The 121896-nt window shown below is 43.3% G+C and overlaps 2 protein-coding genes across 2 annotated transcripts; both read left to right on the plus strand.

The window, feature by feature from the left end:
- The first annotated feature begins 11742 nt into the window (after positions 1-11742).
- LOC143984305 (pancreatic secretory granule membrane major glycoprotein GP2-like) lies at positions 11743-30573 on the plus strand. Its single transcript, XM_077484552.1, has 7 exons — positions 11743-11959; positions 17967-18121; positions 21247-21492; positions 22607-22763; positions 25593-25656; positions 26860-26901; positions 30120-30573. Exons 1-7 carry the CDS (start codon positions 11783-11785, stop codon positions 30179-30181), a joined length of 903 nt encoding a protein of 300 aa, XP_077340678.1. The 5' UTR covers positions 11743-11782; the 3' UTR covers positions 30182-30573.
- Positions 30574-40961: 10388 nt separating this feature from the next.
- LOC143982407 (uromodulin-like) lies at positions 40962-105498 on the plus strand. The gene is made up of 11 exons (XM_077481077.1): positions 40962-41116; positions 56013-56039; positions 61810-61995; positions 62091-62183; positions 66888-67108; positions 68825-68976; positions 82396-82641; positions 87104-87260; positions 95853-95916; positions 102522-102560; positions 105193-105498. Exons 1-11 carry the CDS (start codon positions 41068-41070, stop codon positions 105252-105254), a joined length of 1296 nt encoding a protein of 431 aa, XP_077337203.1. The 5' UTR covers positions 40962-41067; the 3' UTR covers positions 105255-105498.
- Positions 105499-121896: the final 16398 nt, after the last annotated feature.

Raw genomic sequence — 121896 nt, forward strand, 5'->3', positions numbered from 1 at the left:
TTAACAAAAAAAAATAGCCTTTAGTATCACTTTAAAGTAGTGGTGAAGTCATGAACTTATTTGGAAATACTAAATAGATTTTAAAACATAAAACAAATTGTGCAATTAGAATTTGTTGAGGCAGGTTACATTCACCTGAAATTGTTCCTTTTTGCCTGGACTGGTAATCTGGCAATCCTGGCCAGATACAGAGCATTTCCTGATACTGCTGACCAATGGAAGTACTTGGTGGTTGCCCTACCTCACGATCTTGTGCTAAAAAAAAAAAGCAGAATCCCTACAATACCAAATGTTTATTACATTGTTGATCTAACTGCACTTTACTATCACTGGTTGCATACAATTAACTGTGCTGCTGCATGTTTATAAGCCAAGGTGCTTTTTAGCTTTCAACTAGCACAGTTTGAAAGTGAATCTGCACTCCACTCCAACCTTTAAATTTAGAACAGAAATTGTTTGTGTGCCTTGCTCTGATTTACCTTTGCTTATTAGACTTTCTATAACATGCCATCAAGGCCTGCCAATCACCACTCATGTGGCCAATTAAAGAACCCCAGTGGCCAACACTTGTGGTCTCTGCTCTCAGGTAGGATTTTTAAATGTAAAAAAAAAAAAAAAGTAATGAAATGGTCATTGCACATTTGGAAATGAAAATTTCATGGCAATTTCATCTCTGTTCTTTGACACATAGTTAAAAGTTAACTTTTTGCAAACTAATATGCAATCGATGTTGGCAGGCTTTTTCCATACAGGAGCCACTGTCTGACAGCATTCCTAATACTCAATGCAGACCCTGATCTGTGCCTCTAGTGGGGCCTTGACAATCAGTTTGACAATCAGTCCTACACTCAGCTATACTGTGACACAAGGTGGGACCCAGCTGCCAGTTTGAATGGCTCTTCCAGCGTGTTCTGCAGGAGTACACTGCAGTGACTCCACTGCCTTTGCATTGGCCTGGCCCTGGCCAAATGTTGAGGCTCCATTATATGACAGCATAGAGTCTAGAACTGAAATGGCTCTGGGAACTGTAATTATTTCTGCATTTACATTACTCGCTATTTCTTTATTTATACATCAGAATAAGATTGTTTTATCCTATAACTTAAAGCAGAGTTCCGCTTAAAAAAAAAAATTTAAAGACAGCAGCTACAATAATTGCAGCTGCTGACTTTTAATAGTTGGACACTTACCTGTCCCAGGGTCCAAAGATGCAGGGGAACAAAGCCCAGCTCGTCTCCCCCTCCTCTCTGCGGAAACGGCATTGTCACTGGGGCGCTGTGACTGGCGGGCAATCATCTGGGAACTGTGAGGTGCTCCAGATGATTGCAGAGAGGGGAGAGAGAGGTGATCTTTCTTCTGCTGCCGCGGCGCCCCGGGAGGAAGTAGGAGCTGGAACCCTCTAAAAAGAGGGTTTCCAATCCCCCCACAAAAAATGACATGCCAAATGTGGCATGTCAGGGGGTTACCTTCCCTTAAAGTGGAAGTTCCATTTTTGGGTGGAATGCCACTTTAAAGAGGAACTAAACCTTCCTAAACGTTATAGCCAAAAAAGCTGCCATCTTAGCCTCTTGTTGATCTGAATTTTCCAAAGTACTGCACATGTGATCAGTTATGACACCACCCATTTGATGGTTTAACCGTTCAGTTGAGAGCACAAGCAACTGCCACTCATGGCATCTCTTGAATGTAACTGTGTAACTGTTTTAGAAAACAGTTAAATTTGTGAGTTTAGTTCCACTTCATCATTTGATAATAGGCCCATGCTAAGTAGATAGTTTATGTTTAAGAGATCTTTTGTTGGAACAGGGACTAGGAGAGTGCAGGTGAGGTGATCAAAGTATAAAGGATTGGCAAACTATTCTATATTTTGGTGCCTGGATAATACATTTCCGGGTTGACATACTACAGGATCAAATACACCAGGCTAGCTTTAAACTTCTAGAGAATGTTATCTGGCACCATTGGAAGAATACTTTGTGCTATGCAAATTTGAGTGTAGGGGCAAGATGGCATGAATATTTTATATAGTTAAAAACAGATTAGCTTGTTCCTTTTCCTAGGTATTTATATTACACATGGAATCATCTCTGAATTTTTATAAAACTTTATACAGTTGAACAATTTTACAGAAACAAAGTGTACAGTTCTTAGACACAGTTTTACTTTATTTTGGTTACTTGTTTTGAATTTCATTGATGAATCTTTATACATGAATGCTCATGTAAGCCTTCTGTTAATTATGGATGATATTTAATTTCACTTTCTGTCTTTTTCTTTCAGATTCTGCATGCTACGGTAAGCCATCCTTTTATATTATACTTTGGCAATTTATACATATAAATGGGTTTTACTTCAATGTATTATTGTACTACCTTTTGATGCAAACCCTACTCCTACTCTCTGTTCAGTGGTGAAGGAATGGTGACCACTACCAGGTCAATGACCACTTGTGGATTTCATCTGACCTTTACTAAAACTGTTTAAAGAGATTAGATGATGGTTTCCTGGTCCAGCAGTGTTTTCACCAATGATTAAATGTCTATGAAGCACCCTCAGACAAACCTGCACAGTCATCCTTGGGGCGGCAGGGTTAGGAGTAAAAAAAAAAAAAAAGGGAAGGGAAGAACTTCTAATTTACCTGGTCTGGTGCCCATTTGCTGTCTAACAACACTGCATTCCTAGAAAGATTAATATGTATTATTGGCACTTATTGAAAATGTTCTTATGCCGCGTACACACGATCGGAATTCTCGTCGGAAAAAGCTCTGATGGTTTTCCCGATGGAATTCCGATGGAATTCGGCTCAATCACATCAAATTCCGATCATTTATAACACGGTGACATAGAAAAAGGAAGTTCAATAGCCAGTAGCCAACATCTTCTGTCTTGTAGTTGAATCTGAGCATGCGTAATTTTTTGCATGTCGGAATTGCATACACACGATTGGAATTACCGATAGAAAGTTTTTCCATCGGGAAAATTGAGAACATGCTATCAATTTTTGGCTGGCGGAAATTCGGACAACTAAATTCCGATGGAGCATACACACGGTCACATTTTCCGATGAAAAGCTCTCATCGGTCTTTTTCTGGCCAGAATTCCGATCGTGTGTATGCGGCATCAGCTTCTAAAAAGGAAGCTTGTAAAAAGGAAAAGTAATGCAGCCACCACATCCACAGCCACTAATATGATGTAACGTTACATATGCTTTAAAAGTGGTCAACAGGTAGCAGGCGACTTATTTTATTTGTGCTTTAAAAGAGAAACATGGGATTATAGAAAGAAAAAACGACATACTCACCTCGGTGCTATTTTTTCCAGGCAACGCTTCAAAACAGTTTAGCGTTTCATCAGTTTAGTGTTACAGAAGAGGTCTTGTGCTAGAATTATTGCTTTGACTCTGGAATGCACGGGGATATATAACATGTGTATCTCAATCGCCGTTTTCATGCGTAGGTGCCCCAGGTGCATGCATTTACGTTCATACATGCGTATATGTGGGGGTGGAGGGCCTCAAAAAATTTTGGGGGTGGATTTTATGTGCTTGGGTGTAACTATGTTTTGCAAAAAAAATAAAAAATGTTTTTTTTTTGCTTAAAGCGGACTTCCACCCAAAAGTGGAACTTTCACTGATTTCCCCCCCCTCCTCCGGTGCCACATTTGGCACCTTTCTGGGGGGGGGGAGTGGATACCTGTCTTTGACAGGTACCCTGCTCCCACTTCCCGGAGATCGGGCCACGTCAAAGTACATCAGCAGCTTGGTCCCCTTCTGCCGGGCCAGTGAAAGAGCGCAGCACGCTTCGCGCATGTGCAGTAGGGACCCGGCCATGAAGCCAAAAGGTGGCGATGGCAGCACCCGACAGCTGATGTGTAGCTGCTGACTTATCATTTTTAAAGGGGCGGGCGGACCTCCGCTTTAACCTTTTTTTTTTCATCACATAGGGGACAAAAAGTTCCCTATGTGATGATTTTTGGGTGACAGGTTCAGGCATGTCTCCTCTGTACTCCACTGAATGTTTTGCAATGCAGATCAGCTAAGCTAGCGGAGGACACCGAAAGACTGACCTGGAAGTGACGTCATAGATGTCGCTTTCCGGGTAACAGCAAGAAGGGGAGGAGTGTTCCCTCTCCTCCCTCCCCTCCTCTTAGCAGTCCCTTCAACAAAATGTCAAGGATAAATTCAAACAAAATACAAACCTCTGTGTGACCTCTTGAGTATTTAAAAAATAGATGAAGGAACGAACAAATAGAACAAACAACACTCTTCCATTAAAGAAAAAGACAGTTCTGTGCATATAGCAAGTAATCGATCCGCATCACTAATAAGAAAATGCCACGATCTAGAAATGCTGGGGCTGTTTACACTTGGATGGGTCCTTTCCATCATCTCCTCTCCATATATTGACAACTGGTTGTCAGGATCATTTGCATATGGAGGATTTGGGCAAATCTCAGTATTATGAAAACCCTCTTACTGCCATTAATCTTTTCTACTACCCTATCTTTGCACACATTTACAGGACATTATCCAAATATATCTTGCATTGTTGGCTGACATAGAGTTAAATAATGTCTGACCTTGTTAAAAAAAATGTTTTATTTGATTACAGCTGGAAGTGACCCCCCTCTATGTGATGATGATGCATGTGGAGGAACTTGTGATGCATTTAATGGATGTAACTGTAATGGTGGCTCGACAAAATGCTTTCCTACAGAATGCATTATGGGTTCCAATGACTGCTGTGATGTGAATTCCGGATGGTATTATAACTCCACAAAGTCCTGCTGCACACGTAATACAGTATTGTTGTTCAAATTGAAGAGCTTTCTATGTAAATATTCATGCATTGCAGGCTCACTTGTTTCTGCTTTCTCATATCTATTACAGAGACATTTCAATGCAGTCCACGCTGCACCAGTGATGAAATTTGCGTTGAGTCAAATGGTTTACCAGAGTGTCTATGCAATTTGACAGTCTACAAAGATCTAGGTAAATATCACAAGACACCAGATTGCCATTTCTAAAGCTAGTGTCGTTTTAAAAACACTTTTCAGAAACCATCCCAAAGGGCCTGGTATGGATCATGGGGGGGGGGGGGGGGGCCCACATGTTTTATTTCTTAATTTTGTCATAAGGTTCCCTTAACCAATTTAATACCAGGCACTTTCACCCTCTTCTTGCCCAGACCAATTTTCAGCTTTCAGCACTGTCATATTTTGAACAACAATTACTCAGTCATGCAACCCTGTAACCAAACAAAATTTTTATCATTTTTTTTTCACACAAATAGAGCTTTCTTTTAGTTGTATTTAACCACTTTCAGACCAGACCATTTTGCTGGCTTTAACTGACAACTGCGTGGTCATGCGACGTGGCTCCCAAACAAAATTGACATCCTTTTTTTTCCCCACAAATAGAGCTTTCTTTTGGTGGTATTTGATCACCCCTGCGGTTTAGATTTTTTGCACTATAAACAAAAATAGAGCAACAATTTTGAAAAAAAACACATTATTTTTTACTTTTTGTTATAACAAATATCCCCCAAAAATATAAAAAATAAAAAACCTTTTTTTCCCTCAGTTTAGGCCGATACATATTCTTCTACATATTTTTGGTAAAAAAAAATCGCAATAAGCGATTATTGATTGGTTTGCGCAAAAGTTATAGCGTTTACAAAATAGGGGATAGTTTTATGGCATTTTTATTAATAATTTTTTTTTTACTAGTAATGGCGGCGAACAGCGATTTTTATTGTGACTGCGACATTATGGCAAACACATCGGACATTTTTGACACATTTTTGGGACCATTGTCATTTATACAGCAATTAATGCTATACAAATGCATTGATTTCTGTGTAAATGACACTGGCAGTGAAGGGGTTAACCAGGGGGTGGCAGTGTAGGGGTTAAGTGTTCCTAGGGGTGTGTTACTAACTGTGGAGGGCTGGGCTTTGTGTTAGTGAACACTGATCTCTGCTCCAATCACATGGAGCAGAGAGTACCCACAATCAGTGCCTCAACACCTACCAGTGCCCATCAGTGCCGCCCATCAGTGCCACCTATCAGTGGTACCTATCAGTGCCCATTGGTGACACTGATGGGTGGCAATGATGGGTGGCACCAATGGGCACTGATAGGTACCACTGATATATGGCACTGATGGGCACTAATAGGTGGCACTGATGGGCGGCACTGATGGGCACTGGTAGGTGACACTGATGTGCAGCACTGTTGTTGAGGCACTGATTGTGGGTACTCATAGGTGGCACTGATGGGTGGCACTGGTGGGCACTGGTAGGCAGCACTGTTGCCTATTGTTAGGTGGCACTGGCAGGGGGCACAGGTGGGCACTGGTGATCTGGTGGCAGTCACTGTGATCAGGACTAATGTCCCTCTCACGGCCGCTGACAGCGTGAGGAGAAAAAATAGCTGATTACCGCCTCTGTTGACATCACATGATCGCTGTCATTGGCTGACAGCTGATCACGTGGTAAGGGGTTGGGATCGACCCCTTACTCCAATCTGTGATCCAGCGTGTCTCTTAGACTCGCTGATCACAGAGCGCGCCACACGCACCCTGCAGGGGGCGCACAGGTAGGCGTCATTCGGCTATAGCGCGGATCTGTAGTGGTTATAATCCATACCAGACCCAAAGCGGGAAAGCCTTAACAACCTATTGACTGTGAGCTTGGCGGTCGAACATCCCACTAAGTGCCCAGAAAGTTTGGGTTTTAGGCAAGTACCTGAATGGGCGATGTTCAGGCCAAACTTATGCTTGGCACAAATCATTCGCCCATCCCTAACCCCTCACGGTAACACTTGTTTGGTGCAGGAATGGGAACTGCTGTTAAAAATTACATTATATATTTTTTTAATTATATGCACCTGTCAAACAGGTACAGACAAATTGGGCCTCTTCTGGATGTTGTGGCTCAATAACACGGCCAGGGCGGGAAAAAAAAGTAGAAGCATGCTCTGCCTGTAGAGGATGCACCATGTCCACAACCACCAGTTTTCACTGTAGACACAGATGCTGCTTGCCCTCTTTCAGTAGCCCGTGAGTGTCTGCCTCTCCTTGTTGGCCTTTCGGACATAATGAGGATTTTTTGGGGGATTTTTATAACTTTTTATTATAGAGTGTGGGATGGAAATATGGTGCTTGGGTGCAATACTTTGGTTCTTGGTGCACAATAAACCAATTTATTATTGTTTTATATATTTTTTGGGTGGGGGGATTTTTATAACTTTTTATTATAGCGTGTGGATTGGGAATATGGTGTTTGGGTGCAATACTTTTGTGCTTGGTGCACCATAAATCATTTTATTATAGTTTTTTTTTTTTAAATTAGAAAAATAAGGGTGCAGCAACTGTGAAGAATTTATTTTACTGCTGCTCCTGAAAAAAAAAAAAAAATTAAGAAAGCTAAAAAAAAACAAAGTGGTGACGCAGAAGGAAGACCACCTGTGAAAAAAAAAAAGTATCAGCAAACGCAGAGGATGAATGCAGAGGAGGAACACCAATTATGCCCTAAATATTTTTAGTGCTGCTATGGCAAAAAAAATAATAATAATAATAATAAATAAATAAATAAATAAATTATATATTATATAATTTAAAATAAAATTGAAAAAAAAAAGTAAAAAAAAAAAAGGAAACCACTGACGCAGAAAGAGGAACACCTGCAACGCAGAAGGGGGGAGGGGGTGCATCAATTATGCCCTAAATATGCTTAGAGCTGCTGCACCAACAAAAAAAAAAAGAGGAAGCTTCTGCTGATGCAGAAAGAGGAACACCCCTCAAAAGAGAAGGGGGACAGCAATTATGCCCTAAATATTATTAGTGCTGCTGCGCTAATAGGAAACCACTGCTGTGCTGATGCCTAATGAATAAAACCTGCGACACAGAAGGGGGAATACCAATAATGCAGCAACAGAGCCTGATGCTGCAAAAAAAAATAAAAATAAAATAATAATCAATGAAAAAAAATGGTGTCAGTGGGGATACAGAAGTGTTATACACACCAACACTTTAGTGGCACCACTACACCGTGTTATTCACTAAACTACATTATTCACTATACTGTACTGTTATTCAGTACACTACACTGTGTTATTCATTATACTGCACTGTGTTATTCATTATACTGTACTGTGTTATTCATTATACTGCACTGTGTTATTCACTACACTGCACTATTCACTACACTGCACTGCGATATTCACTACACTACACTGTGTTATTCATTACTCTACGTTATTCACTACACTGCACTGTTTTATTCCCTACACTGTGTTATTCACTACACTACGTTATTTACTGCACTGTGTTATTCACTCCACTGCACTGTGTTATTCACTACACTGTACTGTGTTATTCACTACACTATGTTATTCACTACACTACACTGTGTTATTCATTAGACTAAACTACGTTAAACTACCCTACATTATTCAATACACTACACTGTGTTTTTCACTAAACTGCACTGTTATTCATTTCAGTGTGTCACACTGACTGCACTAAACTGACTGAACACATAATCCACTAGCTACCCTGCCTAATCCCTATTATCACACACTAGACACGACCTCCCGTGTAAGCAGCCTTATATCATGTGGGACGTTGACTTAGCCCCTGAGCCATGATTGGCCAAAGGACCCTGCCTTTGGCCAATCATGGCTCTCACAGTACATTGTGCTGTGATTAGCCAAAGCATACAGGTCAGGTGCATGCTTTGGTCAATCAGCAGCCTTTAATACACTGTTATCTCGCAGTGCATTATGGGGCACTCGTCGGGGGGCAAACTTCCCGCCGAGTGCCCTGTTTGTTCATTTATTCAGCGATCAAACGAACAACCAATGTTCGAGTCAAACTTACGAACATTGGGCCCATCCCTAGTAGCCAGTCTGTGGGAGCCAGAATTATTTTGGCTAGTAGGGGATCAAATACTTATTTTACTCACTGAACTGCAAATCAATTTATAACATTTGTATCATGGGTTTTTTCAGATTTTTTTGGTTGATATTCTGTCTCTTCCAATTAAAATACACCTATGATAACAATTATAGACCCTTAATTTCTATGTGAGTGAGCAAACACTTACAAAATCTGCAAGGGATCAAATAATTATTTTTGCCACTGTATATGCGGCAGCTGGGCATTAAGGCCAACCTGCTGTTCTGGCACATATTTGCATAATGCTGTCGCAAATGGTTTAAATAAAAAAAGAGAAAAGTGATTAAAAAACTAAAGTTAACATTTTTAAACATTTGCCCCACAGTGGCGCTTAGAGTGAAGTTTTGAGCCATGTTATATTTATAGTACCTATTTACTCTACACACAAAAATGTGGATATTGTATTCTGTTTTTTGCACACTAAAAGTAATTTATGTGTATTTTACTGAAAGTATAAATTTGATAAACAGTAGTACAAATATCGTGTGACATAAAAAATGCAACTGCCATAATTTTAACCCCTTGCCGACCAGCCGTCGTTATTATACAGCGGCAGGTAGGCGCGATCCCGCGAGCCGTCATAGCTGTACATTGGCTCCTTTAAGCGGGATAGCAGGCGCCCGCACGTGCTCGCTGCACTCGGGGGGTGCTAATGCTTGTGACCGACGGTCGCAATGCCCGCCGGCAATGACTGATCATGGGCACGAGATGCAGAACAGGGACGTGTGTGTGTAAACACACTAATCCCTGTTCTGTTCTGAGAGAAGATGCAGATCGTGTGTTCCTGATAGTTAGGAACCACGTTCTGTCATCTCCTGTAGTCAGTCCCCTTCCCCTACAGTTAGAACCCACAGTCAGGGAACACAGTTAACCCCTTGATCGCCCCCTAGTGTTAACCCCTTCCTTGCCAGTGACATTTATACAGTAATCAGTGCATTTTTATAGCACTGATCGCTGTATAATTGTCAATCGTCCCAAAAATTTGTTAAAAGTGTGTCCACCATAATGTCGCAGTCACACTAAAAATCGCAGATCGCCACCATTACTAATAAAAAAAATAATAAAAAATGCCATAAATCTATCCCCTATTTTGTAGATGCTATAACTTTTGCACAAACCAATCAATATACGCTTATTGCGATTTTTTATTACCAAAAATATGTAGAAGAATACATATTGGCCTAAACTGAGAAAAAAAATTTGCTTTTTTTTTTTAAATTGAGGATATTTAGTATAGCAAAAAGTACAACATATTGTGTTTTATTTAAAAAATGTTGCTCTTTTTGTATTTATAGCACAAAAAATAAAAACCGCAGAGGTGATCAAATACCACCAAAAGAAAGCTCTATTTGTAGGTAAAAAAGGACATCAATTTTGTTTGGGTACAATGTCGCATGACCGTGCAATTGTCAGTTAAAGTGACGCAATGATGCATCGAAAAAAGGGCTCTGGTCACTGAGCAGTCAAATCTTCCGGGGCTGAAGTGGTTAATCTTTGATTTCAGAAAATATATAATGCTTTGAGATTTTGTGAAAAAGTTTACATGTTATTTTAACGTAAAATAAAGGTCCCTTTCAACATAAAAAAATAAATAAATACATGCCCCCTAGCAAGATGGAAATCCTAAATATCCCCCCACCCGCCCCAAAAAAAAAAAAAAAAAAAAGAATACAAAAATAACAACAGAAAGCAAAGGGGTGATTGCCAAACAGCTTGCAATCAGAAGTAAAGCACAGTATCTTAAATTAACCTAACCTCTCCATACACAGTTTGTTAGCTTCACTGGCTGTGGTTCAAAGGCCATACAGTATATTCTGCTTGAAAGTCATAACATCCATGACATTTAATATTTTTTTCTAATAAGAAAACCCAGCAACACCTTTTCATTTGTTCATTGCCCAGATTAAAATCCATATATGTTCACAACTGCCAGGAAAGAAGTCAGAAGTGTGATTTTAGGTTGTACCATTAAAGGGGATATTTTATTTCTCTGGGACTTCAACAGTGAAATTGCTCTGGCAAAGATGCTTGGAGACTCATCCGCTTGTTGCATTTGTAGTATAAGCGGTGATCCTGTTGGTTAGAATGTAACATCCTTGTTATGCTGGAACAAAGAAGTGGAACTGAGGTTTTCCAGAGATCTCCCTGAGAAATATTTGAACTAGCTGGTGATTCAGCTTGCTGTCTCCCACCAAAGAGCTCAGTTTTAGACAGATTTATTCTTCAGCCAGATAAAAAGGTGTTCCACATACTGGTTCATGTTAATTGTTACATGTTTTTATATACTGTACGTTTACAGTCCTAAACCTAAATCAGCTCTCTTAGATGGCCATAGCAAAAAAAAAAAAAAAAAAAAGGGGGGGTTATATTGGCCACAGAATAACAGATTAGTCAACCCAATGCTATATCAGTCTTGGCAGATCCTGAGGGATTAAACCACCTTCACACCAAGTTGAAACCACCTTGAAATTTCTGACCTTCTCTTTCTGGGTGTGTCATCTGCTGTGGCCGCTATGCACAAGTCCATCTCTCCCTGTTGGATGTTTTACGTATATATCATGGGGCATGAAACAAGAGATGGTTGAAAGATGAGTCAGGAATTATAACAGAGATATTCCACTGTCAGAGTATCCAAGACATATAAGAAGCCAAGTGTTGATTCACCCACCACCAGGCTCCAGCTATAACCAAAAAAATAATCACTTTTAAGAAAATAAACCATGTAAGTTTCATCAAATAAAATATTACTATTACTATGCTTACTGACATTATTTTACAGGTATTGAAGATTTCAAACCCACAGTGAGCTGCTCTGATGGTACAATGATAACATCTTTAAGCAAGTGTGAGTTACAAGCATTGGGCTACAACTTCAGTTCAGTTCACCTGTTCAATACTTCTGAATTCTGTATCTTTGCATATCCCGATATTCAGAATGATATAAGTATGATCAACGTCCAAGTGCAAGCAGTCATAGGATGGTGTGGAAACACTGCTACGGTACGACTTAACTTTTGCAAATGTTTGTTTACTGTAAATTACTCTAAATTATCTACTGCATATTAGCATAGAAATGTATTATTAAAACATTGCACGTGATTCTGTGAAAAATATTTGTTTGGGTGTGTCCACGTATATAACTGTCAGGAAACATAAAGAGACATTTACATGTTTAACCTGTCCACTGCCTTCTCCTTGGCAAGTTTTAGCTAGATTGGGTTTAAAAAAAGTACATATGATATAAATCGAGGCTTTTAAAGCTTTTTTGGTGTACACTATGCTGTCAGTTTTATTATAAGATTGACAGCTTAGTGTTCAACAAACTGTACACATTATTATATTAACATTATGGTGATATTATTATATAGTACGTCAGTAAATCAACCCCATACCAGTATATTAGAAGGTATTGTTTCAAGTAATTTACAAATTTGAAAAATAGAAAGAAACCCCACGGCAAAAAAAATAATAATATGTATATACTTGAAAAAAACTCAAGAATATTCTATTGCTGCTCCCCTGAAAAAAAGAGAATACAATTTTACACTTCTCACGTATATTACGCCCCTTTCCGCAAGTGCCCGCCCCTTTCCGCAAGTGCCCCGCTGCCTGCTGGGAAACACACAGATCCCAGAGGCAGCGGGGACCGTCCTTATTGCGCAGCGCGATTCGCGCTTGCGCAGTAGGGAACCGGGAAATGAAGCCGAAAGGCTCCATTTCCTGATTCCCATACCCAAGATGGCGGCGGCAGCACCCGACATACGATCTACAGATCAGCTTCGGGTGCCGACATCGTGGGTGCGCTGGACAGGTAAGTGTCACTATTTTAAAAGTCAGCAGCTGCAGTATTTGTAGCTGCTGGCTTTTAAAAAAAAAAAACGCGGAGTCCCGGTGGACTCCCGCTTTAACCACTTTCAGACCGGACCATTTTGCTGGTCAATGACCAGAGGTCTTTTTACAATTTGGCACTGCGCTGCTTTAACTGGTAATTGCGCGGTAATGCAATGTTGTACCCATACAAAATTTGCGTCCTTTTTTTCCCACAAATAGAGCTTTCTTTTAAAGGTATTTGACTGACTCTGCGATTTTTATTTTTTGCGATATAAACGTAAAAAGATGAAAAAAGATGATATTTTCTACTTTTTGTTATTAGAATAATCCAATAAACTCAATTTTAGTCATACATTTAGGCCAAAATGTAATCAGCCACATGTCTTTGGTAAAAAAAAAAGTCAATAAGTGTATATTTATTGGTTTGCGCAAAAGTTGTCACGTCTACAAACTAAGGTACATTTTCTGGAATTTACGCAGCTTTTAGTTTATGACTGCCTATCTCATTTCTTGAGGTGCTAAAATGGCAGGGCAGTACAACCCCCCCCCCCCCCCCCCGAAATGACCCCATTTTGGAAAGTAGACACCCTAAGGAAATTGATAAGAGGCATGTTGAGCCTATTGAATATTTTTTTTTTTTGCCTCAAGCGATTGAATTATGAATTTTTACACAAAGTTGTCACTAAATGATATATTGCTCACACATGCCATGGTTATATGTGGAATTGTACCCCAAAATACATTCTGCTGCTTCTCCTGAGTACGGGGATACCACATGTGGTCGACTTTTTGGAAGTCTAGCCGCGTACGGGGCACCGAAAGCCAAGCACCGCCTTCAGGATTTCTAAGGGCATACATTTGTAATTTCACTCCTCACTACCTATCACAGTTTTGAAGGCCATGAAATGCCAAGATGGCACAAAACCCCCACAAATGACCCCATTTTAGAAAGTAGACACCCCAAGCTATTTGCTGAGAGGCATGTTGAGTCCATGGAATAGTTTATATTTTGTCACAAGTTGCGGGAAAATTACAAACTTTTTTTTTTTCACAAAGTTGTCACTAAATGATATATTGCTCACACATGCCAAATTACACCCCAAAATAAATTCTGCTGCTTCTCCTGAGTACGGGGATACCACATGTGTGGAATTTTTTGGGAGCCTAGCTGCGTATGGGGCCCCGAAAGCCAAGCACCGCCTTCAGGCTTTCTAAGGTCGTATGCAGGGGCTTCCACGAGGACGACAGAGTTCATTGTCGCTGAAGTGCATGAACTGCAAAATCTGCTCATATCGTGCCCTGGACATGGAAGCAGAGAACACGTGCATATGGTGAATTGAGTCAGTGGACCAATATGACCACAACTCACTCTTTTTGGTTATGCCCATGTTGAGGGAGAGGCCCAGAAAGATCTTAAATTCGGAAACCGTAATTGGTTTCCAATGTCTGGCAAGGGCGGACCGGGGAATAGTGGCGATGTGTTGACCAGCGTACAAATTGCTTTGGTCCACAATAGATCTATAGAGATCTTCGGTGAAAAACAGTGAGTAAAAATCAAGTGGCGTAAAATCAACTGTTTCCACGTTAATGTCAGGTTGGCCAGTGAATGGGGTAAGTACGGGTTCTGCAGAAGTGGTGGGCACCCAATCAGGATTGGCAAATTCTGCAGGAAGGGCACTATGGGTACGACGGGCCTGTCTTTGTCTTGGTGGCAGTGGGACACTACTTGTGCTTGCCACCCCGCCAGCTTGAACTGCACTTATGGGACTCGCCACGTCACCACGTGCTACTGCAGTGCTAGATGTACGTTCCAAGGTGTACTAGGCCGCTGGTGCTTGCCAGTTCACCAGAAGGATGAGCGGCTCTAGTACGTCTCTGCTCCATACGAGGGACCTGCGATTCTTGCACCTCAACAACAGAAGAAGTTCGGGATCGGGTACGCCTGCCCTTAACAGGGACCTCATCTCCGTCGTCAGAGCTATCTGTCATGGAGCCGCTGTCCTCTACAGGATCGTATTCTGAGCCTGAATCTGACAGATGAGTGACTTTCTCTTCACTATCTGTAATGCTCAGAAACGTGTAGGCCTCTTCACTAGTGTACCTTCGCTTTGCCATTTTGGACTCTAAATTTAGGGGTACACTAGTGAGACTCACAGGTAAAAAAGCACCTAGGCTGTCAGCGACTGTTTCAAAACGCTACAAAAAAAACTGTTAGCGATCGCAGGGATCAAGCCTGACTCTGTGAACGCTGAAGTTATGTGTGTTGTGTTTTGTAAGTGACAGTGATCAATCGATACTGTACTTGGATGGGCTGGGCTTGGCAGAGGGGCTAAACGCAGGTGCTAGCAGATATCTGGGCTGATCCCGCTAACAATGCATTTTTGGGAAACCTAAACTGCTGGCGACGCTAATATAGATCTGATCAAATCAGATATTGATCTGTTCAGATACTATATTACTAAGAGAGGTGTATGCTTTGCGCGTGGGTGTTAGCGGTACTGGCACTAACCTGACGCTGCCTGGGGCGACGCAGACCCTATCTGACCCTCAAACTTATATCACCCGCCGGGTGATCAGGGGGTTAAACCTTTTTTAGGTAATCAATGGCGGGTGCCCTGAAACTATAAAAAATAACCAACCAACCAGCGTCACCTGTAACAGTTATATGGTGATCACTGGTGAAAGGGTTAACTAGGGGGCAATCAGGGGGCTTTATGCGGTAGTATATGGGGGTCCCTGACGCTATAAAAAGCTGCAGCGAACCTAAATACCTACCTGCCTAACTAGCGTCACCTGTGACACTAATACAGCGATCAGAAAAACGATCGCTTATTAGTGACACTGGCGACGGGGGGTGATCACGGGGTTAAACCTTTATTGGGGGGGTTAGGGGGGTACCCTAGACCTAAAGGGGGCTAACCCTAACTGCCCTTACAGTTATTGCAGTCACAAATGACACCAATGCAATAATAAAAAAAAATGCAATTGGTGTCACTGTGACTGGGGGTGCAGGGGTGATTGGGGGGGGTGAGGGGGGGTGAAAGTGTGCGTGGCGTGTTCTACTGTTAGTGTAGTGTGTTGGTGCAACTCACTGATCATCTCTCCTCTGTGCCGGAACGAAAAAAACCGACACGAGGAGAGATTACATCACTTTCTCTGCCTGTGTTTACAATACAGGAGAGGAAGTGATGTAGGGGAAGCATTTCATTCATCAGGAGCGATCGTGAGGGGGTGACCATGAATGAATGGCCGCCCCCTCATCCCGGATCGCTCCTGCACGGAATCCGACCGCCGCTGGCACCGGGGGGGGCCCAATCGGGCCCCCCACCCGCGGGAAGGCATGGACGTACCTGTTCGCCAATATGCCTGCCCGTGCCATTCTACCGACGTACATCGGCGTGCGGCGGTCGGCAAGTGGTTAAAGCGGGAGTCCGCCGTTTTTTTTTTTTTAAAGCCAGCAGCTACAAATACTGCAGCTGCTGACTTTTAAAATAATGACACTTACCCGCCCAGCGCGCCCGCGATGTCGGCACCCGAAGCCGATCTCTCGATCGTCTCTTGGGTGCTGCCGCCGCCATCTTGGGTATGGGAATCAGGTAGTGGAGCCTTACGGCCTCATTTTCTGGTTCCCTACTGCGCATGCGCGAGTCGCACTGCGCAATAAGGATGGTCCCCGCTGTCTCTGGGATCCGTGTGTTTCCCAGCAGACAGCGGGGGGACCTTCGGAAAGGGGCGTAGATTCTGCGGAAAGGGGCGTAGTTTCTGCAGATATCTATGCCGGAAGTGGGTGCAGATACCTGTACTGTACAGGTACCTGCACCCCCCTCCCCCCTGAAAGGTGCCAATTGTGGCGCCGGAGGGGAGGAGGGTTCCAATGAGCGGAAGCTCCACTTTAGGGTGGAGCTCCGCTTTAATAATACATAACATATGTGCAACTAGTTAAATTGCATTCACCATCATGAATACAACACAACAAACATAAAAAAACACATTCATGTGATAACACCTGAAGTGACAACAATTGCTGCAATAACTACAATAAGAAAGTCCTTCAATTTAAATCATATCAGAAATTATATCAATAAAAGTTCTGTCATAAACACGATGTGATAGTCCACACATAAAAAAAAATATATATATATATATATATATACAGTATATATAAAATCTCTTGTGTAGAAAAATGTGGTCTCAGCTTAGTACGTGATCCTTCACCACAGCCTTGATCAGCCACACCAAATAAGTGATAGTATATGGTTCAGCTTACCAGATTTTATTGACCACTTTACTGAAAAAGTAAGTCAACGTTCGCTTCTGCAGGATTGTGCCTGCTCACATGCCCTTGACCTGTAGAGAAATTCAGCCTTCCTCCTCACAGATAAGTACCTTAGGTGTGATATATAAAAAACAGATGGTAAGCCTCCATAGCGTAATACAGTTTTATTGAAAAATTAAAAATAATGTACAGCCAAATGGCTCCTTACTTGAAAAAGTGCCATTCTCCAGACACTGGGGCTGCTGGCATTAATCTTGAGCGATATCGAAGGTATCCACGCTACCCGCTATAGATGGCGTGCGTTCCACACACTCGTGTTGTTAGCCAGAAGGACCGAATGTCCTGCATGACCTTGCACTGCCTCCGACATGCGTTTTGTTAGAATAACGTCTTCAGGGGGTCCCCTACATGTTATTCAATGTACACATTTGCATTTGTTCAGCTGAGAGTAGTGCGACAAGTTTTTTTTTTTCTGTGTGACAAGAGAATAGCTACTAAAGTCAAGGTCTAGTTTTGAAGAGCACTCTAGGGTTACCCAATGAATAGAACATAGGAAGCAATTTTACTTATCTTACCACATAGGATGAAGATGTGTCATCCAATCATTTGCCAATTTTGCTTAGCACATGATTGGGTTTTTAAAATTAACTCCAATTTATCTTTTTCACTAAGCTAAGCGAACAGTGTCTATTTCTTTAGTAAATCAACCCTATAAGTGCTCTTCCATTAAATATATACATGGAACATATCTAATAAACTGGAACATTGGTTCAGATCTGTTTTTGTTGTTTATATTAAAAAAAATAATAGCTTTTATCATAGTCTCTGTGTGTTTTTAATTGCTTCACTTTATTTTTCTTGTTTTATTTTTAATTTTTTTGTTTTTTTTTTGTTTTTTAGGTGGGCTCATCAGACATTTATTTTACCAATAATCTTCACATTGAAGCATATTCAGGACCTCTCATCACTAAGAATCCACTCAGTTTCAACTTTTCTTGTGTTTTTAACCGAACTATGCAGACCAGCCTCAATTTCTTTCTGAACCCCATATCAAGGTTAGAAATAACATTACTTACATTTTTATCAATTGCTGTGCTGAGGGGTTTTGTTTGGCATTGCCTATACACTGGAAGAACCAACCTGTAAAGGTTGTGTCCCAAAACAGCTTTTTCAAACTCAGTGCTTTGACTCTCCAAGGCTGCGTATAGATTCATATCTTAAAGAGGAAGTAAACTTTCCCACTCTGATGCTTCTTTTCATTTAGTCCACTATAATAAGTAATTATCAATGTATAGCCACTGTAATCCAGCCCAAATTGCATATTAATTACTGTTTAAAGACACTTTAAAAAACTTATTTCCAGGGGTTAGGCAGCGCCATCTTAACCACTTCAGCCCCGGACTATTTTGCTGGCCAAAGACCAGACCACTTTTTGCGATTAGGCACTGCGTCGCTTTAACTGACTATTGCTCTGTCATGAGACGTGGCTCCCAAACAAAATTGACGTCCTTTTTTTCCCACAAATAGAGCTTTCTTTTGGTGGTATTTGGTCACCCCTGCGTTTTTTATTTTTTGAGCTATAAACAAAAATAGAGTGACAATTTTGAAAAAAACGCATTATTTTTTACTTTTTGTTATAATAAATATCCCCCAAAAATATATAAAAAAACGTTTATTTCCCTCAGTTTAGGCCGATATGTATTCTTCTACATATTTTTGGTAAAAATAGATAGATTGGTTTGCGCAAAAGTTATAGCATTTACAAAATAGGAGATAGTTTTATGGCATTTTTATTAATATTTTTTTTTTTACTAGTAATGGCGGCGATCAGCGATTTTTATTGTGACTGCAACATTATGGCGGACACATCGGACATTTTTGACACATTTTTGGGACCATTGTCATTTATACAGCAATCACTGTATAAATGCAGTGATTCCTATGTAAATGACACTGGCAGTGAAGGGGTTAACCAGTGGGTGGCAGTGTAGGGGTTATGTGTTCCTAGGGGTGTGTTACTAACTGTTGGGGGCTGGGCTTTCATTTAGTGAACACTGATCTCTGCTTTAATCACATGGAGGAGAGATCAGCGTCACTAGTTGCTAGGCAGAAAGGGGAGATGCTGTTTACAACGTCATCTCTCCGTTCAGTCACCCCGTGAGACGATCGCGGGTATGCCCGTGGCGATCGAGTCCGCGGGACCTGCAATCGGACTCACGGGGGTCCCGACCAGATGACAGGGCGGCAAATTTAAAGGGACGTACAGGTACGCCCATTTGCCTGCCCGTGCCATTCTGCCGACGTACATCGGTGTGCGCTGGTCTGGAACCGGTTAAGTATTGTTTTCTGAGTCCACAGTGGAGTGTATTTCCGCCCTTTGAGCACTTTCTGTACTGTTAACCAAGCCTCCTTCTCAATCCAATGTTTCTATGACAGCCCTGCTTCCCTGTTCATAGCTGACTTGTTTTATTTCATAGTATTTACTTGTGCTGATTACCTAATGCTTGCCGGTATGAGTTCTATCAGCTTCAGCTGATAAGACTGCAGTACTGCTGTCCCATTCCCTGGTTTACACTGTATGTCATGTCACATGGTCACATGGTGTGTAGGAGGAAGCTCTGAGTGATTAGCAGAGTTCAGTGTTGTGCCATAGGAAGTCCTGATAACAGATAGATAAGATATAGAGAGTGTGCCGTAAATCAGGGGAGATCTGGGTATGCTCAGTGACATTTCTCTAAAGAACAAAAAGGATTTAAACAATGCTAAGCAAGTAAGGAGATAGCTACAAGCAGTGTTCATTAGGGTTTTTTATGCTGATTTACATGGGACAAAGTTGTGGGGGAGGGTTTACAACCATGCGGAAGTGAAGCCTAGAATTAACATTAAACAGCCAAATAAAACAGGTAGCTTGAGAAATGCATAGCACCATGTATGAAGTATGTCAGTGCTCCGGTTGTCAAGCAATTAACACTAAAACTAGCCAACCATTTACCAGCGACATGATGCAATTTATGGTGTCACTTAGAGGCTATCCTTGTCTTTGACAACATCGGAGCACAGAGGGAGCATTTTCCAGGTGTTTATAAAGCTTTTTTCTTTGATATTTCCATTATTTTTCTTCTAATTCACAAGGTGTAGATAGCAGGGGGAGCTGAGTGTTATTATGAGTTGCATGGTGTTCCTGTTAAATGGCTTGCAGTGCTGATTGCTGGACAACCAGAGCACAGACAGAACTCAGGCATGGTGCTATGCATTTATTGAGGCATATGTGTTATTCTCTGCCCCTCATAAGCTGCAAGTTAACAAAGAGAGTGGTTTCGCACCCAACCTTTACCAAGCATAACCTAGTTGTAACAAGAATAACTACTAACCTTGCCAGTAACTAAAGGTAGGATGATCAGTCAGTCATCAATGTCAAAGTGGGAATAGACAGTTTTCCTTTGTGTGAAGTACAGTGATAGCACTGGGCCAGTAAACGTTCCCTCTAGTGGCTAATTTACAATTCTAAATTTAAAGTAGAATAATGGAAAAAGAGAAGAACAAGATTTGCAAATACCGGAAAGTCTCATCATTAAATACTTTGAACTCCTAGTGTGCATTAAAAGCTGTAGCAAGTCAAAGAGAGTCCACCTCATTTCATGGATGGGGAACATTCAGGATCATCTAGCCCTGACATGCCCCTTTTATTCTTTGGATTTCGTTTTTTTCAATCATGGAGACAACATCACATGTGGACATTAAATAGGGCAGTCTGAACGTCTAAATGCCACATGCCTAGGAATATCCACTCCTCTAGACTGACACATGCCCATAAAAGCATTCTGATATTTGTATAAGACAGCCAACTGCATGTATCGGGGCTAAGGGCTCTTGAAAGCAGGCACTAGAGACAGGGTGCTATGGTGTTTTCAAGAACATATGCACATAAAAAAAGTATGTAATGAAAATGGTGAAAGTTTGCAGAGGCAAAAAACAGGGAATGCAAAATTTAAAGCAGAAAACAATTTAGCTTAAGGGTAAACAGGACAATGATGCTCAATTAAAAAAAAAAAAAAATGTACACTCTACAAAATCTGTTTATTCTTTTATCCCTCTTGACAAAAATGTGACACTGTTTCTGTAGAAATATTATGGAAGGTTTTTGAACTTTTCTATTTTTACATATTTTTTGTTTCCTCAGCACAATCACCGTTCCATCTGAAAATGGAATCAGCAGTTATACTGTAACATTGGCAGCTTACAGCGATGAAACATGCACTTTGCCATTAGAGGGAAATAATATCTTGGAAGTTGGATCAATTTTATACCTTGGCATATTTTCCCCAGATTTAAATGGAGATGCATTTAGTTTAAGAGCAGAGAAATGTTTTGCCACTCCTACAAATGACGCTAACTCCAATCTCAATGTAATACTAGTAGAAGGAGGGTGAGTATAATTTATAATATGGAAGATGCAATGTATAGGTTTTTCCAACAATAAGGATAATAATTACAGAATACAATGTGAATTGGTTTCAGCACCTAGGCTCACAAGTACCACAAATTCATCACCCAATCAACTATTTTACCTGTCTGATTTATGGTAGAACCTTCTTTTAGCAGCCTCTGAACAGGATTAAGGTTCAGATTTGATACTACCATGGGTTCAGGTCAAACCCTATGAGTTTGAAATTCACAATCCTGGCAATGTTGTCTGAAGATATTTAAAAAAAAAAAAACATAATGGTAGTTCCCAGCACGCTACTGCATCATTTGAAAGTAAGAAAACTATGTGTAAAAAAAGTGTGCACCTAACCCACCTCAAATCATATCAGCCACATTCACCTCGTCCCCCAAGTTAAAAAAAAAATAGGTAAAATCTGAGTAGACCTTTTATTTGTGATGAAAACTGTCCTGCTGCCAACCAATTTTACACTGCTGTATCCTCCGTGGATATCTTATTGCTTGTTGTATAATGCCTGCCTGTGCTTTTGCTCTTTGATAAATTAGTAGTCTTGCTCATTAAAATTGTTCTGCTGCTGGACAATTTTACAATGCTATATCATCTGTAGTATCTCAACTCTTATAGTAAAACCTCTACTTGTGTTATCTCAATTCACTTTGGGTCCAGTCTTCAACATTAAAATTGTCCTGCTACTGGCCAATTTTACACTGTACACTGGGAACTTACACACAGAGATATCTCCAGAAGAGTCCCCAAGAGATCTATATGCCAACATATTAGAAATCTAAACTGACAATAAACTCTGAGCTATAATATTTTATAATCAGTAAATAAATATTGAGGTATCAATGAAATATGTTGTACCAATCTAGACCTAATAAAGAGCCAAATAATAGAGTCCACCGGAAAAGTTCAAGTTAATTATTACTGGATAAAGAAGATTAAACTATCTATTGTGGTGGAAATAGTAATAGCCATAGGAGATCTAGAACCTGTAATCATGATAGTAGGAGATATAGAAACAGGCGGTTGATTCTGTATTGTTCAAATTGATCATATGAAAACATAATGCACATCTTTTTTTTTTGTATGCTAGTTGTGCAGCTGATGGCGGTGTTCCAACAACAGTTTTAGAAAATGGAAAGTCTACAGAGGCAAGAATCCAGATCAGCTCTTTCCTATTTCAAGGATACAGTGAAATTTTTATATTCTGCAGTGTGACAATATGCAACAAAAGTGAAGATTGCTCCAAGGTAATAATCTATTTACACACTACATAACTGTTGATTTGCTTAACTATATATATATATAACTATATATATATATATACACAGTATGTGTGTGTTTTCCATTGCACCTTACATAACCATTGCTAGCTTTTAAAACTGACTAATTTTTTTTTTTTTACATTTCTAATGGTAAAAGAACGGTTTTCAGGCCCTCCAGAAATATGGCATGGTCACACCATCATTTGAAGTCCAATTAAATTGCAAATGATTTTAGAAGCAACAAAGCTTAGTTAGCCTCTAAATGGGGTACTGAATAATACATTTACTTCCCTACAAATATTTATACCTTCCCAGAAATTGCCTTTTTCCACGTGAAGAACATTATAGGCATTATACATATTATCAAAAAATGCTTTTTGCATCAGTTTTAGTTTGTATCAAGTTAAATTTGATGTTTTTTCTTTGCTAGACTCATATCTTTATACTTTTCTAAATACTGAATTGTGATAACAATTTGTTTTTGCTTTCCTTATGGGCTGTTTTTCCCAAAAAAAAAAGTCTTGCTCAATCATTAGGCTATAGCCCATGGACGTTTTTACAGCCACCTTTATGAGCGTTTTTTTACAGCTTAAAAACGCCTCTCCATGTTAGCCTATGGCCTCATGTCCACCATGGTGTTTTTGAGATGTAAATGGCATAGGCATTTTTAAGCTGCAAGAAAACCCCAGGACCATTGAAACCATTGATTTGAATAGAAGCCGCACTAGAAGTCGGATCCAGATGATCTGACTTGCAGTGCAACTTGTGTGCTGAGAATCTTGAAGGGGAATCCCCAGCAAAATTTTGCGTGAGGTTCCCCCCAAGATTCATACCAGACCCTTATCCAAGCATGCAGCCCGGCAGGTTAGGAAAGGGGGGGAGTGAGCACCCCCCCTCCTGGACCATACCAGGCCACATGCCCTCAACATGGGGGGTTGGTGCTTTGGGGCCAGGAGGCCCTGTGCCCCCACCCCATGTTGATGATGTCAAGGGCCTCTTCCCGACAGCCCTCGTCGGTGGTTGTCGGGGGTCTGCGGGCAGGGGTATGGAAGTCCCACGAATGTTGTGTAAGTTGTGATGTCATTACCCCCATAATGCCCTGGGTAATGACATCACAGGGGGCGTGGCCTCTAACTTACATCATTGGGTTGCCCTGCCCCATGCCAATTTAAGTCATTGCACACGGTGGACCCAGCATTACACCGGGAGATCGTGTCGAGTCAACATCGGAAGAACAGAGGGAGAAGACCTAGCAAAAGAGCAGAAGACAGCAGACAGCTTAGAAGTCCTGACAAAAGAGCAGAAGACAGCGGAGAGGACCCACCAAAAGAGCAGAAGACAGTGAAGAGAGAGGACAACACAGAGAGGAGAAGAGCCAGAGCTGCTTTAATAAAATACTTTAAAAACCTGTGTAGTGTGTTTATGTTTGACTTTTTTTCTTTAGGTGCATGGGTAGGGGTATGATGCCCCCGTCTGTAAATGGCAATAATAAATATTATCGTACCTATGTATGAACTCTTCTATCCCTATAATTAGCTAGTCTATCAAACTCTGACCACATGTTATTGTTGATATCACAATAATACAAGGTTAGCTATGAAAACCAAGAACACGGCTTAATAAAACCAAAATCTTATTTATTTTCCAAGAGAATAGGAAGATAAATAGATATTACAAACATATACCAACAATACCCAGCATATCAGAATATCAAGTACAAGAATCAAAGATACTTATCACAAGGCTCTCCGCGAGGCTGTGTATCCGGCTAGGCTCAGATGGTAAAGTGACCAGATCTTTCCCTCACTCTGTCTTTAATACTTCGATCACACACCATTCAAACCTAACCCCAGTGGCCTCCCATTTAGACTTTCGACAAATCAGCATTAATTGGGGCATTAATTCTCGACAGATTTATATTACTGTCTGTCCTGCTGTACAGCATTGACCATGTCATCTCTGGGTGCCTGTTGATCCTTTGATCTTTGTCACCCACCGTTATCAATCATCTGTCAGCTATGGCTCTCTTTGAAGATTATTTGCAACATAATGTCCACAATAGCTGTCCCGGAGCCAAGCTAAACAGGTGCTGATTCTAATATACTACCAAGCTTTGATGTGCAACTGGTTACATTCAAACTTGGGGCCATATGCCTGTATCAACCAGGGGATGAAACACCAGAAATATGACATTAGACCATTTTATCTTCCAACACCCCGACAACCACATGGCAAGGGTTGTCGGGAAGAGGCCCTTGTCCTCATCAACATGGGGACAAGGTGCTTTGGGGTGGGGGGTGCAGGGCCCCCCTGCCCCAAAGTACCAACCCCCCCATGTTGAGGGCATGTGGCCTGGTATGGTCCAGGAAGGGAGGGGCGCTCGCTTGCCCCCCCTTTCCTAATCTGCCGGGCTGCATGCTCGGGTAAGGGTCTGGTATGGATCTTGGGAGGAACCTCACACAAAATTTTTGTGGGGTTCCCCTTCAAGATTCTCAGCACACATCATCTGGATTCAACTTCTGATGCGACTTCTATTCAAATCAATGGACTCCCATGGGGGACCATTGATTTTGAATAGAGACACAGAAACGTGGCTTAAAGCTAGCGTGGCTAAACGCGCGGTGACACCAATTCAAAAAAAAGAAAAAAACGTGTTTTTTTATGCCGCTTTTTTCCTGGTGTCGGTACTAGCTTTGCAGCTCGTTTTTTAAAATGTCCGTGGGCATGTAGCCTTAGAATGTACAACTTGGCTAGTCAGTTATATTGGTATACGGCACTCAAATCTATTGATATCATACTTTTTTTTCCCTACAGTGCAACCCATCCCGTGCTGCAGATATAATCAGCCCAGTTCTATCAATAAACCTGAACTTAGAAGGTAAGTCTATGGTACAAGGATAAAAAAAGATTTTCATATACCTACTTCTAATGTGAAATATTTAAGCCCACAAGTACCAGCTAGCACTTGCTGCAGTAAAAGAACAATGCAAATGCATATGTGCTACTCAAATGGCCAGAATTGTGCTACCATACTTTTTAATGTAATAGTACTTATAAATTAATCTTTCTCAGCCTGTCCGCAGGGAAACATAAGCAGGACGATCTTCTTTTATTTAATAATAAAATCAAAACATTTTTAAATTGGCATACAAATATATATATTTGAAATTAAATATTTATTATTTTTGGGCAATAACATGGTGTGGGTGGCTTTCAGCCAGTCTCAGGCTGTGTCACGCCCCTCCAGCCTGTGTCTTCGAATAAGAGGGAGGTGAAGCTTCTATCAACCTATATGTACTATCCTGCCCCCATTGTGTTTAGATGGTTTGTGGGCATGGAGGAGGAGGGAAGGATTAGGCAGTCATTTATCACTGTATTTATGCCCACATGTGTGACTCTATAGTCACATGGGCTCCTCAGATGTGATAGGGAGGAAATGCTCAGCATCGAAACTCATTGAGAACTGAGCATGTGCAGAGTTACCACTACAGCTGCAAATTCACTATCTGAATTGGGGACATGAACAAAAGGGGGAGATAGAGAATAGCAGGATCAGCCAGCTTTTTTGCAGAATACAGAAAACAAATCTCATAGTGACTGAGTGAGTATAAACAGCATGTAATACACCATTTATTGATAAGTTTTTTATGATGTGGGTTTAGTGACAATTTTTATAGTGGTCATTTTCTTAGAAAAACACCCTTTATACCTGCTAGTATAATCTTTATTTTCAGTTTTAAGAAATGTGAATACTACTTTACATTGTTAAGTTGATAACATTCATCCAATCCTTGTTAAAACATTTCTGTAATACATGGAAAATTAGATGACAAGCAGAAGGTAAAAAGACCTAAAAAGTAAATTCAGACAGAACATGGAAAGACTAAACAGGAGAAGAATTAGACTAAAAGTAAAGCATAAAAAGGAATGGTTAAAATTGGGTGGTGACCTAAGACCCTTCAATAGCAGCATTGCAAGAGAGATGTGGCTATTTCCATAATCTCTTTTTTCTTCAGTGTTTTAGTTACTATATATTTGTCTTCAGAAATTACTCATATTTATAATATGATTTCATTACCAGATCTTAATAACATTGAATACAGCAACTCTGGACATGTTACAGGTAAGAACACCATTTTATGAATAAATAGATTTCTTCAGTTGCTTTCATGCTTGTGATGGAAAGTGTGACATCTTTTCCTGGCCTACCAACCAGTCAAGTGGCACTAACTATGTCTAGGGAAGAGCAACATACATCACTAGGAATGAGCCGAACACCCCCCTGGTTCGGTTCGCATCCAGAACAAAAAATTTGTTCGAACATGCAAACACCGTTAAATTATTTATAGCTGCTAGTAGTTTTAAATTACTTTTTTTCCTTTAGAAATTTAATTTTGCTCTCAGACTGTTCTAAATACGGGAAACAAGCGTCACTTTACAGGCATACTAAAGACACCAGTGATACGAGATTTAAAGGAATATTACACTTTTATTGTTTCACTTTAAGCGTTATTAAAATCACTGCTCCTGAAAAAACTGCAGTTTTTAAAACTCTTTTTTGCATTGATACATGTCCCCTGGGGCAGGACCCAGGTCCCCAAACACTTTTTATGACAATAATTTGCATATTGACCTTTAAAATTAGCTACTTTTAATTTCTCCCATAGACTTTTAAAGGGTGTTCCGCGGCTTTCGAATTTTGCCGCGAACGCCCCAAATTGTTCGCTATTCAGCAAATGGGTGAACAGCCAATGTTTGAGTTTGAACATAAAGCCCATCCCTATATATCACTGTACATAACAGCAATTTTTTTGTAAAAGTCACTTTTATTTCATAAACTAAAATACATTTTGTTGGGGGACTCTCAGGCTGACCTTAGATGACTAGATGTCTCATGGAGAGTGAAGACTGTGACATCTGCCCTTTTCCAGATCGCATTACCTTGAAAACTGTTACATGACTCTGTCTGAGTCAAGTACATGTAGCATAGTGGGGGGTGAACTCTTCACTCCATTAGTAAAAGGAATGATCCGACCTAAATAGTGTACTTCATCTCAAGGCGATTTTGAAATTGTATATACTCTCCATGTAATACAATATGCTACTAACAATCTCTGAATTACGCAGCTTACTCTGAACATCAGTGGCAGACGCTCATACGGGGCGCAGGGGTGCTACACCCTCCCCCCATTCTCCATGCGCCCTGCCTCTAATATCCATGCAGAGCGCTGGACGCATGGATTTCTATGGGTTTTTTTTAAGCACATAATTAGGCACTGAGGCTCTAATTGGCTTCAAAAAGTGTGTGCTTCGGGTGCAGAACACTGCGCTCCAAGCCCGCCCAGTTGTGTGACAATAGCAAATTAATATTCGCTATTGTCTTTCTGCTTCTCCTCCTGGCCAATCAGGAAGCGTGTCGGGAGGAGCAGCGACTGGATTGGCCGGGAGGAGAAGCAGGGGGGAAGCCACTGAGAAGGAAAAGCAGAGGGGAGCCTGCGACCTGGGTGGGGTGAGAAGTGCGGGACAATTGACTGAACGTTGCAGGGGGCTGAACATTGTAATATCGACAGGTTAATTTACTAAAACTGGAGTGTTCAAAATCTGGTGCAGCTCTGCATAGAAACCAATAAACTTCCAGGTTTGTTTGTTTTCTTGTCAAAGCTTAATTGAACAAGCTGAATTTAGAAGCTGATTGGCTACCATTCACAGATTTTACACAGTTTTAGTAAATCAATCCCAATGTGTCAATACTTTTTTCATTTCAATTTTTATTTTATTGTTTTAAGAAAGCACATAGAATTGTAATAATTCAAATAGAACAGAGGCCTGGAGAAGGCATGGTAAAGACTTATGAAAACATTTGCGTTCATAAAATAACATGCAATGTTACACAATAAAGATTGATACACAGGACAGGATTCTGGAGCCCCTTAACGTTCCAGTCATTCGGTATAGAAAAAAAAAAATGAGGCACAATTCAGATTCCTGCCAATCCCGTAATAAGACAACCCAGAAAAAAAACACTGCAATATATACAGATCTGGAAATTTAACCCATGGGGGAATACTATCTTGAATAAAATTGGAAAAAGAAGAAGAGGTTAAACAACAGCAGTGATAGAAATAGGATGAGCGTTCTATACCTGGTAGTCCATCAAGCCCTTCTAGAATCTGGCCCCCTGTACCCAAGGTACCCCTGTTTTTAAGTTGATAGTGACATATTACATCCATTTTATTAGGCATTAGTTTTATGATATGATAGTTAACAATATACTGATATCTGTAAAAGTTACAATCACTCAACTATTACCATTCTATGGCTTGCACAGCAAAGCACTGGTTTATAACACTTTTTATTAAAACCCTAGTACTATAGGGGTGTATACACTTTTATAGGTTGTGGTAAAATGTGAGTTTTACTGCACATCACTACAGCACATGGTAATACATGACTTGTTGAATGGCACCCCATGTTACAGTAGCAGGCAACATACCCACACTACATTCACTGCCTTAAAAAAGGAAGTCACCTATATTTTTTTCAATGTGTTAAGGTGCAATGCCAGACTATTCAGTATGCATTGGCTGCCTTGAAGCCTTGTGCCTAACACTCATTAAAGCAATACTTAGTGTGATGAAGACCCAATGCAGGGGTGTCCAACTTGCATCCCAAGTTCAGCATGCAGCCTGGGCATGCCCTGAGGGATGCTGTGCAAGCATAGAAGCCACAGTGGCCAGCAGGGACAAGCTGCACACAGGCACATATGGAGGAATGCCGGGGATGCCACGCAAGCATAGAAGCCACAGTGGCTGGCACTGAGAATGCAGACAGAGACACTGCTGGAGGGGTACAGAGGCTGCTATTTTTCTTAATAGCAACGGCAGCAGTGAATACAGGGACACCCAATAGTGCCAGGCAAGTAAATGCCAAATGGCTGTATAGAGGGGGGTGCTGGGGTGGGCTGCACCCCCCCCCCCCGATTTGAGTTGCACCCACCCTCCCCAGGGCCCCCTGCCCCCTATGTGCTGTGTGGAGGTTGTGAACAGGGGGCTTCTGGGAGAGCAACTTAAATCTAGGAGGCACAGCCTACCCCAGCACCACCCTAGACACAAGCCATGCGGCTGTATGTCACCCTCCTTTACTTTTTTAATGAAAAGATATTAGAATAAAAATGAAGTTTTATTATTTAGTTAGGTACATTATCTATATCAGTGATCGTTAACCTCTGATCTAGTGGATTATAATTAATGTCATGTTATATGGATCTTTTAAAACGTGAAAAGTATGTATATTAACATATAAAATACAAAAACTTAGATCTCCTCTCCTTCGTCCTTCTAGGTGTCTCCTGGGCTTTGCTTGTCAGCACCCTTCTTGCATACTTCTACGTTAAGCCTTTCTAAATAAATGACAGCATTTTGCCCTGTTAAACGGATCATGGTTGGGCTAAGTCTTGGGCTATCTTATAAATGAAAATTTCATCATAGGAACACAATGTATTTTATTTATCTCTTTTCCACTGGCCTGCAATATATGTATGACAAGACTAAAAGGGACTCTATATGGAACGGGCAGCTTCGGATGTAATTTTACCATTTTGCACCAAAACATTTTGGTTTTATCTTTCCCTTGATCATATTTTTTTCTTAATAATGCTTGCCACTTTGAAAGATAAGTGGTAAATCTGTATAACTGCTTATTATATAATGTACTATACAGTATTTGTAATATATATACAATATTGGTTTTGAGTGTTCATTGCATAAATAAAATATCAGATTTGGCTGATAAAAAACAGTGGCTTGTGTGATGATGTTATATGAATAATAATAACTCATTTTGTGCTCTTTTTATTGAAATCGTAAACTTTAAAGGAAATGTTAATTTATAAACAATCTAGATATGTAAATGCTAAATATTCATTAAAACACAGGGCATGTGCAGCTCAGTGTACATTATAAACAAGATTTTAATAAAACGTACCTGTAAAGCAGGTACGTTTATTTTATTCTACAAGAGACATAGGGGGTTATTTACTAAAGGAAAATCCACTTTGTACTGCAAGTGCACTCGGAAGTAAAGTCGCTGTAGATCTGAGGGGGACATGCAAGGAAAATAAAAAACAATATTTTAGCTTGCACATGATTGGATGATAAAATCAGCAGAGCTTCCCCCTCATTTCAGATCTAACCCTAATGCCGCGTACACACGAGCGGAATGCCCAGCAGAAATAGTCAGACGGAAGCTTTTCATCGTATATTCTGATCGTGTGTATGCCTCATCTGACTTTTTTTTTCTAAAATTCTGACGGACCTAGAAATAGAACATGTTCTAAATATTTCCGACGGAACCAATTCCTATTGGGAAAACCGCTCGTCTGTATGCTATTCCGACGGACCAAAAACGACACATGCTATGAAGCATGTACGAGACGGAAGCCATTGGCTACTGAACTTCCTTTTTCTAGTCCCGTCGTACGTTTTGTACGTCACTGCGTTCTTGATGATCGGACTTTGGTGAACGTGTCGAAAAAACCTTCAGAGTTTATTCCGACGGGAAAACCGGTCATGTGTACGCGGCATTAGATTTAGAGTGACTGCACTTCCAAGTGCACTTTCAGTGCAAAGTGGATTTGCCTTTCATAAATAACCCCCATAGTAATGTAAAGCCGATCTGCTTGCAATTTGTAATTTTGTATGTATATGTAAAGCCAAAACTTTTTTTTTAGTTTTGGATAGAGTAGAAAATGGTTACCCCACCCCCCCTCCCCCACTTTTTTTTTTACAGTATTTTTAATTTGCTGACTTTACTTTGTATCCCAAATACAAAATGAAGAGCAAAAGGAAATTACTCCAAAGCAAGGGAAACCCGATTTTAAACATTTGCCATGACAGTGTTCAATATTGGAAGATTTCTGCTTACAACGTTGTATTTTCTGTTCTTGTACAAACTCTAATAATTTTGATTTCCTATCGCTTTCTGGCCACCAGGACAAATAAAGTGGCTAAACACTACCTCACAAAAAAAAAAAAAAAAAAAAAAAAAAAAAAATTATATTATATATATATATATATATATATATATATATATATATATATATATATATATATATATATATATATATAAAGTTTGTCTTTACATAAACATTAAGCTTTTGCTTGCCTTGATTGCATTGATGTTTACAGAATTTGTTCCTTCTTGCATACCAAGAACATTTCCCATTTGAAACAGGAAAATCAAAATATTCTCTTTTATGACTAACCCATTCTGTCTATTTTTTTTTTTGCCCAATGTCTTAAAGCTATTGTAAAAGTATTTTTTTTAAACAACTAACATGTCATACCCCGCTCTGTGCTGGGTTCCCCAACTAGCACTCCTGGCTCCTCCCCCCTTCCGAGTGCCCCCATAGCAAGCCACTTGCTAGGGTGAACTTGTGCGGGCTCCGTCATAGTCCACTGACACACAAAGCATGGCTTGGCTTGGACCTGCCCCTCACTCTCTCCTCACAGGCTGTGATTGACAGCAACAGGAGCCAATGGCTCCTGCTGCTGCCTCCATGTCCGGTGAAGAGAGAGAAGAGAGCCGCTGCTCGCAGGCATCAAGATCTGGATCAAGTAAGTATTTAGAGGGGCTGGGGGGGAGCTAAACACAGGTTTTTTTTACCCTCATGTAGAGCATGCATTAAGGTAAAAAAAACTTTTGTCTGTACAACCACTTTAATTACCTTCTAGAGGACATATCTTTAATGTTGTTTTAAATTAAATCTGAAAGTTGCTAAAAAAAAAAATTGAGAGATACAGAACCGTACACATTAGTTCTAACCGTCTACATTTCCTGTAGAAGGCTATTTCTTCTCTAAAGCTTTCATGCTGTGTCCTCGTCACAACATCCAGATACTGCCCTCAGCAGATGTCTTCAAGCACTAAATCCATAATTATATTCAAGATACAAAAAAGGCAATAAAATAAGAGATGATAAAAAATCACTCAAAAGATATTGCAGCAGCGCTTAATTAAATCCATCTTGATTAAATCATAGTAGACCCTCATATACAATAAATCAAAAATAGTCCCATAGAGTCCTGGGAAAAAAAGGGAGAGGTAAAAAAAAGTGGCTCAAGTGAAATACTCCTTGCTTCATCTTGTCTGAGGCTTCCACCAAAATCCACCACGTGAATTACCAAAGCTCTCCTAATGGGGATACACTCACCAGACAAAGATCAAATGCAGGCCTTTTAGCATAAGGATCTTTTTCTTTATCCACCTTTCCCCCTGCTATTTCCAATTCTCTCCACCAGATGTCAGCACGGAATGGGATGGGTTTCCGAAATATACCAGCCCATGGCAGCTTTGCCCTTGTAGACCAGGAACAATGAACAGATACTAACGTGTATATCAAGAGTACATTATAACCACACAGATCATAATTTGAATGATTTAAATGTTTACGTTAATTTAACCAGTTAACTTAGACAGTGATTAACCAGTATTATATAAATAACGTTTTAGAGGCCAGCTACATAATATTGTTTATGAAAAAAAGAGCATAATATACTGAGCCAGATTTGACAGAGGTGTGTGGTAGACGGAAGTAGAATTTGGTATGAAATGCATTGTAATGCATTCTATGCATTGTACAACAGCAGCTTAAAAGGTATCGTAAAGATTATTTTTTTTTTAACATTAAAAAAATAAACATATTATATTTACCTGCCTTGTGCAAAGGTATTACTCCCTCTTTTAAAATCCCCCACCGGCGCTCTCCCCTCCTCTGCTCAGAGTGCCCCCTCAGCTAGCTGGCTGCTGAGGGGACATTAATGCGTGCGCACTCCCAAGCCAGGCTGGGTGCATCCAAAGACACACACAACGTGGCTCAGCATTGCCCTCTCCTTATAGGGCTTGACTGATAGCAGCAGGAGCCAATAGCAGAGATCTCTGTGAATGCAGAAAGAGAGAGTGGTGCTGCTGCACAGGGAACAGTACTGGATCAAGAGAGGACTCAGGTAAGTGTTTAGGGATGGCTAGGAGGGGGGAGGCACTTAGGCATTGGAAGGTTTTTTTACCTTAATGCTGATAAACTATTAAATGGAAAAAAAAATTTTGTTTGCTTTCAGAAACACGTTAAAGCCGAACTCCAGCATTACCTTTTTTCCCTCTACACTTGTAGCAAGTCCTCTCTTCTGTTGATTGATTACAGCCAACTTCTTGCAAACTTTTATCTCCATGATGCTCCCCTTTGAAGCTGCAGCAGTTATCTTCAGCATACCTTCACTTCTAGTCTGAATGACTTCAATCATCCAGCAATCCATTCTCTCCATGATATTACTGCCCACCTCTCAAGGCTCTTCGCTTTCTCTGGCATCAAACAGTTTGTTCCCAAGCATTATAGAAAAGAACACATCCCCAGAGCAAAGTCTAGCAGACGGACCCAGTGATGACATGAGGTATTGTTTGAAAACAAAATTATTTGCTTAATTTAAATTGAATTCTTGATTAGGGGAAGTGGGAAGCAAAGGAGGGTATTTTATGTGTACATTACACTTCAGCTTTAATTTCACCTAACCAAGTGGTGCATTATACACCAATGAGTTTAAAACCCAATTTGTATCATTTGGAACACTTTACTACTGACTTACTTTAGCCGTTTTCTTTTCTTTGTTAGTCTATTTTCTTTTTTAACGATAGCTTGTCATCTGTTTAAATATATGAAAATGTTCTAGGAATATATGAGAAAGTTCCTAAATAGTTTTAAAGCTTTTTAAAAAGCAGATTCTTGTGGTTAAAGTGAGTTATCATTTAGAGTTTCCACATGAAAATACACCAAATACGCTTTTAATTAGACTTGATAAATACAATAAGAGGTTGAAATGATGAAATATAAAACAAAATACGTAAAAGAAATGCCATTTTATACTCACAGTTAAATATCAATTACATGCATGTTTACCTTCAGTCATTATATAAACACCACATCTAAACCACAAAGAGAAAAAATATGAACTGTAATAGAAGGATAATTAATATTATAGAATTTCTTTCTGTGATTAGAAAGTGGTGGCTTTCTTTGCCCTTAGGGCTAACAGAGCGAGGACTGAGGTCTGCTAAATCGGAGCCAAATGGGACGAATGTTAATTTTTTTTTACATCCCTGTTTGCTCAGTTTGTGCCCGGCAGACACAGGTGGATCCTTGATCCCTCTATGGGCTGCCAAATGTAAATGGAGAAAAGGAAGCATTCCATTTCTGTTTTTTTTTTGGACCTAGACAGACTCAGAGGTAGGTGGATGTAAACAGATGTCCGCTTACATCCGCCTGTCCATAGAACTTCATGGCTCTTCCGTTCAGTTCCTCCTGAAAAACTGACAGGCTAACCTGATCGGAAAGCCCGTGTGAAAGGATCCTCATAGTACCAAAATGGTGATTGGGTGCAGCTAGCACTTGCTGGTAATGAAGGCCCTTGAACCGCCTTTAGGGAAAGGGAGCCTTGACTGCTGGAAGCATGGCATCACTCTGGGTGTGAACCTAAAAGGGAAGTTAAGTAGCTCCCTTAGGATTGGCTACAAGACCTGAGGTGACTGGATGGAGCCTGAACTCTAGAAAAAGGCTATGCTGAGGCACATTGGTGTGGTAACCAACAAAATAAAAAAATAAATATAAATAAATAAATAAAAAATATGTGTATTCTTTTCCCATTGGTGCAGCCATTGCTGCCCATAGGGTGGATTTTTTCGGATGACAGAGATGGCTTTTAGGTAGATGAGAATCATTTGAATTTTTGCTATATGTTCGTCCTCACCTTTTGTTCTGATTTCATGTCTCTCCCCAGAATTACTTTGGATCGTCGTTGACTCCTTTGTTTATTGGGCCTCTTACCATGCCGAATTTTGATACTGTGGGGAAAATTTTCCTTTGCAGTTGTCAGAATTCATTGTTGCAGTTTTCATGGCCTACACTGGCTGCTGGTATTACCTGAGACAATTTGTTTTAGGCTCCTTCATTCTTATCATTCATGTATGGGGTAAAAATGTAGGGCATTACCGGCCTGTAGATTCCACCTCCTCTATTAGGTATGGTACTACTCCGTGTTGTGCTAGTTTTACCTATCTATTGTTTGGTCCAACATTGTTCCCCCTTTTTTGGTTTTGGCCCATCACATACTTTGTTCTTGTTTCTAGTTCTTGTTTGGAGCTGTTTCGCAGCAAGGTGCATTCCTCTGTTTTTAAATTTGTCCACAGGATTGGTGGCCCTGTTGTCTGCCACTGGGGTCTTGAGGGAGATAACAGTATTAAGACCTGATGGGGTTAAATGGGTTGTAAAGGTAAATGTTTTTTCACCTTAATGCATTCTATGCATTAAGGTGAAAAAACATCTGACACTGCCGGCGCTCCCAGTCCCCCCGTTTTACTTACCTGACCCCTCGAAAATCCCGCGCTCGCCCCCGCCGTCCTCTTCGCCGCTCAGCCTCGCCGCTGATTGGTTGGAGTGGATGGATTGAAAGCAGCGCAGCCATTGGCTCGCGCTGCTGTCAATCACATCCAATGACGCAGCGCGCTGGGGGCAGGGCCTTGTGATACAGCGAGCGGCTATAGCCGCCGGCTGTATCACGGGAGCGCGCCCGCAGGTGCTTCTCACCAATGCGAGGGAGCTCGCATGAACGTGAGAAGCACCTGCGGGAGGAAGCAGAGACAGCCGCCGAGGGACCCCAGAAGAGCAGGTTCTGGGCCTCTCTGTGCAAAATGAGTGGCACAGTGGAGGTAAGTATAACATGTTTGTTATTTAAAAAAAATAAAAAAATTTACTTTACAATCCCTTTAATTTAAATGATTAGCCTAAATATGTTCACCTCGGCCTACAATATGGCGTCGAGCAGGTGCTGGCTGCTGTGGGGTGCTTGTCAGTGTACCACTGACTTGTGTGGCGGTTTGAACCTTGCCAGCAATTGATGTTGCTTTATGGGCTATGCCCTCAAGTTAAATTCTGGGGTCAGTCTGATGCCTGTCTGGCACTGATGGTAAGGACAGGCCTCTTAGACTATGTGAGTTTATATTTATGGGTGCTCATGGTATACAGTGACTGGCATTGTTTGGTACATTTGGAAAGTTGTACTTTTCAGCAGTCATGAAATGTTTAACAGTTTTATAGGAATGAAAACCAACTAAATGCATAGTTATTCAATGAGACTGATTTAATGAAGGAGTTGAGAATCTCCACACAATACATTTTTTTGAATATTCACTTCAGTTATCCAAATCTGATTCCTGATTACTTATTTGTACATGAACATCTGCACATGATTAGTTAATTGAAGCAAGTGAATACTAACACAAATTATTGTGTGAAAGTTCACAACCTATTTAGTAAATCAGCCATCGTTGTTATTGAAACTAAAATATATATAAGATATATATATATTTTTTTAACATTGATTTGTTTAAAGTCTTGCTTTGTTTCTGAAGCATCATTAACAAAATGTAACTAACTTCAAGTATTTTTAAAATGCTTCAAGTATTTTCAAAATTCAAAGTCAATGGTGTTAACTTTGTAACTAGGTAATTCATTTTCACAAGATCACAAAACAGTTTGTAGCACTGCCCTTGTAGGGATTTCTGTGTGTGGACTTCCCTGGGCTTTTCCCCTTCTTATCTTGCAGCCAGTTGCTAAGGGTTTTCACACAACCACCCATACTCTCATCCGCTCATTTCCAATAATAAATCCAGTGTTTTATTTTTGGTATTTATTGCTGGAACTTGGATAGGAGATTGGAATAGCAGGACATTCCAACTGGAACTAATTACAATTGAGGACAACTCTCACTTGGCCTCACAGGTTAGCTGTGGTAACAGACTTGCTGGTATACCATACAACACTTGTATGGGAAGAATAAGTCCTTTGCTTGCTCTGGCAGAAGACTTGATGAAACTGTTTCTCTTCATGACATTCAGTAGGATCCCCTTTCACTGACACCCGTCCTCTGACTCTAATAGCTGAAGGGATGGCCCTCACAGAACAGGCCCCAAGATACAGATCTGTACTCACCATAGCCCGAAGCAGATCCTTTCTAACGTGTCTCCCTTCCAGTCAGCTCTGCTGGACACCTGGGTTGCAGCTATTCTCAGATTCAGGCCCTCAGGCCAGACAACCAAGGCCACATGGCAGCTTCTGCAGAGGAGGGGAAGCCACCCACTCCCTTTGGGACCCCGCTCTCCAGCCGAAGACCCAGAGCACATGTGCCCTTGGCATTTATACAGTCACCCAGCATGCACTGAGCTACTTTCCTCTGCCAATAGCTAGGGCTGTAATAATGCCTGTGCCCTCATTTGTTAGGTTTCCTTCCACTGTCCAATATGTCCCCTATTGGAGCAATGTGAAACATTCAACATGAGTGGAACTTGAACACCATGCGCAGACCCTATCAATGGATTCTTGCTCCCTGGTAGGAAGACGGCATCTAAATTTACCTGACAATCTTCCTGGTAAGTAGAAAGACCGAAAAACTATACTCTTACCTAGGAGGGTGCTACATCTTATTAAAGGGTTAGTTTACCTTTACCAAAAACTGTCTGTGCAGCTTTGACTAAAGTTGGATAATACCCTTGCTATAGATGTAGGCCATTTAAATAATTCCTAAAGTCTGGCATTATCCCATTCTGCCTTTATGCTAGGACAATGCCAGAAGTTACTGCCCACCCGCACTATCACAGGAGTGAGTTCTTCAATACCCACACCAGTGGTCCACTAGCTCCTAGATGTGTTAAGAGCTACTGTAATAGGGGAGAGGAGCACATGTGAGGGGGTTTGAATTGGCTGGGAGTGTGTTAGCAATGCCCTAGCAACAAGGCAGGACAGGGTGATGGCATTTCTGGGAGTTTTTCGGATGGTCTTCTGGAGGTATGTAAATGGCCTACACCTATAGCAAGGGCATTATTTAACCACTTAAGGACCGCCTCACGCCGATATACATCGGCAGAATGGCACGTCTGGGCACAATCACGTACCAGTACGTGATTCTTTAAGTGCAAAGCCGTGGGTCGGAAGTACCCCGCCATCCCGGTGTTGTGCTCCGTGACCGTGGCCACGGGACCAGCGGACATGATCGCCGCTGGTGTCCCACCATCGGGTCACAGAGCTGAAGAATGAGGAGAGGTCTGTGTAAACAAACCTCTCCCCGTGCTTCCCTGTTTGGCTGTCACCGATCTTCTCTTCCCTTTTATAGGGAATGACAATCAGTGACGTCACATGCCAGGCCACGCCCCCTACAATAAAAAAAAACACATGACGTCAACATAACACTACACTGCCCCCTAGTGGTTAACTCCTTCACTGCCAGTGTCATTTACACAGGAATCAATGCATTTAAATAGCATTGATTGCTGTATAAATGACAATGGTCCCAAAAATGTGTCAAAAATGTCCGATGTGTCTGCCATAATGTCGCAGTCACAATAAAAAAAAAAAAATCGCTGATCGAAAAAATATTAATAATAATAAAAATATTAATAAAAATGCTATAAAACTATCCCCTATTTTATAAACGCTATAACTTTTGCGCAAACCAATCAATAATCGCTAATTGCGATTTTTTTTACCAAAAATATGTAGAAGAATATGTATCGGCCTCAACTGAGGAAAAAAAAATGTTTCTATATATTTGGGGATATTTATTAAAGCAAAAACTAAAAAATATAGAATATTTTTCAAAATTGTCGCTCTATTTTTATAGCGCAAAAAATAAAAACCGCAGAGGTGATCAAATACCACCAAAAGAAAGCTCTATGTGTGGGGAAAAAAGGACACCAATTTTGTTTGGGAGCCACGTCGGACGACAATTGTCAGTTAAAGCAACGCAGTGCCGAATCACAAAAATGGGCCTGGTCCTTTGGCTGCAAATTGGCCCAGGGCTTAAGTGGTTAAATAATGGTCATAGCTGCACAGCTTGTTTTTATTAGGCACCCTTTACAGTACCTGCTTAGGCAGTTTTTGGTAAAGGTGAACTAACCCTTTAATTGAATGTAAAAAAAATGTAAATAACCACCAAAGTGGAAAATGACTTCTGTACAATAGTTATACACAAAGCTTACTAGCTCTTCAAGACCCCACAATTCAACAAACTGAGACACAGCAGCTTGGAGTGCTTATCACTCATCAGTGTAGGGAAGACTGTATATACTGTAGATTGCACACCTTATTCTGTTCAATAAATATAGTTTAATTGTCTGACAAGAAAAAAGCAATCCTTTTTGATGTATACAATTATTAATCCATATTTAGCAATAGTAAGTAAAAAAAAAAAAAATTATATTTAAATGAAGTATCTAAACATAATATGTTTTTATGTGTTGCAAAATACCAGTCCTCAGATGAGATAGCTGCAGTTGGTTTCATTTTTTCAGGTTTGTTTGACCTAGTAACCTGCAAATAATAGGCTTCCTGTCCGTTTGTTGTTATAATATTTTCTCCACAGTATCTATGATAGTAGTTGTCACACAGGCTGGACTTCAAACATCCGCCTTTGTTCATTTCCAGCACATAGGGGATTGATGAGAGTAGTAGTTTACGCAAAGAATATAAAGGATGTTTATGTTGTTTTTTCAGCTCACAGAAAGTCACAATGGCACTTTGAGATCAAAAAGTATCTTCTGTACCCGCTGAAAATGTTCTTAGAAAAAAAGGAAACCAATGCAGCCAAACCACTAAGAACTGGTAAGCTGCAACATAATATTTTTTTTTGGTTTAGATATAATTGAACTTCTCACACTCAGGTTATTGCAGTCAGAATAATAGGAAAACGTGTTTTGATTGTTTGGTAATGTAGCCCACTGCATTCTGCACAGCTTAATAAGCCTTCGAGTGTCATACACAGCTTAATATTATTAAAAAATGTAATATAAGCACATTGTTTTAAAATTTGCAGGTTATGCAAGCAGTGTGACCTGGGGGTAAGGTAGTTCTCTCTTTGACGTGTGAACAGGGACACTTGGTCCGATCAGTCACATTCCTATGTTAAAAACTGCACACCGTGTACATTTTTATTAACTGAAGGCTGTTGTGAAATTACCAACCGACTGACAGGAAGTGGGCACCAAACAAGTTAAAAAGGTAAGTCAGCCTTGGCCAATTAGGACAGCCCTGGTGTTTTTGCATCAGATTACTTTTTGCAATCTCCTATCATTCAGCCTACTTTATGGTTTGCTCCCACCCCCTTATCTATAAGGTCAGCTGTAAGAGAAGATTTCTGCATTTTTGGTCTGATAAGGTATTCAGCTCATATTCAGGACCAGATATACCAGCACAAATGAAGCTACTCTTTTTTATTGCATTGGCTGTTCTTGTGGAGTATGCAGGTAAGTTGCTGCAGATTACAATAAATAAGTTAATATTAAATAATATCTACACTAGTACTGTATTTTTTAATATTACAGCTTCACCTTCTGTATTTGTACAGATAATTTAGTTACAATATATCCCTCATTCATACAGAATAATTTTAATATTTAATGTAAACTTCTGTATTTCCAGCTTTGCTGAAACTGTGCAGAATGTATTGGATTTTGCCCTATTAAAGCACCAATAAAGCATATGATTCAATTCAGTAGTTACAGCAGTGGGTCTCTTTATGTAAATTTGGTGCCAGAATTGGATGCAAAGGGCACATTAGGCCACTACTATAGGTGGCAAAGTTAAAGCGAATGTAAACACATTCATAAAACAGTTTCATTTCCAGGGCAATGTAACACTCCCATTGGTTGTGCTCTCAATCAAACTGTTAAACCATCCAATGGCTGGTGTCATGACTGATCACATGTGCAGCATCATGGTAGTTTTAGATTAAACACAGGCAAAGATGGCAGCTTCCTTGGCTAAAAACGATGAGGGGGGTTTACTTACACTTTAAGAGGGGTCTTTCCCTGTATAATTATCAAGCAAAATTTGTCTATTATCAGAGGAAAATGCAGTCTTTTAACTAAAGCTAATTTCACATGAATGTATAATATTACACATTGTAACAATATTCTAAGACAGGTTAGGATCAGTCATTTACAAAAAATATTCTGTGTAAAAAAGATCCTAACAGAGGGGTGTTGCTTTGGACACCTAAGGTTGTGTGCCTACAGCCTCCAATGTAATGGTTATGTGGTGATGCACATGACATGATATTTCCACTCGTTATTTACATTCCCAACATTTGCTCAATACCTTGATGCACAAACTCTACTCAATGGAGTTGTTTTATTGACCTCCCTGGCGGTACGATTATTTCGGATTTTAGGTGCTAAAAGCGGTACCATTATTTTGCATGAAAATTTGGCGTTTTATATTGTAGTCCTGCAATTCTTAGGAATAACTCTCTTAAATCTGTCCAAACCAGAGTCTAGCAGACATCCCGGGTATGATAAAGTTTGAAAAATTAAATCATAAATTATAATATAATAAATAATTATAAATAATTGTACCAAATAATAATATAACAATAATAAAAATTAAAAGTTGCAGAATTGTCACTGTCATTACTTTTCAGTATTTGATGACGGATCTCCCCACAAATCGCTATCGCTCAATTCTGCGAGTGATTCTAATTTATTATCGCTGTTTTCTAGTTGGTCTAAAATCATTTTTGATGTAAAGGGACAGTTTTGGTTGCTATGGACAATCTCCAGTTTCCAGGCATAAAGAACAGTTTTTATTATATAAAACTGCATGCAGGACACTGGGCAGACCACTAGGGACAATGGGGATGTGAAATATTTACATACAGCAATGTAATCTGTAAGATTACATTATACTGTATGTTTACTGTTTGTTTCACTTTTTGAATTTGGCGCCGATCTCCGTGCCCGTGCGTCGCAACGCTCGCAGGGCACGGAGATCGGCGATGTAATGCATCGAGCGAGACACGGCTCGCTCGTACAGCGGGGAGACAACGCTGGATCCGAGGGAGAAGGTAAGTAAACCTCCTCCTGGATCCAGCGATGCAGTCCCGAGTCTGACTCGGGGATACCGCTCTTGGTATAAAAAATCCACCCCGAGTCAGACTCGGTAATACCGTCAGGGGGGTTAAAAGAGCACCCAGAAAAGTATATGTTCCCTTAGCTTAGTGAATAAATGGAAACTGCATTTACTCCAGCCATCTTACTATAGGGCTGATTTACTAAAGGCAAATAGTCTGTGCACTGCAAGTGAACTTTAACTGCAGTTGCTCTAGATCTGAGAGGAACATGCAAGGAAAATAAAAATAACTGCATTTTGCAGAGCAACTGCACTAGTAGTGCACAGTATATTGCCTTAACCTCCCTGGCGGTACGATTATTTCGGATTTTAGGTGCTAAAAGCGGTACCATTATTTTGCATGAAAATTTGGCGTTTTATATTGTAGTCCTGCAATTCTTAGGAATAACTCTCTTAAATCTGTCCAAACCAGAGTCTAGCAGACATCCCGGGTATGATAACTGAAATTGAAAAATTAAATCATAAATTATAATATAATAAATAATTATAAATAATTGTACCAAATAATAATATAACAATAATAAAAATTATTCAATAATGTAATCAAATCAAAAACACTGAAATTTGCTCAGTTGCAGAATTGTCACTGTCATTACTTTTCAGTATTTGATGACGGATCTCCCCACAAATCGCTATACCTCAATTCTGCGAGTGATTCCAATTTATTATCGCTGTTTTCTAGCTGGTCTAAAATCATTTTTGATGTACAGTGACAGTTTTGGTTGCTATGGACAATCTCCAGTTTCCAGGCATAAAGAACAGTTTTTATTATATAAAACTGCATGCAGGACACTGGGCAGACCACTAGGGACAACGAGGATGTGAAATATTTACATACAGCAATGTAATCTGTAAGATTACATTATACTGTATGTTTACTGTTTGTTTCACTTTTTGAATTTGGCGCCGATCTCCGTCCCCGTGCGTCGCAACGCTCGCAGGGCACGGAGATCGGCGATGTAATGCATCGAGCGAGACACGGCTCGCTCGTACAGCGGGGAGACAACGCTGGATCCGAGGGAGAAGGTAAGTAAACCTCCTCCTGGATCCAGCGATGCAGTCCCGAGTCTGACTCGGGGATACCGCTTTTGGTATGAAAAATCCACCCAGAGTCAGACTCGGGAATACCGTCAGGGGGGTTAAGTAAATCAACTTCCCTGTGTAAGGAAAACCCTGTATTTTACAGAATGGGGAATGCTCCCCAAAAGTTAGAAAATGGGGAATGCTTTGGGGGTGAGCAGCACTCTCTAACCTATATTGGTGTGTTTCTTCCCTTTGTTAACCCTGTATTTTACTTCCTTTACACATGATAGAGTATTCAAAATGTGCTTTATTCACTAAGCTAAATGCACATCACTTTTTTAAATAGACATTCTCTATACCTTAGTAAATGACCACAAAAGAGCTATTTCTGGTATAAGGGAAGAATAGTCCTCCAGTGGGAAAACACTAGTCTGAATCTATCAGGATTCGTAGCCTCCCTGGCGGTATTCCCGAGTCTGGCTCGGGGTGATATTTCATTACTATAAGAGGTATTTCCGAGCCAGACTAGGGATCCCATCGCAGGATCCATGTAGGGGTTACTTACCTTGTCCCCTGGATCCAGTGATGTCTCCCCGCTGTGATCTGCGAGCCGCCATGTCTCGCTCGATCTATCACAGTGCTGGGCTCCATTCCCTGCGAACGTTGCGACGCACGGGGGCGGAGTTCGGCGCCAAATTCAAAAAGTAAAAAACACAGTATAGATACAATATAGTGTAATCTTACAGATTACAGTACTGTATCAAATAATTTCACATCCCCTTTGTCCCTAGTGGTTTGTCCAGTGTCCTGCATGCAGTTTTATATTATAAATACTATTGTTTATGCCTGGAAACTGGAGATTGTCCATAGCAACCGAAAAATGTCAATTTACATCAAAAGTGGTTATAGACCAGCTAGAACAGTGATAATAAATTAGAATCACTTGCAGAATTGAGCGATAGTCATTTGTGGGGAAATTCGTCATCAAACACTAAAAGTAAAGACAGCGACAAGTCTGCAACTCATATTTCAGTGTTTTTGATTTGATTACATTATTGAATATTTTTTATGATTATTATATGTTATAATTAATTATAGTTTTTTATTATCTATCTATCTATCCATTTCAAATTTTATCATACCCAATGTGTCTATTAGACTCTTGTTTAGACGTGAAGTGAAGGCGAGTCATACCGCCAGGGAGGTTAAGGTTTTCTTTTTTTCATTTTTGCCTTTCAGTACCAGCCCAGAATTAAAACATTAAGAATTTGTAATCTCTACCACTTAACCCAGGAGGAAACACTTAGGCCTCATTCCCACGAGGTGGATCCGCTTCCACGGAGTCCGCCTTTGTCCACCGACTCAGTAGATCTCTCTGTTGATCTCCGCTGAGCCGGCGGATGACAGGTCCATCTCTGCTCACTGAGCGGGGAGGGGCTTGTCGAGTGTCACTGGTTTCCATGGAGAGATCGGATGAAAGCGGACAGCATGTCCGTTTTCATTAGATCTGACCCGATCCGATAGCGATGGATCCAGACGTAGGGCCATCCATCTGCTTTTAGCGTATGGGACTGGGACGGATGTCAGCGGACATGTCATCGCTGACATCCGTCGATCCATAGACCAGCATGGAGCACCCATTCAGGTTTGTAATCAAAACTGACAGGCGGACCTGAACGCTTTGACAGTGTGAAAGGGGCCTTACAGTGCCTTGAAAAATATTCATACCCCTTGAAATTGTCCACATTTTGTCATGTTACAACCAAAAATGTAAATGTATTTTATTGGGATTTTATGTGATAGAAAAACACAAAGTGGCACATAATTGTGAAGTGGAAGGAAAATGAAATATGTTTTTTGAAAATAAATACGTGAAAAGCGTGCATTTGTATTCAGCCCACCTGAGTCAATACTTTGTAGAACCAACTTTTGCTGTAATTACAGCTGCAAGTCTTTTTGGGAATGTCACTACCAGGTTTGCACATCTAGAGAGTGACATTTCTGCCCATTCTTCTTTGCAAAATAGCTCAAGCTCTGTCAGATTGGATGGAGAATTGAGCAATAGTGATTTGTGGGGAAATTCGTCATCAAACACTAAAAGTAATGACAGTGACAATTCTGCAACTCAGCATATTTCAGTGTTTTTGATTTGATTACATTTTTGAATCATTTTTATTATATTATTATTTGTTATAATTATTTATATGTATATATATATTATAATTTATGATTTAATATTTCACATTTTATCATACCCGGAATGTCTATTAGACTCTTGTTTGGACAGATTTAAGTGAATCTTGCCACAGATTCTCAATTGGATTTAGGTCTGGATTTTGACTGGGCTATTCTATACATGAATATGCTTTGATCTAAACGATTCCATTGTAGCTCTGGCTGTATGTTTAGGGTCATTGTCCTGCTGGAAGGTGAGCTTCTGCCCCAGTCTCAAGTCTTTTGCAGACTCTAACTTTTCTACTAAGATTGCCCTGTATTTGGCCCCATCCATCTCCCCATCAACTCTGACCAGCTTCCCTGTCCCTGCTGAAGTAAAGCACCCCCACAACATGATGCTGCCACCACCATGTTTCACAGTGGGGATGGTGTGTTCAGGGTGATGTGCAGTGTCATAGTTGCTAACTGTCCCGATTTTCCCGGGACATTCCCGGGATTAGGACATTTGTCCTGAATTAATTTTGTCCCGGGAAATGTCCCGGGAAATTTGGTTTGTCCCGGGAAATTGAATTTCCCGGTTTTTAGCTGCTGGCCGCTAGAGGGCCGCGGCCGGCGGAGACAATGTCTCCGCCGGCGGCCATTTTTAAGAGGACCAGAAGTTGGTCTACAATAGAGTACCTGTGGAGCCGCCCACCCCCGCTGCCAGTGTGTGTGTGTGTGTAAAGTGCAGTGGGCGGCGCCACAGTTAAATGTCTCCGCGCGGCAACGGCGGCATGTCGGGGGCCAGTCTGTTACACTGTGGATGTCAGGGGCCAGTCTGTCACTGTGTGGATGTCGGGGGCCAGTCTGTCACTGTGTGGATGTCGGGGGCCAGTCTGTGAATGTGGGGGCCAGTGGTATGTCAGGGGCCAGTCTGTGGATGTTGGGGGCCAGTCTGTGGATATTGGGGGCCAGTGGTATGTCGGGGGCCAGTCTGTGGATGTCTGGGGCCAGTCTGTGGATGTCGGGGGCCAGTGGTATGTCGGGGGCCAGTCTGTGGATGTCGGGGGCCAGTCTGTGGATGTCGGGGGCCAGTGGTATGTTGGGGGCCAGTCTGTGGATGTCGGGGGCCAGTCTGTGGATGTCGGGGGCCAGTCTGTGGAGTATGTGGGGGGGGCGGTCTGTGGATTTCAGAGGGGCGCCAGATGTAAGGAGGGGCTCTGCTGATGGACACAGATGTGAGGAAGGTACCTCTGATGGGGCACCTGATGTAAGGACAGACTCCACTTGGTACACCTGATGCCATCTGTGGATGTCGGGGGCCAGTCTGTGGATGTGGGGGCAGTCTGTGGATGTCGGGGCCAGTCTGTGGATGTGGGGGCCAGTCTGTGGTATGTCGGGGGCCAGTGGTATGTTGGGGGCCAGTCTGTGGATGTCGGGGGCCAGTCTGTGGATGTCGGGGGCCAGTGGTATGTGAGGGGCCAGTCTGTGGATGTCGGGGGCCAGTCTGGAGATGTGGGGGCCGGTCTGTGGAGTATGTGGGGGGGCGGTCTGTGGATGTCAGAGGGGCACCAGATGTAAGGAGGGGCTCCGCTGATGGACACAGATGTGAGGAAGGTACCTCTGATGGGGCACCTGATGTAAGGACAGACTCCGCTTGGTACACCTGATGGCATCTAGTGGCAGGCAACGTGGCTAGTGACGCGGTCATGGCTCCCACTGATTCTACATTATGGTGAGTTGAATGATTTCATTTCATATTACAATGTAATAATAGAAATAATGCGCTTCAATCATCCTGACACCATAACAATCATGGTGCCGGAATGATTGAAGCGCCAACACCAGGTATTTGGAGTATCTTTATCTGCTGATTGTCAAACTCTGGAAAGCACATATTGCTATTGTGCTGTGGGATTGGGGGTCTGCTGTCCCTCCTTTCCCTCTCCCCCCCTCCTTTCCCTCTCCATCCCGCATTCATCTCAGACTCTAACCACACCCCTTTGAGCCACGCCCCATGTAAGCCACGCCCGCTATTTTATGTAAACCACGCCCATGGCGTGCTTCACGCATTGCATTTTTACCTTTTCCTATGCCACACATAAAAGCATGCCCCGCCCCCTAATTATACCACGACTCCGCCTACTGCCAAAAAAGTGTCCCAATTTTTTTTTTTACAATGTTGGCAACTATGCAGTGTTAGTCTTCCACCACATGTAGCTTTTAGCTTTTAGTCCAAAAAGTTAAATTTTGGTCTCATCTGACCAGAGCACCTTCTTACACATGTTTGCTGTGTCCTCCACATGGCTTCTTGCAAACTGCAAATGGGACTTCTTATGGCTTTCTTTCAACAATGGCTTTCTTCTTGCCACTCTTCCATAAAGGCCAGATTTGTGGATTGCACGACTAATAGTTGCCCTGTGGACAGATTGTCTCACCTGAGCCATGGATCTCCCTGAGTTACCATGGGCCTCCTGGCTGCTTCTCTGATTAATGCTCTCCTTGCCTGGCATGTCAGTTACCATAGGTGCCATACTCTTTTCAGTTTTGGAAGCTTGGGATTTTTTTTTTATAACCTAACCTTGCTTTAAACTTCTCCACAACTTTATCCCTGACCTGTCTGCAGTGGCGGACTGACAACTCATGGGGCCCCCGGGCAATAGGGGATCATGGGGCCCCCTTTGTTCCCACCCAAACACAAGCCACACCCTCACAAAGCACCACGTATATATTGCACTGGTGCATCATATGCATTGGTGACAGAATTTCTCTACTGTATGTTCAAAATAAAGGTTTAAAGAGTTAGGAAAATAAAGAAAAATAAACTCACATTAACCACGTACATTTACTGCGGGGCTGCGTCTCCTGTGAGCAGAATCCCATACAGGTACATGATTCTGCACTTACGGGTCTGCGCACTGTTTGATTGGACACACCGAGAGCTAATCAGCGGGTCCGGCGGGCCCCGACTATTGTTTCCAACAAAGGCAGAATGGGGGTCTTCCGATGTAAACAAGTCCCCAGAGAGCCCCCCTTTACATCAGGGTCCCCAGAGAGCCCCCCTACATCAGGGTCCCCGGAGATCGCCCCCTTACATCAGGGTCCCCAGAGCGATCCCCCTTACATCAGGGTCCCCAGAGAGATCCCCCTTACATCAGGGTCCACAAAGAGCCCCCCATAATGGGTCCCTAGAGAGCCCCCCATACATCAGGGTCCCCAGAGAGCCTCCCCCATACATCAAGGTCCCCAGAGAGCCTCCCCCATACATCAGGGTCCCCAGAGAGCCTCCCCCATACATCAGGGTCCCCAGAGAGCCCCCTCCATACAGCAGGGTCCCCAGAGAGCCCCCCTCCATACAGCAGGGTCCCCAGAGAGCCCCCCTCCATACTTCAGGGTCCCCAGAGAGCCCCCCTCCATACTTCAGGGTCCCCAGAGAGCCCCCCTCCATACTTCAGGGTCCCCAGAGAGCCCCCCTCCATACTTCAGGGTCCCCAGAGAGCCCCCTCCATACTTCAGGGTCCCCAGAGAGCCCCCCTCCATATTTCAGGGTCCCCAGACTTAACCCCCCCGAGGTTCCCCTGTACCTGGCTGTGCACATCCAACCCCCAGCACGGGGAGGTGGCAATCGGCAGCTCTATGGTGCCTGTGGACCGCGGGATCTCCCTGGGGCTTGTATTTCTCCTTCACAGTGTATAGAGTGGAGAGGGGAGGAGCCTCTGACCCGGGCAGCAGTCGGAAACAGTGTACAAGCCGAGCAACTCACAGAAGAATCAAACTTATAGCTGCCCAGGTCAGAGGCCCCTCCCCTCTCCACTCTATACACTGTAATGGAGAAACAAGCCCGAGGGAGATGCCGCTGTAACGACATATTCGATCGCCGCCTCCCATCTCCCGGGCCCGTACTGAACTGAAAGCTAGAGGTGCAGGGGAGATGCTGTGTCTTGGCCGCCCCCCCCCCCCCCGCAGCGGCAGAACGGCTCCACCGCAGCACTGCCAGCAGCATAGGAGCTTCTCACGGCCCCCCTACTGGCCACGGGCCCTCGGACGGCGTCCGAATGCACGAATGGTCAGTCCGCCCCTGCCGGTCTGGTGTGTTCCTTCATGATGCTGTTAGTTCACTAAGGTTGTCTAAAAAAACCTCAGAGGGCTTCACAGAACAGCTGTATTTATACTGAGATAAAATTACACACAGGTGGACTCTGTTTACTAATTAACCACTTTCAGACCGGACCATTTTGCTGGTAAATGACCAGAGGTCTTTTTACACTTTGGCACTGCGCTGCTTTAACTGGTAATTGCGCGGTCATGCAATGTTGTACCCAAACAAAATTTGCGTCCTTTTCTTCCCACAAATAGAGCTTTCTTTTGATGGTATTTGATTGCCTCTGCGATTTTTATTTTTTGCGATATAAACGTAAAAAGACCGCAAATTTTGAAAAAAAATGATATTTTCTACTTTTTGTTATTAGAAAAATCCAATAAACTCAATTTTAGTCATACATTTAGGCCAAAATGTATTCAGCCACATGTCTTTGGTAAAAAAAAAGTCAATAATTGTATATTTATTGGTTTGCGCAAAAGTTGTCACATCTACAAACTAAGGTACGTTTTCTGGAATTTACGCAGCTTTTAGTTTACGACTGCCTATCTCATTTCTTGAGGTGCTAAAATGACAGGGCAGTACAAAACCCCCCCAAATGACCCCATTTTGGAAAGTAGACCCCCTAAGGAAATTGATAAGAGGCATGTTGAGCCCATTGAATATTTTATTTTTTTGCCTCAAGCGATTGAATAATGACAAGTTGTCACTAAATGATATATTGCTCACACATGCTATGGGCGTATGTGAAATGACACCCCAAAATAAATTCTGCTGCTTCTCCTGAGTACGGGGATACCACATATGTGGGACTTTTTGGGAGCCTAGCCGCGTACAGGGCCCCGAAAACCAAGCACCGCCTTCAGGCTTTCTAAGGGCGTAAATTTTTGATTTCACGCCTCACTACCTATTACAGTTTTGAAGGCCATAAAATGCCAAGATGGCACAAAACCCCCACAAATGACCCCATTTTAGAAAGTAGACACCCCAAGCTATTTGCTGAGAGGCATGTTGAGTCCATGGAATATTTTATATTTTGCCACAAGTTGCGGGAAAATTACAAACTTTTTTTTTTTTTTTTTTTTTTTCACAAAGTTGTCACTAAATGATATATTGCTCATGCATGCCATGGGCATATGTGAAATGACACCCCAAAATAAATTCTGCTGCTTCTCCTGAGTACGGGGATACCACATATGTGGGACTTTTTGGGAGCCTAGCCGCGTACGGGGCCCCGAAAACCAAGCACCGCCTTCAGGCTTTCTAAGGGCGTAATTTTTTGAGTTCACTTCTCACTACCTATTACAGTTTTGAAGGCCATAAAATGCCAAGATGGCACAAAACCCCCACAAATGACCCCATTTTAGAAAGTAGACACCCCAAGCTATTTGCTGAGAGGCATGTTGAGTCCATGGAATATTTTATATTTTGCCACAAGTTGCGGGAAAATTACAAACTTTTTTTTTTTTTCACAAAGTTGTCACTAAATGATATATTGCTCACGCATGCCATGGGCATATGTGAAATGACACCCCAAAATAAATTCTGCTGCTTCTCCTGAGTACGGGGATACCACATATGTGGGACTTTTTGGGAGCCTAGCCGCGTACGGGGCCCCAAAAACCAAGCACCGCCTTCAGGCTTTCTAAGGGCGTTACAGTTTTGAAGGCCATAAAATGCCAAGATGGCACAAACCCCCCCCCCCCAAATGACCCCATTTTAGAAAGTAGACACCCCTAAATTTAGGGGTACACTAGTGAGACTAGGTAATAAATGGCGGGTGCCCTGAAACTATAAAAAAATAACTAACCAACCAGCGTCACCTGTAACAGTTATATGGTGATCACTGGTGAAAGGGTTAACTAGGGGGCAATCAGGGGGCTTTATGCGGTAGTATATGGGGGTCCCTGGCGCTATAAAAAGCTGCGGCGAACCTAAATACCTACCTGCCTAACTAGCGTCACCTGTGACACTAATACAGCGATCAGAAAAACGATCGCTTATTAGGCTGGGTTCACACTGGAGCGATGCGGGAACGCCACGAATGCGCGGCGGGTTCCCGCATCGCATGCCTCCCGGCGGCAGTTCACACTGCCCTATGCGAACTGCTGGGAGTGTCAGTGAAATGTTAATGACACCCCCAGATCAGTTCGCATATCGCAGTGCGATCTGCAAACTTGGATCGCATGGTGTGAACACCCATGCGATCCGATTCTGCTGCGGACCAAAAAAAGGGTCCCGTGCGAGTTTGCGGCGGGTGCGGCGGGTGCGACACGAATTCAGCCATACTATCTGTATAGCTGAACTCGAATCGCACAGAGATCGGATGTGATTTGCACTGCAGTGCGGTGCGAATCACATCCGTTCTCATAAACCGCTGCAATGTGAACCCAGCCTTAGTGACACTGGCGACGGGGGGTGATCACGGGGTTAAACCTTTATTGGGGGGGTTAGGGGGGTACCTTAGAACTAAAGGGGGCTAACCCTAACTGCCCTAACAGTTATTAGTCACAAATGACACCTGCCGGGTGATCAGGGGGTTAAACCTTTATTAGGTAATAAATGGCGGGTGCCCTGAAACTATAAAAAAATAACTAACCAACCAGCGTCACCTGTAACAGTTATATGGTGATCACTGGTGAAAGGGTTAACTAGGGGGCAATCAGGGGGCTTTATGCGGTAGTATATGGGGGTCCCTAGCGCTATAAAAAGCTGCGGCGAACCTAAATACCTACCTGCCTAACTAGCGTCACCTGTGACACTAATACGGCGATCAGAAAAATGATCGCTTATTAGGCTGGGTTCACACTGGAGCGATGCGGAAACGCCGCGAATCCGCGGCGGGTTCCCGCATCGCATGCCTCCCGGCGGCAGTTCACACTGCCCTATGCGAACTGCTGGGAGTGTCAGTGAAATGTTACTGACACCCCCAGATCAGTTCGCATATCGCAGTGCGATCTGCAAACTCGGATCGCATGGTGTGAACACCCATGCGATCCGATTCTGCTGCGGGCCAAAAAAAGGGTCCCGTGCGAATTTGCGGCGGGTGCGGCGGGTGTGGCGGGTGCGGCGGGTGCGGCGAATGGCTGAACTCGAATCGCACAGAGATCGGATGTGATTTGCACTGCAGTGCGGTGCGAATCACATTCGTTCTCATAAACCGCTGCAATGTGAACCCAGCCTTAGTGACACTGGCGACGGGGGGTGATCACGGGGTTAAACCTTTATTGGGGGGGTTAGGGGGGTACATTAGAACTAAAGGGGGCTAACCCTAACTGCCCTAACAGTTATTACAGTCACAAATGACACCAATGCAAAAAAAAAAAAAAAAAAATGACATTGGTGTCACTGTGACTGGGGGGCAGGGGTAATTGGGGGGGTGATCGGGGGGTAAAGGGGGGGTGTGAGTGTGCCTGGCATGTTCTACTGTGTGTGGGATGTGTTGGTGCAACTCACTGATCCGCTCTCCTCCGTGTCGGAACGAAAAATACCGACACGGAGGAGAGAATACATCACTTCCTCTCCTGTGTTTACATTACAGGAGAGGAAGTGATGTCACCGGGGATTTCCATTCGTCGGGAGCGATCGCGAGGGGGTGGCCATGAATGAATGGCCGTCCCCTCGTCCGGGATCGCTCCCGAACGAAAACCGACCGCCGCAGGCACCGGGCAAAGGACGTACATGTATGTGCTTATGCCTGCCCGTGCCATTCTGCCGACGTACATCGGCGTGCGGCGGTCGGCAAGTGGTTAAGCAATTGGTTTCACTAGATTTTAGTTGGGGGTATCAGAGTAAAGGGGGCTGAATACAAATGCACGCCACTCTTTTCAGATATATATTTGTAAAAAAAATAATTGAAAACCATATAGCATTTTCCTTTCACTTCCCAATTATGTGCCACTTTGTGTTTGTCTATCACATAAAATCCTAATAAAATACATTTGCATTTTTGGCTGTAACAAGACAAAATGTCGAAAATTTCAAGGGGTATGAATACTTTTTCAAGGCACTGTGAAAGTGGAAGTTCAGTCAAATACTTACTATATTTAACCACTTGCCGACCAGCTGCCGCAGTTTTACTGCGTCAGAATGGCACAGCTGGGCGAAGCGATGTTATTTTAAGTCGCTTCGCCCTGTGGCCACAAGGGGCGCACGTACGCCCACTGCACGTTCCCCGAGCCGATGCATGCTTCCGCGGTCACCACTGAGACACGGAGAACTGGGAGCCGAGTTTCTGGTCCTCTGAGGGGAGAAGTGACAGATCGTCTGTTCATACAGAGTATGAACAGCATTCTATCTGTTCCTCCACACAGTCCACTCCCCCCTTCAGTTAGAACATACACTAGGGAACACAGTAACCCCTTGATCGCCCCCTAGTGTTAACCCCTTCACTGCCAGTGAAATTTTTACAGTAATCAATGCATTTTAATAGTCAATGGTCCCAAAAATGTGTCACAATTGGCCGATATGTCCAGCATAATGTCGCAGTCCTGATAAAAATTGCAGATCACCGCCATTACTAGTAAAAAAAAAAAAAAAAAAAATGAAAATGCCATAAAACTATCCTCTATTTTGTAGATTCTTTTAGCTTTTGCGCAAACCAATCAATATACGCTTATTGTGTTTTTTTTTACCAATAATACGTAATCTTCTACATATCGGCCAAAACTGAGGAAAAAAATGTTTTTACTATATTTTTGGAGGATATTTATTACAGCAAAAAGTAAAAAATATTGTGTTTTTTTTTTCAAAATGGTCACTCTTTTTTTGTTTATAGCGCAAAAAATTAAAACCACAAAGGTGATCAAATACCACCAAAAGAAAGCTCCATTTGTGGGAAAACAAAGATGTCTTTTTGTTTGGGTGCAAAGTCACACGACCCTACAATTGTCAGTTAAATCGATGCAGTGCCAATTCGCAAAAAGTGCTCTGGTCAGGAAGGGGGTACAGCTGGTTGAACAGGCTGTGAAAATACTATGGCAGCCACTGGAGCTTCATTCATGTGTGGATGGAGAAATCTGTTATGCCCCATACACGCAGTCTGACATTCCGACCACAAAATCTGTCTGATTTTTTCAGACGGATTTTGGCCGAAATTTGTCTTGCATACACACGGTTGCACAAAATTGTCGGAGAATCCGATAGTTCAGAACGTGGTGACATTCATAATGTATGACAAGACTACGTAGAGGCCAGTAGCCAATAGCTTTTGTCTCCAAATTTTTTCTGAGCATGCGTGGCACTTTGTGCGTCGGAATTCTCTACAAACGATCGGAAAAGGTCCAATCAGATTTTGTTGTCGGAAAATTTAAAATCCAGCTCTCCAACTTTCTCTGTCGGAAATTTCCGACAGAAAAAGTCCGATAGAGCCCACACACGATCGGATTTTCCAACAACATAATCCAATCTGACTTTTTCCGTTGGAATTTCCGACCGTGTGTATGGGGCATTAGATGTGTTTTCTTCAGCCCACAGGTCGGCTTTAGAGAATGGAAGAAAATGTAGGAGATATTTTATTGAATTAGGTACACGCAAAAGACCTGAAAGGCAGATTGTACATGGATGACATTACCCATTCTAAATAAATGGTGATTGACTATACATAGATCACAGGAAAACAAAAAACAAAACAAAAAAACAATGCCAGTTGTTTCTTTATTCAGATATTTCACAGTTCACGTATACAGCTACAAATATACAAAATGTGTGTGTGTGTGTGTGTGTGTGTGTGTGTGTGTGTGTGTGTGTGTGTGTGTGTGTGTGTGTGTGTGTGTGTGTTTATATATATATATATATATATATATATATATATATATATATATATATATATATATACACATACATACATACATATACACACACACAAATATATATAAATATATATATATGTATAGTTTATTGTATACATCACTTTAGAATACAGTCTGACTCTTCCTTCTTTTTTCCCCCATTTCTAGGTGCTCAGTGCATAGATCCTTCAAACTGTAAGTACACTCCATGTTTTAAAATGACAGGAAAACTGCTTGATAAGCCTTAACATTAAATGATTAAATATTACAGATTAGACAAAGATTTTTATTTTGACTGATGCTCATAGCCAGACTGTTAATAATAATCAGCATCAGCACTTATTTATTAACTCAATCACTTAGTCAGGCCAGAGACGCGAGTTTCTTTTCCGCAACCACAGTTGATTCCCACATCAACACAGTCATTGTTCTGCTGGCGGTGAGGGGAACAGTCCCTGCAGGAAGAACACAGTGGCTGGCAATAATTGCATGCCGAGAATCTGTCATGCTGGTTGTACTCAAGTCGATCGATGGATGGGTACATTCAGCCTGCCCATAAATGGTTTGAATCTTGGCCGGTTCAGCAGGGACCATCGAACCATCTATGGCTGGCTTAAAGTACTGTAGTCCGGAGCGTCCATCTTCTTCCGGGTATCACTGCTCCGGCCACTCACAGCGCCAGAGCAGCGATGACATCACTCCCGTGCATGCGCACAGGAGCCGCCACTAACGGCATATCTGATAACGGCGATAGTGCGCCTGCACGCCGCTGTCTACAGCACATGCGTCGTAGACAGCTGTGGCTGCCTTTTAGTAAATATCTCCTAAACCATGTAGATTTAGGAGATATTTCTTGGACCTACAGGTAAGCCTTAATCTAGGTTTACCTGTAGGTCAAAGTGGTTTGTAAGGGTTTATAACCACTTTAAGGGTTGTAAAGCTAAAACATTTTTGGGCAATATCTGATCTATATACTATATAGATCATGAATCTAGCTGTTATTTCTACCAACATTTTTTATTTACCTGTTAGATAAATAGGCTTTATCAGCACTTCCTCCTTTCCTCTCTGTATGTTCTCCTCAACGTCTGAGTTTTCGAGCATGCTCCCTGCAGCAACGTCATGGCTTCAAAGGAACTACAGATCCCTTGATGCTTATTGGCATTGCGCATGCGCAGTGTCCCTATTTCGCTGTGTGAAGAGGAACGTGAGCCACACTTCCACTTCAGCAAAAAAGAGGGAGGAGTAGGGCGGAGTAAAGGCGGGCTGTGATGAGATAGTCGTTCACATTACAATAGCAAGGCATAGGAGGAGGAGCTACAGCATCTTAGACATGCCCATGGCTACCCTGCCTCCAGTGCATGTAAACATTCCTTGTAATAGAAAAAAAGCATGACAGATCCCCCTAAATATGAAATCCGGGGTCAAAAAAGACCTCAGATCTCATATTTAGACTAAAATTCAACAAAAATAAAAAACATTTTTGTCATTTGAAAAGATTTTAAAAAAATGTCGTCTCTTTAAGAAGTTTAAGAGCTATGGGTGGAAGTGACGTTTGCAATGTGCAATGATATGGAGACAGGTTGGGGCCATAAAGTGGTTGTAAACTCTTTAGCCCCATACACACTATCAGATTTTCTGCTGATTTTTGTCTTCAGATTTACCAAAACCATGTAATATGAGGTCAAACCTTAGGAGTTTCAATGTGTATGCAATCAGGCAGGCCCTTGCACTACATGGTTTTGGTAAATCTGAAGACAAAAATCAGCAGAAAATCTGATAGTGTGTATGGAGCTTTACAGACCACTTTTGACTACAGGTAAGGCTATAATAAGGCTTACCTGTAGCTACCATGGATACCTCCTAAACCTGCACCATTTGGGAGATATCCACTGTATCAGTATGTGCCGATGTCCTCAGCACACATGCACACTGAAGAAACGGACCGAGCGTGCCGTTTCTTCAGCTGGTATGCTGCTAGCTGCGGCTCCCACGTGCTTGTACGGGAGTGATGTAATCGCGGCTCCGGCCAATCACAGACGCTACCTGGAAATAACTCCGGGAGATGTCCTGGGCCAGAGGAGTGTGCCGGGTGGGGAGGAGAGCAGCTCTGTGTGTTGTGTGAAGTCTCGGGAACGAGCAGAGAAGCCGACATCATCACAGAGAAGAGAAAGAAGGGGGTGGATCCAGACTCCTATTGTCAGGATGACACTGCAGGAAAGTACCCCTCCCACAGGTAATTCAATCTTTTTTAACAGAAAGGGTGCACTTTTCAGAGGGCAGGAAACAGGGCTCGAGTCCTGTGGGAACGCATGGGAACGGCGTTCCCGTACTATTTCCACAACGGGAACGCCGTTCCCATTAGCAGCCGGAGGAGCCTGCTGCTCGTGCGTAGCCCGCCGCTCCTCTGCCGCCCGAGTCAGTGACTGGTTGCTAGGCTAGGGCCGCTCCGCGTCTAGCAACCGGTCACATGACATCGGCCGTACACGCGGGCACGCACTGGAGTCAGTGCGCATGCGCCCTCCAGCGCAGCCAGCGGCAGACACACGCCGCTGGCATACGGACTGTCTCCTCCCTCCCCTCTACCCAGTTCTATCCCGAGCGAGAAGACTAGTAAACCAGGTTAGTCACTCAATACTCTGCAATACTCTGCATTACCCCGCAAATACTCTGCATTACCCCGCCAATACTCTGCATTACCCCTCCGCCAATACTCTGCATTACCCCTCCGCCAATACTCTGCATTACCCCTCCGCCAATACTCTGCATTACCCCTCCGCCAATACTCTGCATTACCCCTCCGCCAATACTCTGCATTACCCCTCCGCCAATACTCTGCATTACCCCTCCGCCAATACTCTGCATTACCCCTCCGCCAATACTCTAAATTACTCTGCCAATACTCCGCCCATACTCTGCATTACTCCGCCCATACTCTGCATTACTCCGCCCATACTCTGCATTACTCCGCCCATACTCTGCATTACTCCGCCAATACTCTGCATTACTCCGCCAATACTCTGCATTACTCCGCCAATACTCTGCATTACTCCGCCAATACTCTGCATTACTCTACCAATACTCTGCATTACTCCACCAATACTCTGCATTACTCCACCAATACTCTGCATTACTCCACCAATACTCCGCCAATACTCTGCATTACTCTACCAATACTCTGCATTACTCCACCAATACTCCGCCAATACTCTGCATTACTCCGCCAATACTCTGCATTACTCTACCAATACTCTGCATTACTCTACCAATACTCTGCATTACTCCACCAATACTCCGCCAATACTCTGCATTACTCCACCAATACTCTGCATTACTCTACCAATACTCTGCATTACTCCACCAATACTCTGCATTACTCCACCAATACTCTGCATTACTCCACCAATACTCTGCATTACTCCACCAATACTCTGCATTACTCCACCAATACTCCGCCAATACTCTGCATTACTCCGCCAATACTCTGCATTACTCCGCCAATACTCTGCATTACTCCACCAATACTCTGCATTACTCCACCAATACTCTGCATTACTCCACCAATACTCTGCATTACTCCACCAATACTCTGCATTACTCCGCCAATACTCTGCATTACTCCGCCAATACTCTGCATTACTCCGCCAATACTCTGCATTACTCCGCCAATACTCTGCATTACTCTACCAATACTCTGCATTACTCTACCAATACTCTGCATTACTCCACCAATACTCCGCCAATACTCTGCATTACTCCACCAATACTCTGCATTACTCTACCAATACTCTGCATTACTCCACCAATACTCTGCATTACTCCACCAATACTCTGCATTACTCTACCAATACTCTGCATTACTCCACCAATACTCCGCCAATACTCTGCATTACTCCGCCAATACTCTGCATTACTCCACCAATACTCTGCATTACTCCACCAATACTCTGCATTACTCTACCAATACTCTGCATTACTCTACCAATACTCTGCATTACTCCACCAATACTCTGCATTACTCCACCAATACTCTGCATTACTCCACCAATACTCCGCCAATACTCCACCAATACTCCGCCAATACTCTGCATTACTCCGCCAATACTCTGCATTACTCCGCCAATACTCTGCATTACTCCGCCAATACTCTGCATTACTCTACCAATACTCTGCATTACTCTACCAATACTCTGCATTACTCCACCAATACTCCGCCAATACTCTGCATTACTCCACCAATACTCTGCATTACTCTACCAATACTCTGCATTACTCCACCAATACTCTGCATTACTCCACCAATACTCTGCATTACTCTACCAATACTCTGCATTACTCCACCAATACTCCGCCAATACTCTGCATTACTCCGCCAATACTCTGCATTACTCCACCAATACTCTGCATTACTCCACCAATACTCTGCATTACTCTACCAATACTCTGCATTACTCCACCAATACTCTGCATTACTCCACCAATACTCTGCATTACTCCACCAATACTCCGCCAATACTCCACCAATACTCCGCCAATACTCTGTATTACTCCACCAATACTCTGTATTACTCCACCAATACTCTGCATTACTCTACCAATACTCTGCATTACTCTACCAATACTCTGCATTACTCCACCAATACTCTGCCAATACTCTGCATTACTCCACCAATACTCCGCCAATACTCTGCATTACTCCACCAATACTCCGCCAATACTCTGCATTACCCCGCCAATACTCTGCATTACCCAATACTCTGCAATACCCCGCCAATACTCTGCATTACTCCGCCAATACTCTGCATTACTCCAACAATACTCTGCATTACTCCAACAATACTCTGCATTACTCCAACAATACTCCGCCAATACTCTGCATTACTCCACCAATACTCTGCATTACTCCACCAATACTCTGCATTACTCCACCAATACTCTGCTATACCCTGCCAATACTCTGCAATACATAACCTGCCGATACTTACTCTGCAATACTTACCCTGCCAAGACTCTGCAATACTTACCCTGCAATGCCCTGCCAATAATCTGCAATACCCAGCAGTAATCTGCCATACCCTGCCAATACTCTGCAATACCTTGCCAATACTTATCCTGCCAATATTCTGCAATACCCTGCCAATACTTACCCTGCCAATACATATTCTGCTAATACCCAGCCATACCCATCCATGCTCAGCCAAAATATTATTGGGGGAGATGACGTGGATATTACAGTAGGGGAGATGTATATTGCAGTGGGGACTATATGGTGGTGACATTTTTCACAGGTTTTTGCAAATTTATTATTTGCTGATCCGAAAAAAGATCCGATCTGTGACTCAGATCCAAGGAATGATCCGATCCATGAGTTTTTTGATCCGTTGCCAATAATCTTGCACGGCAAGGGCAACGTTATTCCAGTTTGTGTGATATTTTCTAATTTGCTGTATTTGAATTTGGAACAGGGTGTATTTGTGTTAGAAATTCCCTGCGAGGGAAAGATCATCAACCATTGTGTTGATTATTCTGTTTGACAAGTTAACTTATTTTGTATTTGTAAACTGGCACTTTACTATATATGTACTGTATTTTCTGTGAAATATATATGCATATGAGCGTACCTTTATTTATTTATTTATTTTTTTGGTGGGGGAGTGGATCTTGGGTGAGAGTTCCCACACTTTTTTCCCCAGCACTTGACCCCTGGCAGGAAAGATTTGTAGATACAAGCAGCTCACAAGGATTAGGATTAAGCAAAATAAAAGGAAACTCATACTTCTATTTTAATACTCCTGTTGAGAAGAAGGTTTTTTTTTTTTTCAACTGTTTGCAAATGTTTATGGCCAGTTTTACAAATACGTTTTGCAGTTCTAAAGATATTGCAGATGTTTTTTAGTCATGTGACTTGATCTCAAAACTGACTACAAAAGCTCCTGGTTTTCTGACATTTTTCTTCTCTTCCCAGCCACATACGCGGCTCTGACATTTTGTAACTCGTGTAATGGGACTTGTACTCTTGACAATGGATGTTCATGTAGTGATCAATATACGACCTGCGTCCCAACTCCAGGTATTGATTGCACTAACTCTGACTTCAGCTCCTGCTGTCCAGAAGGCCTATACTACAATAAAATTCAGTCCTGTTGCTCAAGTAAGTATTTCCATATGAGTTCGGAGTGTACTTTCTGAGTCTGACCATTGAGGACGTGTCATTTATGAGATATTTTTATGCTGTGTTTTCTTCAGCTTTTCCTTTCTGTGACCCAGAATGTGCTACAGATGAAGTTTGCAACTCATTAGGAGAGTGTGAATGTAATACCACCGCGTACCCAAATCTGAGTAAGACTTTGTTTATTTTCTTTCCTTTGCAATGCCAGTTTGGTCAGTAAAGAGAATGTACAGTATGTGCTCGGTGGGCATATATTATGAGTTTTTGTCAGTGTATGCTTTGCTCTGTCATGTTTTTATTATATGTAGATAAATGTGTAGATTTGTCATTAGATGGCGCTCTTGGTGGATCAGGAGTTTTATTTGCTGATTAAAGTACACGAGCCATGACAATATTATGGGGACTGACATTGGTGACCATTTTCAAAGTGCTGGTTTCTGAATCGCTGACCCGGAACAAGCATGCAGGAAATGACACCTGGAGAAGAGTCAGAGATCCTGATATCAATATCTGTTCCTAATGCTGACTGAAGCCAAAGCATCAACATGACAGCCAGGAAACCAGCATTTTAAGCAGGCTAGCTCAGCAATGGCAGTCCACATAACCCTTAACTGTGGATTAGGATATCAGCCACACAGGGAGAGCATTGTTTTCAACAAGTCATAGACTTGCAATGTGAGAAGGACCAGGAAAGCACAACTATATTGTGGCACTGCAAATAATAAAGTAGAATCAGTTTACGTCATGAGAAAATATGGCTGGGCGTACATTAAAACACTATTATATATATTGGTAGGATTATTTACATAAAAATGCTCTTTTACATCAAAAATTGTAGATCCCTTTACAGTCAATGACATTATCCCTAAAGGCCCGTACACACGGTCGGACTTTTTGACAACAAACATGCAAATTAGCTGTTTTGGAGCAACATCCGACTGTGTGTACGCTCCATCGGACAAACTTTTTCTGTTTTCATCGGACTTTTGTTGGCTGTGCGAACGGACAAACTTTCTGGCAACAAAAGTCCGATGGAGCAAAGTCCGACCGTGTGTATGCAAAAGCATCGGACTTTTGTACAAGGTACAAACACGCATGCTCAGAACCAATGCAAAAGATCAGACTACAATACAGAAGTTCACCAAAGGTGGCGCTGGAGTCATTGAACGTCCTCTTTTGAAGTGGCGTCAGTACGTTGTGACGTCACTACGTTCGTGTTTGTTGTCAAAAAGTCCGACCGTGTGTATGCAATACAAGCTTGTGGACCACGCCCTTTGTACAAAAGTCCACGGGAAAGTTTGTACAAAGTCCGATCGTGTGTATGGGGCTTTAGACTTACTATAGATACTGTAAATATCTTCTAAAAGTGTGCTGTTTAGAAGATATTTACTGTATATGCAGCCAATGACGTCTTCGGTGCATGTGCTCTAAAGGCACAGCCGCCCCGGCCATTCCTTCAGAGTCCTGTGCCATAAATGGTGGCTCCCCTGCACATGCGCTGGATTGATATCATCGGGGCTGCGGCCAATCACACAGCTATAGTCCGCGGACCCGGAAAGAAAACAGGTGAAGATGGAAGCGGCCTCCATCTCTGGAATACTTTGTTTTTAGGTAAGTTTCACATAATATGCTAGTATGTGATGCATACTAGCGCATTTTGCCTTTACCTTTTAGGTGAAAAATTTTTTTTTTTTGTTTAAATCACCCAGTGGTTTTCTATCACTTTAAAAGCGCAGTGGGGTTGAGTTATTAAAACTGGAGAGTGTAAATTCTGGTGTACTTGTGCATAGAAACCAATCAGCTTCCAGGTTATACTGTCAAAGTCTAATTAAACAAGCTAAAGTTAGAAGCTGATTAGCTACCATGCACGGCAGCACCAGATTTTCCACTCTCCAATTTCGATAAATCAACCCCAGTGTATCCTAAATAACTGTCATTTAAAAAAAAAAAAAATACTAGTTTTTACCTTTTTTCATTCTTGTTGCATTTCAGTGATGCTGATCTTCTGCAGCCTCTTTGCAGCCACTTTATTTCTATATGAATGTACTCCAGCGAACACTGCATTTCACAAGGTGGTTTTCCTTATGGTGGTAACAGTGGTCTGTGCCTTCATAATGCTTGTTAAACTGCCCCCTGTAGTTTCTATCAGATGCCCATGTGACAGGGTGACAATGCAGCATCACTACTGTTGTCACTCTATGACCAGCAGTACCTGAACCAGGACTTTTATAGCAGAAGCACCAGGTGAAATTTAAATGAAAGCTGCAGATATGAGAATATTAAAAAATGGCTTTTGAAATTACATGACATTTGAATAATTGGGTTTGCATTCACTTTAAAGCCAAACTCCGTGCAGATGTAAATACACACATTACCAAGCCAGTAATGTTTAATAACCACTTCAGGACTGGTATATTTTACCCCATTCATTACCAGACAAGTTTTCAGGATTGTAATACTTTGACTGACAATTACTCATTTATGCAATGCTGTACCCAAATACATTTTATATCATATTTTTGAGATACTGGGGGATTCAAAATAGTTCTAATTACACATTTCTGGCAGTATTTTCCTTAAGAACTACTTGCACCAAATTCAGGTAAATATTTGTGTCGGTGTTGGTAACATTACTGATTTCTGCTACAAATTCAGGTAGTTCTTACTATCGCTATTTTAAGAACCTGTTGCTGTGACCAATTCCTAATGATTGACCGCCAGTTCTAATGAGGAAACTGGCGGTAATTAGGACCAACTCTACAGCGACACACCAGTACCATAGTTGGTGGTGCCTGTGCTATGAAACTATCATGTGCCAGCTTCCTGCACAGAGCTAATCCCCAGTCTCAATTAGCCCAAAGCTAAATGTAAAGGGTAATATAGGTGATGTCATTACCTAAATAATTGGGAAATGAATTGTCACTGGGTGGGCAGGAAGTAGCTTTTCAGTTCCCCATCAGGCTCCACCCACCTCTACTACAAAACTCCTCAGGCATGCGCCTGTCAGTGTGATGGGCACCGGAGGGAGGGACGGAGGGCGCGCCCTGAGGAAGGAATGTCCAGTGTGAACGCTCCTTCCTCAGTGCAGACACTGACAGATCATGTCTGTGTCATATACATGAATTGAGCACAAACACCACCACTTTTGGTACTGCATCCCAACAGAATTCTAGAGGATGTCTACGACACCTCTTATGAATTCCCTCATAAGCATTTTCTTTTAGGTGAAAACAGCAAAAACAATGAAAAAAAAAAAAGTTTACCTGTCTTTTTTGTTTTAAAGCATAGCCAATACAAAATGGACACCCCAAAATTATCCCATTTTGGAAAGTAGACACCCCAAGGTGATCTGATTTTTGCCACGATTTTTTAAAATTGAAGAAACATGCCCATATTGAGCGGGTTAAAATATGGCACTTTGTATTGTACTAGATACATTAAATGTACAGGTAATACAGACGGGTTAGGAGATGAAGGGGTTAATGTACAGATGTGTAGGACAAGGGCGGTAAGTGGTTAACATACAGGTCAGATCAGAGACAGGATGGGGCTGACATACTGTAGAGGGGAATGAAAAGTGTATATTTATTATTGCTAATTATTATTACTGTGTGATGATGTAATCCTTACATGTATTATTTACATGCAAGCAATACAAGTACATGAATATGACTTAGTATCGGCCGCCTTTTATTCTCTGTATAGGAGAGGGAAATGCAGCACAAGGAGCCAGTCAATTGTGTGGCAGGGAAAGGAACATGTTTAGCCTCGGTTTCCACTGTTGCTACCTGAAAGTCTCGCGATTTTGACACGACTCCATCGACCTCAAGTCGCATCAAAGTCGGACCAAAGTAGTGCAGCGACTACTTTGAAGTTGCACAGATATAAACAGTACTCATTGGAAATCATGGGGAACAACTTGTCATGTGACTTTGCAGTCCCCAAGTCACAGGTGGGGACTGCAGCCTAAATGGAAACGGAGCCTAAATCGAGTAGAGAGCAGTAATAAACATGGGGTTCATTTACTTTTTTTTTTTTAGCAACTAAGTGTTGCAGCAAGGGTTAAAATACCTGTGCTGCGTGCCCATAGGAGAGTTGGAACGCAGTTCTCTCACACACAAAGCAGTGGTCTGTCTCTCCAGTGGTCGTACAGCCCTTCTCCCAGAACATGGTCTAAATAAACAATGCCACTCGGGGAGACAGAATGCAGTTGATTGGAGCAGTGGGGGGGGGGGGGGGGGGACACTGGAGAGCCGGGTATTGTGTGAGAGAACAGAGGTCTGACTCTCCTAGGTGCAGACAGTACACGATATTTACCCCTCGTTGTAACAATTTGAAAGAAAAAAGGAGCCCTGTCTGATCATCATATTTGAAGCAGCTGGGGTTATTAGTAAATATTTCTACATGACTATTTTCTGTACTCATAGCTGTTCTTTCCATTTACACCATATTTCAAAATGTGTACTCTATTGCCATTGAAATTATTAGATGTTTTCATACACAGATAATACATTGCTTGTTTGATAAAAAAAATTATTGAAATAGAAAAAAAAGTAAAGAGATCCCCATATCTATTATATATATATATATACAGCCTGTTTATATTGTAATAACTGATAATTGAACGTCCTCTTTTGAAGTGACGTCACTATGGTTGCGTTTGTTGCCTAAAAAGTCCAATCGTATGTATGCAATACAAACTTACGGCCAGCACCCTTTGTACAAAAGTCCACGGGAAAGTTTGTACATAGTCTGATCATGTGTATGGGGCTTAAGTAGTACTGACTAGTAAGATAAGGATCTATAAAAAATAAAACTGTTTTTGGATACATTGCACGCTGATTTATATTTATTTTTTTGCTGAACTTTTCCAGGACTTTCTAATTTCCGCCCTACGGTCAAATGTGAAAACAACACAATGAGAGTCACAGTCAGTAAATGTGAGCTAGCAGTACTTGGTCTCGACTCTTCCACAATTCATCTGAGGAACTCATCAATGGAATGCAGTTACCCATATGCAGACTATATCAATGGCCAGAAAGTGACTACTATCTGGGTCTCAGCAGCATCGGATTGGTGTGGAAACACAGTGACGGTAGCACACTAATGATTTATTTATTCATTCGTTTTAACAACTTCTGTGTTTGATTTGTGTGTATTCTTTACTTTTCTGGAAAAAGCGACCTTCAGCAATCTGTTTCACTTTTTTCAAGAAATAGCCTAAAGCCCAACTCCAGATGAAAACTTTTCATTTCATATAGGATAAACCATGGAAGAGATGGGGGGCTTTTTTTTCCCTTCACTTCCTGTCATCAAATAAAACAGAAATACGTGCTGGGGAAAATATGGAACTTCGGAAAAATATTTAATCAACGTTTACCTTCCTGTCACAGTGACAACCACATTTCTTTTATAGACCTCATAACAATAGTGAGATAAGACCTTCTCATTGGGTCACCGTGGTAAGCTTTAAGGGATAACTGCACTTTCTGTTCCGTTATCCTTGAAATGCAAGTCCCCTCTCTCCGAGAAAGCCCCCTAAGTTTTCCACTTACCAATCTATGGAGATTTTATGTTTGGGATCACGGGGTGCTACACAAAAACTCTCCCAGCCAGGCCATACATGCACAGTAGACTTCCCATTTAGCCTAGGTCCACTCCAGTGCAGCTGCAGCATGATGCATTTTTCAGTGTAACATTGCGTGTTTTTGATGCATTTTTAATTTTTTTTGTAGAAGGAGGTTTGATTTTATACACACAACGCTGCCAAAAATGCATTAAGGCTAGGTTCAAATCTATGCATGTAAGGCTGATGCTTTATGTGATCAGATGCGAGAACCCCAGCGGGGGTTCCCAGGATTAGCTGTAAGAGGCAGCCCAATTGAAATCAATGGGAGGTTGCCGCCTCTCGCAGCTAATCACAGCCACTGACATGTAAGAGATCGGCTCTGGATGCAGGCTGCATCCTTATAACTATGGGAAACCTGTTGATTGTTAAGCCTCGTACAGACGCTTTGATTTTCGGACAACCGAATGACCGAACGTCTGTTTTTTGTGGCATGCTAGTCACATGTCGAAAGTGAAGAGGTTACCCACAATACAAAAATTTTCGTACAACAGAATACAACGTCAGAAATGATGTGATGTGTTGAATAGTTTTGTATGTATTCTTTCGTTTCTGAGCATGCGTAGTCTTGCTCTTGTGATTTTTTTTTTTGTACAAAAAGCATACTAATGAAATGAAAATTGGACGTTGAGTTCACATCCGACAAAAATGTTATAGTCTGCACATCCTGTATTTGTCTGGGAAAAATGCATAAATCGGCTGTCGAAAAAGCAACGGACTAACGATCCAAAAATCGTCAGACATCTCGTCATGCTAATTTTTACATCCGATTTTCATATTGTGTGTACGGACCTTTAGGGCCGGTTCACACTGCGGGCGATGCGAGGCGACACCGACTTGCCTCGCCGCGACCTGCCGCGACCTCAGCGGCGATTTGCAATTGACTTCTGTATAGAAGTCAATGCAAGTCGCCCCGAGGTCGCCCAGAAGTAGTACAGGAACCTTTTTTCTGAGTCGGAGCGACTCGAGACGCTCCTCTCAGAACGGTTCCATTGTACAGAACGGGGGCGACTTGTCAGATTGCGGCGAGGCAAGTCGTGTCGCCTCGCATCGCCCGCAGTGTGAACCGGCCCTTAGACTCAACGATTGACAGACTTCATTTCCACTAGATAGTGAGTTTTGAAAGTAACCCGTCTATATTTTAAAGCTGTTTTTCCACTGCTAATTAATGGCCTCTATCCACAGGATGATATCTCCAATATCAATATTTCCAACACTGTTTACATTGGAATCCTGGATAAACCCATCATCACAAGAAATAATATCAGCTTTGACTTTACCTGTGCGTATAATAGGAATATGCAAACAAGTCTGAAACTGCCTGGAACTAACCAAGAGTAAGAAAAAATATAGCCATAGAGAGTTGCTTGTGTAAAATACAATAATATGTGTTCTCTCCTTCACTAACCTCTCATTTCCATTAACCTGTTTATGATATTTATAGTGACCAAACATAAATGCTATGTATACACAGCACTGAATTTTGTGAATCTAAGGTGTCTTCCATATCCATTTTTGGACCTAATGGTTGTAAAGCAGACTAAAGCCCCATACACACTATCAGATTTTCTGCTGATTTTTTTTCCTTCAGATTTACCAAAACCATATACCGTATATACTCGAGTATAAGCCGAGATTTTCAGCCTCTTTTTTGAGGCTGAAAGTGCCCCCCTCGGCTTATACTCGAGTCATCGCCGTCTGTCTGCCCGAACAGCGTGTCGAGCAGACAGACAGCGGCCATTCTAACTTTCAAAAGCCGCGCCTCCCTGTCTGTGATAGGCGGAACACAATTTCCCAGCAGTCTGTGTTCCGCCTATCACGGACATCCGCTCATCCTCATACTACGGACGAGGATAAGAGGATGTCCGTGATAGGCGGAACACAGACTGCTGGGAAATTGTGTTCCGCCTATCACAGACAGGGAGGCGCGGCATTTGAACAGGGGAATGGGCGCCGACGAAGAGCGGTGATCCTGGGATGGGACCGGACGGAGGCTCGGCTCGGGACGGGACGGGACCGGACGGAGGCTCGGGACGGGACGGGACCGGACGGAGGCTCGGGACGGGACGGGACCGGACGGAGGCTCGGGACCGGACGGAGGCTCGGGACACAGGTAGGCTGGACACACAAGGCCACACACACACACACACACACACACACACACACACGGATGGACACACACACACACAGGGATGGATGGATGGACACACACACAGGGATGGATGGATGGATGGACACACACACACAGGGATGGATGGATGGATGGACACACACACACACAGGGATGGATGGATGGATGGACACACACACACACAGGGATGGATGGACACACACACACACAGGGATGGATGGATGGATGGACACACACACACAGGGATGGACAGGCATATCTCACCCTCGGCTTATACACGAGTCAATAGGTTTCCCAGTTTTTTGGGGGTAAATTGGGGGCCTCGGCTTATACTCGGGTCGGCCTATACTCGAGTATATACGGTAATATGAGGTCAAACCTTAGGAGTTTAAATTTGTATGCAATCAGGCGGGCCCTTCTACTACATGGTTTTGGTAAATCTGAAGGAAAAAAATCAGCAGAAAATCTGATAGTGTGTATGGGGCTTTAACCTTAGATTTTTTTTTTTTTTAGCCATGTTCAAGTGCATGCCAATTAATCAGTAAGTGTAACTTATCAATATATCTACCACAGGAGTCTCAGTTGTCACCCTGACAATGCTTTAATCTGCTTTTCTCTCCAGAATGCCAGCACACCACTGTTCAGGTATCACCCAGGGTCAGCACTTGCACTTCATGTACTGAGATGCTAGCTCTGGGATCATACAGCTTTTCTGAAAAATTACAATTGTGTCGTAATAAGCAGAAGACTGCTGTTTGGGGTTAGGGGGCTTCACCACTCTTAGTGCAGGATCAACAGATAATAAAGACATGATCATAATTGAAAGCTAAAGGATAATCAAAGCAGAAGGTCAGACACATTAAGCTGGCCAAACACTGACCAAAATTAGTTCGCTTCAGCAGGGACCAGATCAGCTTTAATCAGTGTGTGGCCATCCCTGTTCAACAGAAATCGATGTATAAGTTCATGTTTACAGAAAAAAAAATTTTTTTTAAAGTGAACACTATGCGCTCCTCACTGCCTGAAATTATTTTTGTTCTTGTCAGTTTCAATTGAGGAGTTTTCCCATGACTCTTTGTTCCTATGACACCCTGTCACCAGGACGTATAGGGAAATCTCACCATTGGCGTTCACAGACAGCAATAAAAACTTTGACAATGGACTTAAAATGTAAGTTCAACTTTACAGAACAAAAAAGGTGAAAACCCTACACATTGCCCACCCCCCCCTGTTACACTTACCTCCATGGGTGATAGTTTCCCCAACCACACCGTCCACACAGCAGTCCTGGGATTTGAAAAATACTCCCTTCTTCCCTTTCAACAAGGTGTCATAGGAACAAAGAGTCATGGGAAAACTCCTCAATTGAAAGAACAAAAATATTCCAGGGAAGGTTAGATCCTCTGACAGGCTTTATTGCTGTATGTATCTCTCTGTCCCACTGACACCTCTTTCTTTAGTTCTTGTCTAAGTTTAAGAGTGACAGAAATCAAGGGGAAATATTGCAATAATATTTGGAGATTTTCTCGCAACTTTGGTGTTGCTTTTTTTTTTAGGGGGACATGCCTGGTTATGTGCATAGATAACCATTTTAACCTCTTAAACTTTATATTGTAATATATATATATATATATATATATATATATATATATATATATATATATATATATATATATATATATATATATATATATATATATACACACACATACACACACACACACACACACACACTTGGACATGGAGTTCACCAGAGCTTCTCAGGTTGCCACTGGTGTCCTCTTCCACTCCTCCATGACGACATCACAGAGCTGGTGGATGTTAGAGACCTTGCACTTCTCCACCTTCCATTTGAGCATGCCCAACAGATGCTCAATAGGCATTAGGTCTGGAGACATGCTTGGCCAGTCCATCACCTTCACCCTCAGCTTCTTTAGAAAGGCAGTGGTCATCTTGGAGGTGTGTTTGGTGTGGTTATCATGTTGGAATACTGCCCTGCAGCCCAGTCTCCAAAGGGGGTAGATCATGCTCTGCTTCAGTATGTCACAGTACATGTTGGCATTCATGGTTCCCTCAATGAACTGTAGCTCCCCAGTGTAGGCAGCACTCATTCAGCCCCAGACCATGACACTCCCACCACCATTCTTGACTGTAGCAAGACACTTGTCTTTATACTTTTCACCTGATTGCCGCGACACACGCTTGACACCATCTGAACCAAATATATGTATCTTGGTCTCATCAGACCACAGGACATGGTTCCAGTAATCCATGTCCTTAGTCTGCTTGTCTTCAGCAAACTGTTTGCGGGCATTCTTGTGCATCATCTTTAGAAGAGGCTTCCTTCTGGGATGACAGCCATGCAGACCAATTTGATGCAGTGTGTGGCGTATGGTCTGAGCACTGACAGGCTGACCCTCCACCCTTTCAACCTCTGCAGCTATGCTGGCAGCACTCATACATCTATTTTCCAATGACATCCTCTGGATGTGACTCTGAGAATGTGCACTCAACTTCTTTGGTCGACCATGGCAAGGCCTCTTCTGAGTGGAACCTGTCCTGTTAAACCGCTGTATGTTTCAGGATCTTGGCAATCCTCTTATAGCCTAGGCCATCTTGATGTGAAAAAAAGAATTGTTGCTCTACATGACATCAGGGAGGGAAAGTGGCTGATAGGGGTGTACTCACTTTTGTTGTCAACGGTTTAGACATTAATGGCTGTGTGTTGAGTTATTTTTAATGGGGCAGAAAATGTACACTGTTATACAAGCTGTACACTCACTACTTTACATTGTAGCAAAGTGTCATTTCTTCAGCGTTGTCACATGAAAAGATATAATAAAATATTTACAAAAATGTGAGAGGTGTACTCACTTATATATATATATATATATAAAAATCTCACAAGAAGGCCAGTATGGTGGCCTGTAATTATGGGAGGAGCCTGGAGGGTATTTAATCAGACCACCCACAACGGTCTGTGTCGGTTCCAGTGCAAGGTACTGCACATCAAGGGGGTCGACTCTTCTCAGCTCCCTCACGGTCGACTATCTGTGCGTCCAATCGCAGGTGCACTTCAGCTTTTTCATTTGTGGTCTTCGTCGGTGGTTCCCGCTCATGGTCGTAGATAAGTAGTAATCCGAATCTTTTCATATCATGTGCAAACTTGCGGCTTATCATGCTTACTATCCTGCACCCCTTTCGCAAAACCTACCTCTGAGTTATTGACACTCATGTCCCGACATCTTTCGGCACAGGCGTAGTACATTTGTAAGTTCCTTCTACCAAACATACGACTCATTCATAGATCCAAGCCTCTGAGTCGCTGTCGGTCGTTCTCCAATATCACTCGCCATAGGCTTCACTGGTTATAAAATTCACTGTCCATGGGGTTGCCATCTCATCCTTTTTTGAGATAAACCGGTAGGGCCGGTTCACACTGCGGGCGATGCGAGGCGACACGACTTGCCTCGCCGCAATCTGACAAGTCGCCCCCGTTCTGTACAATGGAACTGTTCTGAGAGGAGCGACTCGAGTCGCTCCGACTCAGAAAAAAGGTTCCTGTACTACTTCTGGGCGACCTCGGGGCGACTTGCATTGACTTCTATACAGAAGTCATTTGCAAATCGCCGCTGAGGTCGCGGCGAGGCAAGTCGGCGTCGCCTCGCATCGCCCGCAGTGTGAACCGGCCCGTATTGTTTGTATGGCTTTCTGTGGCTGATTGAGGTGTAATTAAACCCAGCTGATGCCTTTCCTGCACTTGACTAGCCTGGGGGGGGATGGGTGGTTGATAGGTGTTCGGTTTCACAGTAAGGAATGGCATACACTCTACAACCAATTCGTATCAGATACTCCTTACTGCCAATTTACATCGGATTCATCTCCTCATACATTTTTTTAAGCCGATTCGTGTCAAATGCATTGCAGAGGCTGACTCTGCCAACTCACTGCGTGTCCACGTAGTTGTACTTTCGAGATTGGGTGTATATCTTCATCGATTGTCCCACGCTCGGACCGCTACACACTCACTGTTGCAGGTAGGACTTTGTTGTTACCACTCCTCTAAACTCAAGTTACGTTATCATGTTTGTTTACCATGTTCGTTTTGCAAAAGTCGCACTTACGCCACCGTAAGTCTTTCTATGTCATCTTTCATGCTTTCTACCCAACGTGGGTTTACTCAAGCCATGTGCAACCCCTACGAAACGTTCACTTCATGGTCGATGCGGTCAGATCTGACATTCGAGCCCCTTAGTCACCTCGCATCTACGGCCGATTCGAATCTAGTCGCAATTTCCTTTCTTTGCTTTGGATCCTCAGCAATCACAAGCCTCTTCAACCGCCATCACCATTTAGTTGATTCGAACCCAGCCATATCATCAGCGATACGGTCAGATCTGACATAGGAGCCCCGTAGTCACCGCGCATCTACAGCCGATTTGAATCTAGTCGCAACTTTGTTTCGGATCCTCGGCAATCACAAGCCCCTTCAACCACCATCACAATTCAGTCAATCCGAACCCAGCCATATCATCAGCGATACGGTCGGATCCCATATACGAGCCTCTCAGTCGCATCTACGGAGGTTTAGAGTCTAGTCGCAGCATCGGCGCAACAATTCGAGTCCTTGCCAAACGCAACTCTAACAACCGAGCCGAATCCTGTTGCATCACCGACTCAAATGAGTCAAATCTTTCACAGACTATTCCATAGCTATAGCCCGGTTCAAACTAGTCACATCGACTGTACGAATTCAGCAGTACTTAAAGTGGTGTTGCCACCAAAAAAATAAAAGCTGCTTAAAATTCGTTAAAAAAAATAAAAAAAAATAATTGGCAAAAAAAAATTTTTTTACTCACCTCTAAATACCGGTTGCTAGGGGGTCCCTCGTAATCTGCCTTCTTCATTGCCCGGGCTGGTGACATCACTTCCCCTCGCGCCGCACATTCACCTGGGACCTGTCATGTGTCCCAGGTGACTGTACGGCGTATCACGGCGCCCTGCGCCGCTCGCGCATGCGCAGTGGGTGCCTGGCTGTGAAGCCACAGCCGGGTGCCCACAGTATGCATGACGGCGCCGCGAGCGGAGCGGGGAGCGAGGGGGGGGGGCTTCGTTCCCCCGCATCGCTGGACCCTGGGGCAGGTAAGTGTCCGATTATTAAAAGCCAGCAGCTGCAGTATTTGTAGCTGCTGACTTTTAATTTTTTTTTTTAGGGGGTACCCCACTTTAAGTTTCACTTTCTCAGTCTATCCATGCATGAGCATACACAATTCCCTCCACCAATTTGCTCAGTGTTGCGCACGGTCATTCCTACATAATCACATTTCCTCTATAACCTTTTCTTTCAACAAGGCTGCGTTCTTGCAATCGCTGCAAGTCTTTCTGCATTTGGGTCAAAACTGCCAATCGACTCCAGTAGCAACATTGCTGTTCACCTCATTCCTACACACTTATAATTCTGCAAAACATTGCTTTCACCTTTCAAATAAAGCTGCTTTCTTGCAATCGCTGCAAGCATCGATGCAATGGCTCAATACGGCCACTCATCTCCAGTAGCAACACAGCTGCTCACCTCATTCATTCATTCATTCTCACCTCATAATTAAATTTATAATTCAAATAAGGCCACTTCCTTGCAATCGCTGCAAGTATTTCAGCAAGTGGCTCAAACTGCCACTCATCGTCTCCAGTAGCAACACGGCTGCTCATCATTTTCTCTATCGCTTTCCACTTTTTTAGGCCAGTTAGAACACCAGTTAGTCCACCCTGTACCGGGTTTGGACAGTATCTCCCAAAAAAAAAAAAAAAAAAAAAAAACACATTGTCAAGGGCTTGCATCTTCACCAGGGGGCCAGCTTTGCCCCAAACAGCTCTTTGCAATCCCCCTTGTCAAAACGAAATTCTCATGTCACCTTACTACAGGCTCCCGGTCAACTCAGTTCTCGTCCCCAACCAGTCGACTTCACAACTAGGGCATAAAGTCAGGTGTGTAGTTCAATGGGATTCCCCCTCTTAAACACTCTTTCACTACATATTTTTACTTCACATACAGAATTTGACCTGCTCCTGAGGCGTTAGCAACTGTCACATACTTCTGCGCACTTCACTTTGTTTTCTAAGCACAAGCCTTCAATACGCAGACAAGGTCGCCTAATCTCCATACTTGCTGGCAGTGCAAGCGTTAGTAGACCGAACCCACGTCAATAAACTAAAGATCGCAACATTCCTACCAGACTTCAGCTACCCACCCCAGTCCGCCCTGGATCATTAATCTGTGCCGAGCACAGATGGACGCCCGAGCTATCGGTTACCTAGCCAGTCACCTCCTGGCTCAACTCGGTTGTCACGCATTCTTTTGAGTTTTCTAAAGTCACACTCGACAGCGCTCGAGTGCAAACTAACTGTCACTAGGACTGTCGTTCCTTGTCCTGTTCTTCCTGTTTTCCTTCCTCCTTTCATCTTATCTACCCAAACGCATCTTTCCCCTTCTACCTTTGCAACTTACCTTAAACATATGCATTTCCCCCCCTTGCTTTTAGCTGATGCCATGTCGCAGGCAGACAGTGAGGACTTCGCCTCAGCCCTGCCGTCACCCTTTGCGGGCTCAGCAAGCGGCGGCTAACAGTCTCACAAGAGCTTGGAGCATTAAAAAAAAAAAAAAAAAAACTCCAAGCTCATAGCAGAACGGTGTTGCAGGAGTAATTCCTATCCTGCTGCAGCCAGGAAACCAAGCTTTTAGGCTACTGTTTCCACCGCCAGTGGCAACCCTTCCAGCCACCACTTCAGTCTATCTTCTTTGCGACTACTCAGCTGCGGTCCTGGGTGACCACACTGTCAACAGCAGTCGCCGAAGTCCAAGCAGAGTGACAGCCCTGGAGGTACGCCCAGCCGTGCCCCTACCAGCTCCAGTCACCACCGTACCATCACTTACAGGTACGCCCAACATCTGCACCACTGTCTTCCCTGCACACCTTGTCCTAGCAGGGCACCATGGCGAACCTCTTGGACGACAATGACGTTAACTTAGCATCCCTCCTCATAGCAGTACACAACTTGGCCTAGAACAAGTCATATTCGTGATGAGACGTCTCCGTCATCCTGAAGGCCAGAGACCCTTTAATTAAATCGCAAGCGCACTGTCAGAGTTTGTGCTAGCCTTGGACAGTCAGAGACGTGCTATGCAGGGCAACCACAACAGGAGGGTAGAATTGGACCCGTATCTGCATGCAGCATTGGATCTAGGTCACAAGTACACAGAGTGCTCATCCTTTGACTATCACTGCTCATTTTCAGCCAAGGCAGCAGCCAGACTCAAGGTGATCCTTTATCTCCCACCTTTTAGTGTTTCTCTCCCAGGTACAAGTCCCTGACCAAATCCTTAAATTAGATGTGCCAGCAATAGCGGATCTGCCCATGGGAGATGAATTTCTCACAAACTGGAATGGCATGCCAATGTTCATTCCCTCAGCATCTCCCTTTTGACCTCAAGTAGTCATGGACACCACAGTCTCCACAGGGCCTCGCCTCAATTTTTGCCCATCTTGGGTTTACAGGGCCATGGCCGTCAGAAATCCTCTTGATTCCTGGGTTCAGTTAGTCCTCCTCTTTGTTCGACCTCTACCCCATTGTTGCAGCAGCTCAAGTCTGGTGCAACAACTGGGCAGGACAAACAGTGACGTTCGCCAAAGACAACCAAGCCACAGCCAGTATTATAAATAAAGGAGGTCCAAGTCTCTGGCCATCATGGCCTTCCTGCGCAGGCTGGTGCCACTATCCCCACAGCACCAATCTAATGTCCTCTGCATCTACATCCCAGACAAACGCAATAATCTGGCCGACTCACTACCCCGTTAACTTTGCTTCATTATTTTTGCAGGAACCTGGAACCGACCCGACCATGTCTCTTATCCCACATTGGTGGTAGCTAACCTCGGATTCAAACACTTTCACGACGCTACCTGCCTTATTAATCTATCATTATCTCACAACACCCTGAAGGCCTACCGTACAGCCAAGAAGATCTATGACAGGTTACTAGCCTCAAACCCCAGGGCAATACCAGGAGATCTCTATCACATCCTGGCCTTCGTATCATGCCGCCACACACAGTTGGCATTGTCATACAATACCTTAGACTCTACTTAGCTGACATCCAGTATTTCATCCCCTTACGAGATCCTAACAAACCGTCTTGTTTGCCGCCCATACGGTCAAGACCATGTTGTGTGGTATTCACAGGCAATGACCCCCAAATCAGTATCAAACAGCTACCCATCATCAGCGCCATATTCCGAGGTGTGTCTTTCATCCTGTCACATCCCCCTTTTGCTTAATTTCAGCCTAGTCGTTCAAGCAGCCATCTACCTGGCTTTCTACAGCTTCTTGCGCCCCAGTGAATTCAGTCACCGTCCCAGTTGTAAGGTGTTACGTAGACGCCACCTCACACGCCATCAGACTTGCTTCATCTTGCACCTCAGGGTGTCCAAAACACAACAGTTCGGTCCAGGGGTTGATATCAAACCTTTCTCAAACTCTCAAAGCCTGGTGCCCCGTGTCCATTCTAGATCAGTTAATAGCTCACCTTTCTGATCCCTCGCAGGACAGCCCATTTCTACCGTTCCTAGGCAGCAACCAGTTCATTAGTCACGTCAGTATCCTTTTGAGCAAATTAGGCCTTGACCCTGGCCATTTTCTTGGACATTCTTTTGCATTGGAGCAGCATCAGCAGCCTCACGAAATGGGGTCCCAGACCACGTGATCAAAAGATGGGCAGGAGGGAATCCACCCGCTTTACTCGATACATCCCCAATCCACAAGTGGAAATGTCATGAGCCTTCAGCAACCTTGCCCTGTAGTGTCTTATTGTACATATATTAATAATTACCTCCCTAACCAAGTCTTTTGTGCCCTTCTCTTGGCATATTGCCCAGCAGATCTGGGCTCATCAGGGCTTACCTTACAGCAGGCCAGGGCATGCTTCAGGTCTATTTTATGTTGTTAGTCTTGTGATGTGTTTATGTGTTCTTTCATATCTCTTAGAGCGGAGGGCTCCAACCATAAATAAGAGGGCCAGTATGGTGGCCTGTAATTATGGGAGGAGCCTGGAGGGTATTTAATCAGACCACCCACAACGGTCTGTGTCGGTTCCAGTGCAAGGTACCCACCCACCCATTTCCCTTCTCAGAGTACTTTTCTTAAAACACGCTTCTCTACAGAGACATCCATTTACTTTAAGGTATGCGCCCTTCTCTTGGCATATCGCCCAGCAGACCAGGGCTCACCGCCCAGCTCACGAGGGCTTACCTTACAGCAGGCCAGGGCACGCCTCAGGTCTATTTTATGTTGTTAGTCTTGTGACATGTTTATTTATATCTCTTAGAGCGGAGGGCTCCGACCATAAATATAGATAGATGGATATATCTATTTAAAAATGTGATCAAGTGAAAAAATATATATGTACAAGGACCCTAAGGGGTACAACTAAAATTATAGTGGGTATTCAATTCATGTGTATTTATAAAAAAAAAAATTTGTAAAAGATCTGTATGTCAGTGTAACACACAATGTTAAAGGGATATAGAACATTCATATGTACCATAATAATGAATGATTCAACTTTCTTGTATACAAATACAATTAAAAAAAACATTGAGCATGCAGTTAAGGTGTATCTCTTGTGACAACAGTACTAGGAAAAAGTGCAGTCCAATGATAAAAAGTGGATTTGTGAAAAAAGTCCAAAACATGTTAAAGTAAACAAATAATCGCGATGATGATCCACGAATAGTATAGTCCCAAAACCTCAATTTAAGGGTCACCACTGTAGGGGTTTCCACCACAAGTAAAATATAAGGGGGCGTACTGGAATGTATGGACTCAATTGACATATGCCTAATGTGTCTAGACAAGCAGGGATTTATAAACACCAGATAAGGGGGATATCGCACCACTCTCCACACCGCTCTCTTTCAACGATTCTGAGGGACAATGAACTTCCACAGCAAGCTGTAACATGGCTATACAGGACCATTAACCTCAGATTCAACACCTCTACATAGTGTATACGGTAAAGATATTTAAAAAAGTACAAATCCCTCACATTTCAGTAGATATAAAAGCGCTTGTTAGATAATATTTCCTGAATGGCATACAGGGCGCAATGGCATAGACAGGACTCGACCCAACGCGTTTAGTCTAAACAGACATCATCTGGTATGATATCTAACATTTATCATTATGGTACATATGAATGTTATAACCCTTTTAACATTGCGTGTTTCTAACAATGACATATGGATCTTTTACAAAAAAGTTATTTATATCTACACATGAATCGAAAAATACCCACTATAATTTTAGTTGTACCCTTTAGTTAGGGTCCATATACATATACATTTTTTCACTTAAACAGCGCTGCACATTTTTTTACACTGTTCTTTAGCACATAATTGTTATTTGTGGTGCTAGCTGCTTTTTGCTTTATCGGGACACAAGCGCTGTGTGTGTGTGTGTGTGTGTGTGTGTGTGTGTGTGTGTGTGTGTGTGTGTAATATATATATATTATTATTATTATTATTATTATTATTATTATTATTTTATATGTGTGTAGCACTGACCCCGAAGGAGCTGCTGGTTATTTTCGTGCTTACCGTTACCTTCCGCTTCTCCTTGTTGCACGTCTAGGGGATGTCCCATGGTAGATGGCCCAGTAACTTGAGACACTGCTGTAGAACACTTGTAGGATACCTGGATCTTTCAGCCACTTGGCGATATCCACAAGTCCTGATTCTCTCGGTTACGTCAGCCCTTCCAGGCTCTTGTTAAGAAAACAAACTCGTACGTGGTGTTCTTCTAAAGAGTCCTCCCCTGGAATGCTCGAAGTTCAATGGGTCTCTCCCGAACCGGAGACAGCACCCAACCACCTCAGAATCCTCCTTTAGTTCCCTTGCCTTGGGCTAGTTAGCCCCAAGGCATTAATGTCAAGTGGATCCACACCCCATGCCATGGTCTTCCTGGGGGCTGGTCAGGAGGACCAGGACCATGTAATCAACACTTCATACTGGACCGGAACCCTGAACCACGTGACATCTGCATCTTAAATACCCTCTCCCAGAGGGCAGTGAGCCACAGCGGCCACTCCCACTGACCTGACTCTGGGAGAGAGCAAATTAAGCACCTAACCAGACCAGTTCCACGCCACCAGAGGCAGTGCCCCCTTGTGGCCAGGCTGAACATCTCACAGAATGACACAGAAGTCAATTTAAGGTAAATGGACCCAAACCAAACTGTAGTTTGGGTAAAGTTAAAAATTGTGAAAACACATAGCGTGTGCTCTTCAAGAGCCGTGTGTGTATATATAGATGAAGTGACAAACAGTGCTGTGTTTATTTTGGTGTTATATACAAGTCCACACACAGGTGCTGTACAGTGTTCCAGAAAACAAACAAATGAAAAAAATAGCAAAACACAAATCCTAGCCATGTCTTGGCTCTAACTATACAATACGCAGGCCCTCACTACCAGGCTGAACAAGCCTACCGCTTGTCAGTCTCTACATAAGCTGCTTAACAGCTTTTACTAACCTTTTCCTCTTCACAAACCAACATGATCTGTGTGTCCCAGACAGAGAGCCAAGGCTGTCTGCTCAGGTGAGCTTAAATTAGCCTGGGGAAGAGGACCAAGACCCAAACTGGACCATAGATCAGAGATTTCGGAACATGTACGAGAGGAGCCTGGGAGACGTATAAACCCCGAACAAGACTTTTCCTGTCTCTCTCTGGGACGCTCTGCTACTATATATATATATATATATATATATATATATATATATAATTATTGATTTATATATATTATTGATTTATATAGTGCCAACAGTTTACGCAGTGCTTTACAATGTATAGGGGAGACAACACAATTACAGTACAATACAAAAGGTACAGGAGGGCCCTGCTCATAGAGCTTACATTCTAAAGGGAGGGGGTGGCGGTACAAAAGGTAATAGCTGCAGAGAATGATTTGATGATATATAATATATATATATATATATATATATATATATATATATATATATATATATATATATAATATAATTGATATATAATATATATATGTATGCACACAAATCACACCAAATACTTTCAAAGCAGATGATTTTACTGCATCTGCTTGGTTTCACACTGCCGCACTGCAGATAGATTTTCTATTAGGTTACATGTTGTTTGCTGTATTTTCTGACAGTATACCAAAAGTGCTGCATACATCATCTTTGGTGCGCTTTCAGAAAACCCACAACCTATTATAAAGTCTATGGGAAACTATGGGTTAAAACCACAGGTACACCTGCACTGTGGTTTGGGTGCAAAAACTGGCCTTAAGGTTTCTCTTGCTTTCCCAGTGCATTAAAATTTAACTTTTTACATTAGTGGACATTAGTGTTTAAGCTCCCTTTCACAACGGATCAATTTGACATGCGATTTGACAGGTCGCCTCCCGAAGTTGGACTGAAATGCGTCTTTCAGATGAACTCGCACGATTTCAAAGCCGTGTTCAGTGTGAACGATTGCTGAAAGCTATTGCTACTTATTAGGAAATAAATTGTTACCTGAACATTTATTTGTTTTCTCAGGACGGTATACATTTCTGGAGTGAATGGGACTGGATCATTTCCCGTTACCATGGCTGCTTATAAAGATTCATCATTTACACAAGCATATCAAAATAATGAAAATGTGGCTGTTGGATCAATCATCTATGTGGGAATATTTGTGACAGGCGCTGATGGAACTCAATATACTCTCCGGATAGAGACATGTGTTGCAAGTCCTACAGATAATCGTAATGATGTAAATGCTTTTTATCTTATAAAAGATGGGTAAGTCTGCATTTCTTATGCAACCATAGAGGTGAATGAAAATGTAAAGACCTAGAACACAGCAGAGTGCTAAATACAATAGAAGAATTTAAAACAAAACTTGCACATATCTTCCTGATTTCGCTGAAATCAGTATAAGTGGTAAATGTGTCTCTCTGAATATCAGAAGAATGATCTGTTTTTTTTTTGTTTTGTTTTGTTTTTTTGCATGCTAGTCTTGTATCAAAAATAAAGAGGTTACTAAAGTTATGAAAATTCTCATACGACAGAATACAACTCGGGAAGTGATGTAATGTGTTGTATTGTAATTAGTGATGCACCGAAATTTCGGCCGCAGAAACATATCGGCCTACAATGCCCTTTTCGGCAATTTGCCGAAAGAGAAAAACGGCCGATAATGGAGCCGAAAATGGGGCGTGGCCTGGGCGGGGGCGGGGCTCCGCCCCCCGCCCTGGTGACGCCCATCATGGGGGGTGTATAGCGCAGGAGAGCCGCCTCCGCCGCTTGTTTGATCATAGCGCCGGGAACATCACAGCTTTCATTTCAATAGCTGTGTGTTCCCGGCTGCGCGCCGTCACATGCAGCCCCTCCCCCTTGTCCGGGCACTTAGATAGACAGATCATCCGCAGGATTGGACGGATGATCTGTCTATCAAAGTGCCCGGACAAGGGGGAGGGGCTGCGTGTGACGGCGCGCGGCCGGGAACACACAGCTATTGAAATGAAAGCTGTGATGTTCCCGGCGCTGTGATCAAACAGGCGGCGGAGGCGGCTCTCTTCCCTACACAGGCTGCAACAAAAGGGGACACACAAGCTGCAAAAGGGGACACACTGGCTGCAAAGGGGGACACACTGGCTGCAAAGGGGGACACACTGGACACAAGGGGACACACTGGCCGCAAAAGGGGACACAAGGGGACACACTGGCCGCAAAAGGGGACACAAGGGGACACACTGGCCACAAAAGGGGACACAAGGAGACACACTGGCCACAAAAGGGGACACAAGGGGACACACTGGCCACAAAAGGGGACACAAGGGGACACACTGGCCACAAAAGGGGACACAAGGGGACACACTGGCCGCAAAAGGGGACACAAGGGGACACACTGGATGCAAAAGGGGACACAAGGGGACACACTGGATGCAAAAGGGGACACAAGGGGACACACTGGATGCAAAAGGGGACACAAGGGGACACACTGGCCACAAAAAGGGACACAAGGGGACACACTGGCCGCAAAAGGGGACACAAGGGGACACACTGGATGCAAAAGGGGACACAAGGGGACACACTGGATGCAAAAGGGGACACAAGGGGACACACTGGATGCAAAAGGGGACACACTGGACACAAGGGGACACACTGGCCGCAAACGGGGACACACTGGCCACAAGGGGACACAAGGGGACACACTGGATGCAAAAGGGGACACACTGGACACAAGGGGACACACTGGCCGCAAACGGGGACACACTGGCCACAAAAGGGGACACAAGGAGACACACTGGCCACAAAAGGGGACACAAGGGGACACACTGGCCACAAAAGGGGACACAAGGGGACACACTGGCCGCAAAAGGGGACACAAGGGGACACACTGGCCGCAAAAGGGGACACAAGGGGACACACTGGCCGCAAAAGGGGACACAAGGGGACACACTGGATGCAAAAGGGGACACAAGGGGACACACTGGATGCAAAAGGGGACACAAGGGGACACACTGGATGCAAAAGGGGACACAAGGGGACACACTGGATGCAAAAGGGGACACAAGGGGACACACTGGATGCAAAAGGGGACACAAGGGGACACACTGGATGCAAAAGGGGACACAAGGGGACACACTGGCTGCAAAGGGGGACACACTGGCTGCAAAGGGGGACACACTGGACACAAGGGGACACACTGGCCGCAAAAGGGGACACACTGGCCACAAAAGGGGACACAAGGAGACACACTGGCCACAAAAGGGGACACAAGGGGACACACTGGACACAAAAAGGGACACAAGGGGACACACTGGCCGCAAAAGGGGACACAAGGGGACACACTGGCCGCAAAAGGGGACACAAGGGGACACACTGGATGCAAAAGGGGACACAAGGGGACACACTGGATGCAAAAGGGGACACAAGGGGACACACTGGATGCAAAAGGGGACACAAGGGGACACACTGGATGCAAAAGGGGACACAAGGGGACACACTGGATGCAAAAGGGGACACACTGGACACAAGGGGACACACTGGCCGCAAACGGGGACACACTGGCCACAAAAGGGGACACAAGGAGACACACTGGCCACAAAAGGGGACACAAGGGGACACACTGGCCACAAAAAGGGACACAAGGGGACACACTGGCCGCAAAAGGGGACACAAGGGGACACACTGGCCGCAAAAGGGGACACAAGGGGACACACTGGATGCAAAAGGGGACACAAGGGGACACACTGGATGCAAAAGGGGACACAAGGGGACACACTGGATGCAAAAGGGGACACAAGGGGACACACTGGATGCAAAAGGGGACACAAGGGGACACACTGGATGCAAAAGGGGACACAAGGGGACACACTGGATGCAAAAGGGAACACAAGGGGACACACTGGATGCAAAAGGGGACACAAGGGGACACACTGGATGCAAAAGGGGACACAAAGGGACACACTGGATGCAATGGGGGACACTGGCCTGCAATGGGGGACACTGGTCTGCAATGGGGGATGCCTCCTGTACCACGTCCTCTGTCTCTGACCATCTCCTATACCATGTCCCCAGTCTCTGACCATCTTCTGTACCATGTCCCCAGTCTCTGACCATCTCCTGTACCGTGTCCCCAGTCTCTGACCACCTCCTGTACCATGTCCCCAGTCTCTGACCATCTTCTGTACCGTGTCCCCAGTCTCTGACCATCTTCTGTACCGTGTCCCCAGTCTCTGACTATCTTCTGTACCGTGTCCCCAGTCTCTGACCATCTCCTGTACCGTGTCCCCAGTCTCTGACCACCTCCTGTCCCATGTCCCCAGTCTCTGACCACCTCCTGTACCATGTCCCCAGTCTCTGACCACCTCCTGTACCATGTCCCCAGTCTCTGACCACCTCCTGTACCATGTCCCCAGTCTCTGACCACCTCCTGTACCATGTCCCCAGTCTCTGACCACCTCATGAACCATGTCCCCAGTCTTTGACCATCTCCTGTACCATGTCCCCATCTCTGTCCACCCCCTGTATAAAAATATTTTTTTTAAACAGTCATTTTCGGTATCGGTGCTGTTTCGGTATCGGTTTCGGTTTTCGGCCTAGTGTATTTTTCATTTTCGGTATCGGTTTCGGCACCAAAAAACCCATTCGGTGCATCCCTAATTGTAATGTCTCGTTTTGTTTCCGAGCATGCGTTGTCTTGCTCTTCTGATTTTTTATTTTTTTTTTTTTTTGACGAATACTGCACTGTTAAACTGAAATTTCCATGTTTGTCCCTTTGGACAATTTGACCAGTCGTGATCGGCTCTCTAAAGCAGTGTACTAACGATCAGATTATCGTACGATCGTTCCGAAAGTGATATTTTTCACCCGATTTTCTGATTGCATGTACTAGGCTTTAGACCAATGTTGTCTCCTCCACTTGTAGAAGCAACATTTTACAGAAAATCTTGGTGGAATCTCAATGTGCCTACTCTACATTGCAGCTTTATAAAGGTAGCCACCCATAAAATTAACAATTTTTGCCCTAAACTGCCCTAAACAAAAATAAAATGCTTCATGTCCCGATTAGTGCGTTGTGGTGGCATCCATTCTGAGTAACACCCCAAAGCATGGAACTGATGGTGTGGCCACATTGCACAGAGGGAAGGGTTTAAAGGGGTATAGGCAGGGCTTTTTCTCAGGGGGAATTTGGTGGAACTCAGTTCCACCACCTCTGGCACAGACCCTTTGGTGCCTTCTTACCACAATCACTTGTAAACACAGTCTGGTTTCTGTGTTTACAAGTGACAGCTCTGCACTCTGTATGTAATGCAATCCTGGTATTTCATGCCCCTTTAAGACCATCCTACTGTTTTCGTGAAATTTGACTGAACACACCCACTATTTGATGTGATTTGGAAGGTGTGTGTAGGGGGAGGGGTTTTGTGGGGCCGTGGTTAAGTTCCAGCGCTTATTGTTTGAGAAAAAAAGCCTTGGGTATAGGTAAATAGGGCCTGAGACTGTATGCTGTATACAAGGCACACTAATAAAGTGCCCCATGATTGTATATTTCTTTTAAAGTCAAATGTGGCAAACTCTATCAAAGGCAAAGAAATGAAGTGGCTCACTGAGATCTTCACTAATTTAAAATTAAAGCAAGAATCAAAGCTTAATTATGAAAAGTAATATTTAATTTTCCTAAGTCATGCTAAAACCTGACAGTTTGGTCCTCAGTGTAACCAAAATATTCTTATATTTTTTTTCTCATTTACAGCTGTGTCCTGGAAACTGTTTCCACAATGGTGTTACAAAATAGAAGTGCATTAGAAGCCGCTTTCAGCATAAGCGCATTTCAGTTTCAAAATCAGGCCAATGTAAACTTTTTCTGTGATGTACGTTTGTGTGACAGGACCAATGGAACATGTTCTAAGGTAAGTGATCAATACATTTTCTCTGATAAGAGGCTGAGGCTGTTTGGCAGAAATTAAGCATTACTCAAGGTACCCATGGGCATTAGATGACAGTCCGGATTGTCTACTGGCTACATGCTACATGCTACATGCATACAGTATGGATGATGATCATTGTGGGAAACACAGCTATTATTCCCTCCTAAAAAGCCAGTGCTCTGTGTCTGCAGTTTGCCTTCCCACCGACGTACCATCCATGTTAAGAGATCAGCAGTTGCCGCTTATAACTGGTTGTCAGATCTTTACTACCTGTGCATTTGCATATTACTGTCCATGGTCACCTCAAAGTGAATTTGACATGTCAGAAGTAAAGGGGTTGCCATGGCTGGCTGCCTCCTGATAATTCTAACTACCTGGCTGTATCTACTTAAAAGTGGTATTAAAATCAAATCCAAAAATGTAGTATATTGCAGCTTACCAATCATTAGATATGGTGGCTGCATTACATTTCTTTTTTTAGGCTTTTTTTCCCCCTCTGTTTTCACCTGGTGATCTGGCCAGCAACACACCTCCTGTATTGTCAGTCTGGGGGAGGGGAGCGTTAGATGTACTAACAGTTTTAACCACTTCAATACCAGGCACTTTCGGCCATTCTTGCCCAGGACAGTTTTCAGCTTTCAGTGCTGTCACATTTTGAATGAAAATTGTGCAGTCATACAAGACTGTAACCAAACTACATTTTTATCATTTTCTTCCCACGAATAGCGCTTTCTTTTGGTGGTATTTGATCACCTCCTGCGGCTTTTATTTCTTGCTAAAAAAACTAAAAAATACCAAAAAAAAAAAAAAAAAAAACGTTTTTCTTAGTTTCTGTCATAAAATGTTGTTTTCCCCTTCACTAACGGGCACTGATAGGCAGCACTGACAGGCGGCTGTGATGGGCACTGATAGGCGCTACTGTTTGGCACTGATGGGCAACACTGATGATGAGGTACTGATAGATTAATGACAGGTGTTACTACTGGTCACTGGTCCTGTGGTGGGCACTGATTGTCACTGTGGTGGGCACTGGGAGACTTTATTGTGTTTATTGCTGGGCACTGATTGGCACAACTGAGGGGGCTGTGCTTATAGTCAATGTGCTGATTATCAGCACAGCCCCCCCGACAGGGAAAGCCGCCGATGTCTCTCCCTGTCAGCGTGAACCAAGGAATGCCATTTACTTTACCATGCACTTCCCGATGATCAGCGTGATTGGCCACAGACAGAGGCTTCTTATCACGATCGGAGTTGCGGTGTGTCAGCACGCCGGCATATTATCCTGCTGGACATCATATGATGCCTAGTCAAGATAACAGAACTACTTGCCGGCCATTATTCTGCATACGGTGGGCAGGAAGTTTTTAAATACACTTTAAAGCCAAACTTTAGCTAATACTTTGCCACCTGTTACAGCAAACAGTTTTTTTCACTCTTGGGATAAAGGTTTTACATGAGTAAATAAAAGCTGGTCATTGTAAGCACCCCTGCCAGTGATAAATGGTTTGTCTCATCCCTCTAACTGGTACATCTGTGGGACAGCTTGTCCTTTTAAAAAAAACGGAATTACTGCCAGATGACCAGATGAAAATAAAAGAAACGAGCAAATGAAAATCAATACAGACATCACATCTATGAATTGGCAATATAATAAATGTTTGCTTTTGTGTTTAATACTGCTTTAAGTACTAATAAATAAACAATATATGCTGTAAGTGAGTGTCAGAAAAGTTGCAGCTCTCTGACAGTGAAAGAAAGTACTGGTTGCCAAGGAGAAAGGAATAAAGTATTTGTACTTTCCCCCCTAGCCAAATGAGCATTTATCCATAAAATGTGTGGGGGACCATGCATGGGTGTATTATGCACAAAGCAGTCAAATCCTCCTGCCCAGTCCCCTGCTAGCTCCTCCCCCCGCTTAGTGCCCTTACAGAAAGCTGCTTGCTATGGGGGCACTTGTGCGTGCTCGCCCCGAGCCCTGCTCTGTGTCCATAAGGCACACGGAGCTGGGCTTGGCCCCATCCTACTTCATCACTGACTCTGACAGCTGTGGGAGCCAATGGCTCCCGCTGCTGTATATGAGCCAACAAGGAGTAAGAGAGCCTTGGCTCTCATGCACAGTGCTGGATCGAGATCAGGCTCAGGTATGTATTTAGGGGGGCCGCAGGAGCAGCTGCATGCAGTAGGTTTTTTTTTTTATCTTATTGCATGGAATACAGTAATTTAAAAAAAGCTTCTGACTTTACAACCACTTTAACAGCAGCCTGGAATTGGGCTTTAACTCTAAAAGTCCCCTTCCTTCTCCTTATGCTACTAGACATTCTCTAAATACCTCAGATTAGCAGATCACCTAGATTTCGAGGCATGACCTATGTTGGGTAGTCATAGTTGCCAAAAAAAAAAAATAAATTCGGGTCACTTTTTTTGGCAGTAGGCGGAGTGGTGGTATAATTAGGGGGCGAGGCATGCGTTTATAGGTGTGGCATAAGAAAAGGCAAAAAATACGGCGTGCGCAGCGGCAAAATATGGGTGTGGTTTACGTAAGATAGCGGGCGTGGCTTGCATGGGGCGTGGCTCAAAGGGGTGTGGTTAGAGTCTGAGATGAATGCGGGAGGGAGAGATAGGGAAAGGAGGGGGAGGGGGAGAGATAGGGGGGAGGGGGAGGGAGAAAGGAGGGACAGCAGCCCCCCCCGATCCTACACCACAATAGCAATATGTGTTTTCCAGAGTTTGACAATCAGCAGATAAAGATACTCCAAATACCTGGTGTTGGCGCTTCATTCATCCCGGCGCCATGATTGTTATGGTGTCAGGATGATTGAAGCGCATTATTTCTATTATTACATTGTAATATGAAATGAAATCATTCCACTCACCATAATGCAGAATCAGTGGTAGCCATGCACGCGTCACTAGCCACGTTGCCTGCCACCAGATGCCATCAGGTGTCCCAAGCGGAGTCTGTCCTTACATCAGGTGCCCCATCAGAGGTACCTTCCTCACATCTGTGTCCATCAGCGGAGCCCCTCCTTACATCTGGTGCCCCTCTGACATCCACAAACCGCCCCCCCACATACTCCACAGACCGGCCCCCCCGACAGCCACAGACTGGCCCCCCGACCATACCACTGGCCCCCACATCGTTGCCGCGCGGAGAGTGTGGCGCCGCCCCCACTGCACTTTACACATATACACACATTGGCAGCGGGGGCGGGCGGCGCCACAGGTACTCTATATTGTAGACCAACTTCTGGTCTTCTTAAAAATGGCGGCCGGCGGAGACATTGTCTCCGCCGGCCGCCGACCTCTAGTGGCCGGCACCAAAAAAAATGGAAATTCAATTTCCCGGGACAAACCGAATTTCCCGGGACAAAATTAATTCGGGACAAGTGTCCTAATCCCGGGAATGTCCCGGGAAATTCGGGACAGTTGGCAACTATGGGTAGTTCTGTGGTCCTTCAAGCTGGCTGGGAAATATGCATGTGCGACCATATCTTCATAGAACTTATGGAAAAAACATTTACTTGGGAGCCTGCAGGGTAATGACTTTACCATTCGGGCCTATGAAAAAAAGTAAGCAATCATGACTTAATAATCAGATTGACAAGTATTTGCATGCAGGTGACAGTCAGAGTTTCATTTCATTTTGTTCATTGGACAATAACCTTATTATTGATGTCCTAGTTTGTATAGCCATACAGCTTTTATAATGACTTGTGGTATGCGTAAATATATATGAATGGAAGGACTGAACCAAAATACAGATTTAGCATCCTGTTATTGCACAAGAGGAAAAAGGACCTCTGAGTTCAATAAGCAGGGGTCTGCTCCTAGTCAGCAAAAAATATATGGAGCCTATACAGTAAGCCAACACAACAGTTTTTTTAAGCCCTCTTGTGGCACAGCAATTAAGTACAGCCTATGGGCATACAGTGTACAGAGAAAGAGGGGAAAAGGGAAGGGTTTCCCAAAGAATTCTTCAAAGAGAATAAAATGGTACTATCAAAAAAATATACAATTCTTTATTGAAAAATCCACATGAACAATGAAAACTAGTAAAAAATATACTGTATATAGCAAAACCTGCACCACATTCAATAAAATTAGACAACATTGTCTGAAGACACAGATGGCCACCACACACAGACATACACTTCTCACAAATCTCATGAACTACAAATCCTCATAAATGTATCCAAGTGGGAACATAAATGGATATAGTCTCAGAGCGATTCACTCAGTATCTTATGGGTGCAACACACTGGGAATTTAATTATTCCACAGATCGATTAAATATGAGATATTTGGGATCAGTTCAGAGACTTGCCCTTGGTAAGGCAGATTAGAGAGTGCATCTATGGCAAAAATAGTGATATTGGGGTACGGTTTTCCTAATAATATAGATAGAGCATGAATAGGCACGGCAGGGGTAATCGGGGTTCTCCCAGGTAGCAGAGTGGACGATGATTTTCTGGAAAGCTTATGTTACAGGTGGAGACAGGCTACTGAGTCTCTCTGGGACAAGTGAGTATGTGTATGTGTATACACTTCCCAGCCGGGAAGAGAGAATCAATACAGCTCACCACTTTCCCAATATTCAGGTCATCCACGGCCTCCAGATAATCAGACCAACAGTCCAGCCATTTCCAAAACAAATGGAAATCACTGAGGATAGACTAGAAGTTCTGTCCATTGCTTCACATGTACCGCGAATGTCCGGTACCGTTGCCGTCCAACGCCATAGTTACTGCAAATGGTGAGGTACTTCAATATCCTTTCAAGCCTCCCGGGGTTTCCAGAGGGGGGTTGCCAGCTAGCAGGTGATCCGTGCCCTCATAGCAGACAGCATGATGGTGTCATACTGACGCGTTTCACTCGGGACTCGAGTTTCTTCAGAACATGCGCAGACGTGTGATAAGTCTCTTTTTATAGCCCATGTGAAGTACTGCATATGGTGCTTCCACAGGGTTCATCAGATGTCCACTTCAGGTTACTCCGCCAGTCACTCAGTAACAACAGTAAGACAGGCCAGCCAAGGAGGGCAGCATTGCTCAATGCATATCATAAAAAATAGACAAAAATAAGGGAGAAATATAATAAACAAATGTGATATTGAAAATAAAAACAAATATAAATAAAAAGTGAGAAAAGAAGAATAAAAGGAGATATTGAAGGGGTAAAAAGAACTTAAAGAGCAGACGCAGTATAATAGCAGGTCATCGATTGAGCACAGACTAGATTCATTGCTGGAATGAGTTTCTGTGCCAGGGTGAAAGGTACCCCTGGTCATAGGAGAGGAAGTTGCACACAGGTATGAATCTTAGATGGTGGTTGACAACAGTCAGTATATAGTCCAGATAAGGGATTAGTGGAAGTTGATAGGGAGAGTAACTGATTAGAAAGTTGTTTTGGTCTCATATTGATCTTAGCTAAGAAGGCAATGACAGAACCCAACAGATAGGTAAATCCTAGGGCTCAAGGAACACGGACAGATTGCATTCATTGTTGAGCCCCAGGGGCTGTAAACTGTTTAAATTAAATATGCACTTTTTTTTTTTTTTTGGTAAAGGATTCTGTCAAAGTTGCCTCTCCTTAAGGGGAAAATTGAGTTTGTAGATGCCTTTAAAGGAACGCTCATCATCTTTCTTCAGAATGCTCTGGATGTTTTCACCAATCCTGATCTTCAGCTGTCTTTTGGTCTTACCCAAATATATCTTACCACAGGGGCAAGTTACCATGTAGATGACATGTGTAGTTGAGCAGTTAATGATGTTGATTATTTTTTTTTTTTAATGCTTCTTACCGTCAGAGCTGGCAAACACATCATTTTTTTTTCTGCATATTTGCAGACAGGGCACTCACCACAGGGGTACATTGCCCTTCAAAGGTGGAAGGTCAGTCAACCAATTTCTTTTTTGGTGATCTTTGGTACTCAGAGTGAGTAAGGTTGTCCCCAAGATTTAGGGATCTCTGTGCTGTCATTGGGGGTCGATCACCAACTATCTCTCCCAGTATGGGAGTTCCTGACAAGATATGTGGGTATATTGGATTGTACAATATTATTTATTGTTTTTAAGGTTGAACGGGATTGACTTGTGTCTTTTTTTCAACCTGACTAACTATGTAACTATATGCCAGTGGTGCCAAGGATACTTCTAACCTGATCCCATTGTGACCCATATTTTGTAATAATACTAATGGGGGCCTGCCGCTGGGTTTTATGTCTGGTATTCTTGGTTTTGTCCAGGACATCTCTTCTATCCACCTGTATGGCTCTTTTTTTGGCCCTGCTAATGCATTAATGCGAATATCCCCTTGCTTTATGCTTGCCATACAGTTCTCTTGCTTCGATCCTAAAATCATCTTCTTGTGAACAGTTCATTTTGATTCTTAAAAATTGGCCAACTGGTATTCCCTGGAAAAGTGATCAGGGGTGATGAGGTGTAGCTTGTAATAATGTATTAGCTGCTGTCTCCTTACGATCTGTCTTAGTAAAGATCTTGTTATCTTTTACCCCTATAGTCAGACTCAAAAAGGGTAGAGTTTGATGATGGTAGTTGATATTTCTGATATTATGGTTCAGCTCATAAATTTATTGAATTAGTCCCTGGGGTGAGCCCCCCCCCCCCCCCCCCCCAGATCATCAACACGTCATCAATGTACCACAGCGACGACAGGTATACGATCTCCTTCTCCCAGAGACCCAGGTGGAGACAAGCATATGCGGGACCCCACAGAGCACCCATCAAAGTCCCCCTGATTTGTTGGTAGTTGGCACCCAAGAATTGAAAACAATTATGTTCCAACATGAACTCAAGGGTGTTGACAATAAACTCATTTTGGGCCTTGAGGAGTGGAAACTTATTTTCCAGAAAATACTTCCCGGGGTATCTGTTAAGCACTTGTGGAGTTTTGGGATTATATAAAATGTTGGTATGTTAAATTGAAGCACCTTTAACTTTTTGAGATCCGCGCTATAGCCGAATGACAGCTACAGCGCGGACCTGCTTTGCCGGGACGACGTCTATTGATGTCGTCCCATGCACGAGCGGCCTGCACGCCCCTTGAGGGGCGTGCACGGCGCGCTCTGTGATCAGCGAGTCTGAGATTTGCCTGATCACAGATCGGAGCAAGGGGTCGATCCCGACCCCTTACCACGTGATCAGCTGTCAGCCAATGACAGCTGATCATGCAATCACAACAGAGCCGGTAACTGGCTATTTTTCCTCCTCGCGCTGACAGCGCGAGGAGAAAAAAAAAATCACCGGCGGCCGTGATCGGGACATCAGTCCCGATCATGGCGAGCTGGGGGCAGCTCATCAGTGCCCACCTGCCCCCTGTCAGTGCCACCTAAACTATGACAAAAAGTGCCACCCATCAGTGCCCACAGTGCCACCTATCAGTGCCCACAATCTGCCTCGCACACACAGTGCTGCACCTCAGTGCCACATATCCGTGCCCATCAGTGTCATGTATCAGTGGTACCTATCCGTGCCATCTTATCTGTGCCCATCTTTGCGCCTATCGGTGCCACCTTATCTGTGCCTATTAGTGCCACCTTAACTGTGCCTATCAGTGCCCACCAGCGCCGCCTCATCAGCGCATTTCAATGAAGGAGAAAAATTACCTGCTTGCAAAATTTTATAACATATTAAACATGATTTTTTTTTTTTTTTTTTGCATCTTTTTTGTTTGTTTAGCAAAAAATAAAACTCCCAGCTGTAATTAAATACCACCAAAAGAAAGCTCTATTTGTGGGAAAAAAATGATAAAAACTTCATTTCGGTACAGTGTTGTATGACCGCGTAATTGTCATTCAAAGTGCATCAGCGCTGAAAGCTGAAAATTGGTCTGGACAGGAGGGGGGTTTAAGTGCCCAGTAAGCAAGTGGTTAAATAGTTATATTCTTTTTTAGCATCTTCATGAGCTAAACTCAGTTTAGAATTTAAGGCCGTTGCAATAGCTGAAAAGGGATTGGGGTGAGTCTCTGGTAAGTAGATTTATCTAGAAGAGATAGCGGAATAACATTACCACCCTTATCGCTGCCCTTAATAACTATATCGGGTGCTTCCTCCAGTTCTTTACAAGCCTTCCTTTCCTTGAGTCAGATTGTCCTCTCCCCTCCAACTCCAATTGATTTTGGACAGGTCTTTTTTAACTTTGTCCAACAATAGACTTATCCATTTGTGCTTTGACAATGGGGGCATTATAACTGATTTAATTTGGAGATTAGATGGTCGTGAGCATACAATGTTACATACATCTATTGTTGTGGTGCTCAAGAGCCACAGCTGTAGTGTATTTTTGACTACAAGAATGCAAAACAGAAAAAGCCATGTGCACAGCCGCTGGTAGCGACATGTATTCACACACACGTATGGATGTATTTTTCCAATCTTAAAATGTTATGTTTTTGAAAATCATGCCTATATGCATGTGTGAATAGATGCTGGTGCTGGTAGTTACATATGCTATAATAAAAATATAGAAACTCATCGTGATTTGCTATTTCCAATTAAAATATCAGACATGTAAACCAGTCTAACAGCTTATGATTTTTTTGCTTGTTCTTCACAGTGCGCAACTGGTAGATCCTTCAACACAGCTACTAATGAAGTCAAGATAGGCCTAACCCTTGACGGTATGACACAATAACTATGATTTACATATGTACAGAAATGTGTTTTATTTGTCATAATATTATCATATGACATAGTCATTTAATTTATTAATCCTATTTTTTATATTCCCTGCACATATATGGGCGTTTTATCAGCAAGAGTAAATATAGTAAAACGACCTCATAGTGTCTTCACCAATATCTATTTTTCAGCACTCGCAGGGCATTATGTATCAATGAGTTCTTAGAACAAACTCTGTTTGGTTTGCTTCAACTATCTATCAGAATAAGAATTGCCCTAAAGTTTTGAATATGTTTTTGAATAAGTCCACTTCTTAAGCCGGACAATAAATCAAATTGGGTACAATTAGCCTGTCGGATTTGACATGCGATTATTGATAGCTGCTTTTGTAGACACTAATAGTAATCGCTGTGCTCTCCTGGCCGGGATGCCACCATAGGCGTGCACAGGGTGTGCCTAATCACTGCATGCGGTGGCTATTCCCCCTATTGCCTGGGCCCCCCCGCCGCAGTGCTGCTTCCTTCTTCCTCTCCCTCCTGCTGCTGTGGGGGATGTTTCAGAATGGAGAGTGGGGGAAGAGGCTAGTAAATATGTAATTTAATGGCCCCTTCCTTTTCTAAATGAACATAGCGAACATGCTCACTGTGTTCATTCATAACTGAAGCATCTATGGCCCGCTTTAGGCTACGTTCATTCCTCTGTGTATTTGATGCAGTATATTTAAGGCACAATTTATGTGAGTTTTAGATGCATTTGATATGTGTTACCATTCATCCCAATGGGAGCTGCATTTTTCTTAGGAAAACAAAGTATGTAGCAAAAAAACTTTTCCTGACGCCAACACATGGCAGCATACATATGATATAGCTCTGCCCCTATATCCACTCACAGGACCTATTTATCTCTATAAAAGTCTGACTGAGAGCTACCTCCCCCATTCTCCTTTTTGTACTCAAAGATCAACACCTACAGACTGTTACACTCAGGATAAGCGCTTACCTACCGACTATGTTGGAGTCCGTCTGGGTTAAAGCCTCTCCCAGCACGCAGTCCCACATCTTAGTCTACTAAACGCACCAACAAGGTCGGGAATCCCTTCTGGTGGTCTTTTGGGGTCAAGGTGTTCCCTAATCAGACAACAATCCTCTTGTGGCATGCCTGCTTTGGAATCTGGATCAAGCAGCTGGGACTGCATGATGTCTTCTCTCCTCTAGAGCTCTATCCAGGTCTGTCAATCTCTATAAAACTTTTTTTTCTTTTTCTTGCTCTCATGTGTGTGTAAAGACCCCATACACACTGTGCAGCTTTTGTTGTCTGATTTCCTTTGGATTTGCCAGGACCATGTAGTGCAGAAGCCTGCTTGATTGCATACAAATTGAGGCTCTTAAGGTTTGACCTCGTATTATGTGGTTTTGGTAAATCTTAGGAAAAAAATCTGCAGAGGATTGCATGATGTGTAGCCAGCGTAAAAGTGTCTTTTTGTGTGGGTGGGCGTTGGCTTCCATTCTAATTGTACTAGCCTTTTTTGATTAGAATAGAGGCCGGGGAGGGCCGTATGCTCTATGTGCTCTATGTAAAGGGCATAAATGGCCAAGTAATGGATGCCTTTGTGATTCATGCATGCAGAGACAGCATCTCATCTCCCCCTGAGAAACAGTCAATGTCAGGTAAGGCTTGCTGTTCTAGTAGTGGGGATGGAAGGGAGAGGGAGCAGAGAAGAATTAATTACTAGGGGATGGGTTGCCTAGATTTCTTCCTCTTTGGCAAAAAAGGGGTATGTTTTTTTCCCCTCTCGCTTCCCTTATTTCTCTCTGTTGCCATGCAGTTCTTCTGCCATCATGAGCCTAACACCGTATAACAAAGGCTACTGCAATACCAGGTAAGGGCCAACTTTGGGTAAGAAGATGCAGGGAAAAAGAGTGCATTATGGCTGGACGAGCATGCCTTCTTGTCTATTGCAGCCCCGGACACTCTCGCTCTAGGAGGTCCAGAGGCCCCTTGGATTGTCAGGATTTGTCCAGGGCAGAAAGTGACTCATCCAGTCCTGACAAACCCCAGTACAAAGGGCGCAAATGTACGCTTAAGAGAAAGCACACAGCTTCTCCACTGAGGGCTCAGTGCCCGAAATGCAAATGTTGGTCATGTGGAGATGACCCTATGCCAGGAAAGCTACTTTGCAGCAACTGCTTCAGGCAGCCTGCCAGAGACCAGGAGTACAAGAGTCAGCAGGTGTCACCCTTGCTAAGAAAGTAGTTCATAACTCCCTGGCAGAATTTTCCAGTTGTCTTGGACAACCAGGGACAGAATAGAATGAACAGAGTGTGGGCCCTGCACCAGGTCAAAACCAAGCCATTCAAACCCCTCTAACTAGAGTGATAACTAGCAGTTCAGGGATGACTCCAGCCCAGCGGATTAGGCAGGTGAATCCCCAGATCCAGTATTACAGCCAACCTTCAATGCAGAGGCAGAAGATGCCGCCTCCTCCTTGGCAGAGGATCCTGAAGGTCAGGCTTTGATTTTTGTGATGATACCACCATTTTTTTAAGGCAGTAAAATCTGCACTGGAATGGGAAGTTCCGGAATCTCCTCCAAAGAAGGACACCCCATACAATCTGATTAAAATTGTGTGGCAATCGCTGCACAACATGCATTAGGTGACTTTATCCTTTCAGGGCATCCCAAATGCGATGCGATTCTGCTGTGATTTTCACGTGGGAGAACACGCTTTTAAAAACATTGTGCGAAGCTTGTTGCCCCCAAATAGGAGCAGGGGCTTCTTTTTGCACGCGTAGGGCAGCCAAGTGAATGGGCGGCCCCCATGCAGGTTGCAAAATTGCGTGCAAATTGCTCTTTGAAAATCGCATAGTGGAAACACTTCTCCCCCATATGTGATAATATCAAATGCCTCTGAAAAGTGACCTAAGCACAGATCTCTTTTCAGTATAATAGCAGCGCCTGCTGCAAATGTGAACAAGCCTTTGGGTTCCATAGGAGGAACCTAATGAAACAGGTAAGCACCCTTTCCTCTTATGACATAAATAAGAAACCTGTTTCAGGGGGAATGGGAGAAGGGAGAGAAATTCCTCCTCAACCAATAGGTTGCAGAAGTTGTATCCACTCACATAGGAGGCTGCGGCTTCTTTATCTAACCCACCAACGGTGGATGCGGCAGTCACCAGACTGGCCAAGAATATGGCACTTCTGATGGAAGACTCTACCTCCTTTTGCGATATCCTTGATAGACGCATTGCCATGAACTTAAAGTTTTAACTTATGGTAGGTGGTTCTTGTAAGCCCACTGTTGCCTAATATCCATAGCAAGCGCTATGCGAGTGTGGGTGCAGAACTTGGAGTATGCAATCAAAAACCAGCTGCCAAAAGAAAAAAATCATCAAGGCTCTTGAGATAAAACTCTCAGCGAGCTTTGCAGGTGAGGCAGCTATAGACATTATTCGCTGATCTTCCAGAGCCATGCTCAGCTCAGTCCCAGCCAAAAGAGCATTTTGACTAAAACCCTGGGCGGCCGACCCATCCTCAAAACAGAGTTGCTGTAAACTGCCTTTTGATGGGAAGGAGCTGTTTGGCCAAAAAACTGGAGACTACCCTCTCCAGGGTTAAAGGAGGAAAATCAGGTCTTCTGCCCCAAGATCGAAGGTCCAGATGCCAAAGAGGCCAACCATCCAGAGGAGTGCCAAACAGGTACCTGGATTTTGGAGGCTTTTGCCCATCCAAGGACTCTAGAAAGGGGTTGGAGGGGTACACAGTCAACCTTTGTAAGGCGGCAGAGAGCTAAGGCCCTTGCGGCTCCCTCAGATACTCAGAAGCCCTTTTAACGCCAGGCCCGCCCAAGAGGCAGTTGGAGCCAGGCTGCCCAAAAGGCCCTGTTCTGGCAAGACCGATGCGGATTCAGTCCACAGTGGTGCAAGGCCATTATTGGCTGTTCAAATGACCTCAAGATGCTGAATCAATTCTTCTGGATAGAGACTCAAGATGGAGTCTCTCCATACCATAATCCAACCATAAGACTGGAGGATTTCATTGGACTTGGAGGATGTCTACCAGCAGATCCTTCAGTCATACCAGCAGTTCCTCAGATTTGCGTTGGTGGACAGGCATTAACAGAGTCAGCTGGAGCCCACACAGAATATGGTCTACCTAGGGGCCCAATTGAATACTTAGGCAGCCACAGTTTCTTTGCCACTTCAGAAACTCCTTAAAATCAGGAAGAAGTTCCAGCAGGCATTGGCTGCACCAGTGATTTCGGCATCCCAGTGCATGAGACTTCTCGGGACAGTAGCTTCATGTATTCCGATGATACCCTGGGCTTACTGGAAACTTTCGAGTTTTTACAACAATGCTTCCTGATGCAGTAGAAGAGTTTGTCTAGCCCAGCCAATCGGGATCACCAGCTGGATGCGCCAGAGTCACTTGGGGTTAGACGAAACAAACACTACACAGCATCATCCATTAAGGCTGCAGCCGTGGATCATTGTTAACACAGATGCCAGCGCAGCAGGGTGGGGCATCACCTGCGAACAACTCAAGATCCAAGGTAGAGGGGAATTTCCCACTCAGGGCCTAGTTCCCAATATTCTGGAACTTCGAGCAGCATTCATGGCGTTGGCCACCTTGCTGCATCATACAGGGTCACCCAGTCCTGCTCCGTGTGGGCAACACGGCAGCAGTCTCCTATATACAGCAACTAGGTGGGACAAATAGCCAATTCCTCTTGAAAGAGGTGGAACCGACTGACATTGGAACAACAATATCTTCCAGGCTGTCAGAACTTGGAAGCGGATCGCCTATCCAGACAATTCAAGGATCCCAACAAATGGTCCTTTCACCCCGAAGTGTTCAAACAGATCACCCACGAGTGGGGGTGTCCACAACTGGATCTTTTTGCCTCATCAACCAACTGCAAGGTGAGTCGCTTCCTCTCATGCCACCCTCCGCCTTAGTGGAAGGGGCGGAGGTCTTGACCCATCCTTGGGCTGCGCAACTGGCTTATGCCTTCCCTCCAATTTCTTTAATCCTGAGGAGACTGACAGAGAATTTGACAGTCATTACATTATTGCCTTACTGGCCTCGCAGATCATGGTTCTCTCCAGCAATGGATCTCAGCATGTGCCCACCAATCACTTTGCCGGTGACTCCTCATCTCCAAAAAGATATCATACAGCTGCAACTGTCATGACTGGCCTTGCTGGCCTAGAGATTGAAAGGCAGGGTTACAAGAGTTAAAATGTTCTCTAGAGGTTATTAGAACTTTACAGAGTTCCAGAAATGGGTCAACCGATGCCATCTACTCCAGAATATGGAATAGGTTCACCTTCTTTGCAGCTGGACATCCATTTGACCCTAGAGACCCAAATGTATCTCAAATCCTGTCTTTCCTGCAGTCCTGATTTTAATTGGGGCTCAGCCTAAGTTTGCCTAAGGTGCAAGTTTCAGCCATCTCGGCTTTTACCCAAAAGAAAGGGGCAGCAAACCTGCTGGCGGAGCACTTCATGAGAGCGATACTTTGACTAGGCCCTCCCAAGAGAAATGGGTTCCATCAATGGGACCTGGCAGTAGTCCTCAAATTTTCTAGCAAACCCTTCTTGTGCTCAGACAGAAGACTGTACATTGTGGGATATCACCTTAAAAACAGCTTTCCTAATAGCCATAACTTCAGGGGGAAGGGTGTCGGAACTCCAAGAATTGGGGGCAGCTGAACCCACGTTTTTCCCAGACAGGGTTATGCTGAGACCATAGGATCACTTTGTCCCAAAAGTGGCATCGCTATTTCATCTCACCAGTGAATGGGTGCTTCCAGCCTTCCCAGTGGCATTGGATGCTGATCTGTACAAGATGGACATTCCAAAAGTCCTTAAAGCCTGTTTCCAGGCTGCTTCTACATTCAAATGTTCTGACAGACTTCATTATGAATCAAAAAGTATACCAAGACTCCATTACAGGATGGTACTGCAGGGGTCTTAAAGATGGAGCAGTGCCACGTCCTATAGAACAATTTTAGATCAAAAAGCATGTGAGGAGAAAGAATGGACTTTGTAGGCCCCAATTATAAAAATAACATAATCATTTATTAATCACAAAATGCAAAAGGGAATTTTCATTAAAACGTTATTTTGCAAAGTCATTACATGCAAAACTGTGATGTTGCTTTTACTCTCTAAAACCGCAAAAAAATGATACCAAACATCATATTAGTCCTGCAACAGTGTATGGTATGTAGTAACACGCTTGCTCTACATGTTTCGCATGTGAATGCTTCATCGGGAGCTTAGTAGCTGTTCTACAAAAGAGGGGGGAGAGACATATAAGCATATACAAATACAAGAAACAATACATAATCTAACAATGTACCAATGCTAGTATGTAATGCATACTAGCACATTAAGACATTGCATTGCAGGACTTTTTTTTTTTTTTACTACCACTTTAGCAAAGGGACCAACACTTCTCCACTCTGAAGACTAAATAATACACTTTATTTAACTACATTAACTTATGCTGGTTTAGTATTCCACTTACTGGTTTTGATATTGAATAATATTAATCAACGTTTCTTTAACATTCCATTATTATTTTGTATTTCATGCAGTTAATTTGGACTTTGCAGACAGTGCTGGAAAACATACAGGTAAGATTTACAGATGACAAAGATATATATGATAATGCAGCATAGCAGGAATTAACTGTCAGTTTAGAAGTCTGACAAGGCTTCCCCTGCAAGCTCTTCTGCAGCAAAGAATCTTTTAGTAACTGCGGTGCTGTTACCCAGTTTAGCTAGTCATTTATCATCTGAATTCTTAGAGAAAATGATAGAAGGGGTATTGCTGGGATCTACTTTTATTCCAGGAATTCTATATCAGCCCTTGCATTTCAGATATTTTAATATGACATAGTGTGTTATCTCATACAAAATGAACCTATAGAACAATAGTTGCTGAATACTGTAAGTCATTATGCATTGGCTAAGTGTTCACTTCCCCTTGATGTTTAGTCAGGAAGGACCAGCAAAACCATTTTCATCTCTAGCATTTATACTGGCCGAGGAAGCCAAACTGTTTCGCATTTTAGGACGCTATTAAAAGCTAGGAAAAAAACCCCCTAAAAGACAAAGAAATAAATGATAGGTGGCTTTCTTGCTTTAACTGCTTGAACCATTATAGAGAAAATCATGTAGCTCAGTCCCTTAAAGATGAACTCTGGGTTTAAAAAAATTCTATCGCAGTGGAGCCCCCTGTCCTGCAACAAATTGTGTAAAAGGGGAGTATTGGGACTTTAAATGAAGCACATGACGGATTAGTCATGCACCTCCATTCCTATAGCTGAAATAGAAAGAGAGGATTGGGACTTTATATGAGGCACATGACTTGATGAGGTCAAAACATAACATATTTATTTTAGTACAGAAACAGATAAAATAATACATTGCAACTGATACACACATAGATATTGATAAATTCATATATGCGCACCCATAACAAGAGACATGTTGAATTTCATGTATATACATACACAGATATCATAAACTCCTGTACTGGGTTAAATGCTTTTTAAATCTAGGGGGTGGAGAAAAAGACTGTAATGTTTCTATATTTCTTTCACCTCCTGGCCACTGGCGCTCTTTTGTCTCTCCAACACTCTGGGTTGTGGACAGGCACTCACCGGTCTTATATACAATGCAGAACTATAGGTTCCGCACTGTATGTGATGTCAACAGTGGTGACAGCTTCCCAGAGCACCATAGAAAGGAGGCTTTGGAGGGCTGTTCACCTCATGGAAGAAGGATCCTTGAGGAAGGTACAAGGTAAGTATCATGCACACACGACTGGACTTTCTGGCAGAAAAGGTCAGACGGAATCATTCCGTCGGATATTCCGATCATGTGTGGGCTTCATCTGACTTTTTTCTTCAAAAATTCCAACGTACCTAGAAATTGAACATGTTTCAAATCTGTCAGATGGACTCAATTTGTATTGGGAAAACCGCTCGTCTGTATGCTGGTCCAACGGACCAAATACAACGCAAGGGCAGCTATTGGCTACTGGCTATTGAACTTCCTTTTCTAGTCCTGTCGTACGTCATCACGTTCAAAACAAACAGACTTTGATCCATTCGTGTGTGGGCAAGTCCGTTCGGTCGGAAGACCGTCTGACCTTTTCTGCCGGAAAGTCAGGTTATGTGTACGCGGCATTAGTTTATTCCTCAAGCCCTAGACCTAACCAGCAGTTAATCCTTGCAAAGCAGGGAGTCCCCATTGCAAGGGTTTTATTTTGGCAGCTCCTATTTTTCATTCATTGTCAATGTCCTTTTTATAGAGGTATACATAATTAACACCAGCAGCCGTGTCTGCACCTTCCCAATCTGCTGTTTTGAAGCCTGTTTGGGGAATGGATTGGATGTTCTTGGAAATGCATTGATTTTCTTATGCCTGTAACCAAGGAAAGGAGGACATGAAGGAAATGTTCACAATGGGGACACCTGTTCTGGTGACAAATTATAGCAGCCATTCTCAACCAGGGTTCCGTGGAACCCTGGGGTTCCTCCAGAGGTTGCTAGGGGTTCCTTGAGCTGTGGCCTAGGAACCACCTATTTGATGATGCCTACAAAGTTCAAGGTTCAGCACCACTTAGCAAAGCCAGCAGCATGACAGCAAATATCTTTTTAGCTATCTTAAGGGTGGTATTCTAAACACCACTGTAAGGAGGACATTCTTCCTATTGACCCTAGTATAAGGAGTGTTGTTCCTATTGAACCCTGATGATTTTGTTTTAGGAAGGGTTCCTCAAGACATGAAAACTATTTTTGGGTTCCTCTGGGGTTAAAAGGTTGAGAAAGCCTGACTTATAGGGACTTTCCCTCATTTTTATTTTTTTTCTCATTGTTCTAAATAATTATTGAGTGGAAGGACCCCTACCAGTAGGACTAAAACACAAGTTTATACATAATCAAAAATACCCCAGCGTCCCTCCCTAATGCCCTCATCAATACAATCCACTATGTTAAACACAAACTACCCAAGCAGGTTTGTATTTACCTCCTCCTGCTCCTGCAGCATGGGTACATCCTATTCAAGTCTATGGGACCTTGTATTTCCTACAGTCTTCCTAAAATGAAATACACATTATAGTATAGATGTATTTTCCCTCCAATAGAGAAGCCATGTATGAATACTAAAAATACACATACAGTCTAAGATATGAAAGCATTTGCTATGTTTTTGGTACCCTAAAACATAATTTTTTGTTTTGTTTTTTTTTCTCTAGCTGCATCCTGGGCTCTGCTGGCTGGAATTCAACTAGCTTTTGCATTTATTAAGCTCTTCTAAGAAGATCTAAAACCATCTCTTTGTGGTCAGCCTCAGCATATAAACTTGATTAAATCTTAAAGCAAATCAACTTGATTATTTATTTTCTGTACTAGACTGTGATATTGGACTCTGTGCTGTATTTATGCTCTTTGTATGGTATGTCTTGCTGTAATGAGGTGTCTGTCCATTCTAGTGTCTGAGCCAGAAGCTAAATATGTTGTCTTGTATTTAAACATAAATAAAGATCTACAATCAGTATTAACATGTGTTGGGTGTACTGTGCATTCAGTAGATCTGTGAAGATATCATATCATATAAAGCAGTGCAGCAATATGGATACTGAATAGCGAAATTAATTATAGACCTAAACATCAATTTTGCAAGTTTGTTGCAGCACCCTTGAGTCACCTGAAGGCTGGGAGGTTCTTACAAATGCAGTCCCTAAAATTCCACCCCACCATGTGTTATGATATGCAAATGAAGCAGGTTTCTGCAAACAGCGACAGTATATAATTGTACAGTAAAACCTTGGTTTGAGAGCATTTTTTTTACTAAATTTGATTTGATATATAAGCGATGTCTTGATATACAAGTAGCGTTATGTCACATCTGAGTATAAAAGAGGAGAGGTGCCTCTAAGTGTAGCAATATGGTTACATTTAACCACTTGCGGACCAGCTGCCGCTGTTTCTCCGGCAGGTTGGCTCCGCTGCATGAAATCACGTTATACTACGTGATATTGTGGGGGTTGCATAGCAGGCGAGCGTGCCCTTGGCAAGCTCCATGAGTCGGATTGCAGGTCATGCGGACTTGATGTCCACGGGGATTCCCGCAATCGTCTCACGGAGAGGAAGAACAGGGAGATGCTAATGTAAACAAGCATCTCCCCGTTCTAACTAGTGACAGTGACACTGATCATAGCTCCCTATGATCCTGAGCTATGATCGGTGATGTGTCACAGCAAGCCCACCCCCCCCCCCCACAACAAATCACTCCCCAGGACACACTTAACCCCTACAGCACCACCTAGTGTTAAAACATTCACTGTCAGTCACATTTACACAGTAATCAATGCAATTTTGATCGCTTTATAAATGTGAATAGTCCCAAAATGTGTCAAAATTGTCCGATCTGTCCGCCATAATGTCGCAGTCATGCTAAAAATCGTAGGTCACCGCCATTACTAGTAAAAAAAAAATATTAATAAAAATGCCAAAAAACGATCCCCTATTTTGTAGACACGATAACTTTTGCGCAAATCAATCAATAGACGCTTATTGCGATTTTTTTTTACCAAAAATATGTAGAAGTATACGTATCGACCTAAACTGAGGGAACAAAAATGTTTTTTTAGATTTTTTTGGGGATATTTATTATAGCAAAAAGTAAAAAATGTGTTTTTTTTTCAAAATTTTCATTCTTTTTTTTGTTTATAGCGCAAAAAATAAAAAACGCAGAGGCTATAAAATACCACCAAAAGAAAGCTCTATTTGTGGGAAAAAGCTCTATTTTTTGGGAGCAATGTCACATGACCACGCAATTATCCGTTAAAGCGATACAGTGCTGAATCACAAAAAGTGCTCTGGTCTTTGGCCAGCCAAATCCTCCAGGGCTGAAATGGTTAATGAAGGTACAACATTTAGCAACTCACATGGCTGATGATTAAAACTGGCACATCTAAGTATGCAGGCATCCAGGGTAAAGCTGTCCACATAGACCATCTTCCCCCCTGTCATTGTTGTCATCCCTTCCACAAGTACTTCAAGCCTCGCTTTCAAATCGCTCTACTGCAGGGTAGTCTTACCAGTCACAATTACAGACTGACAGCGGTGAGAGGTGGCGGTGCGGAGAACAGTCTAATGTGGACAGCTTTACCCCGAACGCTTGCATACTTAGATGTGCCTCTTTTAATCATCCACCATGTGAGTTGCTAAATGTTCTACCTTCATTAAATGTTACCATATTGCTACACTTAGAGGCGCCTCTCTTCTCTTTTATACTCTGTAGCTCCTGCTGGATTTTGCTTTTAATCCCCTTGTGGAGGCTTCCATTTGTGGATGGACATTTTATAGTTACACAACCTATCACATTGATATAATGATTTTACATGGACTATAAACTGAAGGATCTATGAATAAATGGTTGTGGAACATATCATCTGAGTTTCTATTATTTCTTATGGGGAAATTTGCTTTGATATACAATTGCTTTGGAATACAAGCATGTTTCCAGAACGAATTATGCTCACAATCAAAGGTTTTACTGCATATGATGAATATATTATCACTAAATATTTTCATTACAAAGTTAATAACGTTACCAGAGGCCTTAGGTTTAAAATGCATCTGATTACTAAAGCAAATGAAGAACAGCAGAGAGAAATCCTTAAAGTTGTTGTAAAACTCGGACATAGAATATGTACAAAGCATATCCTTCTATAGTGTGTACTTGTCTCAATCAAGAGTACTAAATGTCACTTTTGTCTGCTGCTTTGTTCCTCTGCTATCAGCATGAGTCACTTCTGACAAGTTTTCCTGACCCCAAGAGAAAAATGGTGACATGGAAGGGCTCTCCAGCTAATTGACAGCTTCAGCTGTGTTTCTGTGTGCAGGGGATGTGTCTCTTCCCTCCAATCAGCTCTCAGATCTCTCCTCACTGTGTTCTGCAGAGTGTAACTTCAGCTCTCCATCCCTTTTTATTTTATTCTCACACATGCTTTATTCAGCCTTTTGAACAGATTTAGTGCATCAAGGGGAAGCAGATAAACAGGTACAACTTATATAGGTGGATTTGTTTAATCCGTGTATTAGCTGAGGCCAGTCACTTCACTGGGTATATGTAAGGGTTTACAGCCACTTTAAGACATGTTGACATCACAGATATTAATGTACATCGCAATGGCTATCTCTACCTGATTGTCCACTGATGTTTAATGTGTATGATGTGATCCTAGTGTTCATATGTAACTAATTCTGCCTTTATGTCTTCTGTTCCTATAACATGCACTACATCTTACCTTTAAATAAAAATAAAAGATGATGAATGTGACTGGCTCATTAACCAATGAGATTGATATGCACCCAAAACCTGTATTCTTTGCTGTTGTGAGAAAAGAGGCAGCAAATGTACAGACATTTATCATTGGAATTTATATTCAAACATCAGCATGTGAAATCTTGTATGGCAGCTAGTGCTTGTAGGTTGTTTGTTTTTAAAGGGAAGGATTAGAGTCATCACAAGTGTCTTTTTTTTTTGCTGTCTGTGTTCCTGCTGTGAATGTGTCCTGGGGCCTTTGTCAGAAAGTGATGGGATATCAAATCTTTTACAGTTGTTAACAAAACATTAAATGAGGGTGAATTTTCAAAATGAAGACATTGTTCTGGTGACAGTGGAATTCCCTTAACTTTGTAGGGAATAAATCTCATTCCCTTTTGCATCTCCAGGACAGGAAGTATAGGAAAATCTTCCCAGCTGGATCCATAAGCTTTAATTACTATGCAGGGAAAGTTGCACAAACTCCTTCATTATATATGCTTTTTGTATACAGAATATAGACAGCGAGCCTACTTTAAAGAAAAAAGTGATTGTAAATGTGAAGTGAGGAGAGAGAAGAGCTGCAGACATGCACAGTGTTGGATCTAATGAGGGCTCAGGTAGATGTAAGGGGGATACTAATATCTAAAAATTTTTACCTTAATGCAAGGAATGCATTGCGGTAAAAAATGTTTAGTCTTTATAAACATTTTAATTAAGACAGTCGGGACTTCAAAGCAATCAGCAACCGCTGAGCCATTAAATGCTTTGGTCAGGAGTATTTACTGTAATTACAATGTAGAGTTTAGGGTCAGAAGCAACGTAGTGTATATAGTGCAGGTGTCAGAAGTATGTAACATATAGCCTAGTGTAATATGTACAGAAGTCAGGAGTACATAACAAACAACCAACACAAAGTGTTGGCATTTAGGCAAAATCCCATCCACCCCGGCCCCCCCTTCCTCCCCTCCAGCAAGCAAAAGCCTGCCAAAAATAGAGCTACCTCCACAAGAAAAAATCCTCATATCCCTTTTACCAGAAACAACTGTCACTTTTTAAAAAATAAATAAAAAAGTATCAGATCTTAGATACAGCACAGCAGAGAGCAAAAGAAAGTCTTAGGCCTTGTACACACGGTTGGACATTCCGATGAAAAAAAAAAACATGTTGTCAGACAATCAGACAGTGTGTGGGCTCCATCGGACTGTTTCCGCCGGAATATCCGACGGACCAAGATTGAGAGCTTGGCTATAAAATTTTCCGACAACATGATCCGATCGCGTCAGTTCCGATTGCGTGTAGCCTAGTCCGACGGACAAGGTGCCACGCATGCTCACAATAAAATTCTGAGACGGAAGCGCTCGGTCAGGTAAAACTACCGCTCGTAATCGATATAGCACATTTGTCATGCTGCAATGTTAAAAATTCTTTAATGCAGCGCATACTCTTTTTCTTTAGAATGCTATACGAATTAAGTTGTTTTGCTGCTCATATTCACACACACTTCTCCCAAACTTATTTCTTTATTCTTTTTCCTCATTTCATGAATACAATATTTTAATAATTCGTCACATCTCCCCAATCATTTTTTTGTTTTTTGTTTTTAAATTTGGTGGTTGTTTTTTTAATCAACATCTCCTTTTTTGACAGTTTGCTCATCTTTGCAATTTTTTTGGTGTGTTTTGTTTGTCAACTTACCACAACACCATTATTATCTTTTTATTTTATTGTTTTATTTTTTTAATCTAGAGGAGGTTGTTTGGTGTTGGTGCTCCTTGTTATTCATTTGACTTTGTATTTTTGAAATGTACCTGCCTACTCACAAATAAACTGTCCTTTTTGAAGTAAAACACAAAGGCAAGTATTTCTTCAACCAAAAAAAAAACCTTTATTTAGGTGTCAGTAACAAATAAAGAGGGAGGCAGCGCTGGAGAAACTGGGGAGATTAGCGAAGCCTTTGGCCCCCAGGGCACACAACAACTATTTAAATGCAAAAATTGGTGGCCTGAGGAGTACATATCTGGGGGAGAGCAGTCTGGTCCTGAAGTCCAAGAAATCCGGAACAGCAGCAGATGACATCTATGTCCCCAGGCTGTGGTCCTACAAGAGGCTGCATCTTCTGTCAGACCAGACTGAACCCAGGTTATCACTCTCTGGTCTTCCTTCCACGCTTCCTTCCTTGTGGCTGTGGTGCTGGAGGTGTGGCAGAAGGAGGAGGAGGAGGGGCATGGGCCAAATCACACAAGTGTGTTGCTTGTGGGATTTGGCCCAACAACCCCTTGTTGAGTGTGTGTATGATGAGCTCCTCACACAAGATCTGTTGCCCCTCCTCCATTTGCTGGAGTTTGCAGGCAGCCAAGGCGGCAAACGCCTCTTGATATGTGTGTGGGGGTGGCTTTTAGGGCTGCTGAAGCCTCCCCGATGAGCTTCGGAGCCGACTCCTCCACATTCCTCCCCTTTCTGGCCCTTTTGTGTGGAAGGCGGAGGGAAGGGACTTGGGATTCAGTTAGGCTCCTCCGCCTGCCACCGCTTGTCTGCAGCTTACCCCTGCCTCCTCCTGGCTGCCACTTTCCACAGCCACCTCCTGGCTGCTGCATTCCACACCCTCCTCCTGGCTGAGGTCTTCCTGTATATGAAAAAGGGACAAAGTTTTAGTTTTTGGTTCATTAAACACACACAATTTTCAGCTCAAGACTGTTGCAAATTGTTAACAAATAGAAAAGACTATCATTCTGAGCCCAGCATTCTTCATTCTTGGCCCAACGGTTTTGGCCATTACTGTCTATTGATATGTGAAACACTTTCTCAAATCAGCAATTAGTGAGCAAAAATCAAGTTAACATCATTAATTTTTACTCCCAAAATATGTAGAACAATACCATACCTGGCTCAAGCTGGGCTCCTTCAGTTCTTCCTGAGTGGAAGGCCTAGGTTGGGCGTCGGAAGGCTCAGCATGGGTGGAATGTAGCGCAGAAGGATGCCTGGAAGGAAGGATAGAGAGGGATTCCCTGACATCAGCCAGGTCTGACAGAAAATGCAGCATGTCATAATACCACAGCCTGGGGACATAAACGTCATCTGCTGCAGCACCAGTTTGCATGGACTTCAGTAGGGATGGCCAAACGGTTCGCCGGCGGTCTTTTCGCGGCGAATTTCGGCTGTTTCGCCGTCCGCCCGATCGGTGGACTATTGCCGCCGTTCGCCTGGCAGATTTCCGTGTTTACTGTGTAAAAGAACTTTGACCTATGATGACACATCCATCATGTGGTACAGGACAGCCAATTGAGAAATTACAGCACATGGACACTTGGACATTCCCCCTAACTTATAAATAGACCCAATCCGGCGGCCATTTTACATTCTTTCGTATGTCACTATAGGGAGAGGTTGCTGTGTGGAGCAGGGAGAGACTGCAGTGACCCAAATCACTAGCTATTAGGTCCACAAAAGTTATTTTAAGGACTGGTATCATGGTATAGGTGTTAGGTGTAGTTCAGGATATAGGTTTGAGGCACTGCTGTGCTAGTGATTGTTGCAGCAGCCTGTGTTTTGTCAGTGTAGAGAGAGGGACAGGACGCTGTGTGCAGCAGGGATAGTCAGTTTAATCATTAGCTGTTACTATTAGGTCCACAAAAGTCCTTTTCAGGACTGGTATGGTAAAGTAGTACAGGATATAGTTTTGAGTGCTATTCAAGTTATTGTTCCAGCAGCCTGTGTTTTGTCAGTTTAAATAGGGACAGGCAGGAAGCTGTGTGTGGCAGTGAGGGACAGTCTGTTTAATCAGTAGCTGTTACTATTAGGTCCACAAAGGTTCTTTTCAGGACTGGTATGGTAATAGGCTTGTACACGTATAATATTCTTTCTTCCAAATATAGAAAGAATATTATACTTGACTGCTGCCCTTCTGCTGCAGTAGTCCTTTATCAGTATAGGGACTGAGGTACAGTCTGCTAATCATTCACAACCTACTAGTTCCACAAAGGTCCTTATAAGGACTGGTAAGGTATAGGGTACTACAGTACATAAGGCTGAGTGAGGTACAGTCTGCTATTCCTTAAGGACTGGTATAGGTCCACAATATATAGGGTTGAGGTGCACTACTGCTGACTGCTACCCTATACTGCAGCAGTCCTTTATTAGTATAGGGACTGAGGTACAGTCTGCTAATCATTCACAACCTACTAGATCCAGAAAGGTCCTTATAAGGACTGGTAAGGTATAGGGTACTACAGTACATAGGGTTGAGTGAGGTACAGTCTGCTATTCCTTAAGGACTGGTATAGGTCCACAATATATAGGGTTGAGGTGCACTACTGCTGACTGCTGCCCTATACTGCAGCAGTCCTTTATCAGTATAGGGACTGAGGTACAGTCTGCTAATCATTCACAACCTACTAGTTCCACAAAGGTCCTTATAAGGACTGGTAAGGTATAGGGTACTACAGTACATAGGGTTGAGTGAGGTACAGTCTGCTATTCCTTAAGAACTGGTATAGGTCCACAATATATAGGGTTGAGGTGCACTACTGCTGACTGCTGCCCTTCTGCTGCAGCAGTCCTTTATCAGTATAGGGACTGAGGTACAGTCTGCGAATCATTCATAACCTACTAGTTCCACAAAGGTCCTTATAAGGACTGGTAAGGTATAGGGTACTACAGTACATAGGGTTGAGTGAGGTACAGTCTGCTATTCCTTAAGGACTGGTATAGGTCCACAATATATAGGGTTGAGGTGCACTACTGCTGACTGCTGCCCTTCTGCTGCAGCAGTCCTTTATCAGTATAGGGACTGAGGTACAGTCTGCTAATCATTCACAACCTACTAGTTCCACAAAGGTCCTTATAAGGACTGGTAAGGTATAGGGTACAACAGTACATAGGGTTGAGTGAGGTACAGTCTGCTATTCCTTAAGGACTGGTATAGGTCCACAATATATAGGGTTGAGGTGCACTACTGCTGACTGCTGCCCTTCTGCTGCAGCAGTCCTTTATCAGTATAGGGACTGAGGTACAGTCTGCTAATCATTCATAACCTACTAGTTCCACAAAGGTCCTTATAAGGACTGGTAAGGTATAGGGTACTACAGTACATAGGGTTGAGTGAGGTACAGTCTGCTATTCCTTAAGGACTGGTATAGGTCCACAATATATAGGGTTGAGGTGCACTACTGCTGACTGCTGCCCTTCTGCTGCAGTAGTCCTTTATCAGTATAGGGACTGAGGTACAGTCTGCTAATCATTCACAACCTACTAGTTCCACAAAGGTCCTTATAAGGACTGGTAAGGTATAGGGTACTACAGTACATAGGGTTGAGTGAGGTACAGTCTGCTATTCCTTAAGGACTGGTATAGGTCCACAATATATAGGGTTGAGGTGCACTACTGCTGACTTCTGCCCTATACTGCAGCAGTCCTTTATCAGTATAGGGACTGAGGTACAGTCTGCTAATCATTCACAACCTACTAGTTCCACAAAGGTCCTTATAAGGACTGGTAAGGTATAGGGTATTACAGTACATAGGGTTGAGTGAGGTACAGTCTGCTATTCCTTAAGGACTGGTATAGGTCCACAATATATAGGGTTGAGGTGCACTACTGCTGACTGCTGCCCTTCTGCTGCAGCAGTCCTTTATCAGTATAGGGACTGAGGTACAGTCTGCTAATCATTCATAACCTACTAGTTCCACAAAGGTCCTTATAAGGACTGGTAAGGTATAGGGTACTACAGTACATAGGGTTGAGTGAGGTACAGTCTGCTATTCCTTAAGGACTGGTATAGGTCCACAATATATAGGGTTGAGGTGCACTACTGCTGACTGCTGCCCTTCTGCTGCAGCAGTCCTTTATCAGTATAGGGACTGAGGTACAGTCTGCTAATCATTCACAACCTACTAGTTCCACAAAGGTCCTTATAAGGACTGGTAAGGTATAGGGTACAACAGTACATAGGGTTGAGTGAGGTACAGTCTGCTATTCCTTAAGGACTGGTATAGGTCCACAATATATAGGGTTGAGGTGCACTACTGCTGACTGCTGCCCTTCTGCTGCAGCAGTCCTTTATCAGTATAGGGACTGAGGTACAGTCTGCTAATCATTCACAACCTACTAGTTCCACAAAGGTCCTTATAAGGACTGGTAAGGTATAGGGTACAACAGTACATAGGGTTGAGTGAGGTACAGTCTGCTATTCCTTAAGGACTGGTATAGGTCCACAATATATAGGGTTGAGGTGCACTACTGCTGACTGCTGCCCTTCTGCTGCAGCAGTCCTTTATCAGTATAGGGACTGAGGTACAGTCTGCTAATCATTCATAACCTACTAGTTCCACAAAGGTCCTTATAAGGACTGGTAAGGTATAGGGTACTACAGTACATAGGGTTGAGTGAGGTACAGTCTGCTATTCCTTAAGGACTGGTATAGGTCCACAATATATAGGGTTGAGGTGCACTACTGCTGACTGCTGCCCTTCTGCTGCAGCAGTCCTTTATCAGTATAGGGACTGAGGTACAGTCTGCTAATCATTCACAACCTACTAGTTCCACAAAGGTCCTTATAAGGACTGGTAAGGTATAGGGTACTACAGTACATAGGGTTGAGTGAGGTACAGTCTGCTATTCCTTAAGGACTGGTATAGGTCCACAATATATAGGGTTGAGGTGCACTACTGCTGACTGCTGCCCTATACTGCAGCAGTCCTTTATCAGTATAGGGACTGAGGTACAGTCTGCTAATCATTCACAACCTACTAGTTCCACAAAGGTCCTTATAAGGACTGGTAAGGTATAGGATACTACAGTACATAGGGTTGAGTGAGGTACAGTCTGCTATTCCTTAAGGACTGGTATAGGTCCACAATATATAGGGTTGAGGTGCACTACTGCTGCCCTTCTGCTGCAGCAGTCCTTTATCAGTATAGGGACTGAGGTACAGTCTGCTAATCATTCACAACCTACTAGATCCAGAAAGGTCCTTATAAGGACTGGTAAGGTATAGGGTACTACAGTACATAGGGTTGAGTGAGGTACAGTCTGCTATTCCTTAAGGACTGGTATAGGTCCACAATATATAGGGTTGAGGTGCACTATTGCTGACTGCTGCCCTTCTGCTGCAGTAGTCCTTTATCAGTATAGGGACTGAGGTACAGTCTGCTAATCATTCACAACCTACTAGTTCCACAAAGGTCCTTATAAGGACTGGTAAGGTATAGGGTACTACAGTACATAGGGTTGAGTGAGGTACAGTCTGCTATTCCTTAAGGACTGGTATAGGTCCACAATATATAGGGTTAAGGTGCACTACTGTTGACTGCTGCCCTATACTGCAGCAGTCCTTTATCAGTATAAGGACTGAGGTACAGTCTGCTAATCATTCACAACTTACTAGTTCCACAAAGGTCCTTATAAGGACTGGTAAGGTACAGGGTACTACAGTACATAGGGTTGAGTGAGGTACAGTCTGCTATTCCTTAAGGACTGGTATAGGTCCACAATATATAGGGTTGAGGTGCACTACTGCTGACTGCTGCCCTATACTGCAGCAGTCCTTTATCAGTATAGGGACTGAGGTACAGTCTGCTAATCATTCACAACCTACTAGTTCCACAAAGGTCCTTATAAGGACTGGTAAGGTATAGGGTACTACAGTACATAGGGTTGAGTGAGGTACAGTCTGCTATTCCTTAAGGACTGGTATAGGTCCACAATATATAGGGTTGAGGTGCACTACTGCTGACTGCTGCCCTATACTGCAGCAGTCCTTTATCAGTATAAGGACTGAGGTACAGTCTGCTAATCATTCACAACCTACTAGTTCCACAAAGGTCCTTATAAGGACTGGTAAGGTATAGGGTACAAAAGTACATAGGGTTGAGTGAGGTACAGTCTGCTATTCCTTAAGGACTGGTATAGGTCCACAATATATAGGGTTGAGGTGCACTACTGCTGACTGTTTCCCTTTTCTGCAGCAGTCCTTTATCAGTATAGGGACTGAGAGTTTTGTCACAGGGTCATATAAAAAATGACAGGCAGAGGAAGAGGCAGTTCCTTATGCAGGTGTGGTAGGGGTAGGGCAGGAGCAACAGGCTTGAGCCAAAGTGGGAAGTTGCAGAAGGTGCATTCAATTACTTTAAAGGACGCACCAGACTTGGTTGAGTGGCTCACTCAGCCTTACTCTTCTGCAACCTCCTCATCCTCTCTGCTATGTGCACCCCCAAAGACACTACCACCAACAACACCACCACATACCTTCCGCTTGAGTCACAGGAATTATTTTCCGATGCTTATCAAGACATTTCTGATGCGCAGCCACTCTTGGCATTGGATCAGGAAGAGGAGGTAGCAACAACCGCCACTCAGCAGTCTGACGACAGTACCCAGATCAGCCCAAGGAGGAGGTTGGTCCCCGGTGTTGCTGCCTACTCCGAGATCTCTACTTATAGCGGTGGCAAAGGTGCAGTCGATGATGACGTGTCTAGTGATGTCACGTGGGTGCTCACAAGAGAGGAAGAGGAGGGGAGTTCAGAGGGAGATATAGACTTGCACAGGAGGGACAAAGCAGACTGCTAATGTATCAGGAGCGAGTCATCGACCATGTACGGTCACATCTGGCGCTCCCAGGACACCGGCACATGGCTACGCAGTGTGGGCTTTTTTTAACGTGTCCGCTGCTGACAATAGCGTTGCCATCTGCAATCTTTGCAGTCAACGCATTCGTTGCAGTAAGCCCAAAACTCACCTAGGGACGACCGCCTTAAGAAGGCACATGAGCAGCCATCACAGAGCCCAGTGGGAGCAACGGAACACACAAAGCCACACTCCAGGCTCTCACCGTCCAGCCTCGTCTTCTACTTCTCCTTCTCCTCTCTCCTCACAATTGTCCTCCACTCCACCTTCCATCACGCTAAGCTCACGTTTTTCTGCAAAAAGGCAGGCTTCCGTGGGCCTAATGTTCGAGTGTAAAAAAATGATGACGCCGGATAACCCTCTTGCCCAACGGTTGACGGCTGGCTTGTCAGAACTGATAGCCCGCCAACTACTGCCATATAAGCTGGTGGACTCGGAGGCCTTTTAAAAATTTGTGGCCATTGGAACACCACAATGGAAGGTCCCAGGAAGGAAGTATTTCTCACAGAAGGGCATCCCAGAGCTATATGGCCATGTTCAGCGGCAAGTGAATGTATCTCTGGCACACAGTGTCGGTGCCAAGATACATCTGACCACAGACACGTGGTCTAGCAAACACAGGCAGGGAAGGTATATCACTTTTACTGCCCACTGGGTGAACCTTCTGACGGCCGTCAAGCATGTAACCCGTGGCACCCGTGTAGATTTGGTTTTACCGCCACGGATTGCATGCAGGCCTGGCTCTTCTTCTCCTCCTCCTACTCCATCTTCCTCCCTCTCCTCCTCGGCTGACTCCTCCTTTTCGGCTGCTAGCGTCTCTTCCGCTGCGCCGCTCAAGCTCCCCAGAACCTAGTCGACATGCCAGGTGAGACGTTGCCATGCCGTGCTGCGTCTGTTGTGCCTGGAAGCCAAGAGCCACACTGGCAAGGCACTCCTTTCAGCTTTGCGTTCACAGGCAGATCAGTGGCTAACACTGCTCAATTTGACAGTTGTTAAAGTGGTGTGTGACAACGGTGGCAATCTGCTTAGTGCATTGAAACAGGGCAAAATTATGCACATGCCATGCATGGCACATGTCTTAAACTTGGTCGTGCAGCGATTCGTTGTCAAATACCATGGGGTCCAGGACATCTTGCGGCAGGCAAGGAAAATCTCGGCCCATTTCAGAAGAGCTTCAGCATTCAGCTGTGACACAATCTGCCGGTCAGATGTCTTATTTGCGATTGCCTGACGCGATGGAACTCAACCTTCTATATGCTTGATAGGCTGCTCCAGCAGAAACGTGCAGTTAATGTCTACCTGTATGAACTCTGCGGCAGAACAGGTTCTGGGGAGCTGGGTTTTTTTTCACTGCGCCAGTGGCTGCTCATGCACGATGCATGCAGACTTCTGCGGCCATTTGAGGAGATCCCCAAACTGGTCAGTCGCAGCCATGGCGCCATCAGTGACATGGTACCTTATGCCTGCTTTATGGAGCGTGCATTGCATCGTGTCATTGATCAAGCTGTGGAGGAGCAGGAGTGGGAAGATGAGGAAGTCGCAATGCTGGATGAATTCCCAGGGGGGGCTACTCTATCTGAGACAAGTGAACAACAGGAGTCTGAAGAGTAGTCAGAGGAGGATGGTGCCGGGGCGGATGAGGAGGAGCAAGAAGAGCATGCTTTAAACCTTTCTGGGATCCCTGTTGTTGTGCGTGGATGGGGAGAGGAGAATGAAGAGGACGACATTATCCTGGATGATGAGCAGGAGCCAGGCCACCACACCGCTTCCAGTTTAGTGCAAATGGGGGCCTTCATGCTCCAGTGTTTTAATAGGGACCCCCGTATAAAAAACATAAGGGTCAAGGACCAGTACTGGGTGGCAATGTACTTAGACCCCCGGTACAAACACAAAATGGCGGAAATGTTACCGCTGTCACAGAGGGCTGTCAGAATGGAGCACTTCCAGGCCTTGCTTCAAGAAATGCTGCATTCTGCTTTTGCGTGCGCTGGCCGAGGAGCAATTCCCACTCCCAGAGAAGGAGTTGCGGGTAACAATCCAACAGCGCCTGCAAGAAGAGGCCGGTTTGAAGATGTGTTGGTAACTTCGGATATGATGTCATTCTTTCAGCCGACCCATCGACAGGTGTCATCCGGATCCAGCATCAGGGAACGCCTAGACCGTCAGGTGTCCGACTACATCGGGTTAACAGCCGATGTGGACGCTCTGAGGAGTGATGAACCCCTGGACTACTGGATGGGCAGGCTTGACCTCTGGCCAGAGCTTGCCCAATTTGCAATCGAACTGTTGGCTTGCCCCTCGTCCAGTGTCCTGTCCAAAAGGACGTTCAGCGCAGCAGGGGGGATTGTGACCGATAAGCGTACTCGCCTAGCTCACGACAGTGTTAACTACCTCACATTTCTAAAAATGAATGAGGCATGGATCTCGGAGGAATTCAACACATGTGACCAGTAGACCATGTATATGTCTATAAACAATTTTTTTAATCGAGCACACAGACCTTCTTTCTTCATTTGGCTCACTTCCTTGTCCAAAAAAAGCACACCGTACTATATGTCCGTACCCTCCTGTTTGAAGAGGTTGAGCGGTGTCATATTTCTACCGGGGCTGCTTATTATGAGGGGCTCCCACCATCCCTGTGCTGTGCTGACTTCCTCCTGGAGCTGCTTATTATGAGGGGCTCCCAACATCCCTGTGCTGTGCTGACTTCCTCCTGGGGCTGTACCTCTGCTGTGCATATTATAAGGGGCTCCCACCATCCCTGTGCTATGCTCATTATAAGGGGCTCCCACCATCCCTGTGCTGTGCTGACTTCCTCCTGGGGCTGTACCTCAGCTGTGCATATTATGAGGGGCTCCCGCCATCCCTGTGCTATGCTGATTATGAGGGGCTCCCACCATCCCTGTGCTGTGCTGACTTCCTCCTGGGGCTGCTTACGGTGCAGGTGTCATTGCTGTATGTCACGCTGCTGATGTCAGTGCTGTATATCACGGTGCTGGTGTCAGTGCTGTATATCACGGTGCTGGTGTCAGTGCTTTATGTCACGCTGCTGATGTCAGTGCTCTCTATCACGGTGCTGGTGTCAGATCACTCTATCACGGTGCAGGTGTCATTGCTGTATGTCACGCTGCTGGTGATCATCTCCTGCACCCTCTTCTTTGCCTACCCTGACCTTCCCTCTCCTCCATTGCCTTCATGCGCTCCACAGTCCTGAATTGTCACAACAATTTCACATATAAAAAAAGAATGCTTGTAGTTGTGGATCCGAGATTCACCTCATACATGTGTTATGTCATTGGCCATGTGGTGGGAGTATGTTTGCACAGCTATTAATTATTTTGTGGCTGCAAATTTGACCTGTAGGTTTGCAAAGTTCGCCTCCCATTGAAGTCAATGGGGCCAGCCGCGAACGTTACGGTTCGCGAACTATCGGCCGCGCCCGCGGTCCGCGTTCGCGAAACGTCCCGTCGGAAGTTCGTCCATCGCTAGAGTTCAGCACCTTCTTGCGCTCCCTCAGATATGTACTCCTGAGGTCACCAATTTTCATTCTTAAATAGTTGATGTCTGCCCTGGGAACCACCGGCTTCACAAACTCAACCAGTTTCTCCATCACTGCCTGCCTCTTTAATTTGTTACTGTAGTGTGGATGCGTAGCTTGCCACAGACAGGGCAGCTCCCTGTACTTATCGATGAACAGAGGGAGGAAACTATGGTCATTAAACCCATCCATATTCTCTGCAAGACACAACACAAGACAAACCCTAATGTCAGGCTAAACTCCACTAAATCTTGTCCCAATGCAGGCCTCAATCTAGAAGCAGTATAGGCTAGTGATGTACAAAGTTAAAAATTGTACCTTCGTTTGCACGATTGGCGCGTCAGCTTCTCCCTCTGTTCACAGGTCGTACGTATGACACACGCGCGTTGCGTTTTATATACAGTGAGCATGTGTCAAACTCCGCCCGCCCCTGACGTTCTTTCTAGACTATTCCACACCCCTTCTCTTTCGGCCTAGTGGGGAGAGCACATGGTGGAGACACAGCAGGGGCATGCTAATTCCACTAACGAGGAGGAGGACGAGGAAAGCCTAGAGCCTGAAACATCCCAATCCCAGAGGAGAAGATTTAAGGCCTCAAATATGTATTTTGGAGAGATGTTGGAGATGGTGGACATATTGAAGAGGAACGACTATGATGGGAAGTATGGACCTTACCCAAACCCAAATATCAGAAAGGCTAAGATCATGACTAAAGTTGTGAAGAGTCTTCAGAAAAATTTTGGGGTACGACGATCCAAGGATCAACTGAGAAAACGCTGGTCAGACCTGAAACTGAGGGAGCACGATCAGTACAGAAGGATCAAGTGAGTTCTTCAAAAAAGTAAGTAAGTAGTTGTCGCGTGTTCATATTATTATTATTGCTTGCATACTGCTCCATGTGCTTTGATTTAACCACTTAAGGACCGCCGCATGTAAATGTACGTCGGCACAATGGCACCAACATGTACGTGCTTGCCTTCGAGCGGCGGTCCGTTTCACTTCAGGAGCGATCCGGGATGAGGGGATGGCCATTGGTTTCTGGCCATCCCTTCTCAATCGCTCCTGGCGAATGAGAAGCTTCCCCCGCCTGTGTAGTGTAAACACAGGCAGGGAGGAAGTGATGTCATTCTCGTCGGGGTCGTTTTTGTGACCGGACTGCGAGGAGAACACATAGTACTTGCACCAAACACTACACTGACATGTAGGTACACATAGGCACACAAATCACCCCCCCGATCGCCCCCTGATGCCCTCCCCCCCGTCACAGTGTCACTGATTGCAGTGATCATTTATTTACTGATCACTGCATTTAGTGTCAGTTGTGACAGTAAAAAGTGTCAGGGCAGTTAGTGTTAGGTCCAGGGTAGCCCCCTACCCCCCTAATAAAGGTTTAACCCCCTGATTGCCCCTAGAGTTAAACCTTTCACCCCCTTTTGCCAGTGTCACTAAGCGATCGTTTTTCTGATC

Source organism: Lithobates pipiens, unplaced genomic scaffold (genome assembly GCF_037356315.1).
Source record: "Lithobates pipiens isolate NorthernLeopardFrog02 unplaced genomic scaffold, aLitPip1_a1.2 Scaffold_16, whole genome shotgun sequence".
Classification (NCBI taxonomy): domain Eukaryota; kingdom Metazoa; phylum Chordata; class Amphibia; order Anura; family Ranidae; genus Lithobates; species Lithobates pipiens.

Bases quoted from the DNA above. Each gene is read 5' to 3' on its own strand.
- LOC143984305 (XM_077484552.1), top strand. From the start codon at position 11,783: ATGATAACATCTTTAAGCAAGTGTGAGTTACAAGCATTGGGCTACAAC. The intron at 21,493-22,606 runs GTGAGTATAATT...TTTGTATGCTAG, and splicing joins GTAATACTAGTAGAAGGAGG to TTGTGCAGCTGATGGCGGTG. The intron at 26,902-30,119 runs GTAAGAACACCA...TCGTCCTTCTAG, and splicing joins CAACTCTGGACATGTTACAG to GTGTCTCCTGGGCTTTGCTT.
- LOC143982407 (XM_077481077.1), top strand. From the start codon at position 41,068: ATGAAGCTACTCTTTTTTATTGCATTGGCTGTTCTTGTGGAGTATGCA. The intron at 82,642-87,103 runs GTAAGTCTGCAT...TCTCATTTACAG, and splicing joins TTTTATCTTATAAAAGATGG to CTGTGTCCTGGAAACTGTTT. The intron at 87,261-95,852 runs GTAAGTGATCAA...TGTTCTTCACAG, and splicing joins CCAATGGAACATGTTCTAAG to TGCGCAACTGGTAGATCCTT.